At 39.7% G+C, this 144179-nt stretch overlaps 8 protein-coding genes across 14 annotated transcripts; 5 read left to right on the forward strand and 3 right to left on the reverse strand.

Moving 5' to 3' along the window:
• Positions 1–19929: 19929 nt before the first annotated feature.
• Positions 19930–20909, reverse strand: LOC115737769 (18 kDa seed maturation protein). 2 transcript variants are annotated; one of them, XM_048282726.1, is made up of 3 exons: positions 20665–20909; positions 20149–20546; positions 19930–20099 (listed from the first exon to the last, which is right to left on the reverse strand). In XM_048282726.1, coding segments are annotated over exons 1-3 (507 nt in total). In that variant the 5' UTR covers positions 20773–20909; the 3' UTR covers positions 19930–20098. The 2 variants fall into 2 exon arrangements, with proteins under 2 accessions (XP_048138683.1, XP_048138682.1); XM_048282725.1 differs by having other exon boundaries at positions 19930–20546.
• Positions 20910–32091: 11182 nt separating this feature from the next.
• LOC115737755 (VQ motif-containing protein 17) lies at positions 32092–32776 on the forward strand. Its single transcript, XM_030670079.2, has one exon. The coding sequence runs from the start codon at positions 32194–32196 to the stop codon at positions 32755–32757; it is 564 nt and encodes a 187-aa protein (XP_030525939.1). The 5' UTR covers positions 32092–32193; the 3' UTR covers positions 32758–32776.
• A 5431-nt stretch (positions 32777–38207) lies between these two features.
• On the forward strand, positions 38208–46398 carry LOC115737840 (DNA polymerase delta small subunit). Its single transcript, XM_030670203.2, has 14 exons — positions 38208–38349; positions 38664–38793; positions 39457–39563; positions 39688–39814; positions 40131–40238; positions 41280–41395; positions 41506–41589; positions 42153–42221; positions 42326–42397; positions 42475–42566; positions 42638–42765; positions 42955–43056; positions 43164–43231; positions 46223–46398. Exons 1-14 carry the CDS (start codon positions 38293–38295, stop codon positions 46274–46276), a joined length of 1314 nt encoding a protein of 437 aa, XP_030526063.1. The 5' UTR covers positions 38208–38292; the 3' UTR covers positions 46277–46398.
• A 10254-nt stretch (positions 46399–56652) lies between these two features.
• Positions 56653–67095, forward strand: LOC115737771 (tubulin-folding cofactor E). Its single transcript, XM_030670105.2, has 16 exons — positions 56653–56949; positions 57093–57410; positions 58459–58629; positions 59601–59647; positions 60542–60688; positions 60772–60846; positions 61667–61776; positions 61845–61987; positions 62080–62141; positions 63838–63945; positions 64023–64057; positions 64369–64434; positions 65332–65423; positions 65497–65573; positions 65650–65727; positions 66757–67095. Exons 2-16 carry the CDS (start codon positions 57095–57097, stop codon positions 66853–66855), a joined length of 1626 nt encoding a protein of 541 aa, XP_030525965.2. The 5' UTR covers positions 56653–56949; positions 57093–57094; the 3' UTR covers positions 66856–67095.
• Positions 67096–69777: 2682 nt separating this feature from the next.
• LOC115737728 (actin-97) lies at positions 69778–73118 on the reverse strand. Its single transcript, XM_030670029.2, has 5 exons — positions 72953–73118; positions 72154–72221; positions 71522–71915; positions 70371–70984; positions 69778–70046 (listed from the first exon to the last, which is right to left on the reverse strand). The coding sequence occupies exons 2-5, from the start codon at positions 72211–72213 to the stop codon at positions 69981–69983; spliced, it is 1134 nt and encodes a 377-aa protein (XP_030525889.1). The 5' UTR covers positions 72214–72221; positions 72953–73118; the 3' UTR covers positions 69778–69980.
• An 18471-nt stretch (positions 73119–91589) lies between these two features.
• LOC115732442 lies at positions 91590–93053 on the reverse strand. The gene has a single exon (XM_030663084.2). It carries the CDS (start codon positions 93051–93053, stop codon positions 91590–91592), a length of 1464 nt encoding a protein of 487 aa, XP_030518944.2.
• Positions 93054–98338: 5285 nt separating this feature from the next.
• On the forward strand, positions 98339–118904 carry LOC115737800 (nudix hydrolase 23, chloroplastic). Of its 4 annotated transcripts, none has more exons than XM_048282717.1 (8): positions 98339–98387; positions 114692–114964; positions 115789–115920; positions 116155–116231; positions 116397–116532; positions 116619–116759; positions 116857–116915; positions 117093–117203. In XM_048282717.1, the coding sequence occupies exons 2-8, from the start codon at positions 114713–114715 to the stop codon at positions 117151–117153; spliced, it is 858 nt and encodes a 285-aa protein (XP_048138674.1). In that variant the 5' UTR covers positions 98339–98387; positions 114692–114712; the 3' UTR covers positions 117154–117203. The 4 variants fall into 4 exon arrangements, with proteins under 4 accessions (XP_048138674.1, XP_048138673.1, XP_048138676.1 ...); XM_048282716.1 differs by lacking the exon at positions 98339–98387 and adding an exon at positions 118516–118904 and having other exon boundaries at positions 114445–114964; positions 117093–117183; XM_048282719.1 differs by lacking the exon at positions 98339–98387 and adding an exon at positions 118681–118904 and having other exon boundaries at positions 114445–114964; positions 117093–117183.
• On the forward strand, positions 109824–114011 carry LOC115737799. 3 transcript variants are annotated; one of them, XM_030670152.2, is made up of 6 exons: positions 109830–110086; positions 110842–110934; positions 111857–111986; positions 112443–112734; positions 112854–112908; positions 113506–114011. In XM_030670152.2, exons 1-6 carry the CDS (start codon positions 109964–109966, stop codon positions 113578–113580), a joined length of 768 nt encoding a protein of 255 aa, XP_030526012.1. In that variant the 5' UTR covers positions 109830–109963; the 3' UTR covers positions 113581–114011. The 3 variants fall into 3 exon arrangements, with proteins under 3 accessions (XP_048138678.1, XP_030526012.1, XP_048138677.1); XM_048282720.1 differs by lacking the exon at positions 109830–110086 and adding an exon at positions 110113–110413; XM_048282721.1 differs by lacking the exon at positions 110842–110934 and having other exon boundaries at positions 109824–110086.
• Positions 118905–144179: the final 25275 nt, after the last annotated feature.

The raw sequence follows: 144179 nt of genomic DNA on the forward strand, positions 1-144179 counted from the left end.
ACCCATCTAATTGGTGTAATAAACTAATGTGCTTTCGGATCACCCTTGCCAGAATACTTCGTGAAGTATGGAACTTTAAACTTATCGGAAAAATCGATCTTGTCATATCGGGACAGATCCCCGATATTTTCAAGTCCATGTTTATCCTTGAGCTGCTGTTCTAGATCAGCAAATCGCTTTTTAGTTTCCTCCTCTAATCGGGCCGAGATGGCTGCCGAAATGGGATCAAGAGGAGCGGGCGTAAGGACTTGAGTAACTGCCTCTTCAACGACCGGATTTGCTGGGAGGTCGACAACAAGACCAAGCATCTCAACCGGCGGCGGAAGCCGCACTTGATTCCGATTGCGTTGTACTGAAAGCGCTCTGACTTCGGTAGATAATCGGATCAACATAGCCCTTAAATCTTGGATCTCCGCGAAGGCGGCGGCTCTTAGATTTCGATTATGCGCTTCATCATCTGTACGAGCTTCCATACATGCCGTTACGGACCTAATGCGAATGGGTGAACGCGTAAAGCCCGCAATATCTACCCGAAGAAAGTGAAATTCATGAGTGACTTCGAATAAAAATGTACGCGATTTCCTTTGAAAATATAAACTTTTGCAACGAACTCGGGACATGTAAATTCTCCAGCAAATCTAAGGCGAGAGAATAGACTCTATCACGGGTCGTTTAGAAAAGAATACATTCTCAAACGGAAAAACACGTAATAATTAAATTAATAAAAATGTCAATAAGGAAATAAAGGCTTCATATAATAAGCTTAAGAAGGATTTTCACAAAAGATTACAAAAACACCAGCTCGAAAAACACCAAAATATGACATAAACGCAATGGGTAACAATTCCATCGATATCAAAATGCCCACTCCCTTGACCACAAAATGGGAGTTTCGGGCGACCTATCCCTGTTTCTTAGCTTATTGACCATCTTCTCGCTGCGACCCAGGATGAATGACTTCCGGGGGGATGACGGGCAAAACGATTCGGCAATTAGGATCCTTGGGGCGGTGAATGTACGCCAATGATGCTTAATGGAGTCCCATCTCGCCCTCTAGTTCGGGAACTTGAACAATGGTCTACTTAAATCAACTCTCCTAGGCATTCTTGATATTGTCAATATCCACTTGTCGAAGGGCGATTTCCTGCTCATCCATCTGCTTGTGCGGGAGGTTGAACCTGAATAATTGCCCTTTCGGTGGCGGCGGGATATCCTGAAGAGCCCCATATTGTCCGAACGTCCTCAATGGGTAACAGGTAGTGGCCCTAGTGAATCCCAATAAGGGTATGGGATCGGTGTGGGCGACAGCAAGGTGGATGCTTTGGAATTGGAACCCTTGAATTTCCATTGGATTTGGTCTAGGGTTAAGCTCCTCAAAAAATAAAACCAAGCGCGGTATGACCATGTATAAGGTTGCATCTGCAATTGTATAAGCTTTTTAAGTGGGTGAGTGCGATGCTTTAGATCGGAATATATCATGTGGAAGGATGTTTCATGAATATGAGAGATAAACCAGGTATACAAAAGTCCAGCGGGCGCATGAAACATTTTCTTCCCATTGGTATCAGCTTTAAAATTGTTGAGAGACAAGAAAGATTCAGTGAGGATCATAGGGATGAAGTCCCATTTGATGCAGACTTGTCTCACAACGTAGGCAAGAAGAGGGTTCATAAAGACCGTAGACACAGGAAAAATTATAAAACCAAAAAATGCTAAAAGGAAAGCTCGGGCAGATTTGGTGCCATCTTTTTTTGGCAGCTTCAAGAATTTCCCAAATAAAAAGGTCAGAGGGCAACGACCAGCATTGCTTTTGAGCACTTTGGCGATCTCGACTTTGGGTGTATCGAGGAATTCAGCGAGGGTGCTCGCAGGATCATGACCTAAAGGCGGCTCAATTAGTCTTCCTTCTAGACAGACGCCAATGATGAGGTAGTACTCTTCGATGGTGGGGGTTAACTCATGGCCATTGAAGATGAAGGTTGATGTGATCGGATTCCAAAAATGCGTCATGGCTTGGATGGCATGGGCCCGACAACGAACCCAGAGTAGATGTATTAGGTAGCTAACCCGTTCTTTAATATAGCGCTGATTGTGACGATCCATACCCTCCCACCATGTCGACAAAAGTCTTTCGGGGATAGGGATAATGGTGATATCATGCTTTCCCATCGAGTCTATATTATATATAAGTATTTTAGTCGATCAATGGACGTAATAAAAACATAACTGAAAGAGACATAAGAAATATTGGGACAAAGTAGAGATTATACTCACAATGGTTGGTGAATGGTATCTATCAATAACATAAACACACGCATGCTAACAGTGAGGCTTGACACATAAAGGGTAGGGTAAACTAATGGCTAAATGCTCCCATCACAACGGAATGATATACCGCCCCCAAAAACGCCGACAGCATAATCGAGTCGGGGTACACATTTCGAGGTAATGAGCGGGATCAGAAATGATCGTACCATTTGCGGACTTGCGTATGGCCCAATCTATTTCTGACACCTCCTAAGGATTTCCTAGGGTCGCGATCCGGGTTTGACCACTAGATGTGTGTGCAAAAAGTGTTGTATATGAAAGACATGCATAGCGGGGTATATCAAACATCGCTTCTATATACATTCGGAAAACATACATTCCTACGACTCCTCGCAAAACTGATATGTCAACAATCACTCCGCTCCTTATGACTCCCAACCTACAAGAACATCTAACCACAAAATTAGCATATTAACATGATTTTTCTAGCAACACAGCAAGATGGTAATCAAGTTAGGAAACAATCAACTGGTTATTAAGGCCTAAGTCTACACAGGTTTTTAACCTATTTATTCCCCAAATGAGTCACCAAGCTGTCGCGACCTCGCCTTCGGCCTCTCGCGAGGTCCGGCGGGTTTAGAGGTATTGCCATAGATCAATGGCATGAACTCTCCCAAGTCCTACCTCGCGTGACATTGGATTTCTTTTTACTGATTAACAAATTAAAATGCTATTAAGAGTCGCCACTAACCTATTGGGGTCGGCTAGAAACCAATCGAGACACAGGAGTGTTACCTCGATTCCTACGTAACCGAGCTTCTAGGTTCGGGGGACTTATTTACGCTAACTAGATAATTAGCGCCCTTTCGGTACCTAACCAATTGACATTCCCTAAGGTGACCACACATTCCGCATATCATTTTAAGCTTATCGGGTATCTAACCAATACTAAATGATCATGCATAATGTTTCTCTGTCATTTTGTGCAATTACTTATTTGTCCTTAACCTAACAAATATGGGAAAAGTGATTAACAGGCAATTTTTCAAAAGTCAGTATGTGTAAACACTCAATCGGGTAAATATGCCAAATAAAGATCGGGATAAACACATGCGGACCAAATCTATGATGGCGATATTTAAGCAAACAACTTCGACTCGAAGGTCGAATTACAACGATATCAGACCGAATTGGATATCGGTCTTCAATCAACGCCAATTTTAAAGCTTGAAAATTCACATTAGAGGTAAAAAGGTCATGAAAAACATTTTTCTAATTTTCTAAAATTTTCTGATTTTTTTAATTTTTTGAATTTTTTGAATTTTTTTATTTTTTGATTTTTATTTTTATCTATTTATTATTATTTTTTAATTAAAGGAAACCGGGTCCGGGTCGAGTTCTCGGACCCAGGCCTGGATCGAGCCGTCGGACCTGATCGGGCCGGAGAGAAAGGACCCGGAATGGGCCTTGGCACAAAGATAGCTCGGACCCATTTTTCTTTATCACCACAGAACCGGGTCCAGGCCCTTCTTCGGCCTAGCTACTTCTCTTCTTTCCAGACCAGCCCACCCGAGCCCAATCTCCTCTCCTTTAGTCTTTTCGCTCCAGCCCACCAGCCTTTGTTCTTCCTCCTTCTTGGACTAGCCCACTCGAGCCCAATCTCCATTCTGCCGGCCCGTCGGTCGGCTCCATGGATTAGAACCACACAAGCCCAAATATCTCTCTCTTTTGCCACACCAGCCCAAGCGTTCAGCCCACACGACCAAAGGAGTAACGGTAGGTAGGCTCGACTACTCCTTTTCATTGTCTTCCTCGTGCGACGTTTTCTCCTCTACAACATCCCAAAACGGCGCTGCACCTCCAACACCGAACGGGTTCTGTCACTCGCCTCGCCGCCGCTCCACCATAACTCGCTCGTCACCGCCGGTAGGTCACGCTCCACCGGACCTTTCGGACATCAATTGGTACTGCCCGCCGAGCATCAAGATCGAGACGTTGAGAACCGCTTGCCATGCTACTGCCTATCGACGTCACCGACCGCCGCCGATTACCTCCGGGCGTCAACAACTACCGCCAGAACCCGCTTGCTTTGGTCCGCTTGCTCAAACGTGTGATCCGCCTACCTCGCATGGTGCCACGGATCTAACCTTGCATCACCTTTTCCTATTCTCGTTGACGTCGTTGTGGGTTTAAGCTCGAGTTCGCCCGACTCACCAGCTTAGTCGGTTCCGCCTCAGCCTTCACCAATCTTCTTCTTCATGGAGTAACATCCCGGTAGCCTCCGCAATACGACGCTCGAACCTACAAGAGCTCGCTGGGTCCTTCCGCAAGCTAAGGAATCACATCGGTGATCTACGAGACACCGACATTGGCGATCTTCGCGCCTAACACGGAAGGCCGAACCGACACGATCCGAACACCATCCGGGCCTCATCCAGTTCCTCAATACACTACGCCAAAAAAAAAAAATAGCCCTCTCGGACGATCCTTGGTCACTACCTCTTCTACATTTGAACTTTACTTTGGCTCGGTCTTCAATACCGGGACTCGCAGTGATCTTAACAGGTGGTAATGAATCATTGGCTAACAACACCTCGTCCAAGACGAGCTTCTACGATCCGGGAACTTTTAGGTAATCGATGCAACCAAACCACGACAGCCGATTGTCCATCCATGGCGACTCAAAACTGGTCCGGATATTACCAACGTGGAAGAAACCGAACAACTACTGGACAACATCTCTATTAACAGCTCAAACGAAAAGCATGCACAAGTGCAAGGAAGATGGCAAGATCCTGGTGGCGCGAACATGCTACAACTAAATAGAGATCGTGAATTAAACGAGTGGGGACATGAGCAGGTTGTGGGTAGGGGACTACATCTAGGGTCAAAAGAAAATAATGCAAACATTCGTCATATGAAAGCACAATGCGTACATGGACAAGAAAACGTCAACCTTGGCTGAGCAAGCCTCATAATGAAGAGCCAAGAAATGTGCTTACCTGGTTGGTGTATTGGAGAGGAGCGAATTTCACAAACCCTCACCGAATGCCCTCTTGGTCTTCCCTTTTTTAAGAATCCTCCTTTCTTCTCTTTCTCACCGAACCCGCAACTCAAGCTCTCTCTCCCTTTTCTCTATTTTTCTCCCCCATTTTTTCGTCATTGAAATGAACCTTCTTGCTAGAGCCGAACCCCTAGCCTGCCCACTACTCCTTGCTTTATACTCTTCTTGCCTCCTTCCCCAAGCTTGCTTGTGCGGATGGTCGAACGAAGACCAAGGGAGAGAAGTGGGATGTGATGGTGTGCAGAAGGTGAAGTGAGTATGTGCAGGTGAGTTAATGGTAATAATGAGGGAGAGGTTCGGATGGGCCATTGAACACAAGAAGAATTGGGCCAAAGCAATAAAAGTGATAATTGGGCTTGAAAAGAGGAGAAAGGGGGAGACCAGCTCATGGGGGGAAAAGAAAAGGGCCCAATGGGCACGTGGGCGGGCTGCCGCCGAAGGCCTGTCCGCGAGGCTCCGGGCCTAGCGAGCCGGATCCATTTTTTTTAAATAATAATAAAAATAAAATGTAAAATATAAAAATAAAATAAAATAAAAAATGAAATTTAATTAATTTTTATTTTTATTTTATAATAAAGTAAGAAAATATGCATATTCAACGGCTTGACATTTTTTATATTTTACGAAAATATAAAATAAAATAAAAATAAAAATAAAATTAGGGACTGTCAAAATTAGGTGTCAACAAAGGGGAAGTTAGAGAGTGGATTAATTTGTATGCCCTTCGTTCAATCCAGTGATCAACTTGCTTATGTGTTCACTAAAGAGCTATAGAGTAAATTGTTTCATCCTGTTTTAGTTAAGTTGGGCATGTGTGATATTTATGCTCCAACTTATGGGGGAGTATTGAAAATATTTGGCCGATAGGGACATATTTGTCTATTTTCTTTATTATTTTATGAATAACAGCAATAAAGGCAATATTATAATTATTGACCTTTTGGCTTTATTATAAATAGATAGCTTGAGGTCAGATTGATCTAACCAAGTATTCAGTTCAGTTTTTTTTTTTCTCTCAACAGCCCTTCTATCTAGTTCTAATCGGCTAATTTCACCACCTCAACCTCTTTGGAAACTCATGTATTTTAGTGGTCGTTGACGAATTAAACGTTTATCTTTAGCCCCAAAAAAAAAGGAAGAAAAAAAAAATTGACAGGATCTTCCGGCCGTGTTGGAGGGCTACGCGGACAGCATTTTCCAAGGTCAAAATCCAAGTTGATGCTGGAAAGGAGAGATTTTTCTTCTTCTATTATCATTCTTCACGTTGCAGCCAGTTTTGCTGACGTACACATTATCCTCAACTTTGCAGATGATTACGCCAACCAAGTATGGTGTGTCGAAAGGACTTAGAGTAGAGTTAAAATGAAATGATCTAATTAGAAAAAGGGTTAATACCACGGAAAACCCCAAACCGGTACACTTGTGACAAATTTACCCCAAATTATTTTTTTGACCACATAAAACTCCAAATTGGTATACCTGTGACAAATTTACCCTAAACTGGTACATATGTGACAAATTTACCCTCCGTTAATTTTCGTTAAATTTAACCGTCAAACCGTTGATTTGGTGACACGTGACGGTTGACAGGTATACCAGTATGGAGTTTTGACCATCCGCTTGTCACAGATTTATCAATTTGAGATTTTTCGTGATATTAAATCAATTTAATCGGGGTAAATTTGTCACGTGTGCACCAGTTTAGGGCATTTCGTGGTCAAAAGAATTAGTTTATGGTAAATTTGTCATAAATATACCAGTTTAGGTTTTTTGGTGGTCAAAAAAATATTTTGGGGTAAATTTGTCACGGGTGTACCGGTTTGGGGTTTTTCGTGGTCAAAAAAATAATTTAGGGTAAATTTGTCACGGGTGTACCAGTTTAGGGTTTTTCATGGTATTAACCCTTAGAAAAACTAATTAAAAGTGGCAAAGACTTTGATTAGACTAAACATGAAAAGTTAAGACACCCTTTTCGAATTGGAATTTGCGGTCATTGAAATGGTAAAGGCTAATGTAACTACCTCCACCCCCGCTCAGCATACTCGCAAATATTATCCCAATTTATTTAAGTTCGATATTAACCTAATCCCACGACCTAGAATCAATCGGGACAAGCGCAAATGCGATGTAACATTCGCTGCATCATCTCGTAGATCATACCCATGGTAAATTATCACTTCCTGTGAGCAAGACTTCAATTTGAAGTTCCCGACCAAAAAAAAAAAAGTAGCCAATTCACGATAGATAATATGTATTCTATTGTACTTTTCTTTTCTTTTTTTTACTTAATCTTTCAAGTAAGCATTGACCCACTTTTTTAACTCAATTTTTATATACTTATGTCATACATGAGTTCACTAAATTTAAAAAAATAGATTAAATATGGGTCTAAACTTATAAAACCTATTTAAATATGGATATTAATGGATTTTAGCTCAATCCATTTTTGACTCATTTTTTATCCGTGGGCTATATAGCTTTCCAAGCACTGCTTGTAAATGGGCTATAGCTTTCCAAGCCACTACTGCCCACTCACCGCCTCCGCCCATCCCGCCGCTTGCCCACTACCGCCACCACTTGCCGCGGCCTCCCGCCCTCTGCGTCCTTGTCAAGTGGCTCTCCCATTGCCACCTCTTACTCGCCAAGCCCGGCATCGCCGTCGGCGTCTTCCGGTCGCTGCTGCAAGAGCGCGGCGCGCATGGGGCTCGCATACCTGGCAATGCTGGCGCTCATGTCCGTCCTCCAACGCCGGCGTGTTCCTCACGGCGGCTGATGGGGCACGCGGTGGGGTTCCCGGCTTTCATGAACGTGGGGCGTTTGGGAGGCCGGGTTACACGGGAGGAGGCCACCTCCGATCTTGGCCCCGATGAGCTGCTGATTCGGGACGGGAGTGAGGTGGGTGGTGAGCGGTTAGATGTGAAGTGGGTTGACGATGATCACGATGGATCGTAGTGTTGTGTCCGAATTTGTGATTTTGGGTTAAGAGTCGCTTGGTGATGGGATCGAGTTTTTTTCGAGCTTTGGGCTCCGCTTGAATTGCCTTGGCGGTCCTCAAACATTTGGGGGCTTTTTTTCAAATTGCATACAAAAAAAAATTTATTTACCATTTTAGGGGAGAGAAAAGATATTTACCGTTTAGGGGTCCGCTCGGTAGTCTTACTGCCGGGCGGAACCCGCCCGGCGGTCACAACGCCGAGCGGACATCCGCTCGGCAATTATCTTGCCGGGCGGCTGGCTCGGCAGTTTAACCGCCGAGCCGAGTGGCCGCTCGAGTGCCGAGCAAGACAACAAACGGAGAGAGCAAAAACTGCTCTCTCTGCACCGTGTGTTATTTTTTTTTTTTTTCCCGCACGCTTTAGTGCAGAGCAGAAATTCAATTCTGCACTAAAGCGTGCAGTGCAAAGCAGAATTCTGCTATGCATTAGTGCATAGCAGAATTCTGCTTTCTGCTCTCTCTCTCTCCACTAAAGCGTGCAGAGCACTTGGAGAGAGAGAGAGAGAGAAGGGATCGTGGGAGAGAGAGAGAGCAGAATTCTGCTCTCTCTCTCTCCACAGTTTTTCTTGCTCGGCACTCACGGTCAGGCCGAGCAAGAAAAAAGCAGCAGAGAGAGAGCAGAACCGCTCTCTGCGGATGCCGGCCCCTACCCGCTCGGCACTAATAGTGCCGAGCGGGTAGGGGCCCCTACAGCTCTCCGCGCGCGCACGACGTGACCTTTCACGTGTGCTACGAGAGCCTTCGGCTCGCTTTAAGCAAAGCCGAAGGCTCTCCGTTGATAAGCTCATCTACACGTAAGCTCATCCACACGAAGCTTCATTCTCTCGCATTTTGCTCCTCCAAGGAAGTTCATCGCTCCTTTGCTTTTTTGCGTTTCGCCTCTCGTAAACTCATCTCTTTCTACAAATCGCCTCCTCTCAGAAGCTCATCTCTCCTCTGCATTTCGCCTCTCCACAAAAGCTCAACTTTGCCTTGCATTTCACCTCTCCACAAAACCTCATCCCTCTTTTTGTGAAGCCTCCTTCACGGAATCTCGATTTTAAGTGATCTGGATATTAAGTGAACAGAGTGTGGAGTCCCGTGGGAGCCCTTCCCTCGCTTTGATTAACTTCGGCGAGATTTGTTCTTAATATCCCGACCAAGTTTTAATCAGATTCTCTAAGACGTCATTTCTTGTTTTCTTCTATATAGCTCACGAAGATTTTCTCATATCCCCTCTCCTCGGGTGCCTTTATTGATATTAGGGTTTTATTTTATTGCAAATATTTTTGTCTTGTTTAAATTAAATTGGGACTTTTTTATTTTTGCAGAAGGCGAGAGAAAAGCAAAGCCGACCTTTTTACTAGTTTGAGGTAAACCTTGTTATAGTTATTTTTTGTAGTTTCGTAAGTATTGTTTTATTTATTTAATTATTATTTGTAGATCGAATAGTTGTAATGTTTACGATTTGTGGTAAATAAAAAAAATGACCATAATCTCATAAGAACAAATTTTGAGGACTCATTTTTGCAACTACGTCCACATATTTATTTTGACGATTTTCAAAATTTAAAAAAGAAAATTAGGAGTGTGAAATGATTTTTTGGACAGATTACATAGTTAAGAGATTGGCTTCTTTTTGGGGCTTTTTCAAGATTGCATAAAAAAAATATTTTATTTACCAAATAAAGGGAAAAAAAACTTAATTACCTTTTAGGGGTATGCTCGGTAGTCTAGGTGCCGATCCGAAATTTTTTTTTTCGAACCGAGAAGCGGGGGCGGGATTTGACCCGGTCCGAAAAATATTTTTTTAATAATTTCAAAATTCGGATAATAGAAAATTACAAAATACAAAATGGATTAAAAATAAAGAAAAATCATAAAGACTTTAAAAAAAATGAAGGAAAAAAATATTAAGAAATTTGAGAAAATGGGAAAATAGCCACAATGAAGTGGCCATAGATTATTTTGGCCGGTGATTTTAAAAAATGACGATTTTGCCCTTCCGGCAAATTGTCTCCCAAAAAATTCAAAAAAAATCTCAAAAATTAGGAAATGGCCACAATCAATCGGCCATGGACGATTGACGGCATTTTGGCCGACGAATTTTGAAAAATGACGATTTTGCCCTTCCGGCAAATTGTCTCCCAAAAAATTCAAAAAAAATCTCAAAAATTAGAAAATGGCCACAATCAATCGGCCATGGACGATTGACGGCATTTTGGCCGACGAATTTTGAAAAATGACGATTTTGCCCTTCTGGCAAATTGTCTCCCAAAAAATTCAAAAAAAATCTCAAAAATTAGGAAATGGCCACAATCAATCGGCCATGGACGATTGACGGCATTTTGGCCTACGAATTTTGAAAAATGACGATTTTGCCCTTCCGGCAAATTGTCTCCCAAAAAATTCAAAAAAAATCTCAAAAATTAGGAAATGTCCACAATCAATTGGCCATAAACGATTGACGGCATTTTGGCCGACGAATTTTGAAAAATGACGATTTTACCCTTCTGGCAAATTGTCTCCCAAAAAATTCAAAAAAAATCTCAAAAATTAGGAAATGGCCACAATCAAGCGGCCATGAACGATTGACGGCATTTTGGCCGATGAATTTTGAAAAATGACGATTTTGCCCTTCCGGCAAATTGTCTCCCAAAAAATTCAAAAAAAATCTCAAAAATTAGAAAATGGCCACAATCAATCGGCCATGGACGATTGACGGCATTTTGGCCGACGAATTTTGAAAAATGACGATTTTGCCCTTCTGGCAAATTGTCTCCCAAATTGTCTCCCAAAATGACGATTTCGCCCTTCTAGCAACCGGCCCTTAGGCCTATACTAAGACATTTATTTCATTTGATATATTGATAGTGGGTATGTTAATTTGATAACGTATATGGGACAATATTTAGGAAATTGTAGTTTAGAAATAATTTCTAATTTATTTAAATCTCGGAATGTCGTCTACATCTTTTTTGCGATTGTGCTACTGGGAGGCACAATAGTACGGACTGAATATGGAATTGATTACGAAGGCGGACAATCTACCATGTTCGGGATGGCAAATATATCGACATTTGATGAGTTACGTGTGTCGATTGAGAGCGCTTTGAATATAACAGGAAACCAGTATATTCAAACAGTGGTGTATAGATATCCGTATGTAACGGGCAATTGTGTTACATATGACATTACGGAGGTCCATGATGATGCCACGATTACGATGATTCAGCAATTTGCACTTCAGGCCGGTGGTACGGGGTTCTTGCGGTTCTATGCAACCGTAGCAGAACATCAATTGAGAGATGATTTCGCAGAGGAAGCTTCGAATGTTGGTGAAGATGATGATGGTCTACATAATCGATGCGTGCGGGCCGATGATAATGCTGATAATGCTGTTGCTGATGATGATGATGATAATGCTGATAATGCTGCTGCCGATAATGATAATAATGCCGATAATGCTGCGCGATGATGATAATAATGCTGATAATCTGCGCTTGCTTTGGTGATGATGATGATGGTGATGAAGAAGATGATCCTTGGATCGAATCCGATGACAATGACGAAGAAGATGTCGGATGTGAGAATATGGAGGCTTACTATAATACGCATGACAGCAATCCCATTTTGCCGTTAGTACATCCACCGCCTTATTCAGAGATCGACTTTGACATGATGCAAGACGACACAAGAGCCAAGCCGGGCCGTATGCTATTTGATCCATCAAAAGAATTTGATGTTGGCATGTTGTTTCCATCACGGGACGCGGTGCGGTTGGCTGCGAAAGAGTACTCCCTTAGGAGAAATCAAAATTTTCGCAGTTATTTGACAAAGAAAGACGAATATGTGATAAAGTGTGGCAATTCAACTGGACCGTGTGGTTGGAGGCTCCGCGCGATTGCTAAATCGGGTGGCATGTTTTGGAAAATAAGTAAATATAATGGGCCACATACATGCAGCTCTCCGCAAATGTCACGGGATCATCGGCACCTTGACCAAAAGTACCTCTGCAGCCAAATAGAAGCAATGGTCGCCGCCTAACCAGATATCAAAATCAAGCCACCGATGGCGGAGATTCAAGATAAGCTGCAATTCGAACCTACTTACCGTAAAACCCGGAAGGCCAAACAAATGGCGATCACCGGACAATTTGGAGATTGGGATGAATCATACGGTAGGTTGAGGACGTGGATGATCGAAATGAAGAGTCGGAATCCAGGTTCACATTTTGTGATCGATGATGATATCAACCTAGATCGTGGCTGCACGGTTTTGAACCGGATGTTTTGGACTTTCAAGCAGACGATTGAAGGCTTCAAAAGTTGTCGTCCTGTGATTTTTGTTGATGGTACATTTTTGTACGGAAAATACGAAGGAACCCTCCTTTGTGCGGCCTCCCTTGATGGAAATAATCATATTTTCCCGCTGGCATTTGCTGTAGTCCATCGGGAAAATGTTGATAATTGGACTTGGTTTATGAATTTGTTGCGGAGATATGTCACTAGGAGAGATGATATTTGTGTAATATCAGACAGACATATCGGTATTCAACGAGCAATGGAGACAACACGGTGGCGTCCTCCACATGCCCACCATAGATATTGCATTCGGCACATTGCCAGCAACTACAACAAACACTTCAAAAATGCCGAAGGGAAAGAACTTATTCGGACGGCAGGTAAATTCTCGAATTTGTAAATTTTAAGAAAATACGTATGGAAAAATTTGAGTACAAAGTACTAATTAATGTTGTCTTGTACAGCTTACGCGAACCAACGTCGAAAGTTCGACCAATTCATGAGCCAAATTAGGGAGTTTGATCCGGCCCACATTGCATGGTGCGATCAGATTCCAAGAGAAAAATGGACAAAGGCTTATGATGAAGGGAGGAGATATGGATCGATGACGACAAATTTAGTCGAATCGGTCAACGGGATCCTGAAGGGTTTCCGTGGTCTACCAATAGCAGCCATGGTCGACAAGATATTCTATCGGTTGGTGCACTATTTTGATACGAGAAGAACAATGTATAGGATGCAGAAAGACAACCAGTGGAAATATACGGAATTTGCTGGTGTCACGCTCCGGAAGAACAATCAAAAAGCAAATAGGCATGTCGTCACGTGTTTCGACTCTGATAGAGGCGTTTTCGAAGTGACAACCGGACGTGATGCATCCAGAGGTTCGGGGGGCCACAAACACATAGTGCGCCTACACTTGAGAACGTGCACATGTGGGAAATTTGAAGGATTGAAAATCCCATGTTCACACGTCATGGCAGCATGTCAAGCGTATGGCATTGATTACGAACCATACGTAGATGAATTCTATACTTTAGAGAAAACCCTTCGGTGCTATCAGTATATGTTTAATCCGTTGGGGCATCTTCATTACGAGCTTGAACCTGAAGAACCGCCATTAGTGCCGGACCCGAGTCGTATTCGGAAGAAAGGAAGGCCCCGTACATCACGGATCCGGAATGAGATGGATTGGAGAAGCGCGAGCGATGAGCTCTTCGCGAAATCATTGCACACACTGCGGAAAATCGGGGCACAATAGGAAAACTTGTGCACATAGATCGGCCGGAGAGTAGATCATACTTGCTCGATCCTTATGTATTTCATTCCTATGCGTTGTAAGGATGATCGTATTTCTATGTTATAAAATCTCTTTGTCTTCTCAAGTCATCAAATGAATATCTTCATATGGGAAAAAAATTGTATCATGAAATAATTTCTATGTTATAAAATAATTTCTATCGTTGTATCGATCCTGGGAAATCAACGAATAACGGATGTTGGCGCGTAAAAAAGACACGGGGCGTGACAAGTATCATGAATTTTTGTAATGTTAAAATATCACAATTGCACGATATTTATTCAATTTATGTGTTTCATGTTATATATACATATGGGAATTTGTTGTAATGTTATAATATCACAATTGTGTAGATATGGCACGGAGTACTTACATTCAGCCGGGCCCAGAGGATGATTCCCTACTTACTGGGCGGGCCGGACATAGATCTCAGGCTATATGGGACGCTAAGGTAATTGAAGATTTTTCGGTTGATCCGTACTTTGTAACAATATCATCAAAATTGCCACTAATTGTTCATGTTACATGTCACGGATACCTCCGACAGAAGCCCTTCGATGTCGGCGAGCGATGCTACACGTAGGTGATCTTGATCCGCGGATAGTCCCGTATCTGCAAGCTTCGGGGATTTTTGGCGTTTATATGATGGGATTCGTGCAGCTGGATTGGCACTTAATTACCGCATTGGTCGAGCGGTGGAGGCCCGAGACCCACACCTTCCATATGCCGGAAGGTGAATGCACTATCACGCTCGAGGATATTGCGGTGTTGACGTGCCTTCCTATAGATGGACGTGCATTCATCGGCCCTAGTGTTCTGCATTGGCCCACCGTATGTGACGATCTACTCGGTGCTCACCCGGCCCGGTTGCGGGGCACACAGATCGGTTTGAGCTGGTTGAGACGGCGCTTTGAAGAGCTTCCGCCGCACGCCGATGACGTCGCTATAGTGCAGCATTCCCGGGCTTTCATTCTCCGTCCGCTAGGAGGATCTATTTTCTCGGACAAATCAGGTGCCCGAGTTAGTTTGCTGTTTCTTCCATTATTGGCGAACCTTAACGTCCCTACGCGGTATAGTTGGGGTTCAGCAGCACTTGCATGGTTGTACCGAGAGTTATGTCGTGCAACCGACCCGGAGACGAAGCAAATGGGCGGTGCCTTACATATCTTGCAGCTTTGGGCGTGGGAGCGCTTCAGATGTGTCTCCCCATCCTTGACGGTTGAGGTTCCTTTAGGACTTGCACCTTTCGGTAGTCGGTATGTGATCTATTATATTTTTAGTTCATGCGTTATTAATTCCTTCCAGTGCGTATAATATATGAAAATTTAATGTTTTTTGTTTATGCGGTTGGAGTCACGGTCGAAGTACGACGGAGATCCCCACGCATACGTTGGTACATCTGCGCTACCAACTTGATAGATTGGCATCCGAAGATGTAAGTAATGATAGCAACGAATGAGTTTAATATAATGTTAGCTTTTAAATTAATTCTTCATTTAATTTCAAATGTTTTATTATGATAACAGATTATTTGGGAGCCCTATGGTGGCGACATTCTGGAGAATGTACCGGCTACGCTTGCTTGGGGACGGGATATTTGGAGGGCTCGTGTGCCACTCATCCGTTTTTGGATAGTTGAGTGGCATTATCCAGATCGGGTACTTCGCCGGTTTGGTATGCAGCGGGCGATACCTACTCCTCCCCGCGATCACACAAGGTTGCATGATATTGATAATAGGCCACCCGGGACGGATTGGGCAGCTAAACACGGACGATTGATCGCTATATGGGACAGGCGTACCGAATATGTAGTCCATGCCGATCCCGCCACGGAGGAACTCCACTTTCACTCGGGATATATGGAGTGGTTCCGCAGACATACACGGAAGTGGATTTCTATTACCGGAGCTGCAATGGGTTCAATGGTTAGTGCAAATACTTTCAATTTAATTCATTAACTATATTTTTACTAACATAAGTTATTGTAATTTTATAACATTTGTTGCTTATCATATCATTACCGGGGTGATGGCGTGGAACAAATTTTACGTATATTAAATTCACGTCCATCTCGTCAGACTTTGGGAGATGTGGGGAGGATAGCTAATGCAATGCTATACGCCCAACATGAGGAGAGACGTCTCACGATGATGCCACCACCCCAACCAAGAACTACTACGGCGGCAACCGTTGGCCCTCACGATGATGATCCGCCTGAGCCTGTTCGGTCGACCCGGAGGACTCCTCGAGGTCATGTAGTTGGCGATGCCGTCCCTTACACTTTCGAGTATCATACGACGGATTCCGCTCCGGGTTTCGCTCCAGGATTAGACCGGACGGGTTTCAATGTTGGATTCACCCCTTTTGCCGCCCCATTTCCCGAGGGATCTACTTTTGCATTTCCCGATCCGAGACTCCAGCTCCTTCTCCTACTTCGTATGTACCCGATTTCCCTCCTTTTTATTCAAGCTTCTCTATAGAAGGATATGTACCGTCCGGGCGGGGCATATTTTCACAAGATATGCCTTCATCATCTACACATCCTCCTCGGTCGAATCCTCCTCCTCGGCCTCCTCCTCGTCCGTACAATACTAGAGCCGCCGAGCACCGAAGAGAGCCACGTTGCGGAACGGGAGGTCATGTAGGAAGACGACATCGTTAGTACATGTAATTGTGACAGTCCGATTATTATCTATTATGAAAATAGCATGTTTTTCATATATCTCAGTACTTTCATTTTATAAATATTCTGAATTAATTACACTAATAAAATAAGCTTCAAAAGAAACAATTTATAAATAAAATAATAATTATTAAAAACTTAACAAAAATAATGATTTCCTTTTTAAAAAAACGCCGAGTAGAACAAAAACGCCCTGAATCGTCCATGGCCGGTTGATTGTGGCAATTTTCTTTTTACAATTTTTTTGGGAGACAATTTGCTGGAAGGGCAAAATCGTCATTTTCTAAAAGTCGTCGGCCAAAATACCCTCAATCGTCCATGGCCGATCGATTATGGTCATTTACTAATTTTTGAGATTTTTTACAATTTTTTTGAAAGACAAATTGCCGGAAGGGCAAAACCGTCATTTTCTAAAAGTCGTCGGCCAAAATAACCTGAATCGTCCATGGCCGGTCGATTATGGTCATTTACTAATTTTTGAGATTTTTTATAATTTTTTTGAAAGACAAATTGCCGGAAGGGCAAAACCGTCATTTTCTAAAAGTCGTCGGCCAAAATACCCCCAATCTTCCATGGCCAGTTGATTATGGTCATTTACTAATTTTTGAGATTTTTTATAATTTTTTTGAAAGACAAATTGCCGGAAGGGCAAAACCGTCATTTTCTAAAAGTCGTCGGCCAAAATAACCTGAATCGTCCATGGCCGATCGATTATGGTCATTTACTAATTTTTGAGATTTTTTATAATTTTTTTAAAAGACAATTTGCCGGAAGGGCAAAATCGTCATTTTCAAAAGTCGTCGACCAAAATACCCCCAATCGTCCATGCCAGTTGATTATGGTCATTTACTAATTTTTGATATTTTTTATAATTTTTTTAAAAGACAATTTGCCAGAAGGGCAAAACCGTCATTTTCTAAAAGTCGTCGGCCAAAATACCCCCAATCGTCCATGGTCAGTTGATTATGGTCATTTACTAATTTTCGAGATTTTTTATAATTTTTTTAAAAGACAATTTGCCGGAAGGGCAAAATCGTCATTTTCAAAAGTCGTCGGCCAAAATACCCCCAATCGTCCATAGCCGATTGATTATGGTCATTTAATAATTTTTGAGATTTTTTATAATTTTTTTAAAAGACAATTTGCCGGAAGGGCAAAACCGTCATTTTCAAAAGTCGTCGGCCAAAATACCCCCAATCGTCCATGCCAGTTGATTATGGTCATTTACTAATTTTTGAGATTTTTTATTATTTTTTTAAAAGACAATTTGCCGGAAGGGAAAAATCGTCATTTTCAAAAGTCGTCGGCCAAAATACCATAAATCGTCTATGGCCAGTTGATTGTGGCCATTTACTAATTTTTAAGATTTTTTACAATTTTTTTGGAGGACAATTTGCCACAAGGGCAAAATCGTCATTTTCTAAAAGTCATCGGCCAAAATACTCCGCATCATCTATGGCCAGTTGAATGTGGCTATTTATTAATTTTTGAGATTTTTTACAATTTTTTTGTAGACAATTTTCCGGAATGGTAAAACTATTATTTTTTAAAAGTCATTGGTCAAAATACCCTGAATCGTGTATGACATGTTCATTATGGCGATTTTTGACATTTTTTTCAATTTTTTTCGAATACAATTTGCCATAAGGGCAAAATCGTCATTTTCAAAATTCGTCGGCGAAAATACCTTGAATTGTCTATCGCTAGTTCAATGTTGCCATTTACTAATTTTTCCAAGCTTTTATAATTTTTTTAGAAAATAATTTCTTACGAGGACGAAATCACCAGGCTAGGATCGGGGCCTGGGGTGGGGAGGGGCGGCAGGACGGCGGGGAAGGGGGGAGGGGGGGAGGGCGGGCGGCGGGGCTTGCCCCGCTCGGTAGTGGGGCTTGCCCCTGCTCTCTCTTTTTTCTTGCTCGGCACTGTGAGTGCCGAGCAAGACCCATTGTGGAGAGAGAGAGAGCGACGATTCGCTCTCTCTCTCTCCACGGTCCTCTGCTCTCTCTCTCTCTCCAAGTGCTCGCACGCTTTAGTGGAGAGAGAGAGAGCAGCTGAATTCTGCTATGCACTAATGCATAGCGAGTTCCCGCTTTGCACCGCACGCTTTAGTGCGAGTTGAATTCTCGCTCTGCACTAAAGCGTGCAGAAAAAAAAAAAAAATAACACACGGTGCAGAGAGAGCAGTTTTTGCTCTCTCTGTTTGCTGTCTTGCTCGGCACTCTGAGTGCCGAGCAAGACAGGTGCTCGGCACTTATAGAGCCGAGCGGCCACTCGGCTCGGCAGTTAAACCGCCGAGCCGGCCCTTCTGCAGTATAATTGCCGAGCGGATGTCCGCTCGGCGTTGTGACCGCCGAGCGGGTTCCGCTCGGCTGTAAGACTACCGAGCGGACCCCTAAACGGTAAATATCTTTTCTCTCCCCTAAAATGGTAAATAAATTTTTTTTTGTATGCAATTTGAAAAAAAGCCCAACATTTGGCGTGAGCGTGTAGAGAGAAGCGTTCTAAATTTGGATGAAGTTTGAGATAAAACCAAGAGTTTTATACGCCATAACATACGTCGAACGAAGGGTTCGAGAAACAGCTGAGGTCATCATCGTCCTACGATCATCGACAAAGATTAGGGTTTGAGATTGAAGCAGAGCGAAAGAGAAGCATCGATCCAACTCAGTTTTCCATGGAACGGCCCCGAGCAAAGATATATCTAGAGGCTTCAACACCACGATTTTTCACTTGATGGGAAGCGCATGTATCAAGGGTCCGATCGGATTAAAAACCCTAAAAAAGTGGCTCATCACGGGCGCTAAATCTCAAGTTGCATGCATTTCCGTCTTATGGAAGAAGGGGACTGTGGGACTAAAAAACTTTGCTGGTTTTTTCTTTTCCTTTGGAAAAGCAGGTGTCGAAAGTCGCACAAAGTTGAATCCTTGAAGCAAAAAGAAAGAGACGGACCTCTCCTTTCTTCTCTTGAGACGGGGGGCGGCAACAGGCTAGCGGGCAGGCAATCAGCGCCGGCGATGGCCACGACGGTTGGGTGGGGGTGGCGGCGAAGAAAGGCAAAAAGTGTTGATATATAGATTAAATCCAGATCGAATATGAATTATTAAATTTTTATTATATGAATATAAAAAAATAAATTAAATAAATCATTATAGATCGAACCATGTTGGACCCAACCCGACGCACTTATTTTGACACCTCTAACTATCACCAATTAGTTATCAATTATTTCTGGCCGATCTTCCAATCAATTTTATGAGTAAAACCTATTAATTATTTTATAGCCGTTTGGCTGGGGATTTATTTTCACTTTTCAGATTTCGAGAATAAAGACAACCCTCGGTAAAAACACATCATCTCGTCTTATTACATCCATCGGTAAAATGCATGTTCACAAATCACAACACCCCACACACCCAAAAACACAAGAAATCGCCTGAAAACATAGTACGACGTCACAATACAAAGAAGGGAAACACTCACTCTGATACGTTCATTATTACTTCTCCCACTACAGCACCCAAACTCACCCCCATTCATCATAATCTTTTCTAATTATAGGACCCGCCCGTGCCGTAGCCCTGCCCGGTCCCGCTGACCCGGGTGTTGTGCGCCGTGGTCCGCCCTGTGCCCGTGTCAGTCCCGATGGGGTGGGACTGCGCCACGCCCTCAACCACCTGTCCAGCCGGCTGCCCCATGCCGTGGCCGGGCAGGGCCGACACCTGGTGCTCCCCGGTAGGGAGGCCAGCCGCCCCCGTGGTGGAGTAGGTGCCGGTGCCGGGGCTGGTGGTCGTGGTGGTGGTGGACATGTGGCCAGTGACGGCGGTGGATTGCTTGGAGGCGGCGTTCTCCTCGCGGGCCATCTGCTTGTTGACCTCGGCCTGCTCCATCCGCTCATGCTTCTTCTCGGTCGCCATCTCCTTCTGAACTGGATCATGGGCCGTCATCTTCTCCACCTGCCACCATAATCCAAAGCCAAACCAATTCATTAGAACACACCCAAAAAAAAAAAAAAAAATGAAAACATTCATTGCGAGACGAGTTGATTCAACCATCGGAGATCGAAAGACGAACCTTCTCCTGGGCGACGGCCTTGGTCTTCTCCATGCCGGCCTTGGCGGAGGCGCCGATGTTGGCCGCCGTCTCCTTGGTGGAAGCCGCCGCGTTCTTCATGGACTGCATTTTCTGCTCAACACTCGGTGGCGGCAAACAACAAACAACAAACAACAGCAGAACCCAAAAAAGAAAGAGTTACTCTCGAATCACGCTCGAATCGGATCACAAGACTTGACTCGAAACTCACTCGCTGATGAAATGAAGATGAGAGGTTCTTGGAATGGTTGGGGCCTTAAATAGTCGCGCGGCGTCTGGTCCACTGGACAGGTGGAGGAGCACCAACGCGCCACGTGGAAGGCGACAAGGGTACGCAGCACTGTACCGAGGACACGCGTCCTTGGACAAAACGGAAGATCTCTGGGGGATCAATGTCGCAGCGATAAAGTTATTATAAGGTAACCGTATGGTAGGTTATGGGGTTCCTTATCCTCTTTGGTCTCGGGCACCGACAGGGAAATGGTGCTGCGAAAATTAAAATAATATAATTTTTTTTAAAATATAATCATCTATTCATCAAAAAAATACTTCACCGTCTACATAAATATTTATTGATGGGAATATTTTACATTTGTTAATACAATTATTTTTTTAATAATTTTCAAATCACTTATTTTTCGTAAAATGACTCAATAAGAGCGAGTCACATGCCAAGAATCATCGACACTCTCCGAAGGTCTCCGTGTCGTGTCCGATACTCTCCCGACACTCTCGGACATACGACCGACACATGATCAGCACTCAAGACACACCAGCAACACACAATACCAACATCCCGACATGCCATTTCGATACTCACGTAGTTAATTTTGAGCATTTTCATTAAATTAGGAGTCAAAATGTTAATTTATAAAAAATATACATATTTAAGTCATACACCTAGCCACCCTAATATTAATATATCTTGCCAAACTAAACATAAAAATAAAAAATTAATTGTGAATCCCTAACAGAAAAAGAATAATAAGAAATTCATTGTTAATATTTTTATAAGAATTTAACGTATCGAAATTCTTTTTTTTTAAATGATGTATACATATATCATGTCTTGTCATATAGTATGTCGATATTGATCTTACTTAGACCACAAGTCTTATATGCTTGTGAGAGGTTACGTGGCAATTCTACGGTCGGTGTGGCTACACGAGGCTGGCCTTTCCTAGGGTTTGGTACCCCGGTCAGTGGGTCGAAAGTCATTTACCATAATATCATGCCTGTGGGTGACATGTACTAACGGGCGAGTCTTGTTTGTTTCTTCGAATTTGTAGTCTGCTTCGACAATATTTGCATTTTTTTTAATATAAAAAAAAAATTCCAAGCACCCTCGTCGCACACATGATTTAGCAGCACGCACACCGAGAAGATGATCAAGATGCAAGTCCGATTTTTTCATTCCTAAGCAGTTAGCATAGCACCTGTTTCTTTGTTAAACTTAAAACACTAATCTTTATCGCAAGAATTTTTTTTTTTTTTCCCTCGAAATGTTAATGTTTGGAAATGGGAGTCTTGGTCAAAGCAAGCCACCCTATTCTATTGCCGGACAAGCTTAGAGAGCCCCTTTCTACTCTACAAGGCTATTCTATATTTTTATGAAATCGTTGTCTTATTTGCCGGCCTTTTAAGATAAGTGGTACTAGGTAAACTAGGCTTCTTTCATCCACATAATCCATAGAGAGATCTATGCGATGAAAGTGTCCGGTTTGAATAGAAGCGGGCTTCCCTTGTTTGTTTTATTATTTCTTTGGGAGATGACCCATTGACATTGAGGTCAATCGCCATGCTCTCGTAGTCCATGCCGTAAATGATGAGTATTCGCCCTTGGTCTATGCAGATTAGGGGCCCGATCGCTTTACACCTCGCGGTGCTTACACCTCTGGCCTATCGAAGTTCCGTTAAAAAAATGCCCATGTGGAAATACTGGTCGGTGGCTTTAAATGTTGGAAAAATATTAGATAAGATGAAAAAAAAACAATTAAAGAAAATATGTTGAAAAAGACGAGAAAAGTGAAAACAGTAGTCCGAGATGTGCAAATACTGTCCTTAAGGATAATTTCGCCTCTCGAAGTACGAAACTCGGTGCATAAGATTCCTAGCGGCTATCATCTTAAGACACAAACAAACCTTCTTATATACTCCGCACTGAATATTAGAAGGAAAAGAATGAATGTTATGTGTATAACCCAGCAAGAAAAGAAAGCTTTTAGAAGAAAAAAAATCTCTCTTTGTAAATTCATTGTATCGCGAAGATTGTCTCTTGAAGTTCTCTTTCATATGCAACCAAAAAGAGAGCCGTTAAGAAATTGTTACAAAACAGTCATGAGTCCGTTATACGACCGTTAGAAAACCGTTATACGACCGTTGTAAAACCGTCATATGTTAATGACAGACAAAAAAAGCGTTACGAATTGATGACGGTAGAAAACCGTTACAATAATAATAGCTTTTAATATTTCAAAACATATTGAAATATCCAACATTAACTTCATTGAATCATTCAGGGATCGACACATGTCCATCGGAGAGGTTTTACAATGCACCTAATATTTTTTTGACGACGGCAGTTAGAGAGAAGAATAAAATCAAGAGGCCCAACCGAAATGAACGCTGAGTAGCTCTTTCCCAGGAAGCTATCAAAACAAGACATCCCATCTTAGCCCTGCATGGACAGCAGCAATGGTGGGTGCTGTGCTTTGCTCCGATGATCGTTGGACCAACGGGAGAAACGCCTTTCGTGTCGGAGATATCACGTGGCAGCGACATGCTGCCTAATTGGTCCATTAAAAGTGAGATGCAAACAAGCAAGTGAACCAAGCGAGATCTGTTCACAACATGAGAACATCGACGATTGGTCGGTTACACCACGTCATAACTGTTGCATGATGTACTTATCACATGAAATACTTTCTCGTTGAATGGACGCTGACGATAGAGTCGATCACTGTAAGAGGCGGCGAGGGTTGGCTAGACAAAGGTACAAAAGCAGAGGCAGTGTGGAGCTGCGGCGTAGGTGAAAGAGAGAAGAGACAAAGAGAGCCATGACGGACAAATTCGTAGCATTGCCGGCTGCAGTTTCAGCGACGACTGAGGGGAGAGTTCTTGCAGTGGTCGGCGGCGAAAGACTCGGGGGAGACGAAGAGCAGGGCGGTGTCTGGGGTGGAGGCGAGCCACGCGCAGGTGGTCGAGGTGAAAGTGTAGCTCGCTGGGTTGGGTCTGGTGACAAGAAAGCATCGCAGCTAGCCGCTCTCTTTGAAGTTAGAAGGCACTGATAATTTGGTGTAGAACCAATATGCAAACATTAAATTTTGTACCATATGTTAATTGGTCTGTCCAATCAGAGAAGTAGACGTTTCCTTAAATTTATAACTATCATTTTAATATGCTGATATATCTCATTTTCTCGGATAGCTTCGAAGAAAAAAAATATATAAACGATAAATTTACATGCGTTACCGAGATTTTTGTTTCTTTCCAACATAAACCTGTTGCCAAATATATAATCATCTATGCAAAGTTGTATACGTATCAATGATGCATTCCATTGATCAAGCTATATCAAATCATACAACAATATTATTTCATTGATGGTTCTAATGCTCTATGTCCAACTATGGTCATGTTTAACGCCCTATGATAAAGGCGATCAAAATTCTCCCTTAACAAAGTCTTCACCTGTATCGGCCGATGGCTCGGCCAAAAAGACATCTTTGCATACTCAACTTCTCAATTGATTCCAAACACACCAACGATGAGTATCAAACCACTAACTTATCCTCCAAATACCCGCAAATTATATCCAGAATTCATCCCATTAATTAACTCTACTAACCAGAACATATATCCTTTCAAAATTCAATTCACCTAGCAAAACACATTTCTTAAACCAAATTTATAAAATAACACATATAACCTTTTCATAATTCATTTCATAACACAAGTTTCCATATCAACACTATTTCAAATGATCATAAAGGTTAAAAATATATGATCCTTCTCTAAGCAATAAACATGTTCGAAGCAGTACTTTTTCCTTTCAAGGAAGTATCAAATCATGTGATGCCTTTTTTTATAACCTGATAATCATGTCTTATTCATATCAATTTGAAGTCATGAGTTCATAAGAACAAAGAAGACGTAAGCACGACTCACCTGGGAATGCCAAAACCAAACAACCAAAGTTACTGGAGTCGATGAACTCGATACTCTACACTATAATTACTTTGCAACATAATTTTCCAACATTAGAATGAATCAGCACATAAAATCTACACTAACTCAAATTTACAGCTTAATCGTGAGAATTTCTTCGATTAAACAAATAAAGGGTTTGGATCTTTAACAGGCGCTATGAAACAAAGTTAACTACCCCCTCTCTATCTATCTATCTATCTATCTACTGATGTTTGTTGATATTGTTGGTTTCTTTTTTGTCAATAAATTTCTCGTATGTCAGGTGCTGAAGGAATGGGAGTGGGCTGACGGCCTAACTATAGAAACATTTGGGCTTGGGCTTTGGACTTGTATTTTGCGTTCCCCGTGTGACGTTAAAAGTTCAATAGACTCAGATGTTAAAATTCTGAGTCTAATCAAGTCATTTTTAGACAAGACTTAATTCCCAATTCGATGTTAAACACGTACTATTGTTGGTTTGTTAACAGTTGTCCAAAAAGTCTTAAACCTATTAGACGTTTGCTAATTCACAGTTCTAAACTTTTTAATTATGTCAAGTGAGTCCTAAACCTTTTCATTTTTTTTTAATTAAGTCCATTTGATCAATTTTCAACGAAAATTACTGACATGAGTGTCGACCATCCTACTAGGCACGGCTGCCGCTGACATGGAGAATTTTAATATTTTCTCAAAATTTTTATTGTTTTCTCTTTTATTTTTTCCTCTTTTTTATTTTCTTCTCTTTTCCTTCATTGTTTTTTTTTTTTTAATTACGGCCAGCGATGGTCATGGTAGTCGCCTGGCCTCTCCCAAATATGGATGAGGCCATTAAGGCCGTGATAGTCTAGGCAAGGCCATCACGGCAGCGATAGATTGGGTGAGGCCGGACTCATGAACGAACAAGGCAGCCTTACCCATATCTAGATGAGGCTAGCCTTGCTCAACTTATCGCGGCCGTGATGGCATTGCCCAACAATCGACCACAACAAAATAAAAAAAAAAAAGGAAAAGAGAAGAAAAGATAAAAAAAAAAAAAAGGAAAAATAAAAAAACTAATAAAAATTTTGAACAATATAAAAAAATTATCCACATCAGCACCGGTCGTGCCATGTGTAATGACCAATGTCTACATCAACGATTTATGACCAAAATTTGATCAAATGAACTCAATTGACAAAATATGAAAATAATTATGACTCAATTGGCACAATTATTTGACCAAGTCGATAGGTTTATGACTTTTTGGACAATTTTTCCTAACTTCAGCTGGTCTTTTTACTTCTCTTTGTTTCATATTCATTAAGATTTTGCTAGCATAACAGTTTTTGAGTGAATGAGAGATTAACAACATATTGTGGATCATAAATTTTTAAAAGAGTACACTCCACATTAATTTCAAATTATTTTTTATTTGATTTTTTTTTTTGTAAAATCTCAGAATAGATTCAAGACCGTTACATAATTATGTCTCTATTGATTATTTGGTGATTGGCAACAGTTGCGGATGATGCACATTCTTGGAATTATCGAAGACATTTTGTAAAAAGGGACTAAAAAGGACCATTGTCCTCGTACTTCCCATTTATTGGTCAATTTGCTAGAAAAAAGAAGAAGGGGGGTTTCTCAAGGTAGATAAGTAAAACGCTCATATCTACCTTGGACGAAATGAAGTCAAAAGTGATCTTTTTCTATGACGATAGATGTACAAAATGTAGACGTCCTTGCCCAGAAAAATGACTATGGTCATTTGGTCCCGGGAAGTTCAACCGACAAATTTATGCTGAGTTACACAGTTTGTTTCTTGTGGATGAGACGGAGAGACAACGAACTTTAGTGCCTTGACCCTGCAAGATTGAAGAGTGCATTCGTAATAACCGAGTTTTGTAAGTCGGAAAAATTACCAAAAAAGTCATTAATATATTGCAATTGTGTCAATTCAGTCCTAAACCTCTTCACATTTTGTCAATTAAGTCCGTCCAACCAATTTTAATAAGAAATCGGTGACGTGAACGCCGGTTGTCCTGCGTGGCATTGACGGTAGTGACGTGGACAATTTTAATAATTTTTAAATTTTATTATAATTTTTTTCTTTTCTTTTTCTTTTTCTATTTTTGCCCTACCTTAGTGCCCGCGAGGGCTGCGTGTTGACACCTAAATTTTGATTTCTCCTTAATTATTTATTTTGCATAAAAATCTGGAGTTAAATTTTAATTCCTACAAAAAATAATAGCTCATTATTTTCATTCAATTTTAGTATTCATGCATTACATTTTGTATTGGACCTGTGGTGGAAGCGAATCCGAAATTGACGTAGGGTCCGAGCAAGAACTCATAAAAAATTTAGCAAGCACGCGTAGGGGACATGGTGTCCAAAATTCATAAGCAAAAACAAGAGTCTTAAGCCTCGTCAAAATTGAGCGAGACCGAGCGCATGTTGGTTGGAAATTTGATCAAGGCCACGAATATAACATGGATCAAATCTTGCAGATATACGTGTGGTGCTGGGCTTGGAAAATCTGCATTATTTAATAACCCTTAAAGCTTTAATTATATTAAGATAATACTATATTCTTTTGAAAAAAAAAAAAAGTATGGAGATCTTGAGAAAACCCTAATGATCTTTGCTTATAAAAGGGACTTACATTCACGTCACAGGGGGACAATTCAAAAATTAGAGAGAGAGAGATACGTAAGAGAAGTCTGAGCAACTAGAGGGTGTCTACGGAAGGAATTTCAATTGGTTCCTTTTGGTAGATTTTTGTCCACTCCAGTACATGTGCTTCTTTGGGTGGCTTCAACATACTTTTGCTCGATCAATCCTTGCACCAGCCATTGATGCACCAAAATCCAAGCAGCCGTTGCACTAAAGGACAAATCGCTGCACTAGTGATCAAATTGTTCCACGAAATCGAATGAGTTGCTCACTGGTTCGCTCGAAGTCCGACGCCTGAAGTTCACCACCCGTTCGCCCGCACCGCACTAAATCAGCTGCCGTTGCGGACTGAATTAGCTTCGTTCTCATCTTTATTTCGATATCTAACCTAGCTACTATATTGTGCTAGGAATCTAGTAGGTTCGAGGTCTATTTTTGCTGCGAAACAAGATCAAAAGCAAGAAGGAACTGTTTTAAGGTGAAATTCCAGCTTAGACACGTGCAAGATTTTGAGAGCAAAACAAGGTAACTTTGCTACACTTTTTTTGGGTTGAATCGACATTGATAAACATGCTATTTTACTGCTGTGTCTCTGCAGTTTCTGCACTGTTCACATGTTTTTTTTAATCCAAATCAAGCTGTTTTCATGTTATTCGTGCTACTAACACATGCAGAATTTTTCGAGAGCTTAAAGGTGAGACTTTGGACTATTGTTGTCGCTGTTTTGCATGAATTAGTTGCTGTTTGTTTTCTGTTCTTCGGCATGAACACTGAAAATTTTTACAGGAAATTCAAGGAGCAAGTTTTACATGCCAAAACCCAACCTTTGTCAGATTTCGAAAAAATGGATTTTAATTGGATTCATTGGACATATTTTCAGAATTAAAAAAAAATCTAAATCTAAATTAGGAAATTTATTTCTAATAGGCAACATCTATGTCGCCATTCGGATACGACCCTCCAACTTAGTAAAGATGGGGATTTAGTTAATCCGATCTATCGCCATTTAGATCCGATTCGCCATTTTCAAAAAGCCGAATTTAGATTTATGAATACCCTTTTTTCGAAAAGAATTGCAAAAGGATAGGTTTTGATTTGATCTGGATCGCTATTTTGGATTATTTGATTGGGTTGATATTCTGTCCTTGATTGATATATGATCTAATTTAAATTTCCTGTTAAACTTAAAAAAAATCCTAAAAAATTTAGTGAGATATGGTTTTTTTTTATAAATCATGTTTGATTAAATCTTTGGGAAGATAAGGTTTCCTAAAAGTTTTATCTCATTAAGTTTATCTTGAAAATTTAGGTAAAGAGAATCAAATCGGAATATTTTTAATCTGGCCGAAAATTCAAAAGAAAAGGGATAGAACCCAGAAAACTTTGTTATGCATATCTCGCATTATCTCATTGTATATTTAGCATATCTTGAATATCTCACGTCAATCTCGCACATATTCCGAATTTTATGCATATCTTGCATATCTACTTCATATTTTCGAATATCATTTCTTGCATTCCATATTTTTTAAAATATCATTCGTACGTCAAGCATATCTTTGGTCTCATGCGTATTTCTAATTCTAAAAATACCAAAAAAATCTGCTCACATCTTGCATTTATCTCATGCATATATATCACATTGCATATCTCATGTTTCTTTGTTTATCTATAACATATATTGCGTATCTCACTTGCATATCAATTTTTCAAGTTCCACTAATCTTTTTGCCATATTTTTTCGAAAAATTGCATTGTCATAAATTGTCATGTTGCAAGTTTACATATTGCATATCATAATTTGCCATGTAATTATATGGTTATGCTATATCATTTAGAATTCATGTTTAGGTTTACGTGTTTTTTTAGAGCCGGTTAATTCAATGTTTGAGCTGCTAAATTAAAGTCGCATGTCCCTTTAATTAAACATGAATTCTTGCATAGCTATTGCATGTCTAACCTAGTTTTGATTGATAATCATATCATGTTGTCGCGATTTACTTTGCATTTTATATCGTGATTTGAGTTTATGCTTTGTCATCTCGCGTGTGTAAATTGGTTAGTTAATTTCGCATATGGGGAAATATGGCTTTAGTTTTGCGTGTCTTGCATTGCATCCCTTTATTTAGTCATCTATTCGTGTTATTGCATTTGTTTTTTGTTCACTCATGCATTCCTTCATTCATATCATGCATTCATTCTAAAAAGCGAAAACACAAAAACACCTCATTTGAACTTAAAGTGAATTCAATCAAGCTTGGGTTGCCGACCTAGGATATCTCATGGAATTAAGGTACCGAAAGGGCATTAGCTTTAATTAGTTAATGTAATCAAGTCCCCGAATCCACAATCTCTGGTTCGTATAAATAAGAATAGTCATCCCGCTTTTTTTATTTAGGTTTCTAATCAACCTACCCAAAATGGTTAGTGGCGACTCCGAATTTTAAATCATTCTAATTAACTAAAGTTGCGAATTGGTAGGGCTTGGGAGAGTCCGTATTAGGTTAGTCATTAAATTAGCCTGATAATCCATTTACATAAGGTCTTAACCTAATTTTAGGTCGCGACACTGCGACATCCTCCCATGGCAAGATTTGGCGAGGCATCGCAGCCCTCGTGAGATCCGGGCAAGGGGCCATTGCCCTCAACGGTGTCGCGGTCCTTGCCGGCTCTAAGTCCAGAAAAAAGGTAAAGAAAAGAAAAAGAAAAATATCAAAAAATTATTAAAATGTTATTGAAGTTTGTCCACGTCGTTGTCAATCGTCCTACGTGGCACAACCGGCGTGCACTTAAGCAATTTTCACTCAAAATTGGCCTAATGAACTGATTTGACACAATGCAAAATGTTTAGAACTTTATTGACACAAAAAAAAAAAAAAAGGTTTTGGACTAAATTAACATAAATCCAAAATGTTTGAGACTGAATTTGTACAATTACAATATATTTATGATTTTTTGGATAATTTCTCTTTGTAAGTCGAGAAAGAGACCTAGTTTCATAAATTGGGAAAGACGTGGTTCATTGTATGTAAACTATAGTGTCATCGATGGATGCAACATTTGAGTACCTGTCACTTGATCGATCCGAATATAGAAATCAACATGAATTGTATCAAAGTCAAGGACGCTTGTAGCACGCTCACATAAATGATCCGTAAACATCTAGTGCACCTCGATCTAGCGAGATAGTGATCTTGAAACGGCGGTAGCAAGATGGTGGATTTCGTGCTTCGCTCCATGCCTACATTGGATGCCGCAACATGCTTCGATTGTTTATGTGAACATAGTAGTAGTTTAGATGTGTGAATTTAATAGGACTAATGCCAATTGCTTTAAATGGAAGACAAGTGAGGGATCCGAAGAGATTTGAACTAAGGTCCCATAATCTCATACAGTATCATACAGTAAATTATGTGTTCAAATATTTTCAGACCCCTATTTCCCTCGTCAATTACATATTTCCAACCATTAGGCTCGGGCCAAAGTCCAACCTACGCATGAGGGAGCTTATTAGGACATTTAAATATTAAATAACACATTCATCCAATAGCTTAAACTTTTGAAACAGTTAGCAATGGCTCACAAGATCGCACGACATGGACGAGGTATTGAATAGAGATATTATGTTTAGCCAAGGGGTGGCAAAACTGAAACAAGAAGAAAGGGAAAAGTGAGGATTAGGGTATGATTCTTTCTGTATTCTGCTTTCGTTTATTTTAAGGACAGAGACGCGGGAAAGTATACAGCTGTTGGATTGTGCACGGCATGACACTTGGATAATCTATACAGGCAAGAATATCCTAAGTAGTGGCATCCCACTGCAAGGGCGGGAACAAACTGCCGTACCAGTCCGTATTTGTATATTCTAACCATTTGGCAACTGATCCTTGACTTTAAGCTGGATCCACCAAAGATATACCTTGACAAATAATATGTCTTTGGTCTCTTTTGTTTCTAGTCAGGGTTTTATATTTGGAAGCTAGTTGTGAATTTTGAGGACCACAATCACGAACCCTAGCCATAATCTCTTAAACTGAAGTTTCAAAAACCATAGTTATAGAGTGGTAAAGTCATCATGATCCCCGGGGGGTTGGGGTTTATGTCTTCGAAAACCCTAAATTGTGCATCTAATTGTAGCGGCGATCGAACCAATATCAAAAGTTCTTGAGTAATGAGCTAACTAAATGGCTTTAGTATCATAGATTAATACTACAACAAATTTTTACATGTTTATATTATCGGTACTAATATTTTAGATTCATGTTAAACGTTGAATAGGTCTGCGTATACCAGCGTTAAACGTGATGAGAGAAGAAATATGTACCTGTAAATTTTCCTAGGGAGCCATTTTGTCATGGTTGAAGTAATCAGAATTTCGGGCAACCTACTTCTATTATTTTAGTAGAATCGACCCTGTATTCTGCTTGACAACGATCCATGATCCAACCCTCCTTCAAAAAGACAGCTTGATATGCTTTGTTAATCATTATTTTTCTCCTTGTCTTCCCCAACTAAACAATCTTTCTTTATTCCTTCCTATCCTCTATATAGAAAACATCCTCTTCTCTTCTTCTAAACAAATTCACCAACTCCTTCACCACCACCACCACCACCACCACCGCCACCATCTCTCTCTCTCTCTCTCAGACAACTGAGATATCTTTGTTGCCATGGAGGAGATGATCCTCAGGGAACAACCCTTTATGGTGAAGTCAAGCTCCATCTCAGCCCCATCATCTGCCCTAGGGATCCACAAAGACTCGAGATCAATTGCCAAAGTCAAACCCAAGATCAGGATAATCCACATATTCGCCCCGGAGATCATAAAGACTGACACCGCCAACTTCCGGGGCCTCGTGCAACGCCTGACCGGGAAGCCCACCGCCAGCACTTCCGACCATCAGAAGAGCCAGAAAAGGAAGTCACCCGGGCTCATCTTCCCTAAGAGAGAAGGGCATCAAAAGATCACTCCTGAGAGGCCAATCCCAAGGAAGATGGAGCCGATAAACCTGTTCTGCGGGTTCGACCCTAGGGAGAGGATGAAGGAGGAAGAAGGGATGATGATGATGATGAGAGGTGGAGGGGAGGGAGGTGGGTACTTGAAGGATTTTGCGGACTTGGACGGTTTCATGCATGAGTTGGGAGGGTTGCCTCTGTTGCCTGCGGATGCTTCTCAAATCCCCACCTTTGAAGCACCTCATCACCACCATCACCCCCACCACGTCTCCCAATGAAACACGCAAGCGGGCGTGTGGAGAGGTTTTCAAGATTTGGTTTCAGAGTTTTAGGGGATTGAGAAAGACACTGAGTTTGTCGATTGATCGACGAAGGCGTTCACTCTATCCCTCTCTCTTTACTTTGCTTAGTAAGGATTATATACACGGTACGCAGACCGTCTCATTATTCAGATTGACAGTCTACTTCTGAAAAATATAACTACGCATCTCAGTGGCCATGAAAATGATTCGTATGGAAAAAAAACCAGTTCATGCACAGCCTGTGCATGATCGATTAGTCTGGTGAGAGAGGATTTTCTTGTGCTGTAAATATTGATGAAACACAGCGTATGGGATACTGAATCTGCATTTTGGTGGAGATTGCTGCTGCTACTTCTTGCTACAGTAACGAGGATGTAATGGAGGCAAAGCGATAGGATCTGCTAAGTGGGGTGCTGCTGGGGCTTACTTTGAACGATTTTGTGGTGTTCTTGTTTGATTTGGCTGCTTATGTTGGAGTTTGTCCTTCACTTTTTCTATTCAATGTGGGGTTTATGTACATCTCTTCTTGAGGGGTTTCTTTGCCTGACATACAGTGTTCAGGAGACAAAGCATATATCAACAGAATTTGTACGGGAGATTTGATGTATTAGTGGATTTCTTTAAAAGAAAAGTACTTGTGTATACTTTCGGTATATCTTAGATATAGAAAATTCAAAGCGCGTTGAGATATGCTTTTGAAAGGGCTTTGCTAGCATGACTTTTTTCGAGTGAATGCGAGAATGACAGTATGTTATGAACTATAAATTCTTAAATAAATGGACCCCATAATAATTATAATTAATTGTTATTTATTTTTTTGTGGCCAAACAAACTTGCTAGTCTTATAGTAACCCAAAAACTATTACCTGACTTATTCTCCTTTTGGAACGGTGGTTCAGTGGCATCCCGGACAAACATTTATACACCATACAAAGACCACCTATTGAAACATGTCTAACTTGATGAGTTCTTAGACGTTCATTAGGTGTGTAATGACACTAAGCTACCTTTCCTAAGTACGTAAGGTTGATTCAGAAATTGGAACTCTTTCTTCAATTTTGAAATCATGCGACGCAAAGATCTTCTTGTGGGCATAGCTTGTAGCATGAATCTTAAGCGCATGTTTATCTCATTCACTTTGACGATTTAGGTTGTGACTTGGGTACTAAGAGCCTGTTTGATAATAATTATGTTCTTGAAAACAGCTTCTGAACAGAAATTATAGTTTATAAATCTATTCCAGAGAATATAGAAGTAGATTATTTTTTTTCTTCTTATTTCTATTCCAAATCTATTCCCTGGCCACCGATTTGTCTCCGGGATCGGAAAAATTAAGCGACATTATCAAATAGATTTTTGTTCTTTTTCTGTTCTCGGGAACAAAAGAACAGTAATCAACGAAACATGAGCGTTACCAAACATATCCTAAATGTCTCCGATCACGAATCCTCTTTCGGTCGGGTTTGGTCCCTCTATCAACATTGATCGAAACTATCGGGGAGGAGACAAGATCGCATACAGAGAAAAATCCTTCGAAACCCTATGGACAAACAGTATGAGATATTTCAACATCCCATCCCACGTGCAACCCACGTTGAGAGTGCGGTGTGAACAGGAAGGGGCACACACAAAATGAACTCGGAAAAGAACCGGGGATGATAGTTCAAGTTTATAGCCGGGATAGACCGCATGTATATGAGCCCCTTCGAAAACCTAACAGACAGACATGAGGGATCCATAAAGACGGGGAGGATTCGTTCGCACTAAGACATTTTTCTGTCCACACACTACATAATTCATCCTAGAATTGAACAACACAAAAGGGGCAAATAATAAAACATGTTAAGTCGACGCTTGGGGGGTTTACATTAGTAGTTGACTTTTGGAGTTCAAGTCAATGGCTGCGATAAGCTATGCCCCTCCCAACTTGGCAGTATTAATATCATCGTGACATGTAGATCTGATTAACTTGCTCTATTTTACGAAAATGGAGATGGGATGAGGATGACAGATGAGCTTCAATTCATGGTTGCACGTCTTCAAAAGGCGATTGAGAAGTAATATTCCTTATTGAGCCCAACCTTACGTAATGGGAATACATGCAACTTGTAGCTAGCCTTGTTTGTAATTCGTTGATTAAATAAACTGGACCCCGCACCAATCTTTTTTCAGAAACTGAATGGATCGATCTAATACGTATGCAATGGAAAAAAAAAAAAAAACTCCAACCGTTAGTTTGCATTAGGGATAATTTTTCGAATTGAAAATCTGATTAGTGTATCATTCCGTTGTTAGGTAGTCTTGGGTCTTTCTTATCCTGAAAGTTTCACGCTTATAAATCGACCATCGACTCCTTCTATAATCGATATGGGATAATCCCAACATCCATAAGAAAGTTGCCTGAAACAAGAAAATTAAGGCCAAGAGCGCAAGATAACCACGCCGTGTTCTTCCAAGTCAACAGCTTGAGCAGGAAGACAAGACAACCAGACGGATTGGTAGGATCACGCCGGAACTTATACTCAACGCTGTGTGATCAATCATGTGAACAAGAAATGATTGGATTTGGTATGGTGCGATAGCAAATATCTCACCCCAGTTGACGTACGGGCAATAACATCTTTTGTTTAGTAGTTGGAGACATCGGCCAAAGTGGCACGTTCACATTTCTAGTCAACCCACGTGAGATCCAACCTCGCTCACCTATCTTCTCTTTGTGGTATATTTTGCATGACGGGTGCACGGACGACTATGATCATGCGCTACGATCGGTCAATGATCGGCGTCTGCGTGTTCCGAATATCATACTACTTGGTGCGGTTTGAATTATACATCTCGGTTTTTCATGGAAAAAGTACATCGGAAGTCCTATGTCTTTAAGTCCTAACCCATGTGTAAGGAATGCAATTTAGTCTTATACATGTCAATTGCTTCGATGAAACCCTCGGCCTTTTATTTATTTATTTATTTTTGATGAGAAAATGTAATTAATTCCGTATCCAAAGTTGCTTACGAGTAACTGAAAACATGTCTACTTGATATCCTTAAATTGCACTTTTCACCATAAGTTTTAAGTCTCCGTTTATTTCGTGAAATATGGATTATTTGAAAAATAAATTTTTAAAAATGATCGCTTATATCGCTTAAAATAATTAATCACCGGAAAGTATTTCTACCATCAACAATAATTTATGTCCAAATATTGTCATAGACTTCCCGTCCATTCGTTTTCTTTAAGAGATTTTTTTTTTAAAAAAATGTTTTTCAATACTCATTCATTTTCCGTAAAAACAAACGGAGCCCAATATTTAATGGAACCAAATGAAAGATTTAAGACTAGACGACACTTTCGCCTAGAGGTTTAGAAATTCGCCGAACCAATTGATTGGTTTAGGGTTTTGTTGCATTCCGTACGCGAGGTTTAGTATTTTGTGCGTAATTTTTATCACTTTTGATTGGTCGGTTACATGACATGCGGTGTATTCATCCTATAAAATACCTACATGGTTCGCGTGATTTGGAAAATTGGATAACAATCAATGGGGCTCTAGACCAGATATTTCAAATGCATCCGCCACTCAAATTTGTGTAACCCTAATTCCCTCCACCGTTACTCCAAAAATCTAAGACGAAATTAGAGATCTCTCTTCGAAACCCTAGTCCCAACGAGTCTGATCTTTGAACAAAGATTCAATAATATCCGACGAGCTGCCCCCCCTTTTGCTGATGAAAAAGATTACAATTGTGGATGTTAGATGACCAGAAAAAAAAGCTTGTTGCACGACGACCCGATTGCTATGTGTCGCAAATTGCACACAACATATCTGAATACATTACCCACAACGAATATGTTTGATATGAACACACAGTTAGATTAGAAGCTTCCCATTTTTGTGAAAATTGTCAAATCGGTTCGGAACCTATTGTACGGATGCCAATTTAATTCTAAACTTTTTAATTTTGCTAATTTGATCTTAAATCTTTATGTAAAATTTCAAATGTGGTTATTTTGGTCAATTTTCGCCAAAAAATTGCTAGCAAGGTGGGTGCATTAGAGTTGCGGTCATCATATGGTGGGGAAAATTACCAAAAAGTCTTAAACTTGTTGAATTTGTGCCAATTCAATCCTAAACCCTTTTTTTTTTTTGCCGATTCAATTCTAACCCTTTTACAATTATGTCAATTCAATTCATTTGGCCAAATTTAGTCGGCCGGCGTAGATGTAAACGCCGGCCGGTGGCATATTATTTTTATTTCATTATTTTTATTTATTTCCCCTCTTCATCTTCTTCCTCTAACTCTCTAGCTCTTCATCTTCTTACTGGCCGGAGGTGCCAACCTTAGGCGAAGCTCACCCCTATTGGCCACTAGTGAGGGAGAGCCTCGCCTAGCCATGGCAAGGCTCGACTTCGCCGTCATCGAATAAGGTCGACCTCACCATGGTGGGCAAGGCAAGGCCGAGACTTGGCCGGATATGAGCTGGTGAGGTTGAGTCTCGCTCGGCCCCTGGTGAGGTGGATTTCATGTTCATTGTCGGGACATTGGTAATTTTTCAAGCCACTCGTGGTGGACATTGTTAGGACAAGATTAAAGTTATAGAGTTCAAAGCCGCTCGCTACGGAGGAAGAAGATGAAGAGGGAAGAAAAAAAAAGGACAAAAAATGAAAAAAAAATCAAATAATATGTCGCCCGGATGGTTGGTGCCGGCTAGCATCCTCGTCAAGACCGGCTGGCTAAATTTGGCCGGATGGAATGAATTGGCAGAATTGCAAAAGGTTTAGAACTGAATCGACATAAAAAAAAGATTTATGATTGAATTGACACAAATGCAATAGATTTATGACTTTTTTGGTAATTTTTTCCTATATGGTGTTCACCTGATGGTGGGGGGTCATTGGGCTATGGTCAAAGAATAGGAGTGAGTTAGGCATAGTTGCGGTTCGAGGGTAGAAAACAATACAGATGGTCCTAGTGATGCTAATAAGTGTTAGAACATTTAAATATTATACCACATCTAATAACATCTTAAGCATTTAGAACAGGTTGACAATAATTTCATGATTTTTATATGGTGTCAAAAGCATGAGATCCCAATATGATATAATCGAAAATCACATCAACTATTCATGTAGTGTCCAAAACGAAATTATCGGGAAGAACTCTTCCAATAAGTTTCTCCTCTTGGAAATAATTAAGCAAAAGAGAAAAAAGAACGAGAACTTTCGGGCAAAAATACGAAAATAAAAAACCTTACACTTGGCAAAAGTGGAGGACAACAATTGTAAGTCACGGAGTTGGAGATGCGGGGTATCGAACCCCGTACCTCTCGCAAGAAAAGCAACGCGAGCGCTCTACCATGTGAGCTACATCCCCTGCCGTTGAACATTAGCCTCCGGTTAATATTAATCTCTTCAGTCATTAGTAGCTCAGCAATTGAAAAGGAGGGAACCGTGCAGATTATTCTGGTTCAGCTCCACTTTGCTGCTTCAAGTTTTTCCCGCCACGGCCGCCATGGAAATCGATCCGGCGAGCACCCTTCAGCGGAAGCAGTCCGCCTACCACTCCCTGGTATTGGAATTTTCTCCTTCCTTTTCTCCCCCAGTCGTGCTCCAAGAGCCTTCGCAGCAATTGATGCGTTTTCGCCTGCTTTCTTCGCGGAACGAGCGAGCTTAGCTTCCGAATCTGTCGCCTCAGTATCTTTTTTTGTTTCGCGAAGCTCAGAGAGCCTCCCATGCTTGTTCCTTTTTTTTTTTTTTTTTCCAATCTCGAGCTGATCGCGACTTCTTGTTCGTTCGATTTGTCTAGCTGGGTCTTCTCTTTGGCGTGTCTTTCCCTAATTTTCGCAACGGTGGCTTTTTCTCTTTTTGGGGTTTGCATTGCAGGATGAAACGTTCGAGATACAGAAGGAGGTGTACAGGGGTCAACAGTACAGTCAGATTTACTTCGCTCGTCTCCACATGTTGCGTACTCTCCTCTACTCTCTCGTTCCCAGTTGGAAACCCCATGTCCCCGGTAAATTTCAGGGCTGTTAGGGTTTTCTTGTCAAGGACTGAAGTTATGCTTCGTTTCTGTGCCATTTTAGGCTTCCTGTTTTTCCTATCCAGTTAGTGCATTTGGGGTTGTAGTACCCAATTGGAAGGTGGATTTCTTGGGGAACTATTTAGTGCTTTATAGTTCTCTTAGCCTTTGACCTGCTGTTTCTGTAATGTAATGAATATTCTGCATTTGGGATCGAGGGATTTCTGCAATTTTTCTCAGAAGTCTTTTTTTTTCTAAGCTGTTTGTGGTATTCTTTCTATGTTTTAATTTTCTATGGTTTTGTTGTTTCGCTTGCCCTGTTTCAGGAAATGGGTTAACACTATAGTCTTAAAAATTGCGCATAATCTGTTTAAATTAATGTCAATGACTTGTTATTTGAGTTCACCAGATTTAAAAGTTGTTGAAATAGAAGTTTAGCCCCATCCTTTTGTTATGTTTATAGAGTTGTTTTCTTGTTTATTTCAGTTGCATTGTGGGTCTGTATAGGGACACTTGTCAAAGTTTCCAATGTTTCGTAAACTGTTGAAAGGCCTTTGTGAAGCTCTATTAGTAGAAGCCTCATCTTTTCCACTAATGCCACGGGCTTGACATTCCATAGTGCAGTAAGATTCGTAATTGGTATATGACATCTTGTAGTTTGCACTGTACTGGGGTTAGAAGGTGGCAAGGAATGCATTATTGTTGGTACTTTATACAAGCACATGAAGCTTAAACCTACTATACTTGATGAATACTCCAAAGAGGTAATTTTCCTGGTAATTTTGTCTCATATAATTAAGTTGTGTTCACTGCACTCAGACTGTGATGCGTCTCCAAGATGCATTAATTTTATTTTTGTTTCATGTACTTAAAAAAAAAAAAAAATAGAGGTCTGCTGCTCCACTTGTGAAGCGCCACAACTTCATGCACCCTGATGATCATCTTGTGTTAGAAGATGAGAGTGGCAGAGTAAAGCTTGGTGGGAGTTTGCTTTCACCTACTTCATATGTGACAGGTATGATCAGTTGCAGATTACAGGACTAAAGATGAAATTCTTTAACGGATTGACAATAGCTTTTCCAAAGATAAACAAACTCAAGTTCACAAAAGAATGAGTGACTGAATGCATAGAGAAGAAATGTATCGAATACAGATACTTTTATTTTTGTTTATATCTATATGAGTTACCGTTTTTCTGAAGAACAAATCATACAAAGAGTTAGTGTTATTGTGTCAATTGAACTTTTCAAACTTCGCAAATTTGAAGTGGAAAGAAAATCATCATTTTCTTTTATTGTCATGAATTATGGGAACTAACATGTCTAGAGAAGGTGTTGTTGTTGCTTTGCATGGGAAGGAAACTGATGCTGGTGACTTCCTAGTCCAAGATGTCCTTGAAGCAGGCCTACCATCTCAGTTGGAGTTTCCTCTTAAGTCGAGTATGAACTGATTCATCTCCGTCTATTTTCTTGTATTTCTTCTTTCTAGGAAGGGAACACAGGTTACTCTTGTGTCTGATTAATTTGTAACAAGGTAAGCATTTTTTTTTTTTTTAAATTATCCTAAGGGGTTGCTCAAGCAGTTGGCGCATTCTACTCAAGGGCTGGGTTCTAATCATCACATTTGCGCATTCTCTTGGCCATCCTTAGGAGCGCGGTCTTGAGTACTTCTGTATTTACCCTGTATGTGAGAAGGAGAGTTTATCACACCAGGTGGGGATAAGTTAAGTTCTTGTAGCATACCAAACGCCATATTGTTAGCAAAAAGAGAAGTGACTTTGTGTAATAATAAGCCTATATCGAAAAGCTTGCAATGTTTCTGAGTGAGTGAGATGTACTAGATGGGCATAGGGAGCTCAGGCTCTTAATGACAGTGCCTGCAGCTAGATTTTGTGTGCAGAACATGTGTTACAAAAGAAGGCACATTAGGATATAAAGTTAGAGTAAAACATCATCTTCACTTGTCTTTGTTGTTTCTCATGGTTATGTTTTGCTATTATGTCTCTAAAATGATGCTCGATCCCACTTTCCCCTTTTAGTATGTTTTTCCTTAGTTTTAGTTTCGTCATGTTAGAGTAATTAAATATTAAACTACGCGCTCATCTAACAGCTTAAGCTTTTAGAACAATTGGCTATTGTCCCATAAAATCTTTCATGGTATCAGAACATGAGGTCCTGAGTTCAAATCTTTCCAGGCTCATATTGGCTTTCCCAATAAAATATTTCCATGTCTAGTACTAGGCAAAAAGACCAGACTATGCGTGAGGGGGAGTGTTAAAGTAATTAAATATTAAACCACCCCCATATCTAATAGCTTAAGCTTTTAAAACAATTGGTTGTGGTCCCATTAAATCTTTCATCTCAGTAAATGTGCAATTCTTTACTCAGCATGTGAAGTTAAGATTCTGCTTAAGTCTGTTCATTTGGCACGTCTTTTGCTATGGCCTTCGTTTCACGCTCATTGCCTTTTGTTTCAAGCAGGAGAAGACAAATATGTCGTTCTTGTGTCTGGGCTTAGCATCGGGAGCAGCACTTGTAACCCCCTCCAGTTTCAGCTTCTTGTTGATCATATAACTGGGCATCTTGGGGATGAACAGGTTAAGGCTACTTTTTTATTTTCCTTCTCCCATTCCATCTTGTAGAAGATGCATGGCCAATCAATATAAGTGACTGTCTTGCTTACTTTGCTATGATGCTGGCTAAACAGGAGCAAGGTATTGCAGCGGAAATTGTTCATGTTGTAATTGCTGGAAATTCAGTTGAAATCCCACATGGAATTCTTAACAGACAGGTATGTCATCTTATGCTTGTTTGCCCATAGAAAGGTGCTTTTCCTCAGACGTGTTTTGCCCTTTCTATCTATACACAATCTTCTTTGCTTCCAGAAAAAGGTATAGCAATTAGGATCTCAAGACACAGCAACACCTATGATGCAAGGAATAATTGACTTATACAGTGACTGCACTTAGATATGAAGAGCTTCCCTTCTGTTTCTGTGATAAACGTATCTATGACTAAATTGTACAACCCCTTCTACTATTGGACTAGATGAGTGACCTACAGTTGTATATTGACACGCTAATAAACATAATGCCTGTTGCATTTCCCCATGGGCTAGGAAGGTTTTTTTGCGTGTTTGGGGTATCCAAGGGAAAAGATTCTTGAATTTAACTGTCCATGAATGACATAGTTGATGATTGCTTAAAAATAAATGATAGAGATGTTCTTAACTCAAAGGAGTGGAAGTAAATAGTCAGTAAATGGGATAGAACTAGTAAGGATAGTGATCATGATGAGTTTGTTTTTTTCTCCATTAAGCAGTATTGCCGACTGTCATTTGCTCATTTGTGGCAGAATTTGGCTTCTAAGGACCTATCAAGATTGTCTGAACCAATTAAAGAGCTTGACATATTGCTAACGCAGGTAATTTAAATGTCCTTAAGTGTATTTATTCTTTTATGTGTAAAAAGTGTCATTTTTCTTGCCTCTTAAAAGATCGGGCTGCTGAAATCTTTACTTATTTTCAGATAGCTGCAGGGTTGCCTTTGGATATCATGCCAGGGCCAAATGACCCTGCAAACTTTGCCTTGCCTCAGCAGGTTTGGTATCTTCCAATATTGTGAAATATGTAGTTGCTCAATTTTAGTAGTTCTTGCTAACTCTCCTTTTTCTTCAGCCTCTCAACAGATGCCTTTTCCCCGGTTCATCAGCATACAACACTTTTAGATCTTGTACAAATCCTCATTGTTTTGAGCTTGACAATATAAGGTAATTATCCCCGTAATTTGACTGAAGACATACATGCATTAGTCTGTTTTCACCTGTGGTTTATCTTTCAGGTTTCTTGGAACATCAGGTCAAAACATCGAGGATCTAGAGAAGTACTCTGAAGCAAAAAATAAGCTTGAATTTGTGGAAAGAACATTGAGATGGAGACATCTTGCACCAACAACACCTAATACTCTGGGTAAATTTGCATTTTCTGTTATTATTGACTTTGCACTAATTAATGTAAGTAATTGGCTTATGTTAACAAAAACTTATGAAAAGGGCTGAATAGCACAGTATCATGTATAGAGTAGATGGCTTGAGGCTTTGTTGAGGCATTCTTGTTTTTTCCCCATTATTGGACTGATCCTATATAATCGTGATGCAGGCTGCTATCCTTTCACCGATAGGGATCCTTTCCTAATTGAGAGTTGCCCTCATGTTTATTTTGTTGGGAATCAGGATGAATATGAGACACAGTTGGTAGAAGGTGCAATTTCTTTAGAATTTCAAAATAATTGGCTTTTCAATGGAGACTCTCCGTTTGAATCTCTGCAACTTATGCAGCTGTGACTGAAAGTTGATCATTTTTTGCAGGATCAGAAGGGCAGTTGGTGAGACTCATTTGCATTCCTAAATTTTGTGAGACAGGAACTGCAGTTGTGGTATGGTCCGTTTTCATTCTGCCTGTCAATACCGTTCTGAAGTATCTGGATATATAAAAAGTTTTTTCTTGACTATATTTTCTGATATTCTAGATGTAGTTCTGCTACTGTTGCAATCAATGTTATGGCACGTCAGTCTGCTTCTGCATATTGAAACAGTAAATAGCTTGGATGAAACTGATGTTGGAATCATCGCAAGTACAAATGACAAAAGATTATAATGGAAGGGGAAAAAAACACAATTGGGTGGAGAAAAATTGCACCTTATACCGGGCTTATCTGACTAATCTCCTCGCCTCATTGAGGATTCATGACCAAGTGAGCCTTGATTCAAGTCTTGTAGTTCAATAGAATAATCCAGTCAAAATTATCAATATTACGTTCATATGTATATCTTTTGTTGTTTAATGGGAAAAGGATAGTATCGGTGTCAAAAGTTGTGTACGGAGATCAATTTGGTGTCAAAAGTTTCCGTCGGATCACTGAAGTACCAAATCGGAGACAAAAGGATCACTTTGATGCCTCTAGCGAGAAATTTTGGCCAAACATAATATGTGGCATTTTTCAATTAAATGTTTAATATTAAATGGTATTTAAAAAAAATTAAGTCCACGTGGACTTTTATAATTTTGAAAAATAAATTTGTATTTTAAAAAAAAGTTAACAAAAAATATTTAAAATAAATTAAATAATTAGCTTAAAAATTTCAAAAAAGATAAAAATGAAAATCTGCATATTCAAGCGGCGGGGATTGTGCAAGCCCTCGCAGCCTGTTTTTGCATTTTTTTAAAAAGTTTTTTTGGTTATATTTTTTAAGCATATTTTAAAAAATTTTAAATAAAATTTTTGGATTTTTAGCTTTTTATATTTTTTAAATAATTATTTTTTCGCCACAAAACTAATTAAGTTTGTATTTTGTATTGTTTAATTCTTTTTTTTTAATTTAGCTTTTTTTTTTTATTGTTGACTGGACCTTTGACCAGCCATGTCAACTTGATTTATTATTAAAAAAATGCCACTTTGGATTTTCGATGAAGCATTTCGAAGTGAGCACTTAAGTCTTAAGTGATCATTTTTCAAAAAATTTGGCATTGAAGTGATCAATCAGAAACTTTTGGCAATGACATCGTACTTTTCCCGTTATTTAATTCTAATCTCTTGTATAATGTCCTATCATGCAAAGTGTTTTATCTATTGCGGGAAGATAAGGGTCCGTATGGTAACGTTCCAGAAAAAGTGTTTTTGTTTCCAAAGTGTTCCTCGAGCACTTTGGGAACATAAATGCCTATGGTAAAAAAGTATTCCCAAAGTGTTTCGGGAACACTTTTGAGAAACAGAAACACTTTTAGAGCAGAAATAAAAAACAAAAAAATTTGCTTCTGTGTTCTTGGAACATTTTTTAGAAACACATTTAGAACATTTTTTAGAAACAATTGGGAACAATTTTGTTTTTTTAACTCACTTTTTTCTCTTTTGTTCTTGCATGATGTTAACACTTGATTTTTAATCATTTTATTTTAAAAAATTAATTAAAAATACGAAAACAATTCATAAAATTACAAAATCAACCTTGGAAGCCTTGGCCTAGCCTTAACAACCAATTTTGAACAAAAAATAATGTTTTGTAATTTTTGACATTTTGCAGATTCATTTTAATTATAAAAATAGCCGAAAATAAGGAAAAATAGTATTCGTGGTCAGAAAAATGTGAAAAAATAGTCCATATTCTTATTTTAATTCCCTTTTCATTTTGGTCTCTTAAATTTAAAAAAATTTAGTTTGGGACCACATGCCTCTTCATTGAACATAATCCTAAATTGACTAAAAAATTTCATTTTAAATCATTTTAGCCAAAATTTTTACTTTTAGAGTCATAACATGAGATTTTGATACCTTGCATCTCATTTGATTCCTTATGTTTGGAAAAATTGCACAATTGGACTAAAAGGACCTAAGTGCACAAATATTTTTCAATTTAATTCCCGATTTCACTCAAAGTGCAATTAATATTTTTCTAGGGTCCTCGTTTAAAGGTAATCATATTTTTAACTACTTGGGAACATTTACGTGTAACTCATAATTGTAATTTTTTCTATCTATAGAAAACATATTTGATGTTCTCGTTGTCTAATTCCAATTCGTCTTTTCTTTCGGTTTTTTTTTTTTTTTTTTATAGTTGATCTCGTCCATATCATCATTTGATAAATCGTGCATAAATTACTTATACATATATTGATCCAATTTGATTTAGTAAATTGAACAAATGCGATTTAATTTGATTTAGTAAGTTAAAAAGATAAAGATATTTTAATTTTAATTTATATTATCCCCTTAATTAAATGAAAAAAATTAGGAACAATTTTTTTGCAGTTACCAAACGCATTTATTTTCTTCTTTTTTGTTCCAGAACAGAAACTTTATGTAGTTACCAAACGTGTTTCTGTTCTTTTTATGTTTCTGGAACAGATTTTTTTTGCGATTACCAAATGCGTTTTTGTTCCAAAAAATCGTTGTTGGGAACAGAAACAGAAATAGAAAAAAACGTTTCTGTTTTAAAAGTTGTTCCGGGAACAGAAACGTTACCATACGCAGCCTAAGTGAGTGATTGCATTTCCTAAAGCCGGCTTATTTCACGAGTTCACTAGCAGTTTAGATGCTTGTCTGACCATGATCGACCCTTACGTGGGGAGAATATTTAAGCATGACAGGAAGCTTGAAAATCTGGTTTTAGATCTTGAACCGGTGAAGGGACTGGTTCCTTATTGCACATTGTTAGGCAGATTGCATCTTTTTCCAGAAAGGGGCAAAAGCAGCACACAATATGATGATAGAATGTATAATGAGCTGCAAATTCGATGGTTAAATATACTGTCGCATCACATGCACAGTGTGAACTTGAAAGCATTGCTTTTGTTCAAAAGCATTAACTGGTGATGTCAAAGCTGACTCGCTAAGATGCTCAAAGGTTTGTCGTTTTCGAATTTCTTGCAGCTAAACTTGAGAAACCTCGAGTGCCACACACTCACTTTTGGGACTTCAGTCTAGTTTCGGAAGATGTTTCGTTAAACTGCGATGGAGGATCGATATGACAAACAGCTTCTACCTGCTTTGCTGCGCCTATTCCGCCACAGAGAAGTGAGACTTTCCAGATGGTCCTTCATTTTGTTGTACTGAAAGTAAATGTTAAATTCTGAACCAAAAAGAAGTGAATCTTTCAAGAAATGTAGTCCTGATATGACCTTGTAATGGTGATTTTGTGTTAATACTGTATGGATTCTGCATCTTGGTAGAAAAATGAAGCGACTTAATCAATCTAGTTAAACTTTTCTTTATTTTAACATTCTTTTGCCTCTTATCGACTTATTTGAATTGTCTGGTTGAATATGGACTTTACTTTGTTTTTTCCTATTAAATGCACGATTTAAATTGTTCATTGAAAAAAACTTGGCATACAAAAAAGATCTTTCTTATTTTTTCAATTTTCTTTTCAACTTTTTCTCCAACCAACTTCGAGGTTCAATGAAGGCAATTAACAAGAAAGTCAATATTTAGACATGCATTCTATTTGCATATGTACCTTTCTTTATAACGTTCTATATACCGTGCAAGGAGTATGGCTTGCTTAAGAGAGTAAGAAATAAAAGTTACCAGTTTTTCCATATTATAATGTGCTAATATCACAAAATGTCTCAAATTGACACATTTGTAATAAATTTACCTAAACTATTTTTTCGATCACAAAACTCCTCAAATTGATACACTTATGACAAATTTATCTCAATCTATTTTTTTTGTCATAAAAAATTCCAAACTTTTACATTTGTGATAAATTTACTTTTTGTTAGTTTTTCGTTAAATTTTACCATCAAATTATTAAGTTAAATAACACATGGCAATTGACGGATGTACCAGTTTAGGGTTTTTATCTTCCGTTTGTTATAGATGTATCAATTTGAAATTTTTCGTGGTATTAACCTGATTTATTAGAAACTAGCGAAGGGTAAATTTGTCATATGTATACCATTTTGGTGTTTTTGTGATAAAAAAAATTTATTTTAGAGTAAATTTATTATATGTGTGCCGGTTTGGGGCTTTTGATGTAAAAAAAAAAAATAATCTGCGGTAAATTTATTACATGTGTACCGATTTGGGTTTTTGGTGGCAAAAAAATAGTTTGTGGTAAATTTGTTACAATTGTACCAATTTAGGGTTCTTTGAGATTAGAAAAATAGTTTAGGGCAAATTTGTCACATGTATACCATTTTGAGATTTTTCTTGGTACTAATCCTATTATAATCTGCCTATGTTCAATTCCAAATTTTGTCTTGAACTTTTTTTTGGTCTAATAGAAAATCCCCGACTCCAAATAACGAGTTGGATGGACTCGGGTACAAGTGAAACGCGATACACCTGGGAGAGTATCACTCAAGCATCTGCATATTTCATGTGCATGTCTTGGTTATTACTGCATGCGTGACTGATATACTCATTCACTTGGGTTGAAAAATATTCTGAATCGAGTGAGCGCCAAAGTGACTAATTTACTCTTTGCAAATTTCTGACACTTGTGGTATATACATATTTAGATTAACAGGATGCCTATTCTGATATCCCCGGCGCACGCTACGGCCTCGCCGTCACCTTGGAAGCTGAGTCACGAGACTTCAAGCACCCGAACGTGCCGGAGGTCACCCTTACCCGGGTTATCACAACCTTGACAGTCGATGTGGCGATGGGCATGGCTCATCGCCAATACAAGTTCGTGGCCAGCTTCCTGAACGTCAATGTGCAACGGGAAGGCCCATTTCTACCTGAGCTTTTTGGGGGAGCCGATAGCGGCGATGATGGACCCGAGGACGACGCGGTAGGGGGAGTTGCGGCCGGAGCGGATGCCTAGACGGGGTTCGGATGCGAGCTTAGGATGTTGGAAGTGAAGTTCACAACTGGAGGGAGTGTTGCGGCTTTTTGCTAAATATATGCAGATAGAAGATGTCACCAGTGGTTCGTGTGTGAATAGTTGGAGTTATGTGCTCCCAGTTTGACCGTCTTCGTATGTGTTCGTGTGATCAGTCTAATGTAGCTTTAAACTCGCCTAATATGGGGTGTCGACTCATGTACCTAACTCCAACTATTAGACTAATCGAACACATGCGAGTATTAGACTAATCGAACACATACGAGTTTAAAGCTACATGAGTCCATACCTGTCAATCTAAAACAACAGATATCGCAAGTGTGAGAAATCCCAGCGAGTAAATTCGATCCCTCTGACGCTCGCTCGTTTCACAGTACTACTCGACTTTATGCTAGTACGGTAACCATTATAAATTAAAATTCCCACACCAGACCACATGTATACACGTATATGATGTGCACATGTAATATGCTCAATGAATGCACTCCCAGCTCCGTCACCCCTTACCACTCGTCTCGAATCAATTCTGATTCGTAGTACCGTTTCTTTTGCCTGGCGTAACTGCCGACCTTCATAACAACTCCCCACCATGGAATCCTCGCTCCGAGGCTTTGCGTTATCATGCGGTCCACCTGGTGCCACTTACCAGGGCATCCCGTCTCCCTTGGGGAAAGTTGAGCTCATTTTCGTGGCCTCCGTTCCACCCCATTCCGATTTGTCACATGCGATGCATATGCCATAAAATGCCGCGATGCAAGTAACACAACATGTTCCTAGCGCCACCAGCGCATTCGACAAAACTAAACCACACTTCCAATTTCTCACGGCAGCTTGTTTCGGTCTAACTATTCATAAGAATATTGAGTTATTCCACACTAGAAAATTCACAGTTTGCGCTTGTAGGAATAGAGTCTCAGCCGAGGTACACAGATGTTGCATTTGTCCAGATCTTGGTGATATCAACAGAACCTAAGTTCTCTTGTGTCCCTTGAACATCCGACCAGTGAGGACTTATAAGGTATTTCTTTTCTTTTATTATTATTATTATTATTATTTATTATTTTTTTCTTATCTCTGAGGTTACTGAATCAACATTCATTGTCACGTCCCCTACCAATTAGCAACCCACGCTAATCACCTGGTTACATAGTCATGCCAAATACTTTAACCTACGGCCCACCAAACATTGGGAACATGACAACGCCAGTGAAAGACTACTGCCAATTCCATCATACTATTTTTCCTCCATAATCTTCTTAGTTCAAGGACGATCATCTAGTTCGGTTCATTATATAACCTGCAAGATAATGATAACAACTTTTCCATTCAAGCCTTCGGTCTCATGTATTCTACGCGACCACACTATCCTATGGTTCGTCCGTGGCAGCTGGTTTATAATTCCTGAACCTAAGCGTTGAACGTCACAAAATATAAACCCTTGTCAAGCTAATCTATCAAGCACAAACTATGAGTATACTATGAAGCGGGTGAGGGCGAGAGAAATTAAATTGACTCGCCTGGGTTGTTGGTGTTGACGGCGGTGCGGTTCGTGCTCCGACGAGATTCGGCGGTTAGCAATGGCGTACGGGTTGAACCGGGAGGAATTTTGTGGAGAAAGGTAAGAGTAATGCTAGTTGTAGGGCTTCTCCTTCCTTCTTATTCAGTGCACATCACCCCTCTTATTCCGAGTAGGCGAACTGCCCAATGCCCAGGAAACGATGAGCTTTCATTTCCCACGTTTTTCATCATTGCAATTTTTTTTGCTGATTCATGAGAACTTGTTGCCAAATGGCTTGCCCTTCACATACATCCTCCCACGTTGCCTCCTCTCTCAGCTAGGCCTTGCGAACAGCCCCTCCCTGGTGGTTGAGTATCGCAAAGCTTTGGGAAAACTGATGAAAGTTTACTTCCCCAAGGTTCGTCATTGGTTCAGGTTTCCCAAGGCTGATGATGGCCGACTCCGGCTGATGTAAGTGGCTATCTACCAAGTGTCCATCCCCTAATGCCTTCCTTCACTTACACGTGCATGATACTTCCACCTGTATCTCACAGTTTGTGCGGTTTCTATTTCTCATAATCTGCCTCATCATGCCTTACGATTTGTGGGCACCAATCCCACTTAATAATTTCCGAGCACATGATACATATGCACGTATATATGTATATATGTATCCAGCTGCACATTTTATAAATTATTACTTAGACAAGAGCGCAACCATTAAATTATATGAGTGTTGCGAGTTCTCGCAGAGATGATCAGCTAAAATTAACAAAGCTTGAGAGATAAACGGTCATTTCTTTTCCCCAAAGTTTCTTATTATCACCCCTTAGTGGATGTGTAGAGGGAATTCACGTGTCAATCTCATTTTCACCTCTCTCTCTCTCTCTCTCTCTCTCTCTCTCTCTCTCTCTCTCCTTCTATTGCCGGTGATTTCCATGACAACCAGAGGAATGATGGCATCTCATGATTGATTTTTATTCCCCAAGCTTTTCATCATCATCTTGCTGGGGAAATTTTGGAATATCTTGCCAAATGCCATGGCCTCCTCGCCCGTACTTCACACATGTACACAGCTCTCCCTTTCTTTTAAATTGTTTTTGCGCACGACCGCCGCACCTGACCGATTTAGCTGGCCTGATTTTTATGCCACATTTCATTTGCTTGGATCTGAATTACGTCGTTCACAATTAGCCATTTATCTTGGAGTCGTTGACTTGATTTAGGCCAACTCCCACAGCTGAACTTTAACCCATTAATCCGTTCTCAAGTTTCGATATACCACTGCGCCATGTCGCGCGTATGTGGCACAACTAAATTAAAGTTCGCTGCCCTAGGATAAGTACAGCGTCAATAATACAATTCTCATCATTTTAGTCGTCCAATCACTTTTGATACTAAAGGTATATAACTTTTGACACTTCCAGTATACTTTTTCCATGTTAGTTGCTAGGATTAGGATTTTAGAGCACAGTTGGCCTTATTCCGAGGCATAGCTACTAGGAGCAACAAACTGGAGACGAGGAAGTTATGTTACATTTGATCCCTAGACCTATAATTTCTCATATAGTCGTTGACTTAGATTTACTAATATGCAGTTTGATTTGCGATAGCGTATGCACTATGCACAGTACACAATGTTTTACATGTTGTGGCTAGCGTTATCGCATGGAGGGAGGGTGAATAAGTGCTTTCAAAAACTTGTTTGAAAATTATTGTGGAATTAAAATAAACAAGCTCAGAGTTTAATTTAGAGTATGATCGAGAATAAGCTCTTAGATGACCTCGGAGTCTGTCTTCACAAAATTCAATTGTCACAAATAAAGTAAAGAGAGTTTAAGGGATACAGAAATCGCACAACTAGGTTATAGTGGTTTGGGTTTGTTCAAGTATATGTCCACTGTTTCACGCTAACAGCCAATCGGCTGAATTTCACTAGCAAATAGCTGAGATGTTACAACTTGGTGATGTTTCTCTAGTCAATAGATTTCCTGCCTAATACTCACTCATTTTGAATAAAAGCCTCTAAGTATTACGGTGTTTGGATCAACAATACACGAAGGATGTTGAAGCTTTCTTGAACTTTGGAATTATAGATTCTAAACTCCCGTTCTCTCTTCAACCTTAAGGTCTCCTTTTATACTCATCCACCTTCAAACTTGCCGTTGCAAGGTTTTCAGAATATCACTCTCCAAACTTCCCCTTTGAACGAGATTGTATACAAAGAATTCCATAGCCACTGAGATTACTAAAATTAGAATCTCCCATTTAATCAAATCGCCCAAATAATTGTGATCAAGATTGCCAAAGATAGAGTACTCCACTTGGTAAGTCATCATCTTCTTTCTTAATCACGTACTTGACAGATATTCAATAATCTTTGTGATTGATGATCTTCAAGAACGAATTTAACTTGATTTGTTTGTCGTTGTGATGATATAATATTTCACAAATATTATCCTGAAAATATCTCATGATAATATGATTGTTGCATCCAAGAATACTTCCTTAGACCTTGTGCTTTACAATAGTGTTTGAGCTCCTTAAGATAACATCTGAGCCTCATCTACCAAATTAATTCTTGTGTAACTATTCCTTTAACAATTGAATATACATCTATAAAAAAGGTATTTCAATATATTAACTCAGATATTATAATTTATAGATCATTTTATCAACCTCAAAATCAATTAGGGGTTTTTCTCAACATTGCACGCTTGTACAAATCACCACAAAGCCGTACAATAATCCAAAGCAATCTGAATAGATTAAGTTTAAGTTTCATGTCATGATATTTGCACTTGTTTGAATGAAACATGTACGTCCATTGATAGAATTGTCGATATTGATAATCAAAGCTCTACGTCATCGGCTGATATGGGGGGCATTTGTCTAATCAGATTTACTCACGGACTGACACGTGGCGAAAGTTTTACATTTAAACGAAATCATCTGAAAAGTTTATTGCTAGCCATAAATGCAAATGATAGCTTTTCACAAATTTTTTGTGAACTTCTGCCCATATTTTCTCCTCTCGAGCCCTCTTTTGCTTTTCTTTTGAGAGAGAGGTTGGATTTGTTTTGTTCAGTATTTGGAAGGAACTTTGATGCTTTAAAGTCTTTTGGCCAAATGTAAATAGTATTTAATTCATTTTTTGCTCAATTTTAGAGAAATGCAATTGCGTTTCCAAACGCCCCTAGAGGTCTTTAGCTCAAAGTAGCTCTAGCGGTACTTTGCAAAGTTGTATTTCCGGAATGCAACTATAATTTTCTTTTTATTTTTCTTCTTCTTTATTTTATTTTTTCTTCTTCTTTTTTCTTCTCTCCTACTTCCTCCTTCCTTTGTCGACCGCGGACCTCGGCGACGACAGCCACCTGATGATCGGCCATGACACGTAGGCCGACGAGCTCGCCGACGCAAGGAGGAGCTGCTGGATCTTGACAAAGCTAGATCTCGGCTGCACAACTCGGGCTTGTTCTCAACCAAGCAGGAGTTGCTGCTCTTGAGGATCAAGATGGGGCTTGAGGTCTGGAATTGCTGGGATGAGTCCTTGTAGCTGCTGTAGACCTCGGTGACGCAAGCCTTGGCCTCGAGCGAGCAAGCCTTGCCTCGCCGGATTCGGCGAGGTTGGGGCGAGGTCGAGCATGGCCTGTGGCCGGTAGCTGGTTGCCTCCGTGGTCGGTGACCGGCAGAGAAGAAATTAAAGGAGGAAGAAGGAAAAAAAGAGAGAAAAAAATTTAAAGACAGTAATTAAAACATAAAGTAATTAAAAATAAAAATATTAAAAATTGAATTACTTACAAAGGTTATCTTTTACAAAAAGAATTTACGTCAAAGCTGCTTTTCAATGTGTTTTTAAAATATACTTTACCAAATACTATTTGCATTTCGGAAATCTCCTTTAGCCCAAAGACATTTGCATTTTCCCAAAGACATTCCCCAATGCTAAACCAAACAAGCTCGTTATCCTTCAAGATTAACTCAATTAAAGAAACGGAAGTTCAACCACTCTGTTTTCTTTTCGCTTACAATTGAAGACCTTCATTTTCACTTGACCACCGCTTCGAAGACCTCCATTTTCGCGAGGACCGCCGCTTTGAAGACCTCCGTTTTCCCAAGGACCATCGCGTTCGCGGAGACCTTCGCTTTCAAGATCTCCTATTTCTATTCATTGTGATAATCACGCCATTTGATAAGAGCTTATAGTACCACTCATAATATCAATTTAAGACATAAGTGCGTGAGACAATTGATTCATGATGGTATCATAACAATTATGTATGCGAGGTCCAACAAGAACCTGGCTGATTCCTCTATAAAGGCTCTACCAAGAGATGGGGCAAAGATGACCTAAAAGAAATAGGGCCGAAACCCTTTGACAAAAATCGCCCGTAATACTAGCATATCACTAATTATAAAATTTAATGAATAAAAATAAGTTACGAAAAGTGATTGTTTGATACTGACATTAATCCGGATATGAGAAGCCGAATAGTTGGTTACGTTATTGTAAGCTAAGTTATACTCTTAATGAAGTACAATATAAATGAATAATGTGTTTATTAATAGGAACACATGATAGATATTTCACCTATATGAGTTTAGGAGTGGTTCTGCTTATTACAAAAGTCAAAGTTACTTTCTAGAGAGCTCATAAAACAGAAATAAGCACAAGGCGATAATAAAACTTCTAGTTGAAACAAGAGATTAATATATGTGCAAGTGTATCGATTCTATTATTAAAGTAGTAAGGTTAAAGCTACAGTTACTTGTAACTTTCATAAAAATTTGATATACTTGCACTAAACAAAGGTTTTAACTTGAAAGATACCTTTATGTATGTATATTAAACTCATGGAAATATTGGATGTATTTTATTTTTGAAAATATTAATCAAAACTTTTTGTTCTATAAACAAAGTGGGAGATTGTTGGTAGTTTGTTTGTAAAACAAATTTTGGAAGTGCCTTGTCCCACATAGAATAAATGGGAGTGTGTGGGCCAATATGTAAGTGTGGAAGTCTTCTATTTTTACGAAAGAGAATAATAGGCTAAATTTTTGTGTTTTGCTTAATTTTCTTTTTCTTTTTTCTTTTCTTTGCACCTTTAGTCTTCTTTTCTTGCATGTTTTCTGGCCTCCGCCGCAAGCTGCCGCCGCCGCCCTTGAACAAACCCTTGAACACCACCATGGCTGCTTCAGCCACTTGAAGTTCAATGATTCCTCCATGGCGGATGAGATCTCAACCTCGAGCTCGACGACCCTGATATGGAGCTGCAAAATCCAGTCCACCTCAATGCCTTGTAACATCTGGTTCGCCTCGAAGCAACTGAAGTTCAGCAGCTTCGAGCTCCACGGCCATGGAATGGCCATGGCCGAGAAACTCCTTCCACCAGGACAGGGGTTAAAACTTCTAGGAAGGTACTTGGCACAGAGAAGTAGAGAACTCTATCCTACAATCTGTTCTCTTCGTTGAGGAAACGCCATTTAAGTTTAGCCAGAATAGCTTTTGGATTTCCAGCCCTGCAAGTTTATTCTTGACCTTAAATCCCCAGAATTGATATTGACATTGCTAATGGGAAAACCACAGTGCTTTGAAAGTCCTTAGAAACATGGCAGTCGGTCTCCATGGCCCTTCCATAGCTGCCGAGCTCGAAGCGGCTGAATTTCAGTTGCACGGCGCCAAGCTCGACCATATTTGAATCCACCGAATTCACTTTTAGTTGATAACTCGAAACCGGAATCATAAAAGTTGAAATCAAGGAACATAAGAACACTATTGGTATTTGGATTTCAAAAGCAGCTTTGGGAATTTAGGCCATTGCAATTAATTATAAAGTTGTGTTTGTTTGAGCAAAAAGAAACGTCAAAATAGTTTTTTGGACTTTCACTCATTTGATTTACTGAAAATGATCGGTCAATGGAAACCCGTATAAGGTCAAAGAAAATACGCATAGATAAAGTTAGTAAAATAAATCTCTAAACTAAAAGAGGGCAAGCATTTTCTTGAAAAACAATTTTCTCGAAAATATTCATAAAATATTTCCACAGAAACAAACACCCCCTTAAAAGTCAATCCTAAATCAATCTCATTGAGTTTTCTCTCTCCCAATGAGCCCATATTTACTTCTAGCTTGTTATGTATAAGTGTTCATCGGTTTTAGAGTCGGTCCACGTTTTCCCTGAACTTGAAACCCGCTTGTCGGAATCAGTTCTCCAACTTTTTGAACTTGCAACCTACTTTGCATCTCGAACTTTGAAACCTATTCTGTCATAGGTTCCAATGACTACCTAGATACCACATGTATCATTAATTGAACGAATGCAGTGTAGCATTACCTTTAATGACCATCATTTGTTGCTACAATCCACTAACCATTATTCATGTTAGACACACGAAAAATATGAAACATTAACAAAGTAAAAGCCTTAATCATTTATATCACCGGAAATAGAAGCTTAGACTAGTGGTTGCAGATTACACACTAGTCACTAGACGCCATTAAATATCGTAAGATCTTGTAACTTGGAACAAATCTTTGTGTTTTTCTTATTATATGTTTACTTGGTACCCGGAACTTGAAATAAATCTGTGTTTTTTTTTTTTTCCAGATTACACACTAGTCATCGGACCCTATTAAATACCGTATGATCTTGCAAAAACGTACAATAAAAAAACATAAAGATTTGTTCCAAGTTCTAGATTACTTGGTACCTAAAACCCGCCCCGTATACTATAAAATCTGAAATTGACCGGTTCCCACCGATCCGATTCTACATTGAAACCATGCTTATCCCTATTATTTCTAAATGTTTATTTTTTTATTTTTTGGGGTTTCGTAAAAAAAAATTAAGTCTTAGCTCGTCTGCCAAAAGCCAAACCCCCAAAAAAAAAAATATGTTGTCGATTCATATTAGGGGCAACTTGTCACATTCCAAAAAAAGTGGGGAGCAAACTGTAATTTCGCGAAACTCACCAGGGACGTCTCGTCTTCTTCCTTCCCAGAGCCGAGGACACCAGTGACGCCACCGCCCAGTCCACCACCGTCGCGGCAATCAACGACGCGAACCACCGTCCTCCATCTCCGCCCTCAACGGGGCCACCGCCGCCGCGCTAAGTAACACCTGAGCTGAGCCGCCATCTTCGTCTCCGTTGCCACGCCACGTACCCAAATCGGCTCCGCCACCACCCGACAGTTGCAGCACTCATCTCACCTCAAGATCCCTGCACACTCCGCCACGACTCCTTCGCGCTCAGGCTACCAGTTCGCTGTCGCAGACGAACCGCACATTGCCTCGGAGTCTCAGGTATTCGTTTCTAAATTTCTGGTTTCCTCATTTCTCCATATTCTTCTTATTTTCTTTGTGCGGGTGCCCTCTCTCTCTCTCTCTCTCTCTCTCTCTCTCTCTCTCTCTCTCTCTCATTGCATTTGCGTGCGTTTTTTCCCCAGTCATGCAAGACACATCGGGCGAGTCACCGGGTGAAGCCTTCAACCTCGATCAGCGAGTTCACTCAGCCGGCGATTCCCGTCGAATTGGGACGGTTAAGTACGTCGGACCGGTGGAGGGCCACGGCGGGATATGGTTCGGGGTCGATTGGGACAATGGCGAGGGCAAACACGACGGGTCGATCAATGGGGCCCGTTATTTCCAGGCCAAATCCGAGAGGTCCGGGTCATTTGTTCGGATCCAGAGCTTGAGTGGCGGCATTTCTTTGTTAGAGGCTCTCTACCTCAGATACCGCGGCGAGTCTACTAAGGAAGGGGAGGGTATGCGAGCTCTTTTCTTATGCGGCTTATCTATATTTGCCGGACTGTCTCTCCTAGTCATCCGGAAGTTGATGTGTCTGAAAATCTTATTGGGCATATACACATTTTTGTCCCCCTTGTTTCAGAGCTCGATCGGAACTGAGCAGATTGGTTAGAATTTTATTCATTTTTTTCTTCTGAGAAAGGTATTCCGGGGGATTTGAGCTTGGTTTTGACTTTTGGTTCAATATAGTAAGTATTTCATTGACTTATTTCCTAATTCTTACAGGAGAGCTAGGCACTAATATCGAGACTCTGAATCCCAGTTATGTGAATTTGATTTGTAAAACAGAGTAGGATGCCTCTAATAAGTTCCAAGTTGCCTTAGGTGATAAGTGGGCAAAGTTGTTTGCATGATAAGATGCTTGAAACAATTTTGTGAGATTATAGTGATGACCAATATGAGTTTTTGCCTCCCAGAGATGCCATGTGTTAATTTCTAATAAGCATCTGATTTAACAAATATTAAGTCTTATTCATGAGGCTTGGTTAAGAGATGGCTCTTTGGGAATTCTCGCATAAACCAAGTTTGTTGAATCCCTGTCATCGATTTGTTATAATGGAATGAACTCTTTATGAAAGTTGAATTCGACTGTGCCATATAATGATGATTAGGCTGATAAGGCACTGCACCTTAATGGCTTCACTATGTTTTTATTTAAGCAGACTGAGTGGGACTCTACTGATTTTCGCAGGAGTAGGAGATTTGTTAAATAGTCTTGGTGCTGTTGTTTAGTTGATGTCATGTAGGCAAACACATTATGGATGCGTATTGTTTTCATCTCCACCCATATAATCTTAGTGGTGTTAGTTGAATTTGGTCACTAGAGAGGTAATGAAACAGAAGCCTGTTGATTGGAATCATTTTATCCTGTCCCTATTTGGTTAATTCGTTCCCTGCTCGTCCTTCTCTAGAAATTTTTAAGCGATGTAAATCATTTAGGCTCTGAATTGAATCGATTTGCTCTATGGATATTCATTTTCCCCATCATCTCCTTGGGTGTTGCAGATGGCATGTACGTCCTCTCAACAAGTAACAAGCGTGTATCCGTTGAGCTTGTTGGCATGGATAAGATACAGGACAAATTAAGCCGGTTTGAGGAGCTGAAATCTGCATCGCTACCATACTTAGGCGTTAGCTCTTTGGGTGAACCATGCAAAATCAGTGCCACTATACCAAGTAAGATTGTTTTTCTCTGTTCTCATGATGAAATTTCTTTCCTTACTTTTCTTAACTTTCTCTGTGTTTGGAATCTTATCTGTTTTTAGTTTTTTAGAACAATTCTGTCTCTACAAAGCCTATTTATAAGTCAATATATGCTGCAACTGGTTGCTGCCAATTTAAAGGTCATGTGATTGGATATTGGCTGCTGTGATGTCAGACGACAACTACATCTGCTTCCCTTATCTGTACAAAAGAGTTTTGATCTTTTGTTTCTGCATCATAGTTTTGTGGGGAGAATCATCAAGAATTTGGTCACCACTGTAGGTTGTGTGATGAGGTCCATTGCAACTTACAAGTGTTAACATTAATTTGTAACTCCAAGGGTTGATAGCTTTAATCAGGCAATGTCCTGCATGTCATGAGTTCTATTGCTTTTCTTTTCTTTGTTCTTTTTGTTTTTTTTTCTTAAAGAACTAAGAGTTGCTCCATTGAGTTGTAACTCCAGGGGTTGATAGCTTTAGTCGGGCAACATGCCCTGTCCTGTTGCCCCAATTTATCAAACCTATGTAGAATATCAAAGTAACTCCAGAATATTTCATCTCCTAGTCATGAGCAATCTTTGGATGAAAACATCCTCTCTTCTAGATAAGAAAGATTTTGTAACAACCCAATCCTACATTAGATGGAAGAGAGATTGTGGCTTGGTACTTTAAGGAGAGACCTACTCCCAAAATGATCAACATCTAAGAGTCGTTTCGCCGACTTCATTCACGTAGATTGATTGCCAAGTCGTTACAAATGGCATTGGTGTGTTACAGCAGCAGGAAGTGCAGTAACTAAGAGTCGCATAGGATAAAGTGGTACTCATATGCTTATTTTGCACATGGTTTAATATTGTAGGCATTTACCCTTTCTTAACCAAATAGACTTGTCAATGCTACTATATTTGGTGAAATGACACTCCACTTGTGTTGCTTATATTGCAGATTTGAAGGAGCTAGATTTGACAGGAAATTTGCTTTCTGAGTGGAAGGTACTTTTGCTAATCCCATTTTGATTGACCTTTCATTCTCATTAAGGCTGCAAATTATATATCCTGTATTTGCTTAACTAAGCTTGTTGAAGCAATTTTTTGTTTGCCTCTTTCTACATATACGAATGAAGAACTGTTCTAGTCCATGAAGAATATAGAAGAATATGGAAACAAAGGCTAAAAACCATAGTATTAGAACAGAAACTATGAAGAAGGAAGATTAGTGCATGAAGACCTAAAAATTTTAAAGCAACTAAAAACTATAAAGGGGAGACTTGGATCGTCAAAACATTCCTCTTCTGAATTCTTTTGACATGCATCACAATAAGCAAAGTGACATATTGCTTCCAGATTTTTTAGGATGATGAGACCCAACAGAGAAAATTTGATGCTGCAAAATTCGAAGAGGGGTGCTCTGCATAACCCACCTAAACTGTATGAGCTGTTCCACAATACCATACTAGTGGAAATATGATCTTCCCTTGACTCTACACAAGTAATACCTGACCGATAATTTTTTTTGGCCAATTTCTTTCTTTCTTTCTTTTTCCTTATCTTTTTGTATTTCTTTATTTGCGGTGGAATTAGATGCAACTTTCTCGACGGGTAGGAAAATGATTAGAAACGGTGATCACTGGTTGCCACCCAATTTGGTTAAAGAACATGTAAACAAGGTGTTGGTATCGCTACTTGTCTGACTAGTGAACATTCTCTAGACAGCTAGGACAGCTGGTAATACGGGTGTCCACTTAATTCAGGTGGAAAAAAACAAATAAACGTAAAGCAGCCACTGCTCTTCGACTCAAGTTATTTGCATGTGTGCAGTGTTTTGAGAACCAAAATAAACATCGCCCTTTGTATCCATGTGCTAATTTTAATGAACCTTTGTTGCAGGATGTTGGCATGCTATGTGAAACTTTACCAACTCTCACTGTCCTTAATTTGTCTAACAATTTAATGAGAAAGAATGCTACTGGCTTGACGAGGTTATATCACTTACGTGTACTAGTCTTGAACAATACGCGCATAAGTTGGGAGCAGGTACTCTAATCTTCCCGTCATTATTTTTCTGCAATCTTTTCAACTTCTTCTCAGACGTATAATGATGCATTTTGCACTTCCAGGTTGATTTGCTCAAACAGTCACTTCCATCAATTGAAGAGTTGCATCTGATGGGAAATAACATAAGCACAATTGAAGTATGTTACTGTATCATCAATAAAATACCCTGGGATTTCTTTTATGTTTTGGTTGTGTAGAGCAATATCAAATAATACTACATGCTCAGGAACCAAAGAATAAGAAACCTTGCTATGGTCAAACAAGACCAACAGAGAATAAATGTTAGGCATCAAGGGACATCCTTTTGCTTTTAAGGAAGATGTGATATACCAACCCAAATCAGCCTTAACAAATCATCAATCTGTGTGTTTGCACTTAGGAACAGGCAAATGCACATGACAAGGTACACCATGTTAATGTTATGCACATAATGACAGTAATGTTCATGCATTTTTCAGTTTGTACCTTATTCTTTGTGTCGTGCACTTTTGATCTTCTAGCTACTACACATAATTATTCAAGAGATTGGGAGTCATGACCTGGCAAAGGGTGAAAATAAGTGGGGAAATTATATGAGTTCTATCTATGACAAGTGCAAATTAGTCTCAACAGCAACTACTTTTTATAAATAATTTCACACAATTATTTCTTTATAATATTTTAAAAATGTAAGACGACTGGTGCAATCTTAACTCTTTGAGAATGAAAGTTGGTCGACACTTCTCTTCTTTTTGTTGTAGAGATAATATATGACTTTTTGTGGTGAAGAAACTTTGGGAATATACCTGGCCGGACTTTTCATATTGTGTAACTAGAAACTATGTCTATAAAAAGATTGGTCATTTGAGTTTAGTTCTCTCTGACAAAATCTGTGTCCCTTTCAACTTCCAAATTATGGTCGACATTCAGATTTTGATTTAACTTTCTGGGGCCACTGCACAATTTCTGTATTTGTAGTCAGGGCCATCCTTCGTAGGTGGGGGTTTTGATTCTCTTCGGCTTCTCAACTTGGAAAATAACTCTATAGCTGACTGGGAGGAAATTGTGAAGCTTTCCCAGCTTAGAAGGTGAGGGAGCTGTCCTATTCCCAATTTTCTTTTCTGGACTTTATATTAAAACTTGTTTCCCAATTCAGCCTGGAGCAGATACATTTGAACAAGAACAAGTTGAAGCGGATATTTTACCCTGGCAAAGATTCATTTGGCAGAAGGCTGAATCAATATGACATTCATAATGAGAGCTTTAAGCCATTCCAAAATTTACGTTGTCTTCTTCTGGGTACTTATTAGAACTAATTCACAAGTTGTGTATACCTTATTGTGGCTATCCAGCCAATTATTATATTAATGCTAGTTTGGTTTCTGTTTTAGGGAACAATTGCATTGAAGATCTGGAATTTCTCGACTCGCTGAACTATTTCCCTAAGCTGGTGGTAAGCATTTTGTTCAGGACAATATGTGCTACCTTTTTTTCATTTTCTTTGGTCAGCGAGAAGGTGCAGAATTTTTTTGGCTGATAAAGAAGAGGAAACTTTAGTTATGAGAATATAGGGAGTTTTGAGTAATGACATTAGTGTAGTAGACATAGACACTGAAGGTGCCAAACCCAGTGTTTTTAGAGTTTGACTGCTGAATAGCCAGTTAAGCAACTGTTTTTTGGTTGAACCGGTAGGATCGGCTGAACCACTGATTCGCATCCCTTTTCTTGAAGGTAACAGTAAAATGTTGAATGTTTTAACTGATAAAGTTTACCGCTTGGGACTTCTATTTCTTTGGCTTGAGTTGAACAAACTTTCCTTCTTTGATTTTTTCATCTTTATCATCATTTTGAAAGCTAAAATATTGATCAAATTAGAGAATCTCGTCCAAGATTAGTGGTTCTCAGACGACAAGTAGGCCAATGCTTGTATAGGCAAATGAGCTATTGCTGATGGTCGAAACTAAAATGCACTAGGACTCACCCCTCTCTGGCTATCAGGATAAAGCTTGTGCATAATATACTCGAAGGTAGAGGCAAAGATGAAGAAGACAGAGGCGAAAATTTACATTGCTTTTAAAACCCAAGAGAGCTTGTCAGAAGAAGATAAAGAAAAGTCTCATGCAAAATAAAGAGCCCTGTAATCTGTTTTTTGAAAACCTTTTCCATAACAAGCCTAGAGTAGAACATGCAAGAACATTATGTGGCAAGCCTTACTGCCCAACATTTTGCAAGCGATATTGATTTAAAGGGCATTTATAAATAAAACGAACCAGAGAACCAATCATATTACTAGAAGCTGAAGCTTTAACTGATAGAAAACCCAAACAACTTTTTAGCCAATAACAGATACTTTTATGATACCAAACGAAAAATTTACTAAGTAAGCTGGGGAGAATGTGGGAATTGACAAGATAAACGTGGGAATTCCCTATTGTAATTGAAAGAAAACCATAACACCAAAGTTGAAACTACTAAACCATAGAAAGTTTTGTTTTTTGGTTGGAAACCGTAGAGAATTTAGCTGTCCAAAACATATAAAGGATGAAATATGTCAGAATATACATCTGTCCTTATGATGGAGACATGTTCTCCTGTATCCAAATTTTGGACACTCTTTTTGACGGCTCCCTATGTCATTAATTTAGAAATTTGGCAAGTTTGCGTAACTGAATATAGTAATCATGTCCGAGTTCGAGTTACGTAGTGTGCCTTTATTCAGAAAATTGTTGTTGATTAGATCACGTTGTTCTTGCAGAGTAGTTTTAATGTTATTTGAGAGTTTCTGTGTTACCAGTAGGTGTACTTCACAAACTTTATCAGCATATCAACTCTTGCAAAGTCAAAATGTTTGCTTCTGTTGGCTCTACAGAGTTTTTCCCCAATATAGGCACTAAGTGGTTGGACAAAACTTTCATTTTAAGGGGAATCCTGTGTGTCTGCTATTGTGCAGTCAATGAGAAGGTGATTATATGTCTATGAGGATAAAGAATCTGTAATGACTGCCAATGATTGTTCAATCATTTGCTTTAACCAACAAATATACTATTACAGATCATAAAGCATGACAACTAAAAATATCGCACTTCTTTTTCCCATATTCAGATTTGGCATTTGTATGTTTTTGATTGCTTGTCTTTCTTTCCTCCTAGGACATTAGGCTTTCTGAAAATCCAATCGCTGATCCTGCAAAAGGTGGTGTCCCAAGATTTGTCCTGGTTGCTCGTTTAGCAAGAGTTGAAGTACTAAATGGGAGTGAGGTGAATTTCATCCATAGTTTTGCTTTTCACTTCTTCAGATGTAGATGAACCTTATGTATTCTCCATGTACCTTTCAGGTCAGTGCTCGAGAAAGGAAGGAGTCTGAGATACGGCACGTTTTTCTTTAACTATATCCCTTTACTGTTCTTGTCTAGTGCTGGAGGAAAGGCATGCTTTTTAATGAATATTGCGCGATATCAGGGGGATTGACTTGTAATATCTTGTCCAAGATCTCTTTTATGGGGCTTTATAACTGTCCTTATTGACATTTTAGTGAGCTTGATTAGAGGTGTTTATACATGAGAAATAGATGTAATTTATTCTTGAATTTCATGGGCTACAATTGTTGCCTTTGAGAGTTAGTGAAGGGATGAGACAGGGTGGCATTTGATCCCTCTGGATGTTGTCTTCTGGTCCTTGCAGGTATGTTCGCCTTGTTATGTCCAGGCACGGGGTCAACCCAGAGGAAATGAAGCGTCTCCATCCCAGGTACTTAAAATGGATGGTATGAAGTGGATCGTCGTTGAATATTGGTGCTTTTAGTACTGTAACATGATAATTAAAAGCTTATACGTATGAATGGCATATCTAAGATGATGATGTGGTTTTCCCTACCTATGGTGATATGGATCACTAATGGTGGCTTAGCAGATCATTTTTCATAATCATAATTTATGGTTTGATCTGCATTTGTCATGTGTATGTGTGAGTGGGTGGCATCTGATTCTCACTCAAATTTGGGGAGGGACAAATAATAGCTCCTTTCGTACTCGTTTCCAACTGAAAGAAGTAAAACGCAGGGTACATTTCTCTGTGGTCAAATCTCATTATACAACCTAGATATTGGATAATTGCATGACTGTCTATATCCTTGAATAGGTTCAAACTCTGCAACGTGTGAAACTAGGGTGAGCATGGGCCGACCCCCACTTTTTCGACATGTTTTTGGCCATTTTTCAGAAATAGAGAACTATGACGACATGTTTTCTCTTTCTTTTGTTTTTTTTAACTTGGTTATGACTTTATTAGAGTGTTTCTAGAATAAATAATTCATTTCTTGTTTTTATTTTTTATTTTTTAATAAAAATGGGCCAGTCCAGGCCATTTTGGTCCTGAGCATCTTAGGCCTGAAAGGGCCCGGACTAGCCTGCACGAAAAAAAAAAAAAAGATAAAGGAGGCCAAAATCTGCCCACGCCTATTTGGGCTCAAAAAATTGGTCCTGGCTGGGCAGGCTGGTCCGAATTTTTGGGCTCTTGGTCTTTTTTGCTCAACCCTAGAAGCTATTGCTTTCACCAACGTGACAAAACTGAGATTTAGAGCCAATATACGATCATCTTTCGGCTGATGTGGCTGATGATTAAATGGGGAGTTGAAACCAATTCCAGATTTATGGAGCTCAAGGATTTTCATGGAATAGAAGATGAAAGGACATCAATTACATCAGCAGAACCCAAGAAAATGTCTTCAGGACTTATATGTAATGATGCTATATCTGTCTCCTTATGTGCTGTTTCATTAGTCATATCACACTGATTCAAATTCCTGGGCAGCAATCACTTTGAAATGCGTTGCAGCATCCATGGGTGAGAAGCCCTTACAAACAAAGAAATTGCCAGCCAGTATCACGGTTGCGTTCCTGAACTTTCCATGGCTATGTCTTTAATTTGGAGGTCTTTCTAAACTCTCTGGTTCATCCGTTTCAGGTTGGAAAGCTGAAGCTTCTCTGTGAAAGCGTTTTTAAATTAAAGTCCGCTAGGCCAAAATTATATCTACAAGAAGAGGTTTGGCTTCGTCACTATATACGCGTTGTTAATTAAATCTGTGAATGGCCTCCATTCCCTCTCTTTAAAATTCCTAACTTCAGCGGAGGAACACTTGAGCAAAGAAGATTCTCATTATTGATATATACTTAGTTTATGAAGACTCTTCTATGTCTTCTTGATCTGGTTTGTTTATAGTGATGAAAAGAAACTTCTTTTTTTTTTTCAAACTTTTTTAGACACTGTATTTTACTGAGTGAAATACTGTCGAGTGTTTGTGATAACAGATCCTGGGGAGTATGGCTAAATTTGAATTTAGTAACCGCTTATAATATATTCCAGCATACTTGTGTCATTACCAACACCTTGGAGAGTGTTTTTTTGAGAAGATGTGTCTATGGGCCTCCATTTATGCTTGGACGGCACTGGTAATTCACCCATTTGTGCTTCTTATCTGAAAAGTGGGGCAAAACACTTGATAGTGACTTTACATTCAAATTGAAGGGGAAATTGAAGTGCGAGTTCTGCAGGCTAATAGGAGCATTGTGGGCATATTTTACCTCTTTCTCCTGAAAGAGATTGATCTCACATGCAGTTGCATGAAACTGTGACTAACCGCAGCGATAATCATCGGTTCAAACTCATGCTGAGGGAAAAAGGGTTGCTTTTCCTGTCATTATTCTAATTTAGGTCTGGTCAACAAGTGCCCTGGGGATGGGAGTATTAACCACATTTTATAACGTAGCTGTGCTGTCAATAAGAAGGGAGCCTGGAGTATTAACCATACTTATAGCAGAGCTGTGCTGTCAATAAAAGGGAGCCGGCGCCTTACTTCCAATATATTGATTACATTTGAGGATGACAGTGTTATGGAAATAACAAATATTTTTTACTTGGATGTTTGTTAGATAAATCTGTTTGATTCTCAGGTTCATATTCATTTGGCTTTTTTCCATCTGATGTCAGTTTACAAGTTTTTGCGATGTTCACGAGGTTCAGAAAACCTCTCAGCATATTGATTGAAGTGCTTTCAATCTTCGATGATTACAGGGTTCTCCTCTACCGATGTTGCTTGATGACGAAATGGCATCTCTAGTGGACCTTGGAATAGACAGTTCTTCGATTATTCTCATAGATGAAGAGACTTAGTCGAAGTTATGCGGATGGCTGGGTCCTTTCACCGGCATAGACATGGGGCATGGGTAGCATGGGTAATGTTGGACATCCAACTCCACAAGATTCTTCTTTTCTGGTTATTCGTGTTCCCCAACATATGTTTGCTGTCATTTATTCTGATCGTTGTTGCAATATACTCAGATAATTTGTTTGAGATACTTCTTATGCCATGTTAACTTTAAAAAAAAATCTGCAATGTTTTGAAATTCTAGACCATTTTTCATCTATCTGAAGGGATTGGTCAGCATGGATCTGACAGTGGCGTCAAAGTTTCAAGCCAATCTCAATAGCCCGTGCTCCGTCAATTTCTAACCGGGTGGTCTAAATTTCTTATTGACACTGATCAGCGTGCGATTTTCTCAGAAATGCGAATTCTGGCTTGGCTGACCCAACAAATTAGAGTAGTGTCCCATGACAAAGACAGACTGTTCGGTAAACTCTTGCCAGGGATCGCAGTGGCTGAAAAGACTTTAGGGTTGGGGAGGCTTTGAAGCCAAGAAACCTTCATGTCGGAGTGTAAATGAAACAAAGCTTAGTTTCGTGCTCTTCAGTTCTGCTAGAACTCAACCGAGCTTTTGCCGAGCCTTATTGGTTGGAGCTCAGCTCGGGTGGCGTCAGGGGTGTTAAAGGTCGGGTTCGGGACGAATAGCCAAGTTTTAGCTTTTAGCCGCGAAATCTGGGCCACCGGCCACCAGCCTAGTACCCCACCGCCCATCATGGGCTACTCGCTCGGAAGAACTGTTTCATGCTATGTTTTCCGTGTAGCCACACCATTCTCCGACCAAATCTCCTCATCGATAGTGAACCAGCAAACTGAAACCTCGTGTGAATGGTGTCCGACAAAATTACAATGTTTATTATCATTGTCACCATGAAAAGAGATGTCATTAAAATTCAGTTTAATTATTGATTGGATGACTCTGCCTCAAATTTGATTAGTGCAAATTGAATTGGCCATGGCGACACTAACTTTTTTTTTTTTTAACCTTAACACAATGCCGGCTTTCAACTCGCTAGAATCATGTCAAGAAACTTGTTGTATAAAATGACTATTTCGGGGGCCAATTGCTGAAGAAATTGGTAATTTGGTCTTTTGAAATTCTAACAACAAAATTTGGGGTGCATATTTTGGGATTTAAAAGTGGAGTGATATTGTCGGAAAAATTTAGATAGGAAAGGAGTAAATTATCAAAAAAATCATAAACTTATTGTAATTATGTCAATTCAGTCATAAATTTCTTTTTACCAATTCAATCCTAAAATTTTTGCATTTATGTCAATTCATTCATTTCGGCTAATTTTGATCCGATGTGACTAATTTTCAATAATTTTTAAATATTTTCGAAATTATTTTTATATTATTATTTTTCTTTTTCTTTCATTTTTTTTCTCAACTTCATCTTCCTCCTCCGGCTTCCGACCAAAAAAATCTTCCTCCTCTGGCCGGCGAAGCTTGCCCCCGCCGGCCACCGGCAAGGCGGATTCTTCTTGATGGATCTTATGGCCTTAGCATTGGGTACCCCGCTTGTGTATTCGAAAGTGGGTATCAGATGATGGTCTAAGCTCCTGGTCAGAACCCCCGGAACTGCAAACTACGAGTTTGACCAGTTCTTAATCCGAAATGCCTCTAGAGCGTAAGAAGTCGAGCTTTGTCAAGAGGACATCTGGGCTCGAGATAAGCAATCCTGGGGTATCTCCTAAAGGCGCACGAGATTTGAATCCGAGACAAACCTCGAGGACCGCATCTGGCCTTTGATGAGGTAAGAGACCGTGAACGAGTGCGCCTTCTTCGAGGAACTCAACACCGGGCTGAGCAGTGGGTGGGGGAGATGGAGGAATCGAAGAAGCCCCGAGTCGAAGGAGAGCTATGCGAGCGAGACTGGGCATGGATTTGAATCCGGTGAACGGACGGCGAGAACGGGCACGAGGACAATTTTGATTCTGCTCTTTCGGCGAACCGACCCAGATGCTCCTCGTCCTCCGGCTATGCGTTGTCGATTTTGCACGTCGGCTCGCGAGACGGGCCTCGCCATGGAGGAAGAAGATGAAGAGAAAGGAAAAAAAAAGAAAATAATAATAATAATAATAATAATAATAAAATATAAATATAAATATAAAAACGAAAAAAAACTTAAATTATTATTAAGAATTGGTTACGGCAATGTAAAATATGTAGGACTGAATTTGCACAAATATAAAAAATTTAGAATTGATTTGGCGAAATTATAATAGGTTTAGAATTTTTTTAATAATTTTTTCAATAGAAAAGTTAAAGTAATCGGGTCTATGAATATCTCAAGAGTGCTAAAAGATAATTGGTCGTACTTTAGTGGCACTTCGTGCTTTTGCTTCGTGAAAAGTTAAGAATTTAATTTTTTTTTTTTCTAATTTTGATCTCTACACATCGTCCACTAAAATGAATTAATAAGAATTGTTAATGAGAACTTTTTTCCTTATTTCGTTGCCCAGAATGAGAAATGCTTTCACTAACAACATTACATGCCTAACTATTGTTACTGATTTTATGAATATAGCTTTTATTATCTCATTTTTAAAACATTTTCAAGTTACCGATTTTCGCGAAACAATTACAAACGCACCCCTCAAAAAGGGGAAAAAAGGGCCAAGATTTTCCATAAACTAGTTGTTTCTACTTTCTATGTCTTATTTGGGTCACTGCTACTTGAGCGAACCGTAAATTCAATACGAATAGGCATGTTATCTGAAAGACTAGAAACTCAAAAGCCATCATCCGATAGCAGATAAATCGTTTAGACGGCGGGCTCTGCAAAAGCACCCTTCATGCATATATGGAAGTTACACTCGTCAATTACAATCATCAAATGAACTTTGCTTTAAAGAATCTTGATTCAAAACCATGCCAAGTTACCAAGATAACAGGCTTTTCTGCAGTAACAAGGTATAAGAACAAACGAATCTTCACGGTAATTCACTTAGGTTTACATTCAATAGTCCCAAATCACGAGGAAGAAAACCAAAAAGTCGGAAACTCGAGGAAAAGGAAAATTTCTGCAGATAGAAACCTCTCCGTGATAAAAGAATCTCTTCTACGGCGTTTGCCAATCCCCACTAGACGATTAGAAGCATTTCCTGTGAACAATTGATGGCCCCGATTCATCATACTCTGCCTTTGCGATCCACATCTGCACTCAGAAAAAAAAAAAAAAAAAAGACAGGACATGATATACTTGCTGTCTGAATAAGTGTAGATAGAGGTGCCCTCCAAGCAAAGTATATAAATGTCAATCCAAATTAAGATAAAATAGAGAACATCAACGACAACTATGGATTCTCAAACCTTCATACGATTCCTCTTATATAGCAAGGTACTGTCATTACTGCATGCAGACCTGTTATTGACTAACCGTACTAAACTTTCTACGTGTGCAGTCGTATATGGGCCAACAAATGCATCTCTCTTCTCAAGTATGCGCACTGAAAGAGCAAGGACAAGTGAGGTTCATTACCTGCTGGAAGGTGCTGAGAGATGCCAAAATGGAACCTCCGATCCAAACACTGTACTTTCTCTCAGGGGGTGCCACCACTTTAATCTTCATGCTACTAGGAGCCAGTGCAGTAATTTCTTTGCTCATTCTATCAGCAATGCCAGGAAACATAGTAGAGCCTCCGCTGAGAACTATATTGCCATAAAGATCCTTTCTGATATCGACGTCGCACTTCATGATAGAATTGTATGTTGTTTCATGGATGCCAGGAGATTCCATGCCTATCATGGAGGGTTGGAAGAGCACTTCAGGACAGCGGAACCGTTCAGCTCCAATGGTGATGACCTGTCCATCAGGTAGCTCATAGCTCTTCTCAACAGATGAACTTGTCTTTGAGGTTTCCAACTCCTGTTCATAGTCAAGAGCAATGTAAGCTAATTTCTCCTTCATGTCCCTCACAATTTCTCGTTCGGCAGTGGTAGTGAAAGAATAGCCACGCTCAGTCAAAATTTTCATAAGGGCATCTGTCAAATCACGGCCTGCGAGGTCGAGACGCAAAATGGCATGTGGGAGGGCATAGCCTTCATATATGGGAACAGTGTGACTCACGCCATCTCCGGAGTCCAGAACAATACCTGGATAGACAAAGGTACAAACAGGAAACTCAATTTGCAGACGCCTATACAACGTTGGAATAAAATGATGTTGCATGAGTTATGACTACCATTCTCCAGTGACTGACGAGACTTCAGTTTCACAATGGTGGCACGGTAGAATTGTCTGATATGATAACTTAAGATACAATATGTCCCAATACATTGGAGACATTATTTCAGAGCTTCCATTGACTGGAAATATGGTTATGTGTCACTCACGTGACTGCTGGCGGCACAAATTTTGTATGGGATGTTCACAGGACAATAATTCTTAGATTTAGACAATGCATGAAATGATGGACGTTCGTGTATGTGTGTGCATGTCCATTCCATATACTGATGTGAACATAATTTTCATTGAGTTCAAACGAATCTAGTGTCCACCTTCAATCCTCAAACAGAACAATTTTTCCTGACATGAGGTTCTTCAAGATATTTTGTTCCTAAATAACATGGTTTCTCTTGCGTTAATTACTTACAAGGAAAATACAAGCAGAAACTCGTAAAATTGCTTACCAGTTGTACGACCACTGGCATAGAGTGAAAGGACAGCCTGAATGGCCACATACATTGCAGGAGTGTTGAATGTCTCAAACATTATTTGAGTCATCTTCTCTCGATTTGCCTTAGGATTGAGAGGTGCTTCTGTTAGCAAAACAGGATGCTCTTCTGGGGCCACGCGGAGCTCATTGTAGAACGTGTGGTGCCAAATCTTCTCCATGTCATCCCAATTGCTAACGATACCATGTTCTATCGGATATTTCAATGTCAAAATACCTCTCTTTGATTGAGCCTCATCCCCAACATAAGCATCCTTTTGTCCCATACCAACCATAACACCCGTATGGCGAGGTCGACCTACTATGCTAGGGAATACTGCTCTAGGAGCATCATCTCCAGCAAACCCAGCCTGAATTCATAATTGTGAATCAGTTGAGAGCAACTCAAACTTCTAAAAAATTTCCATTTTCTAAGCACGGCATCTAAGCCAATTGGTGTCACAAGTGGTAGAAACCACAGCACTTGTGAACTTTTGTAGAGGAAATAAAACGCTCAATTGACTACCAACATTCCTATTGCAGCAGAGGAGGATCATATCACGGCCATTACTTTACAATGTCTCATTAAAATTACTCTCGAGCAATTACCTTGACCATTCCGGTACCATTGTCGCATACAAGAGGCTGAATATCCTCAGAATCTGCCATCTTCAAAACTGCAGCAGAATTGCCCAGTATCATGTCAAATGCAATTCAACATGGGGAAATTCATGAAAATAAGACCACACAAGGAACTGAAAATTTTATTCGTTATTGCCTTTGGGGGATAAATGCCTTCTAACTATTTCTGTTAGCAATCTCGTTGATCACAAATAGAAAAACAGAGAGGCATTGGCAAATCCAGGTGAGAAATATGCAGAGCACATGATGTAAAGCAAATCCCCAGAGAACAAAGTTTCGAAACTCCAGCCTCGCTAAACTCGAATCCGCGCAATATAGTCTCGAAGGAGGCACGATAAGCACAGATACCGGAAACTCCAACAAGGATCCAATCGATAAGCAGAGCAATCACACCAAGCAGCTCGTATTTCAACCGCCCGACGAAAATTTCACATAAACGTGAACCGACAACAAGCCAGCTCATCGAATCGACATACATTCGAGAGCGGAAAATCACGAAGCCAGCGACATGCACAGAATTCGACGAGCCGAAACAAAAACACGGAAATGCGAGCAAAGACCAAGCCTAAACAGACGATCGACACGAACAAACAAGCATCAAAGGTTCGAAAAAAAAGGCATTTCGGATCTCGCAGACACCGAAACGATTCCTCTCAGCCCAGAAAACAGACAAATCCAAAAAAAAACCATCGCGGACGAACGCGCGAATCCCGCGAGCATCGCTACGATCTTTCATGATCGAAGGCGGGGATGGGATCATCGTTACCTCGGGCGAGAAACTCCGATCTTCGAGTCCGATCTTCGATCTCCAATATCCTTCCTCTCTCTCTCGCTCGCTCGCTCGCTTCGCTTCTGGGAGAGCTCCAGACCTGGAAGAGCGGTTGCGCGCTCTGTTTGTTTTAAAAAGGGCGCAAAAAGAGGGCCTGATCCAGACCGAACGTCTCAAATCTTCGCTGTGTCTCAATCGCAGCCGTCCATTCCCAGCCCCTCCCCCCATGATCGTTGGACCCCGCCAATGACCCTGGTGAGAAACAGCTGTCTCGCTTTCGGTCGCCCCCGCCACTGAAAAGACCGGTTTGCCCCTCTCGATTGGCTAATTAAAAAGATTGGACTAGCTTATTATAGAAAATGTCTAAATAATTAATTTCCAAAAAAAGAAAAAGCAAAAAGCATACCAACCGCAAAAAAATTAACCTTTTTAAAAATGGTGGATATTTTATAAAATCCACATAAACTAAAAAAATAATTTTGCACTACGACAAATCAATGACTGTAAATTTAATTTATTCAATAAAAGGCACCGGAATAAATTATTTAAAATCAATGAAGGCCCATCTAAATGAATGCGGAAAAATTTCATCATTCCTTCTTTTTTTTTCATATGCTTCTCTAGATAATTTTTAAATAATAATTAATCCCATATTAGGAGGTGGGGCATAGATGTAATTAGGAAGGGATATGAGGGTCAAATTGGTCTTAGAAAAAGTTCTCCTGAATAAAAGGTTAGGGGTTGGGTGGGAGTAATAATAATACCTCGCGAAAAATTAAAATAAAAAGTGGGGGAAAGTTTCTTTTTTTTTTTTCCAACTCATCCTCCGTTCGCAACTGTCCCCAACGATCACGTTGGCAGGTCCGATCTGGTGCGCTCGCATCCACGGGACACCTGTCTGCTCCCGCTTCTTTCTCGGCTCCGAGACCGAGTCTCCCGTTGACCGACAGCGAGAATCGGTCGAAAGTCGTATCATCGTGCGGTGGCGACGGCCGGAGAGAAAAGGGTGGTGTACGACCATCGAGTTGACGAATCGCAACGTGCCACGTCGGCTGCGGTGGGCCCCCAAAAGGTTGAAAGGGACCAAAAAGGACGTGCCAGATATGAAAGGCATAAAGAATTCAATCTCGTATTTTTACAATATGTTTTATCGAATTTATATATGTCCATGTGACAAGATATTAGTCCTGCAGTACTTAGTCGGATCTTATGAAAAAAGATTTCGATTCGCGATACATATCTCGATCCGACACCCCGTGCATGTCTCAAGCAAAATTTGATTACTAAAAAGTGGAATTCAACTCCGACCCATGAAATATTTCTGACTAGTTTTATCTACGAGATAAGGCGACGGAGTCGGGATAACCTTTCGGCTGGATCCGTCAAGTACATGCGCAACCATTGTACAACTGGACGAAATGAATCACCAACCCTGTAGATTCGACTAGCGGTTTAGGAACGAATATGTGCTTACGAATTAAGCACGTGACACGAGGTGAACTTCCTCGCTATAAAAGAATGACCAAGCAACACTATAAAACAAAATCATTGACTTAAACATATCGTGTGATTTTACTGTCCACAATAAAAAGAAATTAGACAAAAAATATCTCTTTTTGTATATTAAATTGAGACGTGATCAATTGGGATTGGAATCCACAAGTAACGTGCAACTAAAATCCACAGCAATCTAAGTATTCATTTTGGATCCGACGAGTTTATTTTGTCTTTTTCTCTTATATATGAAGTTAGCTTTAGTATCCGTTGATTGACCCAAGTAACATTGGCCAAGTTTGAGTACATCAACATCGATTTGAACTGGCGTCGTGCATGATATTAGTGATGTTAGTGCGTGATTAGTGATAAATATGTTTGGTACAAATTATTTTTTTCGAAGCATACATTTTTTTAATCAAAAAGATGATATTATTTGAGAAAATGAAAAAAAAAAAGAAAAGAAAAGAAAAGAAAAGAAAAGGAAACTGAAGGAGCCGATTTTGCAAGTACTGATCCTTTTAAAAGTTAGGTACACTCAGTTAGACGTAATAATTTGAGTACGTTTTCGATCTATTCTATCTAATTATATATTTTAAAATATCGAAATCGAGAGGGCATTCGCTCCGATACCCGTTATGTGGCATTTGGTCACTTACCACACGACATTGCTTTGTTGCACGGCGCGATTGAGATTGATATTAATAGAATTAGTTAATATTAAATTCCTTTTGCAATCTATTGACCTACTATTGATGCATCTTAGTAGGGGTGTCAACGGGCTGGGTCCCGGCCCGACCCGAACTCGAATAGTACCTAGCCCGACCCGACCCGAACTCTATTCGGGCCGAGCCGGGCTAGGTCGGTTTCTTTTCTTTTTTTGGAAATCATAATCACTTGATATCTCCGTCAAATGAAATAATATAAAAAATAAAAATAAAAATAAATTAAATTAAAAAGAAAGCGTGGGTAAAAAAAAAATGAAACCGGGTGGGCTTGACTCGACCCGGCCCGATCTTAACGGTTCCAAGCCGGCCCGAAAAGCCCGAAAATTAGGGTGAATTTTCGGGCCTGGCCGGGTCGGATTAGGCCGGGTTTGCGCACGATTTTTTGACACCCTACATCTTAGTAAGTATTCTGCAATTTGAATGACATGTTAAATTTGAGCGAGGAAGCAAAAAAATGTTTTTATGTTGCTATCCTTGTTGTTTTTGTGCTGTTTAACGCCTTGTTTTCGCGATCAATTGAGCAATGGTCCTTAGTGAGCCAATGTAGAGCAGGGGGATTATTCTGGGTCTCGTCCAAGCCGGTGTCGGATGGTCCGTTAGGCGTCAAGATACATCGCTGGGATTAGTTGGAGCTATCGGGCATCACAAGTGATGTCCGACAAGGCCTATTTTGGTGAGTTTGTGGATGAACATGGACGTGGGAGGGGACTTGCGTTTGAATGAGATGCGTTGGACCAATCGGATCGAGTCCGGGCACGCGGCGTCGCACCGGCCGAAGCTAGCCGAAAGAAGGTGGAGACCGGGCTATGCATTTGGGCTTCCATACGAGACCGGACCTGCGGTTGTGCTAGTCTGGTAGTGTTACTTTGGCTCTCCGAGTCGGGTGGTTGGAAAAGAGAGTTGGGTCGGGCTTCATGCTTTGTTGTTGGTGGGCTCGGAGAGGGAAGGAGCAGCCCAGGTGGGATTCCCACGCCTGAACCGAACCAGGCCCCTAGGCCTGGTCCGGTTTAGGTCCGGGAACTCAACTGGGACCGGTTTATAGAAAACTAACAAAAAAAATGTTTAAAAACATTAATTAATCTAGGAAAATCTCAAAACAATTAAAAATAGAAAGTGACAGGGAAAATGCCTTTTTAGCCTAATTAGTGCTTTTATGTGTTTTTTGTGACGATAGGCTGATGTCCAATCCGGTCTTGTTTTATACCCCCGATCATGTCTTGAATTTTTATTTGAAATTGTAATTTAACACCCAGCGGTTTGCTTGTTTTATTCCCAATACGTAATTGTGTGTTAATCGCTTTCCTAGCATTAGGTTAGGATTAGACTAGAATTTACGCGAAAATGACAAAAAATCTACATGATCATTTAGCACCGAGGATACCTTTAGGCCGTGAATGAAAATCGGAATGCACAATTACCTTAGGAAACAACCAACTAGTTAGAGGTACCGCAAGGACGCTAATTAGATAATTAGCATAAACAAGTCCCCGATCTCAGTATTTTCTTGTAGACTTGCAGTATCTATACCCATTTCTTTTCATTCGCATGCTTCATCTGTTCCATTATTCAATGGAATGAATTTCTCTGATTGGAGTGAGCAAGTCCAGTTTCACTTAGGTGTCATGGATCTTGATTTAGCACTTCAAATTGAGAAACAGGGTGCTATCACAAAGGAGAATAGCGATGATGAAATGTTTTTCCATAAAGCTTGGAAAAGATGGAATAGACTAAGCTTAATGTTCATGCAAATGATAGTAGCGAACAACTTAAATACTTCTCTTCCCAAACTCGACAATTTTAAGGAATTTATGAAATTTGTGGAAGAGCGTTCTCAAACTGTCGACAAATCACTTGCTAGTACGTTGATGAGTACTTTGACCACCATGAATTATGATAGTTCACGTACCATGTATGAGCATGTACTTGAGGTGACGAACTTAGCAGCAAAGTTAAAGAATTTGGAAATAAACGTGAATGAGTACTTTTTAGTGTAGTTCATTTTTAATTCCTTGCCTCATGAGCAATATGGGTCATTTTAGATGAATTACAACACTATAAAAGATAAGTGGAATGTAAATGAATTGGCCAGTATGATTGTTCAAGAAAAAACAAGGATAAAGAATCAAAATGCTCATTCTGTTCATCTCTTAAGTCATCAAAAACCCGAAAAGAATTCCAAGTGAAAATGTAGAAAAGGTAGAAAGAGCAAAAAGAAAGGATTGCACATCTTGAATGACTCTTCTAAGAATACTCAAATCCACAAGAAGAAACATAACCTTATTAAGTGTCACTTTTGTAATAAGATTGGGCACTTGAAGAAATATTGTCTGAAGCGTAAAGCTTCGTTCGAAAAGAAAGGTAAGCCTTGTGCTTTTGTATGTTTTGAATCAAACTTTATTAGATTTCCTCATAATACTTGGAGGATTGATTCAGGTGCTACCATCCACGTTTTCAATACAATGCGGGGATTCATTACGATCTAAGCCTTAAAGCCAAATGAGAATTACGTGTACACAAGGAATAAAAACAAAGCTCTAGTTGAAAGAATTGACACTTATCATTTAATCTCAGATACTAGACATTATTTGGATTTATTTCCAACCCTTTATGTGCCTATGTTCTCTCGTAATTTAGTTTCTTTGCTAAAACTTGATGCTGCGATTTTTTTCTTTTAAGTTTGGTTGTGGATCTTTCAGTTTATTTACCTATGAGAATCTTATTAGAACTAGAACCTTATGTGATGGTCTTTATAAGTTTAAACTTGATAATGCATTCGTTAATACCATAACGACCTTGCATCATAATGTCGGCACTAAACGCAGTTTAGTGGATGAGAATTCTACTCATTTGTCGCATAAACGTTTGGGTCATATATCCAAAGAAAGGATGCAAAAACTAATGAAGAATGAAATTTTTCCAAATTTGGATTTTACTGCCCTTGGAGTGTGTATTGATTGTACTAAGGGTAAACAAACAAAACACACTAAAAAGGGTGCCACAAGAAGCACAAAGTTTTTTAAAATTATACACACTGATATATGTAGTCCTTTTGATATTCCATCTTTTGGTGGAGAAAGTTATTTTATCATCTTTATTGATGATTTTTCACATTATGGTTACATTTATCTATTGCATGATAAATCTTGATCCGTGAATGCACTTGAGATATATATATATTAAAGAGGTTGAGAGACAATTAGATAAAAAGATGAAAATATTAAGGTCGGATAGAGATGGTGAATACTATGGAAGGTATAACGCATCGGGACAATGTTCGAGTCTATTTGCTAAATTCCTTGAAAGACACGGTATTTATGCTTAATACACAATGCTAGGTACACCACAACAAAATTGTGTATTAAAAAGACGTAATCATTCTATAATTGAAATGGTTAGGAGTATGACGAGTAATTCATTTTTACTCTTATTTATGTGAATGTATGCATTAAAAACTTCTATATACTTATTAAATAGGGTTCCTAATAAGACAGTTCCAAAGACTTCCTTTGAACTGTGGACAGGTAAGAAACCTCTTTTATGATACCTACATATTTAGGGTTGTCTAACAAAAGTATGTATTTGCAATCCAAATGAAAAGAAATTGGATTTTAAAACGACTAGTGGTCATTTCTTTCGTTATGTAGAAAAATCCAATGAATTAAATTTTACTGTCCTAATCATAGCACGAGAATTGTTGAATCTGAAAATGCTAGGTTCATTGAGAATACGACATCAGTGGGAGTGAAAGAATGGGTGATGCTTGCATTCAAGAAGCTAGGATGAAGGTCCCTTTACCCAAAACTTCAAAAGTTGTTGTTTCTAATATTATTGTTCAATAGTTATTTCTGGTGGCTCAACTACTGTGGATCCATTGTCGATATGTTCATTATGGAGTGTTTGATCATTTGTTTGTTGTTCCTGATATTATTGTTCAACCACCACCAGAAATAGCATTAAGAAGATCTCAAAGACTCAGAAATTGACTTAGAAATTAGTAATGATTCAAGCTCATTTTCATAGGTCATGTAATGTAGTGATTCTACAAAGTAGTTTAATGACATGAAAGAAAGAGTTAAAATCTATGAATCAAAATCAAGTATGAGATATTGTTGAATTGCCTAAAAGATGTAAAAAGGCCAAGCGTAAATGGATCTTTAAGTCCAAGCGTGACTCAAAAGGTAATATCAAATGGTATAATGCCAAAGTTGTTGCTAAAGGTTTTACTCATAAAGAAGGTATTGCTTATAAGAAACTTTTTTGCCAATCTCTAAGAAAAATTCACTTAGAATCATTTTGGCTTTGGTGGCTTATTACGATTTAGAATTACATCAAATGGATTTTAAAACTGCCTTTCTTAATGGAAATTTAGAGGAAGAGGTTTATATAAACCAACCCGAAGACTTTTAAGTTAAATGAAAGGAACACATGGTGTGTAAATTAAAGAAGTCAACATATACACTTAAACAAGTTTTTCGACAATGGTATCTCATGTTCAATGATACTATAACCTCTTTTGGGTTTAAGAAAAATACCATTGATCGGTGTATATGTATGAAGATCAGTAGGAGCAAGTTTATTTTTCTAGTTTTGTATGTTGATGACATTTTACTTGCCGTTAATGATCTTGGTTTGTTACATGAAACCAAGAAATTTCTCTCTAAGAATTTTGAAATGAAAAATATGGGTGAGGCAACGTATGTGATAGGAATAAAAATATTTTGTGATAGATCACAAGGATTGTTAGGGTTGTCTTAAAAAGCCTATGTTAAAAAATTATAGAGAGATTCAATATGGGAAAATGTTCAGTAGGAGTAGTTCCAATTTAGAAAGGGGACAAATTTAGTCTTATGCAATGTCTGAAAAGTGAATTGAAACGTGGGCAAATGAAAAGTATTCCTCATGCATATGTTGTTGGAAGCTTAATGTATGCTCAGACTTGCACCCGACCGGACATCGGTTTTACCGTCGGAATGCTGGGTAGGTATCAAAATAATCCAAGATTGGATCATTGGAAAACTACAAGGAAAGTTCTCAAATACTTGCAAGGAATGAAGGATTACATGCTCAATTATAAAAGATCTAATCACCTCAAGGTGATTGGATATTTAGATTCGGACTTAGCCGGATGCACCGATACAAGGAAATCAACGTTTGGTTATTTGTTTCTTTTAGCTGGAAGTGCAATTTCATGGAAAATTGCGAAGCAATCAATCATAATTGCACCCACTATGGAGCCTGAGCTTGTGGCATGCTTTGAGGCCACTATTCATGGGTTATAGCTGCGGAACTTTATTTTAGGGCTTGTGATTAACGACAGTATTGCCAGGCTACTGAAAATTTACTGCGATAATTCTACAGTAGTTTTCTTCTCTAAGAACGACAAGTATTCTAAGGGTGCTAAGCATATGGAAATTAAATACTTATTTGTCAAAGAAGAAGTTCAAAAACAAAGAGTGTCAATTGAGCATATTAGGACCAATCTTATGATTGTAGATCTTTTGACACCTAATTTTGGCGGTCCGGTATTTTATTTTGTCTATCTTATTTTATTTTATTTTTCATTTAGAATATTGTCTAATTGGTCAATTATTTTTTTTTTCATGTGTTTTATATTATATGTGCTCTCTTATTTCTATTCCAAAAATGAAAAATATATATATCTTAAAATTCTCTTAAGAAAAAATTATTAAATTAAAAAAAATAAAAAAATAAAAAAATCTGATCCTTTGAATCACTCGAGTCCGCACCAGCCAAAAATTGGCCTATTGGACCAACCCACGTGCGCGTCCAGCTGGGCCATCTTCTTTTCCTTTTCCCACGCGAAACAAGCCCACGCGACGCAGGCCCAACCGCTTCGATTTTTTCCTCCCCGTCTAAGCCCGGGTGAATGGCCCGATTCTTTTTATATTATTATTATTATTATTATTATTATTATTATTATCTTATTTTTATTTTCTCTTTAGCCCCTTTTCACGCGTGAGCAGCTCCCTCATTATTACCATTAACTCACCTGCACACACACTCACGTCACTACAATTTTCACCACACAACTCACATGGCCTTTCACCGACCCACGTCCACATCATCCGGTTTTTACTCTCATCCACGTATGAAAGCTTGGAGAAGGAGGCAGCAATAGAATATAAGGGAGGAGAGGATGGCTGGCTAAGGGTTCGGTGGTCCCCAAAAAGAGGGCGGAAGAACTAAAAAAAAAAAAGGAGCACGAAGAGGAGGCTCCGTGAGTTTTTGTGAAGTTCGCTCCGTGAGTTTTTGTGAAGTTCGCTCCTCTCCTATCCGCCAACCAGGTAAGTTCATTCCTTGGCTCTTCACCGTGGTGTCTTGCCCCAGCCAGGATTGGCATTTTCTTGTCCATGTATGCATCGTGTCCACATATAATGAATGCATGGATTGTTTTCTTGTGAACCTGGATGGTCCCGTACCCACAAAGAGCCACGTCCTCACTTGTTTGATGCACCCCATTTAGTTGTAGCATGGCTGCGCCACCACGATCTTGTTGTTGCTCATACGCACTTTCACCTGTATTGTTGGTTGAGAGTTTAGTTTAGGTGCAGTTGGGTCTCTTTTATGTTGGTGGTCGTTGAAATCATGGTGAGACGTTGGAGTTGCTTTGGGAGGTGATCGGTTAAGTGGTTCAAGGCTCGGCGGGATTCCGACGCATGAGGAAACGCGAGCTCGTTTCGGTGGCGACGCAAACGTGAGCAAACGCGGAACGCGAGCGGGTCGTGGTGGCGAGGCAACCTGAACCGGTGTTCGCGCGCGAGATCCGGACGTGTTTGCGCGTGAGGTCGAGGCGACGCGAGCCCGAATGGAGATGAGGTGAGGCCGACCGAGTTGGCGAGTGAAGCGACTCAAACTCGGGCTGAGACGACGCAAGCTTGAATAGAAGGCGATGCGTGCGTGAGCAGCACGGCAAACGAACACGAATCGGTGACGAAGCCCGGCGTGAGCGAGAGGGGACGCGGGCTCCGAGCGGTGGCAGTCCGACGTGGCGACGAACGCAGTTAGACACGAGGTGGGCTGAACCGGTTGGTCTCCAGCAGGTCCGGCGGGTGCGTCCCGGCGGTAGTCCGATGTGGCAATCAAGGTGGCACGATGATGAGCGTAGAGGTGCGTTAGAGAAGAGGAGATCGGGTCGGATCAACGTGGAGACTCGATATCCAACGAAGTCGGCGTCGGTTCCGATATTTTGACCGGCGGCGTTCGGTTTTGGTCTCGGTGCAGCGAACGCAAGGGAGGCGTCGCATGAAGAAGATACATGAAGAAGACGATGAATAGTAAAAATGGGGTGGGGGGGGCTGAATCGCTTTTTTGTGGGCTGTTCGTGGGTTGATCGAACGGCCCGAGGAAGGTAAAAAAATAAAAAATAAAAAAAGAAGAAGAGGAGATTGGGCTGAATGGTGGACTGATCGGATGGGCTGAAAAAGAAGAAGAAGAGGAGATTGGGCTGAATGGTGGGCTGATCGGACGGGCCGAGAAAAAGAAAAGAACAGAGGATTGGGCTGGCAGAATAAAAAAAGGGGGCCTAAGCGGTTGGGCTGAGATTAAAAGGAGAAGGAATTTGGATGGGCTGGCATGAAAGAAAACAGAAAAACTGCCGGGCCCGTGCTGTTTGGGGCGTGAGAGAGATGGGCCGAAGGAGGGCCGGAGCCCGGCTTTTTCTTTTTTTTTTGCAAATAAAAGCAAAGTGGGCCTAGGCTTCTTTATGTCAATCGAGCCTAGTTCGGGTCCTCTCTCGCGGGCCCGAGCATAGTTCGACGGCCCGATCCAGGCCTGGGTCAGAGAACGCGACCCCGGGCCAGGTTCCCTTTAATAAAAAATAAAAAAATAAAAAAAAATTAATTAAAAAATTAAAAAAATTCGAATAATAATAAAAATTCAAAAAAATCAGGAAAATTTCAGAAAATTAGAAAAATGGTTTCTTTGACCTTTTTACCCCTAATGTGAATTTTTAAGCTTTAAATTAGCGTTGATTGAAGACCGATGTCCAAATCCGGTCGACAAGCGTTGTAATTCGACCTTCGAGTCGAAATTGTTTGTTTAAATATCGCCATTATAGATTTGGTCTGCATGTGCTTATCCTAATCTTTATTTGGCATATTTATTTGATTGAGTGTTTACATACGTTGTCTTTTGAAAAATTGCCCGTTAATCGCTTTTCCTATCTGTTAGGTTAAGGATAAATAGGTAATTGCATGAAATGACAGAAAAACATTATGCATGATCATTTAGTACCGGTTAGATACCCGGTGCGTTTAAAATGATATGCGGAATGTGTGGTCACCTTAGGAAATATCAACCGGTTAGGTACCGAAAGGGCGATAATTATCTAATTAGCGTAAACAAGTCTCCGAACTTAGAAACTCTAGTTGCGTAGGAATTGAGATAACCCTCCCGTGTCTCGATTGGTTTCTAGCCGACCCCAATAGGCTAGTGGCGACTCCTAATAGCATTTTAATTTGCTAATCAGTAAAAAGAAATCCAATGTCACGCGAGGTAGGAATTGGGAGAGTCCACGCCATTGATCTATGGCAATACCTCTAAACCTCGCCGGACCCTCCGCGGGAGGCCGAAGGCGAGGTCGCGACAAGATCCATTAACAAAAGGACTGCCGCCCAAAACATTTAATAAACATGTTGAAAGGGTAAGTATTATTGGACATCACTAATGATATTGTATTATGACTCTATTTAGTTTATTTGACACTCCGAGCTAAGTTATGTGTGCTTCTGATATATCCTTTTTTACTTATTATACATGATGGAAGTATATGAATATTTGACAGGATAGTCTCCAATAGAGACATTATATTTTGACCATTGATATATTTATTATTTATGAATCATAATAAGTAGAGAGCTATAATTGTAGTACATAGAAGGGACTATATCGATTAATGACACACAACCGTTATGATTCACATTGGTTTTCTTTACTTTATTGTGGTTATTATGTGATAGTCAATTAAAGAAAAGTTTTAGCATGATGTTATTGTACACATTATGATATTTATTAAACCATGAAAGGAAACTCATATTAGCTAAGTGGGATAATGTAAAATAAATGTGGCCCATATGATGTTATGATAATGATATAATAATTATTTCGTGTTATAATTAATTTATATTTTTTATGAAAGAACAATTGAAAATGGGCAAATCTGATGAGCTTTGATAGAAGGCACCTCTTCGATAACGTTCCTTTTAAGAGGAAGTCCGGTCCTCTCTCAACCCAAATGAACAAACGTAACGACGTTAATAACATAACGATGTACAATTGTCTCTCTCCATAAAAAACAACGTAAAAGAGCAGAGGGTTAAGGGATAGAAATCAAGTTTTTCATCTTTTCTACATTGATCGTTCTTGAAGAATCACTATGGACAAATGTACGACTTCATCTTACTTATTGTGAGAATCATGAAGATTGAAAACCCGTATCGAATTTTCGCATATAGTTTTTACTATATAATGCTTACGATCGTTGTTGGCTTCCGGCTTGTTCCTCATCCTACTCCCGCTTCTACTTGAGTTGCTCGATCGATGCTTGGAAGACTTCGTGGGTAGGCTTCTGTGCTATCTCCGGCACCGAGGGTAAGCATTCGGGGTTAACCTTGCGGTTGATGCACTCTAAGGATGCGTAATGCTCTTGCATGTTTCCTTTTAGATCTTGGCCGAGGGTAATCTTCAGCGCGGTGAGTTGTGCCAAGCATTCCTCATGTAGTCTACACTCTTTTGGTGATACTTTAATTCGGATTCATCAAAGCTGTTATGGATGAGGTTCGATTGGAGCCGGTCTGTCGCGACCTAAAAATAAATTTTTAGGTTAATGGATTATGAGGTTACTTAGATGAATTAACTAACCTAATACGGACTCTCCCAAGCCCTACCAATTCGCAACTTAGGTTTGATTTTTTTTCTTTTGTAGGAGTCGCCACTAATCTTTTTTGGTAGGTAGATTAGATACCTAAATAAAGTACGGGAGAATACTTTATTTTCTGCTAACCAAAGATTTAGGGTTCGGGAACTTGATTATGTTAATTTTCAATTAACACCCTTTCGGTACCAAATTTCATGAAAATGCTTTTTCTTGATTGATGATGCGAATTGAATGTTTTTTTTTTTCGTTTTCCCTTTTATTATTTTTTTGTTTTTTCGAATTTCTTTTAAGCTTGAATTTGAACAAAGTTAAACAAAAATGCCCATAATATACCTTAATTTCCGAATTTTCCGATAAATCTTCTCATTCCCGAAGATCCGGGCTAGAACGAGATTTTATTCGCTACATCCTCGAGAATTTGAGTCAGTATGCGGATAAATATATAGAAATACAACGTCCATTCTCGCCAAAGGGCAGAATATGAATTTCTATATTTAAATCACCATCCCATCCCATAAGATCATGGGCGTGGCGTGTGATTTAATTTTCCGACGGGACTAGGCACCGGGGAGCATATATTATAAGCAGCTTTGTTTAAAGATGTGCAAATATTTACTGAATTTTCGAAAATCCTTAGAGGATTCCAGAATTTTCAAGGAGATAAGCTCCTATCCACAAATGATTGATATCTTTTATATTTATGAAAATTATCTCTTGAGATTTGAAAGATTTTTTTTAGATAATTCCCCGAATTTTAAAAGATATGTTCAGAATTCCCAACCGAGATACAGATCTTATTCGATATTCTCGGAATTTCAGATGGATTCAAATTTTGATCACAAGTTAAATTAGACGTTCTAAAAAAAGTTGTACACTATCCTTTTTAAGATGATGTTCAGGATTTTTTAGATATCTCAAGTTTCAGCCACAAAATAAATCAAATATCCATAGATATACTATAAATCCAGATATATGCTCAAGATATACGCAATATCCACAAGAATAAAAAGATATGCAGAAAAAATTAGATTCGACATGCGAAGGTCAATCCTTATCCTTGAATGATCCACAAAATCTCAATCGAATACCACTATCCTTATCTTGTCAAAATTCTCTTTTGTCCGATCAATATTAGAATATGCAAGATAGTTCAAATTCAATCAAGACGAATGCGACAAAATGAAATTCATCCAAATCATGTTTAGATTTTCGGATCTAGCAACATCAAGAGTAAAAATCCAAATTTTCATGCATGCTTTCGATTTAATGATCTCTTGCGAATCGGACAATGTTCAATGACTAAACTTTAGCAAAAATAAAGCACCAAAGCAAGCAATCAATCACATAGATAACGAATTCTAAGATAGACAAATTGGAATCATTCGTTACCTAATTCAAAGCTTGAGCCGAAAAATACTAGTGAGCAAATTCTTCAGACTAATCGGCTATGGGATTCGTGTGAGCTTAGAGGACTATGGCTAGGTGAATTCGTGACATCCAATTCACGCCTCAAACAGCCCCGAACAGCAAAGCAATCGTCCCAAAACAGTAGGAGTCAGCCCCGGATCGTGAGCAAGAAATCTGCACAAGACAAGAAGTGTAATCTGAAAAAAACAACTGCTGTTTTTTAGGACAGACAGCAGCTTTTCAGCCCCTCTATCAGTGACGTGTAGACTCTTGATAAGCAGAAAAATTGCAGCACTAGTTTTCACCCAAAACAACACCGAACAGCAGTTTTTCTGGACCAAACAGTAATGAAAACCGGTGCTGGTTTGGGAGGACTTCAACAGCACGAACAGGCTACCATGTGCATCGGACAGCCGCGCCTTTTGTGGTGGATGATGGAGCGCAAAACAGGAAGTGTCAGGAAAGCGGACAACAGCGAAGATGAGCTTGATGCGTAGCGGATGGTGGTGCACCAGTGGATGAGAATAATGGATCCGCACGAACTCTTCACTCCCTTTCTCTCCCGTCTAATTTCTCACGTATGTTTTGAGCTTTGTGAGCAGAAAGTTTTCTCTCTCTTTTTTTTTTGCTCCCATACGTGTATGTCTCAAATTTTCTGAATAAGATCCCCCCTTAACCCTAGGCATAATTGTGTATTTATAGAACAAAGGGTTGCACGCAAGCGTAGGGTTTACCGACGACCGTTCGATTCAGAAACTCTTATTAGATATCGATCGTCGGATTGAAAATTCTGACTTTTGAGGAGTCCTATTTATTAAAAATAGCTAGAATTTTCGTCCAAATGAATGAGGAGGACGAAATGGGCTACTTTTCAATGTTTTATGGGCTCGTTTTGTGATTCCGTACTCACTTGGACCTTAACTAATAAAATGGGTGATTAATTAAGGCCTTTTTTCAATTTTAAGAGCTCAAAAGGGGCTGTTTTGAGTCCAAAAATTATAGTAAAAAATTCTGCACCCTCTCTAGTATCTTTCGAGTCGATTTTAACTCGATCGTCCATTGGAATCATGCTCAATTGACTCATCTTTAGCCCTAGCTGACATGATGTACACTTGACCGACGAAAATTAAATATGCAATGCATGAGAATTTATTTTTTGCGAGAATTATGAATAACTCTCATTTTATGCTTATATGAATGATTTTCTAAAAATCAAAATTTAGGTGTCAACAGCTGCCCCTCTTTGAGTGGAAGCTTGTAGAGGTTTCGTTCAAAGACCAAAGATTGCAACCTAAATTTTGCTAATGCGAGTGATAGTAATTTTTGGTGGGATTGAATTCCATTTTCTGATGCAGGTGAAATGATGCATGGAATGCAATGCTGTAAATAACATGTGTCAAAGATTTCCCTTTTTTCTATGTTAGAGAAACTTGCACATGGATCGCATATGAAAATACATCTTTTAACAAATGCCTCATATGCCGATGATTCCCTTAATTTCCAGACCTCTAGTGGATGCCAGAATACTAAGGTACTAAGCCCATCTGTTACCGTAAGTTTCCTTCTGATGCGAGACAGCGCAAGATATGTGTTGTGAAGAAATATGCTTGAGTTATGGTTCAAGCTGACCATTTTTGTCTCTCGGGAAGTGGCCCTCGTGCACTATCAACCGTGAGTCGGTAGGTTGTCTCTTGGGAAGTCACCCTCGTGGACTTCGACCATGAGTCGGTAAATTGTCTCTTAGGAAGTCGCCCTCGTGGACTTCAACTATGAATCGGTAAATTGTCTCTTAGGAAGTCACCCTCGTGGACTTCGACCATGAGTCCGTAAATTGTCTCTTAGGAAGTCGCCCTCGTGGACTTCAACTATGAGTCAGTAAATTGTCTCTTAGAAAGTCGCCCTCGTGGACTTCGACTATGAGTTAGTAAACTGTTATCGTGGAAAGTCACCCTCGTGGACTATCACCATGATTAAGTAAATTGTCTCTCGGGAGATCACCCTCGTGGATCTCAATCATGAGACGATAAATTAGGAAGTCACCCTCATGGACTTCAATCATGAAATTGTCTCTCAAGAGATCACCATCGTGGATCTCAACATGAGACGATAAACTAGGAAGTCACCCTCGTGGACTTCAACTAGGGACAAACAAGTTGGCTATTGGGAAATCACGCTCGTGGACTTCAACCAAGCATTGTGCCACCATGCCCAATTTAAATGTCGGGATTGTCATGCTCAATTCAAGTGTCAAGCAATGATAAAAAAAACATACCCGATTCAAGTATATGAATGGAAATATCGGGTAAGTTAAGGACATACTTATCTGAGAATTTGAAGGATTATCTTGTGGGTAGTTGCTAGCATGGCTTTGTTCATTGAACAATCCTTGGATGAACTTCGAGACTCGAAAAAGAAATTCGAACATCAAAAATGTGTTACCTGTCAAATAGTGTCAGAGGTAACACATGCAAGCATACATGACAAAATTCAACAATAAGATCATATACAACTCTCTGTCGATCATCAATTTCTCTAGTTCTTGTCAAGCATGACAAAAATATGCATTTTGCTCGCATGCCATAATTGCTCACAATGTGGTTTATGCATAACTATTCTGTCAAGTTTACATTACCAAATTTGTTCGGGAAGGTTATCACATCATGAATACCTCGAATGTAATATGAATAGGAACTTTAGTCCGAAAGGGCATTCTCTCACTCTCGAGAAAAGATATTTATCCCGACTGCAAGATTTAAGAGAAATCACTCAATCTTACCATCACCACATTCAACAAGGATCCGAGTGATCTCGCAATTGATACGATAAAGCCGATCTTGAGGTCTTGATTAGGATCATAATGAGGGCTAGGTCAAAGGTTTAATCAAAGGGGACTCCAATCGAGTCAAAGCTTATGAAATGAAATTCTTCATTATCTCCCTTCGGTTTACAAGCCAAGAACCCCGCAAAATGAGATAAAAACGATCTTGCTCGCACTTCTTCGAGCGATATTCATGAGCATTTAAAATCCTACGTTAACCCTAGTGCCCTAATCTGAAGAGACTTTTGGTAAGGGTTGTAATGTAGGTTCAAGGTAGGCTTGGAAATGAAAGGCCTATTCAGAACAAAGGGGTGTATGATGATAAGATTGGTGATCATCCATCCTCGATACTTCAGCAAGAGTGCCATCGGTAATCTTCATTAATGTACTTCAGAAATTGTCTTTCTTTGAGGAACATTTTATGGACCAATTCGGGTGGGACCTCCCTTCCTTCTGGAGATTTCTTTTGAGAGAGCTCTTTTTTCTTTTCCCGATGGGAGTGGGCCCTTTCGCTCTTTAGACTGCCTCTTTTCCTCTTTTTTTTTTTTCTTTTTTTTTCTCTTGCTTGCCTTTTTTTTGCATGGCAAGCTTTTTTTTTTTTTTTTACTACCTACTCCCATCTTTCTTGTTGAGCTCTTTTGTTAAGAGAAAAGAAGAGTCTCATCTAAGTCTTTTGCATATTATGCTGTCGGATCTTCCAAGTTTCAGCTTGCCCCAAGGCACTTGGTTCGTCTGTCAGATGGTCTAAAATGATTTCCTTTCGGGATGATCACCAATTGGGTTTCAAGAAATGAATTCGCCGCTCAAATTGGGTTAAGCAAGGGATAAATGTATATGATGTAGAAATGAAATGCTCTTCGTCATGTCTAAGGCCCTTGAGCTAACATTGAATTCGCATGCAACAAATACACTCAATAGATTGATGCAAGTGAAAGCAAGAAAATTCCACTCTTTCTTTGCATTTATGAAATTGCCCCAATGTGGGGATATTCCTGGCAGGGGGTTTGAAACGAAACCACCGTTCAAAGGGGTTAAGCAAAGGGCAACATATAGTATTTGGATAGAGGAAATGAATGCCTCTGTCATTTCGGCTGTCGTACCTTTCGCGAGAAAACCCTTTGCCTTGTGAATGCAGAATATAACTCCCGCTCAGCTCACTTGGGGTTACAATGTGGTACATATATGGAAATGGATTGCCTTTCATCATTCTTTCATGCCCCATTCTATACATTCGACGCATCATATATGTTTATACTCCCTAATCAGAGTTGGTAAATTAAACGTAAAGAACAATCACACGTAAACCATGCAAGACATGAACACGGCAATTCCAAGCATTAGCCACATTTCATGAAAATCTCATGCCCTTTGCTAAAAAAATGACGATGCAAGAATGCGAGAAAATTATCGGGAACGAGAAAATCTACGTTGCCCCGTAACATGTGAGTAGATTAACTAAGTCAGGAAGTCTACTCCTCGCGTTGAGGATTGGCTCATTCCTATCTTTGCCCCAAAGCAAGAAAATCATGCATGAGCGAGTCGAGAGATGCTCCGACTTGTGTCATGATAGTTACCATCAAGTTGGTCATATGCTCCCGTAAGAAAGTAAGTGTTACTTTGAAAGTAATGTGAAATAGAGAAACATACTCCCTCTTTCAAGTTGAGGTCCGCTCGCTCCATTTTCAATCAGAATGGGTATAGCTTTTACCAAAATACGAGATTGCCCCAAACATGGTCGGTACCGAGGACCGAATTATGAGCTTTGGCAAGCTACTTTTTCCACACTTGATCCCTTGAAAGTCGTAGTGCCCCAATTCGCATTAGATGTATCTTGCCCCCGCACCGGTTCTGAAACATGTAGCCGATGGATCAATAGAACAAGCATGGTCAAACATCATGTAAGCCATTTTAAGAAGATTTTTCTTGAAAAACCTTTTGCTTTCGAAAACCTCGGGACAATAATTCTTGAGAAGCCCAACCCTCAGTACTTACCATTGATAATAGATTGTTCGATCGTTGGTTATCGTCATTGGGTTAGTTTGGTATGCCTCAACAAGATTCCAAAATAATGAAAATTTCTGTAATTTTATTGATCATGAACCAATTAAATTACATCTTATTGAATTCAAAATGCAAACAATTCCTCAACGGTGAGGAATTCTGACTCTAATCAACCTAGGAAATGAAAATGCAACCTAGACACTTAGGATGCAGGAAATACCCACGCAGGGGATTGCATAAAAATAAAAATGATACTAATTTGGGTCTACGCCCACTTCCTCAAAAGATCCTTCAATTGCTCACATGATTTGGCAGCGGGTTACTCCGCACATTAGGTTGGCCGGCTGACTGGAATGCAAATGCCCCTGTTTCGAGCAAATCTTGAATTCGATTCTTAAGCACCATACAATCATCAGTTGAATGACCCGGTTCACCCGAATGATAATCACACTTCTTAGTCGGATCATATTTAGGGAATGAGGCGTAATTGGGTCGTTGAGGATCCGAAGTTAGCAAGTTCTTCTTTCGCAAGATAGCCAAGACCTGCGAAGGAGTTCCTGGGAGAGGTGTAAATTGACGCTTGGGGCGGAATTGCTGACGTTGGTTCTCGTGGCCATAGTTAACTGTTTGTTGGGTTGCCATTGTTGCTTTAGGGGCTTGAACGGGAAATTTTTGGGCATAGGCCACATTCACCTCGCCGGCCGCTTCCTTGTCTTTTTTTCCGAAGAATTGCTTCCCCGAAGAACCGAAATCGCCATACCAACCTTTCTTTAATCCGCTCTCTACTTCTTCAGCCATCGAGATCAGCTGGCTAAACGACCGAGCAGATGCACCTAGTATATGAGAGCGCATGTTTTGTGGAAGCGTAGACACAAATAACTTCATCAATTCCCGTTCCGACGGCTCCGGCATAAGCCGGGCTGCCAAATTCCTCCACCTAGTCGCGTCTTGTTTGACGGTCTCTCCTTTCTTCATCTCAGCTTGTTCCGGATCTTCCCTAGAGATGGTGATGTCTAGGTTAAATCCGAAATGTTTGATGAACGCTGCAGCCGTTTTTTCCCAAGTCTCAATGCGGTTGATATGATGGTTGGTGTACCATCTCATGGCTGGCCCTTTCGGACTTGCTTGGAAAGTTTGGACCATAAGAAGATCATTGGTGACATACTTAGTCATCCGGGCCTGGTACATCCGGACATGTTCTACCGGGTTAGACGTGCCGTCATACTTTTCAAATTCCGGCAACTTGAATTTGTCTGGGACTTGAACCTTGGCATACATAGACAGGTCGATTGGGGAAACATGATGCGTTCCTTCTATTTCACGCAATCGTTGATCGAATTTTGCCAAAAGTTTGGCACTCTCATCATTTAACATGCCAGTTGTAACACGGGGTACGGTTGGTGTGGCGATTTGAGGCGCGGGTAAAATGACATTTCCGGGAGGCTGAGTAACACCTTGAACGCCAGATGGAGGAACATTTGTAAGAGGTGGATTGTCACCTTGAGCTCCAAGTAAAACATCTTCAAGAGGTGGCATGCCATTCAATGCTCCATCACTTTGTGCGCTCGCTTGAGGATCGACAATTGCTGGGGGTTGAATCATGGATGCCACTGGGGTTTGTCTTTGAGTCATCATGAAATTAGTCATCATCTGAGTCAACATAGCTATCTGGTCTTTCATATCCTTGATCTCTTCTTTGATTTGCGTTTTTACTTGCGCTTCGACACGAGCCGCGATTTCAGCATCATCAGCCATCTTTCTTGCTCTGGACCGGGTAACAATTGGTGCACGTGGGGTATCCGTAGTAAATTACCTGCAAGAGATGATCATATGGTGAGTATAGCATGTGAGAAACGTTGAGTCGATCCATGGCTAGACTAGACTCATGAATACCACTCAAACTTGATTCATGACACTGACCAGGAAATTCCTGCTTCGTCGGATTTCGGAAAACAATTCGTCAAAAATCACCGGAGGGTCAAAATAGTGTGAAAAATTACAAGCTTGTAGTTGAGAGGATGAGGAACAACTTTCATGTTTGGTGGTTTAGCTGAAAATGAACGGATTAGCTCAGTTTAGTGCATTTTCTCAAAAAATCACATCCGGAAAACTGTCTCGTCCGCCTTCTGTTAAATGAACGAAGGACCCCCTAAAAATGTGAATTCAAATCTGAAATTTTGTAGGCTATCAGTTGAAACATCAACCTATAACTTTCATGTTTGGAAATTTAGCAATACAGCACGTTTACTAGTAGTAAATCGCAAAATGAATCTGTAGTCTGAGAAGTGCGAGATCCCAGCCTGCTTGACCCCGGCCATTAATTCCATAATAAATAGAAAACAGACTGAATTACCACGAAATGTTTTGATATGGTGGTTCAAGATCTTATGAACATTTTTCATTTGAAGTGAGGAAATTGAATCCAACGTGAAAGGGTTGTAAAAATTCGTACAAGACTGCAAGGTCAGAATGAAAACAGAGCTGTTTTGTTAATCTAAAAGTGTAATCAAAGTATGACCACCATAAAATCCGAAAAAAAAAAAAATCCTAAACAAGAGACTTAGGAATGTAAAGATACAAGTAAAAAGACGGGACTCGACAAGACCACAAAGACAAACCTAATTTGCCATGGACCGACTCATGAAATGAAGGGAGAAATTACATGTGCGATCATGAGTTCGTAGACAAGCGGAATGACATATGCATGCTTTATTAGCCAGATTTTTACAGCTTTCAAAAGCGAGCCCGACTTAAAGATGTAAGTCGTGTTTTCGCCCTTTTAAGCTTAGGGAATGTTAAGAAAAACCCCTCGTGCCCGCAGATTCAGGCCTGAACGGGGAATCTTAACATAATCGGGGTTGAAGGTAAGGTCGTCCATTCCTCCATCCCGAGGCCAGGCAAATTCTTACCCAGACACCATCCTAGGTTCATCTAGCATTTTAGGTCCAATGCAATGTCATGAATCATGCATAACAAGTTTAATCCACTCAATTATGGAATTTGCAAAATAATTAAACTAATGACCCTGCAAAACAAAGGTTAGAAAATTACATTTACATAACCCGCAAAAACATTTAACACCTAAGGGAAGTTAAGGACAAACACAATCCATGAATTCAAGAATCAAGAGAAAATTCACGTTTAATCAATCAAGGCATAGATCATGAAAATTAACGGCTTAAGTCCACAAAAATTTTAATTTTCTGAAAATTACGGGTGGCTTAAAAAAAATCCGAAAATTAATTTTCGAAAATTCATGAGAAGTTCAGTTCACCTTTTAATTTTCAAAGAGAATTAAAATTTTAATCCCCAGATGAGTCGCCAAGTTGTCGCGACCTAAAAATAAATTTTTAGGTTAATGGATTATTAGGTTACTTAGATGAATTAACTAACCTAATACGGACTCTCCCAAGCCCTACCAATTCGCAACTTAGGTTTGATTTTTTTTCTTTTGTAGGAGTCGCCACTAATCTTTTTTGGTAGGTAGATTAGATACCTAAATAAAGTACGGGAGAATACTTTATTTTCTGCTAACCAGAGATTTAGGGTTCGGGAACTTGATTATGTTAATTTTCAATTAACACCCTTTCGGTACCAAATTTCATGAAAATGCTTTTTCTTGATTGATGATGCGAATTGAATGTTTTTTTTTTTCGTTTTCCCTTTTATTATTTTTTTGTTTTTTCGAATTTCTTTTAAGCTTGAATTTGAACAAAGTTAAACAAAAATGCCCATAATATACCTTAATTTCCGAATTTTCCAATAAATCTTCTCATTCCCGAAGATCCGGGCTAGAACGAGATTTTATTCGCTACATCCTCGAGAATTTGAGTCAGTATGCGGATAAATATATAGAAATACAACGTCCATTCTCGCCAAAGGGCAGAATACGAATTTCTATATTTAAATCACCATCCCATCCCATAAGATCATGGGCGTGGCGTGTGATTTAATTTTCCGACGGGACTAGGCACCAGGGAGCATATATTATAAGCAGCTTTGTTTAAAGATGTGCAAATATTTACTGAATTTTCGAAAATCCTTAGAGGATTCCAGAATTTTCAAGGAGATAAGCTCCTATCCACAAATGATTGATATCTTTTATATTTATGAAAATTATCTCTTGAGATTTGAAAGATTTTTTTTAGATAATTCCCCGAATTTTAAAAGATATGTTCAGAATTCCCAACCGAGATACAGATCTTATTCGATATTCTCAGAATTTCAGATGGATTCAAATTTTGATCACAAGTTAAATTAGACGTTCTAAAAAAAGTTGTACACTATCCTTTTTAAGATGATGTTCAGGATTTTTTAGATATCTCAAGTTTCAGCCACAAAATAAATCAAATATCCATAGATATACTATAAATCCAGATATATGCTCAAGATATACGCAATATCCACAAGAATAAAAAGATATGCAGAAAAAATTAGATTCGACATGCGAAGGTCAATCCTTATCCTTGAATGATCCACAAAATCTCAATCGAATACCACTATCCTTATCTTGTCAAAATTCTCTTTTGTCCGATCAATATTAGAATATGCAAGATAGTTCAAATTCAATCAAGACGAATGCGACAAAATGAAATTCATCCAAATCATGTTTAGATTTTCGGATCTAGCAACATCAAGAGTAAAAATCCAAATTTTCATGCATGCTTTCGATTTAATGATCTCTTGCGAATCGGACAATGTTCAATGACTAAACTTTAGCAAAAATAAAGCACCAAAGCAAGCAATCAATCACATAGATAACGAATTCTAAGATAGACAAATTGGAATCATTCGTTACCTAATTCAAAGCTTGAGCCGAAAAATACTAGTGAGCAAATTCTTCAGACTAATCGGCTATGGGATTCGTGTGAGCTTAGAGGACTATGGCTAGGTGAATTCGTGACATCCAATTCACGCCTCAAACAGCCCCGAACAGCAAAGCAATCGTCCCAAAACAGTAGGAGTCAGCCCCGGATCGTGAGCAAGAAATCTGCACAAGACAAGAAGTGTAATCTGAAAAAAACAACTGCTGTTTTTTAGGACAGACAGCAGCTTTTCAGCCCCTCTATCAGTGACGTGTAGACTCTTGATAAGCAGAAAAATTGCAGCACTAGTTTTCACCCAAAACAACACCGAACAGCAGTTTTTCTGGACCAAACAGTAATGAAAACCGGTGCTGGTTTGGGAGGACTTCAACAGCACGAACAGGCTACCATGTGCATCGGACAGCCGCGCCTTTTGTGGTGGATGATGGAGCGCAAAACAGGAAGTGTCAGGAAAGCGGACAACAGCGAAGATGAGCTTGATGCGTAGCGGATGGTGGTGCACCAGTGGATGAGAATAATGGATCCGCACGAACTCTTCACTCCCTTTCTCTCCCGTCTAATTTCTCACGTATGTTTTGAGCTTTGTGAGCAGAAAGTTTTCTCTCTCCCTTTTTTTTGCTCCCATACGTGTATGTCTCAAATTTTCTGAATAAGATCCCCCCTTAACCCTAGGCATAATTGTGTATTTATAGAACAAAGGGTTGCACGCAAGCGTAGGGTTTACCGACGACCGTTCGATTCAGAAACTCTTATTAGATATCGATCGTCGGATTGAAAATTCTGACTTTTGAGGAGTCCTATTTATTAAAAATAGCTAGAATTTTCGTCCAAATGAATGAGGAGGACGAAATGGGCTACTTTTCAATGTTTTATGGGCTCGTTTTGTGATTCCGGACTCACTTGGACCTTAACTAATAAAATGGGTGATTAATTAAGGCCTTTTTTCAATTTTAAGAGCTCAAACGGGGCTGTTTTGAGTCCAAAAATTATAGTAAAAAATTCTGCACCCTCTCTAGTATCTTTCGAGTCGATTTTAACTCGATCGTCCATTGGAATCATGCTCAATTGACTCATCTTTAGCCCTAACCGACATGATGTACACTTGACCGACGAAAATTAAATATGCAATGCATGAGAATTTATTTTTTGCGAGAATTATGAATAACTCTCATTTTATGCTTATATGAATGATTTTCTAAAAATCAAAATTTAGGTGTCAACACGGTCTGACTTTAGAATATGGGAGATTTCTTGAAGAGCATCGTCTGTTGGATAACCCTTAGGGTTAAAGGGATGTGCACCCAGTGAATCATGTTAGCAGAATTTGTTCGTCCGACTTATGAGTAAGAGGCACCCCGTTAAATCGAGCCCACCAGACATGCCATAAGAGTTCTCTAGGAAAAAAAAATTAGCCATTCGGAAAAAGATCTTTTCAACACGAATTTCGCTTTCTGCAAAAACTTTTCGATTGGATGATTGTGGTCATTAATCTCATACATTTAAGAGGTACGTCAGCGATTTTTTTTTCTTATTTGTTTCTTTTCCTTTTTCCCTTTTTACCTTTCTTTTTTTTTTTTTTCCTTTTTCCCTGCAGAACTGCACCATCGCCATCTGCAAATGCACTCAGCCTTCACCACACAACGTCCTAACATGAACAATCGTGCTCAATCGCTTCACCATCCTCGCGGCCGTGATCAACCTGCCATCCACCACAACCTATCTTGTGTAAGAGTTTTCTTAATATGAGCTCACATTAATTGAAATTATTATTTATCGTTTTATGAGTCGGTCTAATAAAGTAGGAGATAATGATTCTTAATCAATTTAATATGGACTGGTTAGTGTAGGCAGAGTTTGGCCCAACCCGTGATAAGAGAGCCCGCGATCAAAAACTAAAAAAATAGGCCCAACTCCCCCTCTAGCCCTCTAATGCAGAAATTTAGAATGTACCATTTTGCTCTGTTGATAGTGGTTGTCTCATTTGGCGAGCATAATCGAGAGGAAATATAGGAGAAGCACTTGGCTTTCGGGAATCGTTGTCATTCCATATCAAGATGGATTCTATACCAGGTGTGCGCCAATCCCTTTTTGGTTACCATGTAGTGTTTTTCATTTCGGTTATTGTGATCATTGGGTGTGCTACTTTCGTGGCCTTCATTTTGCACCATCCGGCCTCCTCTCTCACTTTCTCTGTCTCTGCAACTTGAACTTGAGGCCTCTCTCTCTCTCTCTCTCTCTCTCTCTCTCTCTCTCTCTCTCTCTCTCTCTCTCTCTCTCTCAAAATTGACGTTGCTCGGTTCGATCTGAGGTGTGACGCTGCGGACTTGAGCTGGCTATCTTAGATTTGATACCGCGGCAACCTCTGTGTGAAGCCATGGCGGTCGCGACCTCAAATCTAGGGCCGACCTGCCTCAGCAGCCTAAGACCTGGTGCCTGTGGACACGATAGTTGGAGGGGCATGGTGGACAATGCGTCATGGTGGTGACTGATCTATGCATGCATGGAGGTTTGTGAAAATTCCTTTGAAAGGCATCTTTCCGAAGTTAAAACTCAGCACACAAAATGGTCCAAGGTGCGGGTAGCTAAACATGTTTCTTATTGTGTCAGGCCAAACATGCATTAACCATGCTAAAATTTGGGTCCAGATAATTAAGGATGACTATGCCATCAAAAAAACAAACTCAACTCAACCCATTTTTTTTTAAGGTCGGATTCTACACGAGTGGAACTCAGATTGAATCACATAAAATATATACCTTTATGTCCTGCGAGGGTCGGGGTGGGAAGCCCAATCGAACAGGTCCGTTGAGACCCTTTGACTAATTAAAGCATTGTGATACATGGACCGGCGCCCTAGCCATGTGATTTTACAAGTATCAAATTAGATGAATAAGATTGTTCCGTAACATATCGAAGATTATTTATACAATCTCAAGAGAGCGGCCGAATTGCTAAGCTCTTGATTTAGATATGACAAACCCACATTCAAATCACAACGTCGCCTACTTAGTATAACTTTGGGGATACACATGTCATCTAATTGATGGAACCTTACCTAATGTACATGAACAGAGCGATTGACATCTATTCATAATGATTAATTTGACTGAAAAGTTTACATATCACGTGCTATATGTTCCTCCTAGGTAGATATTAATAGGATGTCTGCTTCTAGCATTTGAAGAAATGTATGTCTGGCCTTGCAGAAGTAAGGCTCTGCTCCGTTTCTTGCGCTAAAAAAAGGTGTTATTTGCATTTTATAATACGATGTCTCGGCTAAATGTATGAAATAATCAGCTAAATTGGTCGCTCAATATGGTTAGTCTTATCAGATTGTAGTTAATAATGCCTCAAAACAAGCAACCATTCATGGACGTGAAATGCTCAAAATCTGGCATTTATTGCTATTGTGTAACGAGCATTTAATTTTTGAATTGGGTTTATGTGAGAGATAAGGATCAATTCATGTGCTAAAACGTCCTTACATTGGAGCAGATACATTCATAAAATTGTTACTCACTTCATTGTTAACCTGCTTATAATATTTCTAATCACACATCAACTTATTTGACATATAAGTTATTTGTCCACCTAAATGGTATTGGTGCTAGCTTACATTCCTTAAATTTGATTGGAATTCATTATTTTTCCTTTTTGCTATAAAAGCAGAATTCTCTACTAGTCATGGATAATTGTATATTGCGCAAATCAATTAAAAGATACATTGCATCAGTGCTGCATCACAACTTGATCGCTCAATATTCATATGGTATTTAGCGAATGTTTGGTTTTTTTCATTCTGGCATTGTTATCATGGATTACGAAAAGCTAACTTCAAAAAAAGTTCGGCATTAAATATACAAGTACCATCTACATTAGTTTTCTGTGTTTCTTCGATAAACATATTGTGGATACATATTGCTTTCAGACACAGCCGCATTGAACTTAATTGGCATCATTATCAATATTTTAGTTGAAGGAAGAAAAGTGCATTTATATGTTTTCCAAGTTGTACTTGATCCCAATTCATTTCAAAGTTTCCTTTGTAATAATCAACATAGTCAATGATTTTATGGGTTTTTTTTACATCTGTGGAAAAAGACTGTATCCTAGTAGAGCTAGAGTCGGCTTAAGTACACCCCAAGTGCCATAAGTTGTGTACGGCGCTCACTTTAGTGCCAAAACTTTCAAATCGATCACTTTAGTGCTGAGTTTTTGTAACTTCGATCACTTCAGTGCTGAGTTTTTGTAACTTCGATCACTTGAGTGCCAAAACTTTCAAAACGATCACTTTAGTGCTAAGTTTTTGTAACTCCGATCACTTAAGTGCCAACTTCTTTTAAAAACGATCGCTTTTGTGTCAAATTTACCGAGCCACGTCATCTCAAATATTAATAAAAAATACCACGTGTCGAATTTTCGGTAAGTCACGTTAGCTCTAGCACTAAAGTGATCGTTTTTAAAAGAAGTTGGCACTTAAGTGATCGAAGTTACAAAAACTTAGCACTAAAGTGATCGATTTGAAAGTTTTGGCACTAAAGTGAGCGCCGTACACAACTTATGGCACTTGGGGTGTACTTAAGCTAGCTAGAGTCTGTTACACTTTTACACAAATATGGAAGGCTAATTAGCTCCTTTAGTTACAACTTAGGTTATTAAAATATATGAAACTTGCAATGATGTATATGTATCGGTCCGAGATGATAAACGGGCAAAATTGTTTTTTCTTTATTTCACCGTTTTGTTTCAAATATCCATTGTTTTGTTCTCTTCATATACCATCTTCTCTCTTTCAATTGGCATGCCACACATCTTTTGACTTGTAATGAGTATGAGTTCTCAAAAGTGACCTTGAAGTCGCAAACCCTAAGTTGCAGACCCCACCTCTTTCTCTGAAGGAGCACTTGCAGGACGGATCTTCTCAACATTTGCTGCCATCTCCTTCATAAAATGCTGGTCTACCCAAATTGAGTGAGGTAATAATTCTCGATCAACCCTTGTGCTGTGTTATTGGCCATGTTTTTTGTGCTTCAACTACAAAGAAATGGACTTTCAATAGCTTTTTTTTTTTTTTACAGTCCATCCGGAATGGAAGCTTGAGCTAAATCCACCAGTGGCACGTGGTGTCCTTTTTTATTTATTTATTTACAATTAGAAAAATCGAAAGTGAAGAATGGTGAAAGATAAGGTTTCCAAAGTCTCTAGGGTTCTTGTTTGGGTTACAAGAATTTTAAGAGTTGAATTGCTATAAATGATCCATCATCTAGGTCAACGGTTTGATTCGACAAAGTTTATGTAGATTGGAACATCTATTATGTTAAAATATAATTTTCTTGTCTAAGTCATGCAGATCTAGTTAATTATACACTTAGTGAAACTAACAAATAGTTGTTGGTTGAATTTTACAGTGTATAAAATGTCTGAATTTTTTTTAAATATTTTGTTGAATGAATTATATATATGTAATTATATATTACATATATATATGTTCACATCTTTTTTTTTTTCAGATCCGCTTTACGATTATACGTAATTATTTATGGTAAACATTGTCAATGTATACTGGACTGATTTCCATCAATTGTTATTATTATTATGAAGAGTTCACTATTATATTACAGGTAGATAAGCAATAAATGTAGTAGTGGAGACAAATAAACTGATTGAGAACTTGCACGTTTCCTTAAGATCGATGATAAAGAAAGTCGACCATCATTGGACATAGAGAAGAATGAGTAGCTAAAGTATAACTATTCAGAGAATGAACAACTTTACCATATTGAACAAAAGAAGAAGGCGATAAAACCATTACAAATCAGTGAAATTATATTACCTCAATGGTCGTGACATTTATCACATCATTACTTTGATGTAATCGATACGATTTTGGTCGCGGGTCGAGCACCCAATCTAAAATACTTTTTCTCAATTGAGAAACAACTTTCTACAATCACAAATTATCAATGTTAGTATTTATTATTGTTAAAGCATGGACTATTCTGAATTATTGTCAAAGTCAAAGAATTGGGAATATATGTATTTTGTTTATTCATAACTTGAGTATCTGTAATTTTTTACAAATGAAGTTTAGGTGTGTACTTTATAACTACATCAAGCTTATCAAATGTGCTTCAAGAATCAAGATGAAGAAATTTTGAGTGTCTCGTAATGTATTTGTGGGTCACACGTCTCATGTGTTCTATCAATCTTTTCATGAAGATATTGGCATTCGTAAACTAAGTGTTGAACTTCAGAAAATCTAATTGGAAAAGCCATACTCTATATTATTAAAATCGCATTTATGACATGGTCTTTCACAAGAAATTCTTCATAACAATGATATCAACTACCTATATCCAAATAAACTTAACAAAAAGATAATGTATATTACATCAACTATCATTCTTGGAAACCATATTATATAAATGGGAAAGTTAAGTTTATGTCATCGTCTACCTCACAAATTTTCAAAGGACATATAGAGCTTACATTGACTGTGTCTATCTTAAAAAGCTTAATAGAAAGTTAATTTACAGTGACTACTGCTCTAAGTGATGTATACAATTGATGAAAATGGTCCGTCTTGATCAGGAATGTCTAGCTATTTTGAACCACGTGGTTCATTCAATCCCATCGAAACACGAGCATTGTCTGGACGATAGATAATCCAATCCCGTTTACTCATGTCTTTTCCTTCTCCATCTCTCTCATTTGTCCTTCTCTATCTTGTCTTGTCCTTCTCTATCTCTCTCATCCTTGTAGGTTAATGGGATTGGATGATCTATTGCCCTGACGACGCTCGTGTTTCAATGGGATTGAATGAACCATCTGGCTCAAAGAACCTAGACATTCCTGATCAAGAAGGACCATTTTGATCAATTGCATACATCACTCAAGGCACTAGTCACTGTAAATTATCTTTCGATTAAGCTTTCTAAGATATAGATAGTCAATGTAAGTTCCGTATTGTCATTTGAAACATTGTGAGGTAGACGATGACATAAACTCGATTTTACCATTATATAGTATGGTTTACATCACCAAGAATGATAGTCGATGTTATATACATTAACTTTTGTTAAGTTTATTTGGATAGAGATAGTCGATGTGATTGTTCTGTAAAATTTTGTGTGATAGACCATGTCATAAATGCAATTTTAAAACTATGGAGTATGGTTTTTTCCAATTCACTTTTATGGGGTCCAAAACTTAGTTTTCGAATGCCGATATCTTCATGAGAAGATTGATAGAACACATGAGATGCGTGATCCACAAATACGTTACAAGGCACTCAAAATTTCTTCATCTCGATTCTTGAATCATATTTGATAAGCTTGATATCTTTATGAAGTACACACTTAAACTTCATCTGTAAAAAGTTACAGCTACACAAATTATCTATAAACAGAAAACATATATTCCTTATTCTTTCACTCTGACAATAATTCAAAATAGTACATGCTATAATGATATTATATACTAATATTCATAATTTGTGATTTCAGAAAGTTGTTTCTCAATTGAGAAAAAGTATTTTAGATGAAGTGCTCGACCCGGGTCCAATATCATATCGATTACTTCAAAATAATGATGGTATAAATGTCACAACCATTAACATAATATTATTTCAATGATTTGTAAGGGGCTATCGCCTTATTCTTTTGTTCGATCTGGAAAAGTTGTTCATCCTCTGAATAGTTATGCTTTAGCTACTCATTATTCTCTTATGTCGAATGATGTTTGACTTTCTTTATCATTGATCTTAAAGAAAAGTGCAAGTTCTTAGTCAGTTCATTGGTCTCCGGTACTACATTTATTGCTTATCAACTTATAGTATAATAGTGAACTCTTCATAGTAAGGATACCAATTGAAGGAAATGAGTTAAATATATATTGATAATGTTCACCATATATAATTCTGTATACTCATAAAACAAATCTGGACACAAAAAAGATACAAACATATATATATACACACACACATGTATCTTTCTGTGTCAACACAAGATTTAAGAATATTGCATACATTTTATACACGGTAAAATTTAACCAACAACTATTCGTTAATTTCACTAAGTGTATAAGCAATTAGATTTGCGTGCACTTGAACAAGAAAACTAGATTTTAACATGATAGATATTCCAATCTATTTAAAATTTGTCGAATCAAAGCGTAGATCTAGATGATGGATCATTTGTAGCAATTCAACCCGTAACCTTAATGTAAACCAGACATGAACCCTGGAGAGCATTGGAATTGTTATCTTTCACTGTTCTTAACTTTTGATTTTTTATTGTGAAAACAGAAACGCTATTGAAAGTCCATTTCTTTATAGTTGAAGCACAAAATACATGACCAATAACCTAGCACAAAGGTGGATCGAGACTTACCTCGCTCATTTTCGACATACTAGCAATTGTTGAAGGAGATGACAACACGGGTTGAGAAGATCTGTCCTGCAATTTCTTTTTCGGAGAGGGAGGTAGAATTTCCACCTTCGGTTTTGCATACTTCAAAGGTCATTTTGAGAGATGAGGCTTAGTACCCACTTATTTTAACTCTTGCGCTAGTCCGTAAATTATTTTGGGCAAAGCCGAAATCTTATGTCTATAATTTTGCTGCCAATTGAAAGAGAGAAGATGGTAAGAAAAAGAGAAGAAAATGGTGGATATTTGGAACAACACGATGAGATAAAGCGAAACTATTTTGCCCATTTATTATCTTGGACGGACACGCGTACATCATTGCAAGTTTCATGTATTTTTTATAACCTAAGTAGGTAAGCAAAAGAGCTAATTAGTCTTCCATATTTTTGTAAAAGTTAAAAAGAATCTAACACTAATAGAATATAAACTTTCTCGTAAATGTAAAGCACCCATAAAATCATTGTGTACATGAACCTAACGCATATTGATTATTATGAAGGAAACTTGAAATGAGTTGGGGCAAGTGAAATTTGGAAAAAAAATATAAATGCACTTTTGTGCGTCTTTTTTTTTTTTTTTTAACAAACATATTGATAATGATGCCAATCAAATTCAATCCGGCTATGATTGAGAGCAATGTGTATCCACAATCAATTTATCAAAGACAATATAGACAAAAAATAAAGTAGATGGAACTTGTATACTTAATGCCGAAATTTTTTTGAGCTTAGCTATTCGGAATCCATTGTAACAATGCTAGAACAAAAAATATGTACATTTGCTATATATTATCACAGTATTGAGCGATCAAGTTGTGATGCAACAATGATGCAATGATAATTTTAATTGATTTACGTGATATACAATTATCTATGACTAGTAGAGACTTTTGCTTTTACATTAAAAAGGATAAATATTGAATTCCAATCAAAATTATGAAATGTAACCTAGCACCAATAGCAAGGTGGACATTAACTTATATGTCAAATAGGTTGATGAGTGATTAGAAATACTATAAGCAGGATAACAATTAAGAGACTAGCAATTTTATGGATGTATCTCTTAAAATATAAGGAGGTTTAGGACATGAATTGATCCGTATCTCTTACATAAATTCAATCCAAAAAATAAATGCCCATTACATTACAGCGATATATGCCAAATTTTGAGCATTTGACTTCCATGAATCGTTGCTTTTTTTTAGATCCTCTAATATCGTCAATGGGGTCGGATTATGTTCTAATGGTGCCCAATAAGAAAAAGCAAAACCCGTTCCTGGAAGCCAAATATGAAATATCTGGCACTTAAATCTACATTATAAAGCGATTTAATGTTTGGACTAGATATGTATATTACAAAACTAAAATTTAATAGATGATTTGAAGTGAAAATCTCGATAAAAGTGCCACCGCTTTCGCATGGAAATTCTCAATTGATCCATAACAATAAATGCTCATTTTTAACGTTGCATTAAATGCCAACATTTCATACTTGGCTTCCATGAATGGCTTTTGCTTTTTATCTTAGGCACCATTAGAGCATAATCCGATCACATTGATGATAAGAAAAGATCAAACTGGGCTGGTTCTTTCCTTCTTACAACCAAAACATCAAACATGCAAATAAACTCTTTTCGCAGTGCAAGCATAGGAATAATTCTTACTTCAGCAAGATCGGACAGATTCTTACTTTAGTAAGTAGGCTAAAGCGAGTAGAGAACATATGACTTTATGGGAGGCACACTAAGAGTGGAGCAGATCAAATATTTATTTGAAGTATTCACTAATAGGCACCATGACGAATCAATGGAAAAACTGGAGCTAGCATTCGAGCATGAGAAGGGAGATTATGATATTACAGATTATGACAGGGACTCTGGTTACAAACCCCCGTTTGTTATTGTTTTTTCAACTCTTAAGATGTATTTTCAAGTTAATTGCATTCATGCTGACGCCTCAACCGTTTAACAAAAAGAAATTGTTACTGTGATTGTCGACGAAAATGAAAAATGAATGTGGCCATTCAAGTTAAGATTCTCACCCTCTATTTCTCTTAGATTTGAGTATAGAGGTACTTACCTTTGAGATGCAGATGTTGAACACGAACAATGATCAATCTAAATTGTTCAGATCCTGGATTCTTCCTTGCTGATGATCGGCACCGGCGAAGATTAACGAGCAGGGATCGGTCTAGTCCTCTTGGGTCAACCTTGGACCGAAACAAAACCGATCGTGTTGGGCCGGTCCAGCGTCAACTGTGCACCGATGCTCGCTCTAGTGAAGAAGAAGCAGACTTGTGTTGACAAATGCCTGAGGAAACGTCGACGGTGTACGTGGGAAAACAGAGAGAGGAAACAAATGGCGATGGCTGGAGAGAGAAAGTATAGATTTTGTGGGTTATGGGGCTCACCAAAAAACAACCTCCTTCATTTTTAAGCGAAAATGGCTGAACTGTCGGATCAAATAAATTAGGTGAGACTGAGCCATGAGTACTTGACTGCACTTTCCTTTCAATGGTCATGAGTATAGACATGGCCAGTTGGGCCGAACCGTCGGCTCTGATTCAGAAACCGGCGGTTCCGATTCCACGAAAAGGTGGAATCGGAACCAGCCCTTGAAGAGGCCGGGTCTGGTTTCGGAACCGCCGGTTCCCGAGCCCAATGGGTTTTTCCCCCAGGCCTCCCCCCTCCCCCTCTTTCTTTTTTTAAACGGTTCGGAACCGTGGGCCGGGTCAACGGACCGGTTCCGGGCCCACGGTTCCATTTGGCCATGTCTAGTCATGACTACATTCGTTCAATTAGAAAATTAAGGACTCGTTTGGTTTTCGTTCAATAGATTTAGGACCGAAACACGAACAAGTAATAAAGAACAACACTCATTCAAGGAAAGAAAGAAAAGAAGTATAAAGATAGTTTTCGTTCATTAACAAATTTAATTGAATCTTAAATTTTTTTTAAAAATGCAATTAAGTCCTAAAATATTTTTTAAAAAAGTACAATATAATCCTAAAAATTTAAAACTTATAAAAGTGCAATTAAGTACTAAAAATTTGTTAGCAATTTCCATTTGTCAAGTTGAATGAAGTTAATGGAAAAATTTGATTGCACAAACTTGAAAAATTTGAGGATTTAATTGCACTTGTTGAACGTTTTAGGACTTAATTAGACTTTGTGACAAGGTTTAGGAGGTGATTGCACTTTTTGTAAGGATTAGAACTCGATTGCTCTTTTGTGGCAAGTTTTAGAACCGCTAGTACACTTATCCCTAAAAAATACTACCAAAATAAGATGAAAGCAGTGTAGTTGCTCTAAATGACGTGGATCTTAGATGCCACTCTCCCTCGCGTAACATCATTATTCTAAAGGTCAATACCATGAAAGATCTCAAATTGATACACCTATGATAAATCTACTCCAAATTAATTTTTTTTTATCACAAACAATCTAAAACTAGTAATTTATGATAAATTTACCCCGAACTAATTTTTTTGCTAGCAAAAATCTCAAACCGATACATATGTAACAAATTTGCCCTCCGTTAGTTACCGTTAAATTGGGATAATACCGCGAAACATCACAAACCGATACATCTATGACAAATGGAGAGTAAAAATTTCAACCTAGTACACCCACCAAATTCACATGTCATCTAGCTCCACAATGTAACAGTAACATCTAATAGCAACTAATAGAGGGTAAACTTATCACATGTGTACTAGTTTTGAGATTTTTTTTATGATCCAAAAATTAGTTTAAGGTAAATTTGTCACAAGTCTACCAGTTGTGAGGTTTTTTTGTGGTAAAAAATTAGTCTGTGACAAATTTGTCATAATAATGAATTATATATGATTGTGAAAATTGGAAATTCTTGGTGAAATATATAAATAATCTATTGCAAAAGATAAGTACAAATAGGTACAAGAAGCGGAACCACGTCACCCTAAAGTACCGTGAACATAGACATATGCCAGATCTAGCGAGGAAATAAAAGGAAAACATTAAAAAAAAAGATAAAAGAAAAGATAAAGTAAAAATGAAAAACAATATTAAAATGATTGCACGGAGGAAAATCAAATTGAATTTTCTATACCAAACGATAGAAAATATTTTCCAGTTTGTTTTCAAATTTCAGTCAAATGCGAAAAGAAAATCGTCATTTTCCTAAAAAAAAATGACTTCTTGAAAAATATTTTTCAGAAAAAGCCATATTTTCAGCGAAATAAATGGAGTCGGAGATCGAGACAATTATTTTTTTTTCTCAAGCGGGAAAGTTAAACTAAAAGTGAGTAAGGTTTCTCTACGCGTTAAGTTTCATGCATGTCAAGTTAAAAACAAATAATTTTTATTGGCTTCAATTGAGGCTCCTACAATTGGTACTAAGCCAAGGTGTCTTGCCAACAAAAGATTATTTGGACAAACAAATCATTCTCGTGCTGTGCACGGAATTGAATATATGGTGTAGAAAGATTTTCGTTTGTTTTTTTTTTTTTATTGTCTGAGTTCAAAGTTTTAGCTGGTATTAAAAATCTATTGTGTATATTTAAATATAACTCCAATTTTAAATGCAGCTTCTATCCAATCAAATTTATATTGTCATTATTTATTTATTTCTTGGTCAGAATATTGGCATTATTTATTTCAATAAATGATTTGTACGCAATATTTCCTTTTCCACATTTCAATATTTTCGATTAACAGTGATTTAATTGAAAAGTTACTGCTTATTTTCTTTGAGTTCAAAATATTACTTTATGTGGATTTGATTTGGATTAATCATATTGCCAGACATCTGATTTATTTTAAATGTTTCACGTTAATAGAGCTGTTGTATTTCGATGATATTTTCTGAAGTACTCGAATTAGACTCTCCGTTTGTTAGTATTTCTTTTTATTTTCATCCTTTTGAACATATCTCATGTGCTATTTTTGCTAGCATTAGATATAGAAACCATCAATGAAAGGGTTGTTTGTTTCATGAAAATGAATAATTTTGAAAACATTTTTCTGAAAATTAATAATTTATATCGCTTATAAAAATGAACGAATGAAAAAATTTTTTATCGTCTTTGAGGATGTTTAGACATAAATTCTTAGCGATAATGAAATCATCAATGAAAATATTTAGATATAAATTGTTGGCGATAGTAAATTTATTTTTATTAAGTGATTCAAATGATTATAAAATATTTTTGAAATTATTTATTTTTCGAGAAATAAATGCGGTTAAAAAAAAAAAAAGTGGAAAAGATCTCTTTGGTGAATGATTTTCTTTTTCCTCCCTTCTTCTGAAGATCGGGCTTAAAGCGCAGCCGCGGCGTGTCCCTGACCCAGCTTCAGGGACTCTGCCTCTCGCTCTTTCTTGCTCTCTCGCAGAGTCTGTCGTCTTTGAATGTTTGATCGATTGATCTGGCCTAAATGAATTACGCCATAAAAGCAGCAGCTCTAATCAACGTTCAGGCACCTTGCAACCATCTCCGAGCCGCCTTCTTTCATTCGACCCCTTTCCTCGAACGCAAAAGACGCACTCATTGGGAACCAGTGAGTTTTTCCGTTTTCGTTATTGCTTCCGCTCTTCTTTTCTTCTTTTCGCGGTTTCTGCTCATATTCTTGCATATTACTCTGTTGGGTCTTCTTGATTGCATTGGAAATGGCCAGAGCAGAGATTGGATGAAGTTGTGGCTCTTGGTTGTTGTCATTGTTTGTTTAATGCTATGTTGGAGCAGAGTGGGTTGTGGGGGCAATGTAATTAAAGTGTTCATGCTTAAGCTGGATGTGACTTGGAAAATTTCAGCTGGAATTGGTTTTCTGGGATTTCATTTGGTTTTTCTGAATTTGTTTAGTATGCTGCTCACAACAATTCCTGAGGTTCGAATACTTCTATTTGCCATTGTTGGATGAAAGATCCATTTTTCCCCTTTTCGAAAACATGTCAATTGGGTGTCCAATGGCTGAGGGTAAAAGTTGTCAATTTGATAGAATATGAGACAGGTTGGTTGGATTTTGTTTCGTAAAAGGTTTGTCAGTAGAATGAGGGAATACCCGAGGATCTTGCTAGTTCTTTTGTGTGATTCTGTACGACGTTAGTTTAAGAATACTTCGGGTCATTCTGTTCCTTGTTTTATAGACTTATAGGTTATTTGGTCGTTCTGTTCCTTGCTGGGGCTTAGTTGCTAAGTTTCTCAGTTCGCTTCTTGACAATTTAGATGACCTTTTAGTCATGATTACATTTTCTTCCTTGTAACACGATTATGCTTGAACTTAAACCATATGATCGACTTCAATTACATGTGCAGAGATCTAACCAATATTCAAGAAGGTTCCGAAGATTGCATGCAAAGCAAACATTGTTACGGAATGTAGATGCTTATGCTGACTTCATGTTCCAGGTTTGTTCCAGTTGTACTTTATGAGTATCTAGCAATTTGCCAGGCTGTTCTGCATGGTGGGCATTGCTTCAACTTTCAATATTGAACTTCTATGTCAATCTTACAAGTTGCAACCTTTCGCCTAGGATGAATAATGGCTTGCCTTTTTAACCTGATTCATTTGTTCTCTGACCTTTGAAAGCACAAAATGCTAGGTCTTGATAGAAATCATGCACTTGGTTTTTCCCCCATTTGTTTGGGATGCAATTCTTATGAGCAGGGGAGTGAAATTTTTGTGATATGAAGTTTGACTTTGTTAATGAGAAGCTTAGGCTTTGCCTGGCGTCTTTAGATGTTATCAGCTCATATGTGTTTTTCGTTTTTCGTTCTTTTATTTTCATTTTAGTTTTTTCCTATGTTTATATTGTATAATAGGCCTTAGATGTTCCTTTGGCTCTGGTAATTAATGTTTTAACACTGTCAACTTCAGTCAGAGCTGCGTACCAGAGCTCTTCCATGCTATGTAGATCATGAATTTTTGCATGTGGGAGACCTATATATAAAGTCAAAACCTTGCATGTGGTGGAAAAGACTGAACATGAAATCTTCTTATTATTTTCTAATCTTTATTAGCTGGTTAAGTCGTGAGTATGTTTGAAAAACTGCTCCTTTTACGTGTATAAGCCTTTGAGAACTTGTTGGAACAAAACTTGCCCAAGGAATTTTCCCCTATTTTAACTTCAGTTAGCTGTGTAAGTTAGAAGTATGTTTCCGGAACTCCTCCTGATACATAATTAGGCAGATGGAAACTTGTTGGAGTTTTATCTTCTGATTTACAGAACATGCATTTGAGTTCAGCTGAATCTTTTCAATCATTTGCTATGTGATTGTTGCTAACATTTAGTAATTTAACACGAGGTTCTTCATTTGGTTGTGTCTTCAGAAGTGGCAAGATGAGGCTGATGAAGATGACCCATTCCTAGGTAGAGGCTCCTCATGGTTTAAGCAGTACTGGACTAGGGGACCGAGGAGTGATAGGAGCAGAAGACACGGACCCCAACGTTGGTGTAGAGGTAAGAAAGCACAGAATTTCTGTATACAGCGAATAATGTCTATTTGTAGCAGTAGCACATGTGACGAAAATAATCCTTTCTTTATGGCCTTTTGTCTTTATAATGTTACCAAAGTGAGTATTTGGGTGAATTAGCAATCTGAATAGTTGAAGTGTCCTACACACAGTTCTTAAGACATCAGAAGTTGGATTTAAAGTTGCATGTTGATAGGAAAAGGCCATTGGTTATCTCACTGTCCAATTACTTGTTAATAATCTTTTGTGGTGTCATATTCAATTGGTTACACGATCTTTGACTTACTATTTGTTTCTAAGTCTTAGAATTTTTGGACAAACAAGTTCCCATCAGCTTTCCTCATGCATCTCTTAAATACTTGTCAGTTTCATATATAAACAACTTTCAAACTCGTAGACGGTAATTTCTTTATTTGTCATGATGCTGTTGTACTCTTTTTAGGAGGTTTCCAATTCTGTGAAGAAGATGATGATGTTGATACAATTTTCAAGTCTCCCTTTGGTGGGAATAAATTCTACTTCTGGTCATTTATTAATGATGAGAATCTCCACTGGTGGGCAAGCACGTCGAGCGACACAAATAGTTATGGGAGATATGGGAAGTGGAGATTTTCCAGCTATGATGAATACGACTCCTCATCAGAGTGTGGGAATTTAGAGACAGAATCTTCTGATAGAATGGCCCTTGGGTTGAGGGTATCGGGTCCTTTAAAGCTTGAAGATGTCAAGAATGCGTGAGTCTTCACCGAGATCTCTTTCTGTCGAATGCTTTGCTTTGTTGTGTTTCTAGATCTGAGCATGTTGGAGGGTGTTCACCATGTCTCTGATTTTGACCCTTTGCTGACAATTCCAGATATCGAGCTTGTGCATTGAAATGGCATCCTGATCGTCACCATGGCTCTTCCAAGGTAAACTGAGATTTCCAAACTTAATTTTCAGGATGTTTCAATTAGTAGTATACGATGGAGAGGGATCATGTTGCATCCATTTATGTGGTTTTAGTGAAACACCAGGAGAACTGACCTGCTAAGAACTTTGTAGTATCATTAGTCTACGAGGCTCGTTTTGGCTGTATACTTGGAACCTCCTCCACTTTATAGCTTATGGTTTGGGTCGAACATTTCAATTCATGGCATCGTAGCCAAGTCTCAATAATTCACCTCCAATTATTTATGTATTTTTTAATTAAATTTTCTCAAGAGTGGTTATGGTCTGTCTCATTTCCTGAGCGTCAATTCCACTCGTTTTGCTTCATCTAGTTTATAGTGAGCAGTGGTGTTCAAAGTATCCCGCATCGCTTGTCCACGAGTTTCTTCCGATTCTCACATTCATGTAGTCAAGACTCCAGCTCCGACTACTATTTTAACTTTTTTGGTTGGGGACTTTCTAATTCTTCCTACCCTGGATATATTTTCAAAAACGTATTGGCTGTGAAAAATATTATTCAATTTTGCGAAAATTTAAGTTTTTATCCCCTCCTTTGCTGATGTAACGTGATTGATCAGGCCGTTGCTGAGGAGAAGTTCAAGCTATGCAGTGCAGCATATCAGTCTCTATGTGATAAGCTGGCTGTAAACTGAGGATGCATCAGATGGTTCTTCAGGTTCTGGACCCCGGAAGTGTGAAAATCCATGATAGATGCGAGGAACATGTGTTACGCGCTAACAAATGCACAAAATACGTCGGTCCCCATGCATCTTCATGGTTATCATTGACATAGATCTTTCGAGTAGAGGTGTCAGTGCTGCCTGGTTTCGTTGCTGCCGGTCACTTATTCTGGAAGCGGCAGCCGAGGCTTTGCTATCTTTGATGTATCACCATTTGTTTAATTGGTTTACAAGGAGTATGTCTTGGCAGACATCAGGAACTAATTAGCTTTTCTTTCTCATTCTTTACTGCCTAGGATCTAGCATAAAGATAGGAGCAATGTGTCAATACTGTCTCTAGCCGAGATTGGGGAATTTTAAGGTTTCATGAATCTAATGATTTCTCAAGACTTTTGTCCAGTGGATGGGAACCGGGTTGTGGTTGGCGAGTTCACGGAATTTGTTTATACATATATATACGCGCGCACGCGCGCAATGTGCCGTGGAAAAAAAGAACTCCATCCGATGAAAGTAAGATCATTATAATTTAGACTTCGTTTGTTTTGTTGAAAATAAATGATTTTAAAAATATTTGCTTGTATCATCTGCGGTACTTAATCAATTAAAGAATATTTTCGTTCTCGAATATAGTTTACATTTGAATATTTTTATGAACAGTAAAAATGTTATTTGTTCATTCGTTTTCGCAAAAAAGATTACAAACTCTACTTTAGGATAATGTTCTTACAAAGTGTTTCTCGTAAGTTTATTACACCCCTCGCAAAATTTTCCGAACTTTGAGCAGGGGACCAAACGCCAAGCTGACGTCATCTGAGCCAACCAACGATTTTGCTGTTCCCTCCGGATACGAACGAAGCCTAAAGACGCAGTTCTCCGTCGAGCTGGCTCGCTCGATTCTGGAGACGAACAAGGCGCAAAAATTCGCGCGGGACTCGGTTGGGTTCGTCCCGATTTCGACCACGATGATTTGATTTCAGTCCCATTGAGCTTCCTGCTACTTCTTCCCCCTTCGAATCGAAACCGGAAATCGAGCATCGTCTGGTTGAAGTTGAAGATTCGGGAATCGCTTCTCTCTCTCACTCTGTCTCTGCGGGAAGTGGGAGCGATGCTGCTCAAGGCGATGCAAGCCCTGGGTCACTGGAGGAGACCCTGCTCCTCCTATGGCTTCTCCGCCCTCTCTCTGTCCAGCCCCTCTCTGGGAAGAGGGCGAGGCTCGAGCCCTTCGCCCCGGTTCCCGGCATTCTCGGTCCGGAGGAGGCATCGCGGTTCCGGAGCAGTTCGCGCGCGCGCCACCGCTCTTTCCGGGTCGAGCCCGGACACGGCTCACTCCGCGACGCCCGTTGGGATCCAGACATCTGTAAGTTGTGCTCCTCAGCTCCGCAGTTTCAGTCTTTTTCGCTCCGTTTATGAGGCGTGGCCGCGTAATGTGGGCCGAAGTTTGCCGGGCTGGGTTCGAGTGCTGATACTGTCTCTATTGATTGGGAAAATGATTAGGGATAACAATTTGGTTGTGAAAAGGTTGAGGCTTTGGTTACTCATGCAGTTGTCGTGATTTCGTGTGATGATGGAGCGAGGTCCGTGTGCATTGCCCATTTCAGTTATGCTGCGGATAGCTTATGTTTGGCTGTATCATCGAGTTATTACTCTTGTAGCTGAACTTTTAATCCCTTCTTGAAATTTCATGAAGTACCTGCGCGGACGCTAGGAGTATCAGCTTACGGTGTGGGCAGATACTGTTGAGGAGAGAAAGTAGAATGTGGTGATTTATGTTCAAAACTTACCTGCGCTGCGTTTCATGTTTAATATTTAAGCTCTTGATCTCTTGGTGTTATTTCTCTAGAATGTACTCCATCATGGCATTCGGTAGTGGGATGGCCAGTAGTACTAGTTGGAAAGAAGAATGTAAGTTTTAGTTGGAAATATTCATAGGTTTTTGAGAGAATAGAGATTAAATCAGTCCTTGACTGACTAATATTTCAGTTTATCCCCTGGTTGGATGGGGCAGAATGATGATTCTTTCAATCTGACTTGTAATTATCTCTCTTTCTTCTTTTTTGGTAATGAATAATTATCTCTCCTTCTTAGTTTGATGAGAAGATGAAGAAAAAAGATGAAAGGAGATGTCTTGCTTGCCTTTAATACCTGTCATTAATTTGCTTTTGCTTGCATGTTTGAGTGCAGGGAATTGTAAAAAAGATCAATTTCTGTCAATGGTGTGGTGGACCAACTAAGCATGAAATACCCGATGGAGAGGAGAAGATGAGAGCTATTTGCACTCTCTGCGGGAAAATTGCTTACCAGAATCCAAAGATGGTAGAGATGTCCTGTTCCTTTTACTTGATGATTCGTATATTATTGAACTCATGCTCGAACCAAGTCAATCTTTTCTGTTCCAAATATTTTGTGAGTCTTCCTCTTGAAGGAATTTGAAGTTAATAGTAGCATCATATGTACGTTATGCCTTTCTCTCAGAACAACATACAGATGCTATTCTTGTATTTGGCAAAGGCAAGACTGGCTGTTAACTTCTGGAAACTGATATTCTAGGTTGTAGGTTGCCTCATTGAGCATGATAACAAGGTCCTCCTATGCAAGAGGAACATCGAACCTTCCAATGGTCTATGGTGTGTATTCATATTAATGAGTTTGGGTTTTAGAAGCTTTGCCTTTTAATCATCTTCTGCTGAGGGAGAAGGAATGTCTTTGCTAAGAGTTGAGGCATTTAAGGAAACAAATTCCATAGTACTAATCTTCATTCTAAATTCCTATCCACATACACTGTTGAATAGGACTATTCCTGCTGGTTACATGGAAATTGGGGAATCTGCTGCAGAAGGGGCGATTAGGGAAACTTGGGAAGAAGCATGTGCAGAAGTGGAAGTTCTTTCACCTTTTGCTCAGCTGGACATACCTCGTATTGGTCAAGTGAGGAGAATCAATTCTATCTATCTCCTTATTTATCGTGTGTGTTGCCTACAGATTTTTAAGCATGCGCTCTTTTGTGTGGGCAGACCTATGTAATTTTCTTAGCTAAGCTGCGGAATCCACACTTCTCACCTGGTCCTGAATCATCAGATTGCCAGCTCTTTGCCCTTGACGATATACCTTTTGATTCCTTGGCATTTTCATCCATTTTGGTCACCTTGAAATTGGTAAAAAGTCTTAATTATGATGGTGCAATGAATATCCATATAATTGGATGATCTCCAGTAATTTCCATAAATTGAAGACACAAATACTTGATTGCAGTACGTTCAAGATGTTAAGAACGGAAGGCCGAGATTTCACTATGGTACCATCAATAAAAGGTATTTGCCTTAATGCAGCTTCTTTCAGTTCTTATCGCTCTGTGAAGTACCTTTGTTAGGTATTTGCCTTAATGGAACTGCTTTAAGTTCCAAGCACTGTGTGAATTACTTTTGTTATCTTATTATCTTCTGAAAGTGTAAGAAGTTTTTAAAGCCTGTTCTGATATATCATGACAGGCCTGGATCAAGCCCTTCTGATATTCGTGCCTATACTCTGGACTATCATCTGCAGTCCTGATTGAGGCTGTGATGTTTCACTATATCTTTGGTGAGGATAATCTTGCAGAACTAATTCCTGAATGGTAGTTGTACAGTTTAATCCTGGTGATAGTATCTCTTAGGAGGTCTGGAAGTTAAAAGTTTATTTGTGCTTCATCTTATAAGTTATTTATGGTTGGATGTAGCCCATTTGGTTAGTGTTTCCCGGAACATATGAGGTTTAGTGATAAAACTAAGGAGAGAAATAGTTCGTGTTGCCTTCTATGGTTTTCAATAATAGATACAAGGGTTAATGACGCCACAGATCTCTGAACTTCCACCCACTGTTCAATGTGGTTCTCAACCTTTTATTTTCAATGTAGTCCATAAACTTTTCAAAATTGGGTTCTGTTAACTCTAGTGCTAAGTCTATAACCAAAATAAATAAATAAATAAATAAAAACACCTCTAGTGCCTATCATATACTTTTTTGTTAATGTGGCAGTCCATATCAGCAATGAAGTGATCCAAGAATGCCACATTCTTTTTTTATCCAAGTCAGCAGAATATACCTTTATTTTCCTTTGTTCTATCTTTTCCTTTGTCCATTTGTCCTTTCTTCTTTTTCATGCCAATGCCGCTGTCCTTCACCACCACAACCACCATGCCACATTGTCCATCGGCCCACTCTCTCTATCACGTCTATCGGCCCCAGGTTTGAGGCATGATGCCTCAGCGCTGCCTCAAATCTGAGACAGCCATCTCAAGTCCGAGGCCTCGCACCTCAGATTGAGCCCACGCCCCCTCAAGTTTGAGGGAGGGAGGGAGAGGCTGGGTGGTGTGAGATGGTGGGTCGACTGCCATGGCGAGGATGGTGGGTCGACTGCCATGGCGAGGATGCCGCACAAGCGTTCATGGTGGGATGATGTGTGGTGAAGGATGTGTGCAAGTGCAGATGGGGATGATGGAGTACTGCAGGGAAGTGGCAAAGAAGAATGGAAAAAGGAAAAGAAGAAAAAGAAAGGAAAAACAGAAAAAAAAAAAATTCTGATTTACTTCTTGTGGGCCCTTCAATGGCGGAGATGGAAGCATTTGGACCAGTCACTTCAGTGGTCTACTTAAACGGAAGGATGACATTGCATTGATCTTGAAATGTTTAAGGATCATATTGAAGAAAAAGCTCAGTGATTACGTTAAACAATGAGAAAAAAGTTCAGAGACCCGTGGCATCATTACCTCTAGATACAAACATTCTAGGGGCTTTATACAGCTAGTAAGAAACCTGTGACCTTGAGGTTTGAGGTTCTGTTTAAGTTAATTGTAATCGTTTGGTTCTAGATCAAGTGCAAAAAGGTTATTTTGTCTAGTTGTTTTGCCGTGGATGGTTTGTGGGATTGACGAGGATGACTCAATTTGGTTTGTGAAGGCTTAGCATGGACATCACCTAACGGGAATACAGAGAAAACAGAGAAACGATAGAGTTGCATGTGCTCTTTTTATAATAGTGCCTGCTTTGTTCGTCATGCTTGGGATGAGTGATCATTTGTTTATCTGTCTGTTGTTATAGTATTGGTGTCTCAGTCTTGAACTACGGCAATGAAAAAGATGTGTCAATCAGACGCGGGCCTGTTGTGTTCTCTCCGCTCTGCTCATCTTTAGTCATCTCCCTGCTAGTGCGCAGTAAAGAGAAGAAGTTTCGGAGAAATCGATGGAGGGATGCTTCTCTACCCAGCGAAAATCAGGAAAGGCCCTGAATGCAATTGCTTTAACTGGAGATACTTTGTGTTTAACGAGAGAATATATCGTTATTGAGATAGCTGGCCTTTCCAGCGGCACAATGGCGGAGCTGCTTCCCCTGACAACACCTGTAAAACACTTCTCATGGAGGGCCTACAGGGCGGATTTTAGTTTAATCACATCTGAATATAGATTTTACTGTAATTGGAGTTTAAGATGAGACCCTTTTTGTCTAACTGTCAAAAGACATGCCAGATTACTGAGGCTCAATTTCGTTTGTTGGAATAAGGTAACTAGAACAAAACGCAAGGAATTGGAATAATATTCTAAATGGTAAATAAACGTTCATAACACATCTGAAAACTTGTTTTTTTGGTCGAATCTGAAATCAACTTGAAATTACATTTTGGTGATGCCTCATAGAAGGCAAAAGGCATTTATGGTAGTCAATTATGCAAAATCTCGCATTTAATGCTTTAATGTAATGAGCAATTAATATTTGGATTGGATATGCAAAAGAGATCATGACTAACCCATGAAGGAACTTTACCATAAATCCTTTTCACAGACTAGATACATCGAAAAATAAGTAATCTCTTAATTGTTGTGCTGCTTATAGTATTTATAATCACACACCAGCCTATTTGACATGTAAGTTAATCATTAACCTGAATGCTATTTACTTTCATTATATGTCATGGTGTTCTTTCAAACATAAATCATTTTCTTCTCTTCATCTACTATCTACTCTCTTTCAATTGCCAAAAGATACGCTTTTTGGCTTGCAATAAGGGTCGACTCTAGCAGTGTCATTCAAAATGGCAAATCCTCATATGCAAACTTGCCTACCTCACCTAAAGGGCAAATGGACAAAGGATTATCTCGATCGATGTTATCATCTCCCATCACAGTGCCCATCAATCCGTAATGGATAGGGCAAATCACAATATACATGGCCAATAATCTATTACGAAGGTTGATTGAGATAACACAGATTGAGATAATCAGTAGGAGATGAGAACATAGATTGAGATCATCCATCTTGCATTTTCTCTACGGGTGAAAGGGGTAGAGTTTGCATTTTGGAGTTTGGCATTTCAAAAGAAAATGGTTAAACCGATCAAAGCATTTCCTCTCGCGGGTTACTGTTCATCGGTTTCTCTCAAGCCTCTGCCCGATTATTACTGTTTACGTTTCGGATTTCGGTGTTTCCCGGTGATCCGACCGTCGGTTTCGGCTGATCCTTGGTGTCAAAGGTCGCCCCACCAGCCTCTCCTTCCTCACCATTGGGATCTTCGGTTGGATCGCAGGTGTAGCCTCTATGTCGGATCTACGGTAGGTTATTTTCATGGCCGCCCGTCTATTGAACCGGGAGGATTCTCTCTCGGCTAAGCCTTCTGCTGTGGCAAAGGCTAAGACTTCGATGCTCCCTACACCTTCCGACCAAGGTGAGGGCGTTCGGTTGGTGTTCGCCGAAGGTGCTATGCACCAGCCCGCAATCTCCGACCGTCCGGAAGGAAAATCTGCAGGCATCATGAGGCTGTCGCGACCTGTGTTGAATCAAGCCAAGGGCCACAAGTCTCGCGTGCGAAGAGACGGGGATGGTCCTGGGAAAAAAAACCCCGATTCCCAAGCACACTGTGAGTGATGATCCAGTGTTGGCGGATGGGGTGATGCTCCCATCCGAGAAAGGTAAAGCTGCAGAAGTGGTATACACTCCTAGGAAACTACCCGAATCGAGCCGAGCCACCCAAAATCAGCAAACTGGTGGGCGTGGGCGAAGCAAAAGTAGGAGCTCCCCTAGGACTCCACGACCATCCAACCATGCTCCCAAGGAAGCAAATCGACCCCCAACTTGTTCCTAGGCAGTTGTTGCCAAGTCTGCAGTGAAAGGGTACGATCTCACTTTTATCCCGCCTTACGTTATTGGTACAAAAGGGGTAACGCATATTCCGGATGAGATTCTAGAAGCTACTGACCCGAAATGGTCGGAGTGCCTTGTTGGGTATTATATTGGGAAGAAGCTTCCTTTCAAGCTTACCGAGGCGTCTGTTAAAAATGTATGGGGTCCCCATTTGTCAGAAGTCATGGCTAATGACGAGGGGTTCTATTTCTTTCACATTCCTAATGCGGAATTTCGGCATAAAGTGCTGGATGGGGTGCCTATGACGGTTGCCAAAGTGCCACTAATCCCGCAACAATGGTCTCCATCGATGAAACTTAAGAAAGATAGTCATGAATCAATCTCGGTGTGGGTGAGGTTGAGGAACATCCCCTACTCCTTGTGGTCCGCTCCGGGAATTAGTACTTGTGGCAAGTTGTATCGGTAAACCACTTTACGTGGATCACCAAACGGAGCAAATGAAGATGATATCGTATGCTCGTGTATGTGTAGAGATCAATGGAAAGCAGCCTCGGTGTGAGTCGGTTGATGCTGTTGTTAATGGTGAAACTCATTTTGTGAAAGTGGAATATGAGTGGAAGCCTAACCCATGCCCATCTTGTGGCACCTTTGGGCATAAGTGCGTTACTACCAGCAATTCTGTTATGCCACTTTCTAACCCATCGGACACGATGAGAACTCAAGCTGCCCAATCCCTTGATGGATGGCGGGAAGTTGGGAAAAAGCGGGAGCGCCAACACACCGGACTAGGGTCCAGAGCAAATGAGGTGGCTATTGACTCAAGGCAACTTGTGGGGACGCCCATGATTTCTAAGGTGCCGGACCGGGCAATTCAATCAGCCTTGACTAGGCCTGGTGAATCAATGAATACTAATGTGCCTATGACAACCGAGAAGGCAGGTGAGTCTATCGAGAAGATAGGGGCCCTAACAATCTCCTCTGCCTCGGCCCTACATACCGTGAGACTAGGGTGCCACCTCGGGACGTCTCAACGACCTCATCCGACTCGGAGAATGTTCTTGATGATGAGGTGAGTAATGTGGGCAGTGATGATGAGGATCATGCCCCCCCAACCACCACAAACATTCATATGCAAGTGGAAACTCCTCATCGGCCGGAGAAAGCTGCAGAAATGCAATGCCCGGCTCCACCGACAGCTGCTCACCATGATACAATCTCGCATGCCAGCCCCAGCTACGGGAAGAAAGCTAAGCCAACCGCTAAGAAGAAAAGGCGAGGTGGCTCTCGAAAGTGGTAACTCTGATCCCTCTTTGTACATATGTATATAGGTGTTTGGAATATAAGGGGTCTTGTTCACCCCCTTAAACAGGCTGAAATTTGGAGTCTAGTTAGATCCAACAATCTTTGTTGCGTTGGCATCCTAGAAACAAAAGTATCGGCTACTTTATTTCCTATCATTACGGCTACCCTCTTGCCGGGCCGGGAGTGGTATGCTAACTATGATCATTCTCATCGTGGGAGAATATGGGTTGGGTGGAACCCGGTGCATGCAGATTTTGTTTTGACGTCCTCCTCTTCGCAGGCTATACATGGACGCCAACACTCATGGCCATTGATAAGAGTTGCTACCTATCGGTTATATATGCAGAGCATACCTTTGTACCGAGGTGGTCCCTATGGATAGATCCGGTCCAGAATAGTGGATTGCTAGTGGATTCACCCTGGCTTGTTGCTGGGGACTTCAATGCCATTCGGGACCCCACAGATAGATTAGGGAGTTCAAACAACTGGATCCCGGCTTTTGATGAATTCGGACAATGCCTGGCTCAAGCGGGCTTAGAAGATCTCGGGTATGTCGGGCATAGATTTACGTGGGCTACATCCTCGGGGGAAAATCGGAAACAGAGGAAGATTGATAAAGTCCTTATAAATGCTAAATGGGGCGTTGAGTTCTCTTACTACGAGGCAACATTTTTGGCTCCCGGAGTATCCGACCATACTCCAATGGTGATCAAGATTTTGAATCCGTTAAGATCCGGAAGGCCTTTCAAGTTCTTCAACTTTTGGATGACTCACCCATCATTCTTGACAATGGTGGCTCGGATTTGGGATACAAGGATTGACGGCACGCCTATGTTCTCCTTATGCCGGAAATTAAAGTTGCTGAAGGAACGGCTCAAACAACTTAACAAGGACTCATTCTCGGACATTTCAGCTAGAACTGCTCAAGCTAGGAGTGCCTTGATGGTTGTCCAGAATGCCCCGGTGTTGGATCCTCGGAACCAATCTCCGGCCAATCGGGAGAGGGACCTTCTACGTGGCTTTTCGGATCTTCATCTTCAAGAGGAATCATTTTATAAATAAAAGTCCCGGGTGCAATGGCTTAAGGAAGGGGACCTCAACACTAAATACTTCCACCTCTCGGTAAACAAAAGGAACCTCCGAAACGGAATACTCTACGTGTCGGACGGCTCGGGTGCTCTTATCACCGACCCAACTCTGGTGCATCGGCATATCACCTCCCACTTCGAAGGCTTGCTATCACACACGACTCCTCCGGCTAGGCCTACGGTGCGGGAGCTCCAATCGGTTATGGAAAGTTTCCTCAATGATGACCGGGTAACGTTCCTATCTCGGCCTGTATCTGACTTGGAGATTCGTAATACTATGTTTTCACTTGCCTCTGGCAAAGCCCCCGGACCGGACGGTTTCAATGTTGAGTTCTTAAAAAATACGTGGGATATTGTGGGCTCGTCGGTTATAATGGCGGTAAAGGATTTCTTTGTGTCCGGGAGGCTACTTCGTGAGATTAATACCACGATCTTAGCACTTGTGCCAAAGGTTCCTAATGCTTCGGCCATGAATGACTATAGACCCATTGCATGCTGCAATACTATCTATAAATGCATCACGAAGATCTTAGCTAATCGATTGGCTAGTGTCTTGCCTACCCTCATTAGCATCCCACAAAATGCATTCATGAAAGGTCGTTGTATTAGCGATAATTTACTGCTAGCCCAAGAACTTTTTTGTGGCTTTCATCATGAGCCCTATTTACCCAAATGTGCTGTCAAAGTTGATTTCCAAAAGGCGTATGATACGGTGGACTGGGATTTCGTGGAGCTAACCCTCGTAGCCTTTGGTTTTCCCGGAGAGTTTTTTAAACTCGTTATGGTATGCATCCGCACTCCCAAGTTCTCCATCTCTATCAATGGGGAATTGCATGGCTTTTTCTCTAGTGGGAGAGGCATTCGGCAAGGTGATCCTATGTCTCCGTATATATTCACATTGATTATGGAGGTATTCACGGGCATCTTAAATGTGCAGACCCGGCAGCCGGAATTTAAGTTCTTCTCGCGATGCAAGGCTACTCGGCTCTCACACCTTTTCTTTGCCGATGATGTACTTCTTTTTGCGGAGGCAAATGTAGCCTCTATCATGCTTTTGAAGGTTGGAATTGATAGGTTCTCTAGTTGGTCGGGCTTGAAACCGAACATGAACAAGAGCGAGATATTCTTCTCGGGGGGATCTACCGATACTTGGAATCAAATCATGGGTATCCTTGGCTTTCATGAAGGCATCTTGCCCTTTCGATACTTGGGGGTGCCTGTCATTGCGTCACGACTTGGCAAAGCAGATTATAATGTGTTGGTGAACTCAATCATGGCCCGAGCATAGTCTTGGACGCAACGCTGTCTCTCCTTTGTTGGACGGCCGCAGCTCATAAGGTCGATCCTTCATGCTATCCATGTCTATTGGGCAAGTGTTTTCATCTTGCCTAGATCAATCTTAGACCGCATCGAGCGGATCCTTAGGCAATTCTTGTGGAAAGGCTCGGGTCTCGAAAGTGGTGGGGCGAAAGTTTCTTGGCATGATGTTTGTCGCCCAAAAAAGGAAGGGGGCCTTGGCATTCGCAGGCTGCGGGATTGTAACAAGGCAGCCATGCTCAAACATATTTGGCTCCTATTTATCGACAAGGAGTCCCTATGGTCCAAATTGATTCATTCTACCTTTTTAAAGAACAAAAATTTCTGGATTGTCAAGCAGCCAGCCTTTTGTTCATGGGCATGGAAGAAGATCTTACACCTTCGTGCGGACTTCCAACAATCTTTTAAATGGCGGATTGGTAGTGGTCGTCAAGTGTCCTTCTGGTTTGACTCGTGGCACCAAAGAGGACCACTCAATAAGATCTTCCTGGATAGAGACATCTATCGATTTGGCATATCCCGACTTGCCACGGTGGCGGACTTCATGTCTTATACTGGCCCTCCCTCTTATGTCTCGGCCACTATTGCAGCTTGGCCGGAGCCTCTCCCCGTGCTCTCTCGGAGCACCGATCGTTTCACCTGGATCGATCATCCCTCAGGAGTGTTTTCCATTGCATCAGCCCGGGAGAACATACGTCCTCGAGGGCAAACAGTGCCGTGGCAATCCTTTATATGGGACCGTGTCCTTGTGCCTCGCCACTCGTTTCATTTATAGCCGATCACACGGAATAGGCTGCCAACCTAGGTATTACTACTAAACTATGGAAGAATTGTCGATGCTACCTGTGCGTTCTGTTCATGTAGACCAGACTCCATCGACCATCTTTTCTTTGGCTGCCGGTCCACCAGAAGCCTTGCTCTCTTTTGGGCAGCGAAGTGCAACCTTGCTTGGTACAATGGGTCATGGCGGGAAAACCTACAATGGGCCATGAAATACATCTCTGGTCGGAGCTTTCACCAATGTATTGCCCGCTTCGCCTTTGGAGCCTTGTGCCACGTTATATGGAAGGAAATGAATCATATTCTTTTTCGGAATCAAACTTTGTTTGTGCCAGCTATCAAGAAACACCTTGAGAAGGTGGTTAGGGATAAGGCACTCACGTATGAACATGTTGAAGATACCTCTAGGAACCAGAGGATGCAAGCTAGCCGGGGCATCGATCCGACTATTTTTTTGTGATCGGAGGTTCGTCCCGGGTGCCCTTTTATTTGGCCGATTGTTTTGGCCTTTTTTTGTGCTATACTAGGGTACATACCTATGCTTTTGAACCCACGACACCCTTGCACACTTAGTGACATTGCCTAGTGTCACCTTGAGTGCAAGCTTCTTTGTTGGTGTCGGGTTTCGCCTTTGTAAAGTTTGCGTTTGGTTAATGCTAATACAATACTTACTTTTACCACACAAAAAAAAAGAAAATGGTTAAACTGCTACTACAAGACCTTTAAGTGACTTTTGCAAGATGCTTTATATGCTAAACTTTGATATCTAGATTTGCCATTTGCCAACCTTCCTAACAAAGGTAGCTATATCGGAAACTTGATTGGTCCTTCTCAGCAACAAGCAGTGTCTGATAGTGAAGGGTATCTTGCCACAACCTATTAAATACCCAAACCGAAGAAGCAGCTTTGGAATCGTCCATTTTCGTAATAAACCATTTTTTGCTTAGGTTATAGATGGCGCACTCTTTGCCATCAGCTAGCCTTGTCGCGACATCACATAGGCGGAATGAAAATTCACCGAGGTGGTTTAACAGATTGCCAAACGGAGGCTAATAATCCCTTTTGCTAGGTGGCTTCTACGCTTGGCTCGGGTTCTTTCAAGCCTACTGTTTGCAACTTTTTTTTTTTTGGTAAAGGTAAGATATATATTGAGTAAAGCGCAGATTACAAAACAAACCTCCGCCACACACCACCGGAGTGTCGCTAAAAGCGTAAAGGCAGCTCGGGTAGAAAAAGTCTAACTAGATAAGAGCCACAGAGAGGCCATCAACCGAGACCAAACCGTGGGGACTATACAAGAACTTGTACAAGAGTGACGCTAGTAGCTGTATAAGATAAAGCGGACCAATCACAGTGGTCCAAAATGATAACGGGAAGGGCAAAAATTTCCAAAAATCAATCAAAAATCGCGGAGGAGATGCCCCAAGAAATCTGCATTCTTCGATTTACGGGGATGCCGTCAACACGCTTGAAGGTGGCAGCCTTATCCTTGACCACCTTCTGAAGACATTCCTTGATGGCGGTCAAATTAAGTTGCTTGTTGCGGAATAGGATGTGATTCCGTTCCGTCCAAATCACGTGGCAAAGAGCGCCAAATGAGAATCTTGCAATGCATTGATAAAAAAGGTGGCCCCGAAAGTGCTTCATCACCCACCTAAGGTTGTCTTGCCAAGAAGCATTATGCCAAGCAAAGTTGCACTTAGCCGACCAAAACAGAGCAAGGGCATTTGTAATACTACAACCAAAAAATAAATGGTTAATAGAGTCGGGGTGATAATTACAAAAACCACATAGACCTTCCGCAATACGATGATAGGCAAGGAGGATGACCCGGGTGGGTAGTCCGTTAAGGGTAATAAGCCATAGAATGAAGGAATACCGCGGAGCAAGATGACGATCCCATATGAACGAGTGCCATTGAACGACTTGTCCCTTGCGCCGAAAAAGATCCCAAGCCGAAGCCGAGGAGAAGACACGGGAGGAATGTCCGAGCCAGTTAGGGTATCCTATTGGCTCTCGGGGGTGATGGACAGCATAGGGTCAGACCAAGCTCTCATGACGGTGTTTACCCTTGAGGGGAAGTGAGTTGTAGTTAGGAAATCTCGAACCGTGGCCTTTCGAGATATACCGGACCGATATATATCCAGGTCGGAGAACAATTTGTACAAAGGACCCTTCGTATGCCATGAATCAAATCAGAACGATATATTACCACTGCCAACCCGCCAACGAAAGAGATGCTCACTATCCTTTCTAAGATCGAGGATCTTTTTCCAAGACCAAGAGCATAGAGTCGGTCTCGTAGTAACCCAAAAGCTCTTATACTTGAGGAAGTTCGAGTGTTTCCACTTACACCAAATGGATTCTTTATCCGTGAAAAGGATCCATATATGTTTAAGCATTGCCGCTTTGTTACAATCCGAGAGCCTCCGGATGCCAAGGCCTCCCTCCTCTTTAGGTAAACATGCCTTATCCCATGACACCTTCACCCCTCCGGTGCCTAGCTCCGGGCCTTTCCGGAGGAATTGCCTTAGAATTTGCTCAATACGAAGCAAAACAGACTTTGGAAGAATAAAGACACTAGCCCAAAAAACCTTGGTCGCATGAAGTATAGTCTTTACTAGCAAGAGACGTCCCGCAAAGGAGAGGAATCGCTGCATCCACAAACGAGCAGTAGCTGTGATAGTATTAACCGGAGAAATGCAATCTCCTTTGCTAAGTCGGCTGGATATGAGTGGAACTCCCGGATAATGGATGGGCAAAACTCCTCCCCGAAAACCCAGCAGAGAAAGTAGGTGGTGCCGAAGTTGGGGCGAGCCACCCGAGTAGAAGAGTTCACTTGTACTCATGTTCGGTCTAAGTTCGGACCAATCGGAAAACCTATCCGATCCCGCTTTAATAATAGCAACCGAGTTACTATTAGCTTCGGTGAAGATAAGTACATCATCTGCAAAGAAAAGGTGGGAAAGCCGAGTGGCTTTATATCTCCAATAGAACTTGAAGTCGGGCTGTCGAGTTTGGAGGTTGATAACCTGAGTGAAAATCTCCATTACAAGTGTGAACAAGTAAGCCGACATTGGGTCCCCTTGGCGCAGTCCTCTACCACTAGCAAAAAATCCATGAAACTCTCCGTTGATGGAGATGGAGAACTTAGGAGTCTTGACACAAGTCATGATAAGGTTGATAAAGCCAACCGAGAACTCAAAAGCATGCAAGACTAGTCGGAGGAATTCCCAATCGACAGTGTCATAGGCTTTTCTGAAATCCACCTTAATAGCACATTTTGGCAAGTAAGGGTCGTGATGGAAGCCACTAAACAGCTCCTGTGCCAAAAGGATGTTGTCACCGATACGACGACCTTTGACGAAAGCATTTTGCATCGGACTAATAATAGAAGAAAGAACCCCACATATCCTATTAGCCATAATCTTAGTGATGCATTTGTAGATTGTGTTGCAGCAAACAATGGGTCTGAAATTAGTCATAGCACTAGCAATTGGGACTTTAGGAACCAACGAAAGAATGGTGGCATTGACTTCCCGAAGTAGGCAACTTGTGTTGAAGAAGTCCTGGATTGCGAGGACAACCGACCGACCAATAATGTCCCACGCAACCTTAAAGAATTCCACGTTAAATCCGCCTGGTCTCGGGGCTTTACCGGTAGCTAGAGAAAATAGCGTAGCACGAATCTCACCAGCAAAAACAGGGCGAGCTAAAGAGGAAATCTGATCGTGACTCAAGGGGTGTTCAATCACTGCCCTGATATCTTGGATAGAAGGCCGAGATGCAGAACTTGAGGAGGACAATAGCTCCTCATAGTAGGCGACAATGTGAGCATGCACCCGTGATGGTTCGGTTATAACGGTTCCCGAGCTATCCGTAATAGAAAGCAGACTGTTGCGGAGTTGCCTTTTATTCACATAATGGTGAAAATATTTGGTGTTCAAGTCTCCCTCTTTTAGCCACAAGAAGGACTCTTCCCGTAGCCGAAGTGTGGAAAAGAGAGTATGGCGATCCTTCTCAATATCAGCCAGCCCCTGATTAAAAGGGTCTAATTGTAGAGCAGCTTGAGCCGACTCAAGAGCTTCTCTGGCCTCCAAGGTCCGAGCCGAAATATCCGAGAAAAGCTGTCTATTAAACCGCTTAAGGCGCCTTTTAAGGATTTTAAGCTTAGTGCACACCTGAAACATAGGAGTCCCATAAATGTTAGTATCCCAAACATGACTTACTAGGGGCAAAAAGGAACGATGCGTGGTCCGGAAGTTGAAGAACTTGAAAGGCCGCCTAGCATTCAAAGGGGCCAATACACGAATGATCCTAGACTCTTGGGAGCAAAAAGGAGGCATCCGAGTAGGAGAAGTCGAGACTCCAGCGTGGGTTAATGAGCACTCTATCGATCTTTCTCTGTTTGCGAGACTCACTAGAAGAAGTAGACCAAGTAAAATGTTGGCCAGTGTATCGAAGATCCTCTAATCCAGCATCGGTTATGCATTGACCAAAGTCATCATACGAAGGGAGCCATAGATTGGAACTCCCAACTGCGTCTGATGGGTCACGGATTGCATTGAAATCGCCAGCCACCATCCAAGGGTAGTCCACCAACATCTCACTACGATGAATAATATCGGTCCAAAGATGACGCCTATTCACAAACGTGTGCTCTGCGTAGACAGCCAAGAACCAACATGTTTTGTTTGAGGATAGCAAATGTAAGTGTCCATGTATAGCTTGGGACGAAGTAGAGGACATAACAAAGTTCGTCAATAGTGGATTCCAGCCAATCCAGATTCTACCACGATCGGAGAAACCATAATTTGCAATCCACTTCCAACCCGGGAGCAGGGCGGTTGAGATATCAGCAAAAAGGGATAAGGGTACCTTAGTCTCAAGGATACCGAGGCAACAAAGTTTATTAGTCTCAACAAAATTTCTAATCTCGGATTGTTTGAGAGGAGCCATAAGTCCTCGAATGTTCCACACACCAAAAAACATCACAAAAATAGGGAAGGAGTAAGTTGTTACCACTTTTTGTGGCGATTTGGTCTCTTTTTCTTGGAGTCCACTTTTTCTTCGCGCTAAACCCCGGGCTGCTATCTGAGGTGGTATTGCCCTGTTGTTGCTCTAACCGAGGGGAAGGGCCAATGATAACTAGCTTGCTGGTATTGGGTTTTGCGCCTTGAGAGGCAGCAGATTGCAATCTGGTATTATGAGGAGGTGGAGGATCCGCTTCAACATCACTACCAATATTACTTTCTTCGACTTCCTCCTCATTTGATTCCGAGGAATCATCCGATGCAGCACGAGAGCCCCTTATAGGCACTGGATTAGGAGAGGGATGGTCGGCACATCCGAGAGGGCCGAGAGACTTCTGAACCACTTCGTCGGTAATTTCCTGTACAATAGCTTCCCCAATATCGGTAGCATCAAGAGGGGATGTACTACCCTACTTCCCGCCAATAACACACCAAACATCTGAGTCATCGGCCGGTGCGGGATTAATGGGGGGAGCAGCAAGAGGCTCCGTAGGCGTGGGGGGGCACCGATGGCCAAAAACACCACACTTATCACGGATAGCAGGCTTCCACTCATACTCTACCTTGATAGAATGGGAAGTTCCCTCTATTAATGCCTCAACCAATTTGCGAAGTGGCTGCCTAACATTAATCTCAACACAAACTCTAGCAAATGAAATCATCTTCATATTTTCTGTTTGCCGGTCTACATGGAGGGGCTTTCCAATGCCACTAGCAATAGCACTTATACCCGGGGCGGACCGGAGGGCATAAGGAATATTCTTTAGTCTAATCCACACTGGTATAGAATCATGATGATCCTTTTTTAGTACCAATTGCGGATGCCACTGTTGTAGAAACATAGGGACTCGAGATACGGAAATAGGACCGATATCAAGTATTTTCCTACGAAAATCAGCATCGGGAATGTGAAAGAAGTAAAAACCGTCTTCATTGGTCATAACTTCCGCCAAATTTGCGCCCCACGGATATTTGGCGACCGTTTCCGTGAGCCTAAAAGGCATTTTCTTACCCACAAAGTAACCAACCAAGCATACATTCCACTTTGGATCTGTGGCCTCCAAAATTTCTTTCCAAATTTCCACAACCGCCTTAACATCATCAACAGCAACAGGAGGAATGAAGGTGAGAGCGTACCCTTTTTCCGCCGCTTTAGCTACTGCCGCCCAAGAGCGCTGTGTCTTTCTTGCTTCTACAGCACCCGCTTGAATTGAATCGGGGGCCGGTTGAGTAGAGGCAATTCGGGACTGCCGAAGTTTGTACGAAGCCTTGCTTCGACTTCTACTCCTTCCTCTATTCTGGCGAGCTTGAGGGGTCGGAGACTTAGCTTTTGAGGTGCCCGCAACACCTTGGTCGACAATGGTTTTCCCCTTTGGAGAGGCGACATGAGAGGTCAAAGCAGGGGCACCTACCGTGAATCCGGGATCACCTTCACCGGGATGCCGAGACGACGTGAGGAGCTCATGGGTGTTGGCCGTGGCCAAAGCTACACCCAGCTGCCGTTTGCTCTCTACTAGAGTCGAGGGACGAACAACCATGGGTTTTTCTCACACCGGATCTGCCATTCAGGTTAGGAAGAGGCACAACTCGAGAATCCGAGCGGTGAGAAGATCACTCCTAGAGGGGCGACCAGCAACCGTGAGTTTCGAGCGGATCCAATGGCGGCATCGGGAGGAAAACGCCATGAATCAGAAGCCGTGAACAGTACAGGGGGGGGAAGAGAACAAAGAGGATTTGGAGAAACAGTACTCTGCACGCGCTTTTAATTATTGTTTGCAACTTGATTTTCTCGGTTATTGATAAAAATTAGTTTTTACGTTTGGAGTCAACACTAACTCATTACAGGTCAGTTGGAGGTCGAGTAAATGCGGGAGGTGGTTTTACTTTCAAGAACTAGAGATTCAGGTTTAGGGATTTGATTACTCTGGAAATTTATCTAACGCCCAACATTGGTTCCTTTTTTTTCGATCTGAAGACATTCGTTCATGCAATGTTGCTCATTTAAGTCCTAAAATACATACGATATCATTAGTGGGACTTGGAGAGAGATTATTACTTGCAAATCAGTCATCATTACATTTTAGAGGTTTTACGAGATCTGATACAAGAGAAGCCTATTTCTTTTAATTAAACATGATGGAGGAGGAAAATCGTCCTCAAGGGATGCAAACCAGTGGTCGAAGCGGATGATACTCTCTTCGGCCTAAATTTTTTCTTCGGACATGTTTTCCTAATATTACTATTTCGAAACAATGGGTTTATCACACACCCACTATAACCTACGTTTTCTGTGCTTTTTGCTTTGCAAATCTTTATGACACTTGAAAATTAACCACTTTGGATTGCGATCCATTTGACATTCCTACTCTTGATTTAGATATGACAGAGCATGTATTTGAATCATAATGTTGCCTACTTAAAAGAAACATTAGCAGGCTACATAGGTCATCCAATTGCTACAGCCAATGTATACTGACGGAGCGGTTGGCCTGCACTCAGGTTGAAAGGTCTAGATATCCTTGTTATATGTTCCTGAAAAGTAGATAGTAATAGCATATGTACTTATTAGCATTTCAAGAAAATGTATGATCTCCTTTACTTTTAGCGAGCCTACAATGAAGCTTTTGCCTACCATGCTATTAGAATATGTCTGACCTTGCAGACGTAAAGGTCTTTTTTTTAAAAAAAATTAATCTTACACTGAAAGAGGAGTTCATTTGCATTTTATAGTAAAATGTGGCTATATCAATGAAATAATCAGGCCACATTGATCGTTATTGCAATTTATGTGGATGTATTGTGTCTTAGTGATGCCTCAAAGAAAGCAAAAGCCATTCATGGTTAAGCATATATGCAAAATCTCGCATCTAATGCCACGGTGTAATGATCGTTTATTGTTTGGATTCAGTATGCAGAAGAGATCAGGATTAATGCATGAAGAAAGCTTATCTTACAACCTCCTCACAGACTGGATATATCCATAAAATAAGTAATCTCTTGATTATTGTACTGCTTAAAATATGTCTAGTTTTCTACATCTAAATTTTGACGAACCCGTTAAGCATTCACTGCGTCTGAAATTAGGAGTCGATTCTGACAACCAATTCAAATACCATTAATTTTTTTTTGGTCGAAAGAATTTCATTAATTTGCATTTCAATATTTGAAGCATTTAATACATTAAGCCACATATACTACATTCTCGTTGGACTGGAGCTAATGAACTCAAGCAGGTAGACCAAAAGTTTAATTGAATTATATGAGTTACAAGAACCATGTTACATTCTTGATCAATCTTGTCTTGTCATATCGCAATTATTCATGAATAAGGATGCCATAAGTGTCATAACTTTCGTATGACACTCACTTAAGTGCCATGACTTTTTTTTTATTATTGCTTCAGTGATATAACTTAAGTACAACGCTTACTTAAGTATCATAACTTGTTTTTTCAATCACTTGAGTGCCATTTAAATTTTCAATCGATCACTTGAGTACCATAACTTTTTAAAAACGTTCACCACAAGTGCTATGCCACATTAGATTTACAGCATTTGGGTGAATGTTTAAAAAAAAATTGGCACTTAAGTGATCGATTGAAGTTATGCCACTCAAGTGAACATTTGTTAGAAGTTATGGCACTTAAGTGGTTGACAAAAAAGTTATGACACTGAAGTGAGTCTTGTACCAAAATTATGGCACTTGTACTGTACTTATCCCTAAATATTCTTCCATCTATGAAACTATGATTAAATCACATATATTCATTTTTATTTAGACTCACCTCCTCCTGCTTCAATGACAAAACAATCTCAAGAAAATCATTCATGCCTGATATTTATTCGCAATAATTATGAAAAGCCACCAACAACAAAAGGAAGAACAATATGGCTTGAATACCATTCCACTTTCTCCATTCCCGGCTGACAAACATGGATTGATGTTTCATGGTTCAAACAACAAATGCTTTGGGAAACAGATATCAGTTTGGGAAACAGATAACCCCCAACAAGTTTGATGAAATTGAATGTAAATTTTTAACCGATTTTCATGAAGGGATCGCATCAGATAATAGAGAAAAAATATTTGAAGTGGATGTCATTTTGGCTCTTCTCTTCAACTATGTATGCTTGAGCTGGTTATCTAATTCTTTCACTGAGTCTCTTCATCACTAGATGCATAATCCTCGTTCTCATTGCTTGGCTCCAAATATTTCTCCCATTCTTGGCTTTCTGTAAAGAGAGTTAAATAAATAAGTAGATATGAGGAGCTCATGTCTCGATTAAACTGTAAAGTTTTCTTCAAAAGGTAAAACCTGGTGCCACCCATTTGCTACCACTAATGCAATTCAGGTTCTTGTATGATTCACCCAAAAAACGTTCAACGGTGATTTTCTCTGCACTGGAGATCTTCAAGGACTTGGATGGTGGATATTTTTCTTTCTTACTCCTTTTCTTCGATGTACCTCTCATTACGCTAGCAGGACCTTGCTCCTAAATTGTCACCCAAATGAAGTCATACACTTTGTGTAAAGTTAAAACAACTTTAATTCACATTTTACGTATTTCGGGTTCTTCATAACTCACTTGTAGAGAACTACTCTCGGGTGTCTCCTTAGCAATCAAGACCTCCAATATAAACTCGACAACCTCGACAGTTGAGCGAAACATCTTTCTTGACTGTTCATGACGATAGTCCTGCAAAAATAATAGGTTGCAGTTATCTTCATGAGCATCGGAAAATTTCAAGATAGTCATATGCAAAGCTATTACTCATAAAAAGGTTGTGAAAAAATTTCAGCACACTTAATAATAAAACAGGCCATAAGGTAATACTAAGTTTTTTCGTTAATCCTCTCGGCTAATATGCATCACTAGATAATCCACGTCATCTCCTTGCAATATTTATGGAAACTAAATCAGTCGAATCTACATTAGCTTTTTGGATATGCAATTACCATGTCTAATTTTCCGTTTGCACGTCGTTTGAAAGTAATATGCCAACCTTGAAGCCTATCTTCAAATGTAGATTGATGTTGGATGTTCTGCAATCAGTAAATAATAACCACATCATAAAAATCAAAACAATTAGACATTTAGATATACAGATTGCAATATTTATATGCATTCGACGCAAAAATAAAGAAGAAATTCGAGAAGCCACCTTGTCCAAGTTTGTGCCAATCAGACAATCCGGGTGGAGTGTGAAAGATACTGTCTCTTCCCCTAAAAGTGTGGTTTTGGCCCCGGTTTTGACTTCCGCGGATGAAGATGGATTTGTCTGTGCTTAGGATTTGATAATTTGTCATTTCTTGTGAGAATTGTCACAAATTCTTACTAATAAAAAGCGTGCTTTGATATGAAAAGAAAGATGAAACCTTGGCTATCCATCACCATACACTTAGCTCAAGAAATGTTTGTTAAGACCTTTCAGAATGCATCTGTGAACAATGTACAAGCAAATAATTCACAATTATTATTACCTTATTGGCCGAGACATTAATCCCATCATTATTTTGAGGTATGTGATACAATATAGGATCTGGGTTGAGCACCTCATCGAAAATACTTTTTCTCAATTGAGCAACAACTTTCTGCAATCACAAATTATCAATGTTAGTATATCTTATGGTTAAAGCACGGACTATTCTGAATTATTGTCTAAGATTCTGAATTATTGTCTAAGTCAAAGGATTGGGAGATATATCTATTCTGTTTATATATAAATTGTGCAGCTGTAGCTTTTTACAAATCAGTTTCAAGTGGGTACTTCGTAACTACATCCAGCTATCAAATATGTTTCAAGAATCAAGATGAAGAAATTTTGAGTACCTCTCAATATATTTTGAGGATCATTCATCTCATGTGTTCTGTCAATCTTTTCACGAAGACATCGGCATTCAAGAACTAAGTGTTGAACCTCATGAAAGTGAATAGGAAAAAATCTTACTCTATAATTGTAAAATTACATTTATGTCATGCTCTCTCTCACGAAATTTCACGGAACAAATACATCAACTATTAGTATTCGTATAAACTTAAGAAAAAGTTAACTTACATTATATCGACCATCATTCTTCATGATGTGAACCATACTAAATGGTACAACAATTGAGGTTATGCAGGTTATGCGATCTACCTCTCACAGTTTCAAACGACAATATAAAACTCACACTAACTACATATGTATTACAAAAAAGGGAAGGTTAACTTACAGTGACTCGTGCTCTAAGGGATGTATACAATCGATCAAGTGGTGCTTCTGTATTAGGAATGTCTAGTTTCGTCGAACCACATGATTCATTCATTTCCATTGAAATACGAGGGTTGACAGGAGTGGAGAGTGACCTATAGACCTATAAGGAAGAGAGACAGAGAAGGTCAAGACAAGAGTGAAGAAATACATAGGCATATAAGATTATATACATCATTAAACACTGCCAAGCGATTCAAAATCGGAAAATATGTATGCTGCGAAACAGGATCTTCAACTAGATTCATTATATCAAAGAAATGAAACATTTGGGAAACTATTATAAAGATTTTAAGCAACTCATTCTTGAGAAGATCCATAGTAAAATTAAAACAACAAAACCAACCACATTCGATAAAGTTTAAAACCCGCTCCTCCTATCAAGGAATCAAACTCACGAGGTGGGATAAAAATGATAAAGGACTAGATGAGTAGATAAACACAGTGCTATAAAGAAAGAGAATTAGCAAATCATATCATGTGGAGAGCATCATTTAGTCCTAATATTTTCCGTGGAACCCATAAGGTTTGAGAGGAAGAAAATTGAATTATTAGCAAAATAAAGAATACATAGAATCTAGACGTAATATAAAGCAAAATAGATTAGAGAACGTAAAGGGCTATCTCCTTCTTCTTTTGTTCAATTTGGAAAAGTTGCCCATCCGGGGATAACCACCAGACCTACCATATGTTCGTGGGCTTGGAAGAAAATCCTAGATTTCCGGTCGGATTTCTACTTGCAATTCAGATGGAGAATAGGTAATGGTCATTCCACATCCTTTTGGTTTGATCATTGGCACCGCAATGGACCGCTTTACAAACACTTCACGGCTAGTGACATTTACCGCTCTAAAATACCCCGCGAGGTGACGGTCCGGGATTTCTACCGCGTGGAGTGGTCTCCCTCTACTACACTGGACGGCATTCTTCATTGGTTGGGGCCTTCACCTACCTTTGTAGAGGATAAAGAGGATAAAATTTCCTGGACACCCCACTCATCCGGGGATTTCACAGTTTCCTCCGCATGGGACTTCCTTCGAATCCAAGGACATCACGCCCATTGGCACTCCTTTATATGGGACAAAGCATTTGCGCCAAGACATGCCTTTCTAATGTGGCTTGCTTCCCACAATCGACTACCTACTCGGGTATTATTACTCCAATACCGTAAGATTGACAGGGGTGCATGTGCTTTTTGTCAATGCAGACCGGACTACGTGAACCATCTTTACTTTGCTTGCCCCATTACTCACGCCCTTGCGGCGGAATGGGCATCCAGGTGTAACTTGACGTGGTGCAACAGGCCATGGCTGGATCACATTTGGTGGGCTAAACGGCAGATAGGTACTCGATCCTTTTGGCATCGCATTACTAGGTTTTCTTTTGGAGCCTTATGCCATATCATCTGGACAGAGCGCAATAACATTATTTTCCGTAATAAACCACTCTTTACTCCGGCTATCATGCTGCATCTCAACAGAATGATCAAAGACAAAGCTGTATCTATTGCCCCTATTCGTGACAGCCCTTGCAATAGAAGTCTACAGATAAATTGGGGTTTATCTACCACCATTTTTGAAGATCGCTGAGATTCTCCACAGACTAGTCATAGCCAGTTGACGCTACCATCATATCTTCCTGCTGGTCGTCTCCACCTTCCACTATTGGTGGCTCTTTTCTGCTGATGCTCGACACATCGTTCACCATCGCATCACGTTCCTAGGTGTCTTGAGCTCTTTTGTACCTAAGCACTTTGTTCCTTTATTCCGTGGTTTCTCCTTTGTTTGGGCTACATGTTTAGCCTTCTCCTTTCTTATTTTTGTTGTTTGCTTTAGGCTAATGCGGCCTTCTTGTTCATATGTATTTTGCAACCAGTTCACCCTTGATCCATCTCTGGCACTCATGGTGTCACCCATGGTTCTTGGTTTTTTGTGTCCGGGTTTCTCTCTTGTACCTAGCCCTTTGAAAAGTCTAATACACACTTACCTTACCAAAAAAAAAAAAAAAAGTTGCCCATACTCTGAATAGTAATACTTTAGCTAGTCATTATTTTCTGATGTCGAATGACGGTCGACTTTCTTTATCGTTGATCTTAAACAAAATTTCTCAATCAGATCATTGGTCTTCACTATGACATCTATTGCTTATGAACTTACAGTACAACAATGAACATTGCATAATAAGAATATCAATTAAAGGAAATGAGTTCAATATATATTGATAGTGTTTACCATAAAAGTACTAACGGTCTGATTACATACAAAAACTAATAACGGCTTTACCATTTCAAACAGCTGCCGTTAGTTTTATTGTCCAACGAATAACAATTCACGCATCGATCTATGGAAAAAAGCAATCTATCCAGACCTTCAACCCTAGAGAAGTATAATCTATTCTTCCAATGTCTATTAGAAAAACCTATTGCAACTTATGTTTTGTCATCCTCAAAATCATATTCTTGGACTCATACAAATGTAATTTTGTAAACTCAAAAAACAGATCTGAGCGAAAGAAAGATGTAGAACATATAAATTCACAGAAATATATAACTCCTTCTTTGTCAATAACAGATTTAAGAATATTTCAGACATTTTACGCAATGGTAAAGCTCAACAAACAATTATTCGTTAGTTTCACAAAGTGTATAAACAATTAGATCTGCATGCACTTAGACAAGAAAAAGAGATTTTAACACGATGGATGTTCTAGTCTATATAAACTTTGTCGAATTAAAGTGCAGATCTAAATGATAGATCATTTTCAGCAATTCAACTTGTAACTTTAGTGTAATCCAACAAGAACCCTAGAGAACATTGAAATTATGATCTATCACCATTCTTCACTTTGATTTTTTCATTGAAAAAAATGACCACCTGGGTCGTATGATCCCTGGCAAGGGTCTTGCAACACAAGCGAGGGCCGCCTAAGGTTGATCGAGACTTAGGTCACTAGATTTCGATGGACCAAAACCTAGCACAAAGGTTGATCGCAACTTACCTCACTCAATTTCAATGGACTAGCACTTGTTGATGGAGATGACAGCACAGGTTAAGAAGATCCGTCCGCCAATTGATCTTTGGAGATGGAGATAGAGTTTTCTTCTTAGGGTTTGCAAATTTCAAAGGCCAATCTGAGAGAGCTTAGGCTTATTGCAAGCCAAAATATGTGTGGTACACCAACTGAAAGAAAGAAGATGGAATAAAAGAGGAGAAAATGGTGGATATTTGAAACAACGAGGTGGAATATAGCCAAACAAGTTTGCTAATTTATTATTTTGAACCGTGTTCATCTGTATTTTAATAACCTAAGTTGGTAACCAAAAGAGAAAACTAGCCTTCCATATTTTCGTAAAAGCTAAAAAGAATCTGATACTACTCGATTATTGTCTTTTTCATAAATGTAAGAAACCCATAAAATCAGTAAGTGGATTTTGAGTATAGCATTAACTGCCAGATTTTGAGTATTTTGATTTCCATAAATGGGTTTTGCTTCTTTTGAGACATCATTAAATAGAATCTGATTATATTAACCATATTGAACCATCTAATTAGCCTGATTATTGCATTCACTTGGCCAAGACATCTTACTAACAAATGCAAATAACTCCATTTTTAGTGCAAGAAAAAGAACAAACCCTCACTTATGCGAGGTCAGAGATATACATTTCTTGAAATGATAATAAGTAGTCAAGGTGTTAATATCTACCTAAGAGATATAGAACGTGATTTGTAATGCATTCAATCAAATTAAACAATACGAATGCATTTCAATCGCTCTGTCCATACACATTAGGTAAGGCTCCATCAGTTGGATGACTTGTGTCCCAAAGCTACTTTAAGTAGGCGACATGATTTGAATGTGGGATTTGTCATATCTAAATCAAGAGCTTAACAATCCAGCCACTCTTTTGTGATTGAATAAGTAATCTCCAACATGTCACACAACAATCTTATTCATTTAGTTAGATACTTGTAAAGTCCAGTTGCTAGTGTGTCGGTCCATGCATCACAATGCTTTAATTAGTCTAAGGGTGTTGATGGGCTTGTTCTATTCGGTTGGGTTCCCCACTATACTGTACCTGTGGAAGACATAAAGGTGTATATTGGTTGTGATCCAATTGGAGAACCTACCCGCATAGAATCCGAACTTAAAATACAGGTCTAAGTTTAGTTTGTTTTTTAGGGGCATAGTCATCCTCAATTATCTTAACCCAAACTTTTAGCATAATGAATGAATGTTTAATTACACAACACCTTGACCAATTTATGTGCTGATTTTTAACTTCGGAAACATGCCTTTAAAGGAATTTTCACAAATCCGTCGTCTCTATGCTGCGTTGACCATCACACCCCTCTTATTATCGTATCCATAGGCCAAAGATCTTAGGCCCCCAAGGAAGCGCGGTCTTAGATTGAGGTCGTGACCGCCGCGGCTTGACATTTGAGGTAGTCGTGGAAACAAATCCGAGACAACCAACTCAAGTCCAAGGCCCCGCAACTCATATCGAGCCCTCGTCACCTCAAGTTTGAGAGAGAGAGAGAGAGAGAGAGAGAGTTCGGTTGGTGCAAGATGGTCGTGGTGGATTGCGGCTTGACCACGGTGGCGAATATGGCGAGGCAATGGAGCACGAGCGTTCGTGTGTGAATGTGCAGATGTCGATGGTGGAGTCCTGCGGGGTAAAAGGGTAAAGAAGAAAAAGAAAGGAAAAAAGGAAAAGAAAACAAGAAAAAAATTGGTCCAGCCCTTGGGACAACATCATTTGTCAATTTGGACACTTAAATATCAATTAAAATTCAATTGCCGCATAAGTAATCCCAAAATTTGTTGGGCCTCCAATCGATTTAGAACCTGCAATTGTATTATCCCAATTTTGAGAACATAAAAGGACGAGGTAGAAAATTTGTTAACCCACCCATGGATGGCTCGGTTGGTTAGGGAGCGTTTGGGATTGTGTGGTTAGGCGCACTAGTCCCATATTCGATTCCCCAACCGAGCACCTGTGATTTAAATGAGAGATCATGGTGGTGGGTTGCTATGCTAGTCTCCCTTGAGGAATATGGGGTCATGGCGGTGTGTTGCTGTGCTAGTCTCCCCCGAGGAATAGTCGAGGTACGCGTAAACCGGCCCCGACACCTCGGTTATAAAAAAAAATTAAAATAAAATAAAATACTTATCCATTCAATCCACTAGAGTCTTTATCTTAGTATAAATTGGTTTCGTAATCTTTTATATGCAATCAACCCATTAGTTGGATATCCATTTAGACAAGTGTGTCATGGCACGTATCTTTGCCAACATGATTTTGGCGGGAACTTTTCTTTCTCTCACCCGTTTTAAGCACAACAGAAATGAAGTTTACATGCACCCATTACACTTTAGCAAATATGATTCCTTTCCCACGTCAAAGAGTTTGGTCTTGGCATGGGCATACAAGAGATTAGTGATCACAATTGTCTAATCAAAAAATTTCTGCAAAAAGTGACATCCGTATTGACAAGATCTTTTCTCGAATGGTAAGTTTTTTTTATTAAAAAAAAAAATCCCTCCAAGAACATTGTCAATGGGATAGCCGGTGGAAATCAACGAAAACTTTTGCAAGTCTAAAGAAGAAAAGAGAATCTCCATCTGTCTCCGGTTCTGCAAGTAAGATGCAAAGAAATCTTTTGCAACTTTTGAAGTTCTCTGGCTCCATTTTTCTCGTCAAGAGTAAATAATGTTTTCATTTGGCCAATTGCTCATGGGAATGACTGCTGTTTCCTGCATTTAATATCAAATAGACAATGGTAAAGGAGGCCATTCTTTTGGTTTTTCCCGAGGTCAGAACTTGTAGAGGGTGGAAACTGTTGGTAGCCGTCTTATGCAGTACTAGCCGAGTCTCAATGTTTGCACTCAGAGCCCTACCACACTAAAGTCCACACTAAAGTAATCATTTCACTAGATTTGATGTCCTACTCAGTTCAGTTCGCGTACTTTTATCACTTACTTCGAGATAACTTTAGTATGCCCGCAGGGTGTACCGGCCGCAACCAGCATAAGCAAGGACAGTGCGGGTTTCCTCTTCGGTCATCTTAAAAAATAAAAATCTCTAGGATGCATATACCATAAGATGATTCACATTGAGGCACAAAAATGACAAATTCAAGTGATCGGATTGGGCAATGGAGCAATCCAAGCCCTCTTTAAAAGATGGAGGCATTGCGGGCCAGATGAAAGCTGGCCTTTCCAGCGGCACAATTGGCAGAGCTGCTTCCCCAGACAGCACCTGCAAAACACTTCTCATGGTGGGCCTCCAGGGCGGATTTTAGTTTAATCACTTCTCAAAATGGATTTTACCGTAATTCGACTATAAGGTAAGACCCTTTTTGACCAACTTTCAAAAGGCATGCCAAATTACCGAGGCTCAATTTGGTTTAATGAAATGAGGTAACTAGAATAGAACGAAAGGAATAGGATAATATTCTAAATGGTAAATAAACGTTCATAACATATCTGAAAACAATTTTTTTTTTTTTGGGGGGGGGGGGGAGGAGGGGAGGAGGTTTGAATTTGAAAACAACTTGAAATTACCTGCTTTTATAATTATATACACCACCGTAGAAAATCACCAGAAAAGCCTATATCAATGTAAGAATCAGGTGAATTTGATCATTCATTGTAATTTTATGTGATCAGATTATGTTTTGGTGATATGCCTCAAAGAAGGCAAAAGCCATTTATGGTAATCAATTCTGCAAAATCTAGCATTTAATCCTACAATGTAATGAGGATTTAATGTTTGGATTGGATATGCAAAAGAGAAAATGATTAATGCATGAAGAAAACTTATCATAAAACCTCTTCACAGACCAGATACATCAAAAAATAAGTAATCTCTTAGTTGTTGTGCTACTTATAGTATTTCTAATCACAGACCAACCTATTTGACATGTAAGTTAACATTAACTTGAATGCTACTTATTTTCATTTATATTCCATGGTGTTCTTTCAAACATCAGTCATTTTCTTCTCTTCATCTACTATCTACTCTCTTTCAGTTGCCAAAAGATACACTTTTTGGCTTGCAATAAGTGTCGACTCTAGCAGTGTCATTCAAAATGGCAAATCCTCATATGCAAACTTGCCTACCTCACCTAAAGGGTAAATGGATGAAGGATTATCTCAATCGATGTTATCATCTCCCATCACAGTGCTCATCAGTCTAGAACGAATAGGGTAAATCATGATATACATGGCCAGTAATCTAGTACGAAGTTCAATTAAGACTTATCTCATTCATTTTGCATAGATCAGCACTTGTTGCAGGAGATGATAACACATAATGAGATAATCCATCCTGCACTTGCTCTACGGGTGGGGAGGGTAGAGTTGGCATTTTAGGGTTTGGCATTTCAAAAGAAAATGGTTAAACTGCCTGTACAAGACCTTTCAGTGACTTTTGCTAGATGCTCTATACGTTAAACTTTGACATCCGGATTTGCCTTTTTGCCATCCTTCCCAGCAAAGGTAGCTGTTTGAGCAGAGCTTGATTGAATTATTCTGGGCAACAAGCAGTGTCTGATAGTGAAGGGTATATATCTTTACAGCCTATTAAATACCCAAACTAAAGAAGCAGCTTTGGAATCATTCATTTCTGTGACAAATCATCTTTTGCTTAGGTTATAGATGGCACATTCTTTGCCATATGCTAGCCTTT

The sequence above is a fragment of the Rhodamnia argentea genome, chromosome 7 (assembly GCF_020921035.1).
Source record: "Rhodamnia argentea isolate NSW1041297 chromosome 7, ASM2092103v1, whole genome shotgun sequence".
In the NCBI taxonomy this organism is placed as follows: Eukaryota; Viridiplantae; Streptophyta; class Magnoliopsida; order Myrtales; family Myrtaceae; genus Rhodamnia; species Rhodamnia argentea.

Coding starts and splice junctions, on each gene's coding strand:
- LOC115737800 (XM_048282717.1), top strand. CDS start 114,713: ATGCTGCTCAAGGCGATGCAAGCCCTGGGTCACTGGAGGAGACCCTGC. Junction 114,965..115,788: donor CCGTTGGGATCCAGACATCT/GTAAGTTGTGCT, acceptor GTTTGAGTGCAG/GGAATTGTAAAAAAGATCAA. Junction 116,533..116,618: donor ACATACCTCGTATTGGTCAA/GTGAGGAGAATC, acceptor TTGTGTGGGCAG/ACCTATGTAATTTTCTTAGC.
- LOC115737840 (XM_030670203.2), top strand. CDS start 38,293: ATGGAAATCGATCCGGCGAGCACCCTTCAGCGGAAGCAGTCCGCCTAC. Junction 40,239..41,279: donor GGAGTTTCCTCTTAAGTCGA/GTATGAACTGAT, acceptor TGTTTCAAGCAG/GAGAAGACAAATATGTCGTT. Junction 43,232..46,222: donor AGACAGGAACTGCAGTTGTG/GTATGGTCCGTT, acceptor AATTTCTTGCAG/CTAAACTTGAGAAACCTCGA.
- LOC115737771 (XM_030670105.2), top strand. CDS start 57,095: ATGCAAGACACATCGGGCGAGTCACCGGGTGAAGCCTTCAACCTCGAT. Junction 62,142..63,837: donor ACTATTTCCCTAAGCTGGTG/GTAAGCATTTTG, acceptor CTTTCCTCCTAG/GACATTAGGCTTTCTGAAAA. Junction 65,728..66,756: donor AATTATATCTACAAGAAGAG/GTTTGGCTTCGT, acceptor CGATGATTACAG/GGTTCTCCTCTACCGATGTT.
- LOC115737728 (XM_030670029.2), bottom strand. CDS start 72,213: ATGGCAGATTCTGAGGATATTCAGCCTCTTGTATGCGACAATGGTACC. Junction 71,916..72,153: donor ATGGTACCGGAATGGTCAAG/GTAATTGCTCGA, acceptor TTATGAATTCAG/GCTGGGTTTGCTGGAGATGA. Junction 70,047..70,370: donor CTCTCAGCACCTTCCAGCAG/GTAATGAACCTC, acceptor TTCTGAGTGCAG/ATGTGGATCGCAAAGGCAGA.
- LOC115737769 (XM_048282725.1), bottom strand. CDS start 20,772: ATGCAGTCCATGAAGAACGCGGCGGCTTCCACCAAGGAGACGGCGGCC. Junction 20,547..20,664: donor AGGCCGTCGCCCAGGAGAAG/GTTCGTCTTTCG, acceptor TTATGGTGGCAG/GTGGAGAAGATGACGGCCCA.
- LOC115737799 (XM_048282720.1), top strand. CDS start 110,216: ATGAAGTTGTGGCTCTTGGTTGTTGTCATTGTTTGTTTAATGCTATGT. Junction 111,987..112,442: donor ACCCCAACGTTGGTGTAGAG/GTAAGAAAGCAC, acceptor TACTCTTTTTAG/GAGGTTTCCAATTCTGTGAA. Junction 112,735..112,853: donor CTTGAAGATGTCAAGAATGC/GTGAGTCTTCAC, acceptor TGACAATTCCAG/ATATCGAGCTTGTGCATTGA.
- LOC115732442 (XM_030663084.2), bottom strand. CDS start 93,053: ATGGCTGATGATGCTGAAATCGCGGCTCGTGTCGAAGCGCAAGTAAAA.
- LOC115737755 (XM_030670079.2), top strand. CDS start 32,194: ATGGAGGAGATGATCCTCAGGGAACAACCCTTTATGGTGAAGTCAAGC.